General features: G+C 38.6%; 8 protein-coding genes across 14 annotated transcripts; 5 read left to right on the forward strand and 3 right to left on the reverse strand.

Moving 5' to 3' along the window:
• Positions 1-1,598: 1,598 nt before the first annotated feature.
• On the forward strand, positions 1,599-3,514 carry LOC128376393 (E3 ubiquitin-protein ligase TRIM39-like). Of its 3 annotated transcripts, none has more exons than XM_053336412.1 (2): positions 1,602-2,283; positions 2,407-3,514. In XM_053336412.1, exons 1-2 carry the CDS (start codon positions 1,602-1,604, stop codon positions 3,243-3,245), a joined length of 1,521 nt encoding a protein of 506 aa, XP_053192387.1. In that variant the 3' UTR covers positions 3,246-3,514. The 3 variants fall into 3 exon arrangements, with proteins under 3 accessions (XP_053192388.1, XP_053192387.1, XP_053192386.1); XM_053336411.1 differs by having other exon boundaries at positions 1,602-1,828; positions 1,865-3,514; XM_053336413.1 differs by having other exon boundaries at positions 1,599-3,514.
• A 4,759-nt stretch (positions 3,515-8,273) lies between these two features.
• LOC128379474 (E3 ubiquitin-protein ligase TRIM21-like) lies at positions 8,274-18,239 on the forward strand. The gene is made up of 7 exons (XM_053339105.1): positions 8,274-9,890; positions 10,986-10,995; positions 13,615-13,665; positions 16,655-16,993; positions 17,102-17,194; positions 17,343-17,441; positions 18,154-18,239. The coding sequence occupies exons 1-7, from the start codon at positions 8,274-8,276 to the stop codon at positions 18,237-18,239; spliced, it is 2,295 nt and encodes a 764-aa protein (XP_053195080.1).
• Positions 18,240-24,589: 6,350 nt separating this feature from the next.
• On the forward strand, positions 24,590-31,837 carry LOC128379482 (E3 ubiquitin-protein ligase TRIM39-like). The gene is made up of 2 exons (XM_053339118.1): positions 24,590-26,215; positions 31,736-31,837. Exons 1-2 carry the CDS (start codon positions 24,590-24,592, stop codon positions 31,835-31,837), a joined length of 1,728 nt encoding a protein of 575 aa, XP_053195093.1.
• A 15,615-nt stretch (positions 31,838-47,452) lies between these two features.
• On the forward strand, positions 47,453-58,994 carry LOC128379490 (E3 ubiquitin-protein ligase TRIM39-like). The gene is made up of 5 exons (XM_053339130.1): positions 47,453-49,073; positions 57,406-57,744; positions 57,851-57,943; positions 58,093-58,191; positions 58,903-58,994. Exons 1-5 carry the CDS (start codon positions 47,453-47,455, stop codon positions 58,992-58,994), a joined length of 2,244 nt encoding a protein of 747 aa, XP_053195105.1.
• A 2,812-nt stretch (positions 58,995-61,806) lies between these two features.
• On the reverse strand, positions 61,807-81,884 carry LOC128376768 (UTP--glucose-1-phosphate uridylyltransferase-like). The gene is made up of 10 exons (XM_053336618.1): positions 81,640-81,884; positions 79,157-79,272; positions 74,788-74,895; positions 69,303-69,488; positions 68,741-68,874; positions 68,237-68,534; positions 67,949-68,146; positions 67,111-67,353; positions 66,364-66,468; positions 61,807-62,186 (listed from the first exon to the last, which is right to left on the reverse strand). Exons 1-10 carry the CDS (start codon positions 81,662-81,664, stop codon positions 62,079-62,081), a joined length of 1,521 nt encoding a protein of 506 aa, XP_053192593.1. The 5' UTR covers positions 81,665-81,884; the 3' UTR covers positions 61,807-62,078.
• Positions 63,393-65,087, forward strand: LOC128376636 (E3 ubiquitin-protein ligase TRIM39-like). Of its 4 annotated transcripts, none has more exons than XM_053336435.1 (2): positions 63,396-64,077; positions 64,201-65,087. In XM_053336435.1, the coding sequence occupies exons 1-2, from the start codon at positions 63,396-63,398 to the stop codon at positions 65,034-65,036; spliced, it is 1,518 nt and encodes a 505-aa protein (XP_053192410.1). In that variant the 3' UTR covers positions 65,037-65,087. The 4 variants fall into 4 exon arrangements, with proteins under 4 accessions (XP_053192418.1, XP_053192410.1, XP_053192409.1 ...); XM_053336434.1 differs by having other exon boundaries at positions 63,396-64,067; positions 64,137-65,087; XM_053336433.1 differs by having other exon boundaries at positions 63,396-63,622; positions 63,659-65,087.
• A 5,019-nt stretch (positions 81,885-86,903) lies between the features above and the next one.
• LOC128376897 (malate dehydrogenase, cytoplasmic-like) lies at positions 86,904-97,656 on the reverse strand. The gene is made up of 9 exons (XM_053336754.1): positions 97,537-97,656; positions 95,663-95,761; positions 94,358-94,454; positions 91,944-92,119; positions 90,421-90,543; positions 90,109-90,285; positions 89,905-90,018; positions 89,165-89,254; positions 86,904-87,404 (listed from the first exon to the last, which is right to left on the reverse strand). The coding sequence occupies exons 1-9, from the start codon at positions 97,537-97,539 to the stop codon at positions 87,282-87,284; spliced, it is 1,002 nt and encodes a 333-aa protein (XP_053192729.1). The 5' UTR covers positions 97,540-97,656; the 3' UTR covers positions 86,904-87,281.
• An 8,148-nt stretch (positions 97,657-105,804) lies between these two features.
• LOC128375451 (E3 ubiquitin-protein ligase TRIM21-like) lies at positions 105,805-107,493 on the reverse strand. 2 transcript variants are annotated; one of them, XM_053335814.1, is made up of 2 exons: positions 107,267-107,493; positions 105,805-107,230 (listed from the first exon to the last, which is right to left on the reverse strand). In XM_053335814.1, the coding sequence occupies exons 1-2, from the start codon at positions 107,491-107,493 to the stop codon at positions 105,853-105,855; spliced, it is 1,605 nt and encodes a 534-aa protein (XP_053191789.1). In that variant the 3' UTR covers positions 105,805-105,852. The 2 variants fall into 2 exon arrangements, with proteins under 2 accessions (XP_053191789.1, XP_053191781.1); XM_053335806.1 differs by having other exon boundaries at positions 105,805-107,493.
• Positions 107,494-144,179: the final 36,686 nt, after the last annotated feature.

A 144,179-nucleotide genomic window follows, 5' to 3' on the forward strand; every position in this document is an offset into this window, starting at 1 on the left:
CATAACACATGGATTTATTTCCTCAAACCTTTTTTAAAACATATTAGAGACTCATTCTGTTCATGTACAAGATGAAAAAAATGAAAGTCAACTCCAAAATGTCTCCAGCAGGATCTCTGATGTCAGCAGTGATTTGTGTCATTCTTCCTTTATACACTAGCACAACCTGTATCTATAGCAACCATAACACAACCTGTATCTATAGCAACCATAGAACAACCTGTATCTATAGCAACCATAGAACAACCTGTATCTATAGCAACCATAGAATAACCTGTATCTATAGCAACCATAGAACAACCTGTATCTATAGCAACCATAGAACAACCTGTATCTATAGCAACCATAACACAACCTGTGTCTATAGCAACCATAGAACAATCTGATGGTCTGTCTGTACATTATAAACCTCATACAAGTGCTAAAGATTGCCAAAAAAGTTAAATGGGTTCAATAAATGTAATATTAATACCACTCAGATATAAACTGTCACCAACTGAAATTATTTTCATGAACATGTTTTAGTTGGAAAAAAGTTCTGCTTACATTATTTTTCTCTTAGTAAAACTTAAAAACATCGATGTCTATTTGACTATAACATAATGCAAGGATTATGCAGCTATCAGAGAGAAGTGTGTAACTTTATATCCACCTTTACTCCATGGTCATTTATAATAAATCTGTTAATGACAGGAAGGAACAACACTGGACAAACAATACAGACAGCTTCAACGTCACTTTGCAGAAATGAAACTTATCATTAATCAGAGGACAGCAGAGTTGCAGTCGAGTCTCTCCACTTCTGTCCAAATATAAATTAAACTGAGTTCGTCTCTGCCAAACACTGGTGAGTACAACTGATCATATTTAATGTTTCAACAACCAGCTTGAACACAGGAGACAGGAAGTTCATCTCTTTTCATTTCATACTGACACTTGTGAGATTGTTTACAGTATAACTGCAGCTGCTTTTACAGACTCAGTAAAAAACACTTTAAGTGTTTTTAAGTCTCTGTCAGTTCTCAGGACTTTTGTAAAGTGTAACTGAACCTCTGTGGTTTGGAGTTTAGCTTCACTGCTATTTCCTGATCTTTGACTATTTACTGATCACTTCCGACAGACACATTCTGTTTCCTGTAGCTGTTTCACATTAAAAGCTTTCCATTGGTGAACCAGAAGGACACTTTTATTGTGAAGCCACCAAGTTAGCAAAAGCTTTGTTAGCAGTGAGATTCTTCAATAATAATTCTTCTCTACAACAAGATATGAACATATTCTGTGATATTTTATCAGTGGATCAGATTGTATTGAGTAATAGTAAAAGCACAAACAGCCACAATGAGCTGTTAGATAAAGAGCTGCAGATGAGTCTCTGACTGTAGTTTGTACAAACCAGCACACGTCCAACATTAAAGGAGAACAAAGACTTTAACCTGGCTGTGAAATCCTGGAGAAAATCTTTTTATATTTGCTTTGATTAAATGATTACGATTGCTCATGGCTTGATTTGATGAAAGTATTTCTAGCCTGCTTGTAACATGCCATACCTATTTATTTTAAACAAACTAGTCTTCTTTTCCTTTCCCACCACATGTGTAGATATGTCTGCTGCCAGCTGTCTGAGATCTGAAGATCAGTTTCTGTGCTCCATCTGTCTGGATGTGTTCACTGATCCAGTCACCACACCATGTGGACACAACTTCTGCAAAAACTGCATCAATGAACACTGGAACAGTAATGACCAGTACCTGTGTCCATTGTGTACAAATGTTTTCAAGACAAGACCTGAACTTCACATCAACACTTTCATCTCTGAGATGGTTTCTCAGTTCAGACAGGAAGCTCAACAGAAAGCCAGCAGCAGCAGCTCAGAGCAACAAGCTGCCGAACCAGGAGAAGTTCCTTGTGACGTCTGTACTGGAACCAAACTGAAGGCCCGGAAGTCCTGTCTGGTATGTCTGACCTCCTACTGTGAGACTCACCTGGAGCCTCATCTGACAGCTTTAAGCCTGAAAAGACATCAGCTGATGGACCCTGTGGAGAACCTGGAAGACAGGATGTGCATGAAGCACGATAAACCTCTGGAGCTGTTCTGTAAGACCGACCAGACATGTGTCTGCATGCTCTGCACCTATTCTGACCACAAGACACATGATGTTGTTCCTCTGAAAGAAGAATATGAAGGAAAGAAGGCAGAGCTGGGGAAGACAGAGGCTGAAATTCAGGAGATGATCCAGAAGAGACGACTGAAGATTGAAGAGATCAAACACACAGTTGACCTCAGTGAGGAAGCTGCAGACAGAGAGAAAGCAGAAGGTGTTCAGGTCTTCACCGCTCTGATGCAGTCTGTTGAGAGAAGCCTGAATGAGCTCATTGAGACGATTGAAGAGAAGCAAAGAACAACAGAGAAACAGGCTGAAGACTTCATCAAAGAGCTGGAACAGGAAATCTCTGAGCTGAAGAAGAGAAGCTCTGAGGTGAAGAAGCTCTCACACTCTGAAGACCACCTCCACCTCCTCCAAAACTTCCCGTCCCTGAAAGCTGCTCCACCCACCAAAGACTGGACAGAGGTCAGTGTCCGTCCACCATCATATGAAGGGACTGTGGTAAGAGCTGTGGCTCAGCTGGAGGAGACACTCAGTAAACAGATGAAGAAGCTGTTTGAAGTTGAGCTGAAGAGAGTCCAGCAGTATGCAGTGGATGTGACTCTTGATCCTGATACAGCACATCCTAAACTCATCCTGTCTGATGATGGGAAACAAGTTCACTGTGGTGATGTGAAGAAGAATCTCCCAGACAACCCAGAGAGATTTTCTAATTGTTCCAGTGTGTTAGGAAAGCAGAGTTTCTCTTCAGGCAGATTTTACTTTGAGGTTCAGGTTAAAGAGAAGACTGAGTGGGATTTAGGAGTGGCCAGAGAGTCGATCAACAGGAAGGGACTAATCACGCTGAGTCCTCAGTATGGTTACTGGACTATATGTTTGAGAAATGGAAATGAGTACAAAGCTTGTAATATCCCTTCAGTCTATCTCTCTCTGAAGTCTCAGCCTCAGAAGGTGGGGGTGTTTGTGGATTATGAGGAGGGTCTGGTCTCCTTTTATGACGTAGATGCTGCAGCTCTTATCTACTCCTTTACTGGCTGCTCCTTCACTGAAAAACTCTACCCATACTTCAGTCCCTGTAATAATGATGATGGTATAAACTCTGCCCCTCTGATCATCTGTCCTGTCAATCAAACTGTCTGAGTCAATACCAGGATGTTGATTGATTAGAGACCAAAACTGATCAATTCTAAATGAAAAGATTCAGTTAATTATGATAACAAATGTATATTCAGCAGTAATGTACAGTGTGAACTTGTTGTCATCAGGATAATTCATGTGTTTAAACTCTGCAGTTTTACTCTGTCTCTGCATATTTCAAATTCCTAATTTGTGCTCTTCAGTATATAAATTATTCTTAAATAAGCAGATACAAAATCTGGTTCATACATTTTCTGGTTAGTGTTTGAAAAGTTCACGTCCTATCACTCGTTTACTGAAATATTATGTATATATATATATATATATATATATATATATATATATATATATATATATATTAATATAATGAATGTATCCATGCCATGCTAACTGTGTGTAAAGTGAACAGGATTTAGTTTAAACCTGTTTTAAATGTTTTCACTAACTTCGCGACATACAGGATGTTGATGAAGTCCTATTCTGTTTAGGATGGAGCGCGCACAACACAGGACCTTCAGTTTCATTTTACACTGATTATATGGACACATGTTCATGTGCTATACTTAAGTAAATGTACTTAGTTATAGTCCACCAATGCTCCTGAAACAAATATTATTTCACCTAATTCTGAAAATTAAAACTTTTTTTATTATTACTGATTAATAACCAATTGTATAAATAATGTTTGATAAATTCACAATAAGTGAACTATTACTTTATCTCCTCTTTTTGAGTTGAACTTCTATATATACAGTTAGCTAGTTTATACTACTTTATATACAGTTAGCTAGTTTACACTACTTTATATACAGTTAGCTAGTTTATACTACTTTATATACAGTTAGCTAGCTTACATTACTTTATATACAGTTAGCTAGTTTAGTCCAGTGGTTCCCAACCTAGGGGTGGGGCCCCTCCAAAGGGTCAGCAGATAAATGTGAGGGCTGGTGAGATGATTGAATGTGAGCCGACTACACACTGCTTTTTGGTTTCATCTTTAACAATCTGTTGTATTTTAAAAGCTTGTTATATTATCCATTGTGTCAAATCTGCATCTGAAAAGTAACTAAAGCTGTCAAATAAATGTATGAAAGAGAAATACTGTTGAAGACTTTAGATAATCTGATGTGGGTATGAGTTTGGTTCTCAATTTAATATTTTATAAGAGTTAATTACTAAACCACATCAGGCTCTCTGTGTGATATTAAAACCATTATTTAGCCTTACCTTCAACTTTAAAGCCACCTTTAAGTACAAATTATGTGTTTGAATATAAGCAGAAAAACGTGTAATGTCTATGTAAAAATAAACTGGAGATTTTATGTCAGAATTATGATTTACTGTCTTATAATTATAACAAAAACATCTCGTTGTGATGATAAAACGGTTCGGGTTAGGGCATTATTATTTTTTATGCAGTGTCACATTATAAAAACGACACTTTTGTTTTCTGCCCCCTACCAAAATATGACTCTTTCATCAGCTTCAAAGTTGTAGTTATTTGTTCTCTCCACCAGATGGCGCCATTTAGCTGTATTTTGCCTATAGGAGAATACAATGCTCCCCAGTACTGATCGTCCTGCATTATGAAGCACAGCAGACCAGTGAAACATGTGAGTGTATCTAATATGAGCTGGATGTGTTGGTATGGGTGTCAGAGATTAAATATAATATAACACACTGACTTTTTAGGGGGAAACATTTATTCACCTTGTTGCAGAGAGATGAGAGGAAGATAAATATGACGCTACAGCAGTTTAGTTTAGCATAAAGACTGGAAACAGCGATCCTGTGACAATATCAACCTACCAGCATCTTTTAAAACTCACTGATTAACACGTAATACTTTGTTTAATTTGTTTGAAAAAAAAAACGTGATTGTTATTTCCTCCTGGCGCCTCCGCTGGTCGCCTGGCAACAGCTCTTTGTTAAAGTCAGTTAATTCAGTCAGTTTTAGAGGAGCTGGTTGGTGGGTTTTCTTATTTTTTGGACAAAGCTAAACTAGCAGTTTCCACTTGTTTCCAGTCTTTATGCTAAACTGAGTTCAATTAAGTTATGTTAATACCGTAATTACAGCAGGTCAATCAAATCTGAACTAGTGCCTTTAGACTACCGTAATTACTGCAGTAGCACAACTAAATGGCCCAATTTTGTTCACTTACTCAAATTAAGTTAATTTGGTTGTTTTGATTTGATTTTTGTGCTTCTGCTTTGGCACAGTAGGCTATAGTTTTACTTTTGTTTGGTTTTTACATCTATTAATATTATTTTACCTTCTCAACATTTTAATTTTGATAATAAGATGAGTATATGTATGTGTTTAAAAAGGAGCATTGACTGTGGAATCGTAGTTGTGAAACTTCGCCTAAAAAATCCAAAAGAAACATGACATGACCAGACTCAGGTGACCCATATTGCACGTTTATTGACCTCAGAAAAAGACAAAGCAGTTGGCTCAGACTGTGCAGCGAGCGTTTGCAGTAACAGCGACTTTATTCCTGGAGAAAAACCTTCATGATGAGCTTCGTCACACGGAAAACAAACTGTGATTCTTTGTCTCTGTAACAGTCCCACCGTTTCATCATCAGTGACGAGAGAAAAAAGGAAATCTCTCCGAGTCTCTTCGAGGTGCAGATGGCTTTGAGTGAGTGCGGTTTGTTTCCCAGAAGGCCTCAGTGGTCGAGGATCCGCAGTTTTCCTGAAATGATCTTGTTCTCCAGCATCGCTCCGGCGGGAATATTGATCCGGTCGCCGTGATTGGCTATAATGATGACGGTCCCCTGAAGACACAACACAGTTTCATTAAAGTCAATGAATATAAATAACTTTTTTTAAAGTATATTTTTGGGGCTTTTTGCCTTTATTATACAGGTTAGTAGAGAGCGACATGAAACGGGAGGCAGAGAGGGGGGCAATGACACGCAGGATAGGACCGCTCGGTGCAGCAAGTACTGTAGCCTCAACACATAGGGCCGGTGCTCTACCCACTGAGCTAAACACCGCCACTCAATTAATAAATATCTTAGTCAATATAAAAATACTTCATTACAAGTAAAAGTACTGCAGTATTATAGTGATGTAGTATGCAATATTACAGTTAAAGTAGTGATATATTATTATATATGACATCATTAGATTATTAATAGTGAAGCATCAGTGTTAGAGCAGCATGTTACTGTTGTAGCTGCTGGAGGTGGAGCTAGTTTATACTACTTTATATACAGTTAGCTAGTTTACACTACTTTATATACAGTTAGCTAGTTTATACTACTTTATATACAGTTAGCAAGTTTACACTACTTTATATACAGTTAGCTAGTTTACACTACTTTATATACAGTTAGCTAGTTTATACTACTTTATATACAGTTAGCTAGTTTACACTCTATATACAGTTAGCTAGTTTACGCTACTTTATATACAGTTAGCTAGTTTATACTACTTTATATACAGTTAGCAAGTTTACACTACTGTATATACAGTTAGCAAGTTTACACTACTTTATATACAGTTAGCTAGTTTACACTACTTTATATACAGTTAACTAGTTTAGTCCAGTGTTTCCCAACCTAGGGGTGGGGTCCCTCCAAAGGGTCAGCAGATAAATGTGAGGGCTGCTGAGATGATTAATGGGAAAGCAGAAAAAACAAAGTTCTGATACACAAATGTGTTTTCAGTTTTTGGACTTTTTCTCTAATCTTTGATTTTTGCTGAAATATTGGATCATCTGAACATTTATTGAAATGAAAGCATGTGAGAAGTTTAGAGGGAAAAATCAGTATTTGGTGGAGCTGTTAACAACTCATAGACATCTGAAATGTGAGCCGACTACACACTGCTTTTTGTAAGACATCAAAAGACTTGAAACCACAGTACACCACAGGACATGAAATAACTGCACTTATTTACTCTTTACCAGTAAATTAAAGCATCCATAAAGATGAAATTAACTGTCTGCATTTCTGTCCCTAAGCATCACATATTCACATGTCTAACTCCTCCTGCCTGTTAGATACAGAACAACCATTACTCCATGATATCTCACAATACACCTGTTCATGACAGGAAGGAGCAACTCTGAAGAAAGAATACAGACAGCTTCAACGTCACTCTCCGGAAATGAAACAACATTAATCAGAGGACAGCAGAGCTGCAGTCGAGTCTCTCCACTTCTGTCCAAATATAAATTAAACTGAGTTCATCAAGTCTTTCTCAACAACACAGCAGAGTCTCTGCCAAACACTGGTGAGTACAACTGATCATATTTAATGTTTCAACAACCAGCTTTAACACAGGAGACAGGAAGTTCATCTCTTTTCATTTCATACTGACACTTGTGAGATTGTTTACAGTATAACTGCAGCTGCTTTTACACACTCAGTAAAAAACACTTTAAGTGTTTTTAAGTCTATACAAAAGTCCTGAGAACTGACAAAGTGTAACTGAACCTCTGTGGTTTGGAGTTTAGCTTCACTGCTATTTCCTGATCTTTGACTATTTACTGATCACTTCCTACAGACACATTTTATTTCCTGTAGCTATTTTACATTAAAAGCTTTTCACTGGTGAACCAACAGGATACTTATATTGTGAAACAGCTGCAGGAAATAAAATGTGTTCATCACCAATTAGCAAAAGCTTTGTTAGCAGTGAGATTCTTCAATAATAATTCTTCTCTACAACAAGATATGAACATATTCTGTGATATTTTATCAGTGGATCAGATTGTATTGAGTAATAGTAAAAGCACAAACAGCCACAATGAGCTGTTAGATAAAAAGCTGCAGATGAGTCTCTGACTGTAGTTTGTACAAACCAGCACACGTCCAACATTAAAGAAGAACAAAGACTTGGCTGTGAAATTGTGGAGATAATCTGTTAATACTTTCCAGCTCTGATTAAAAAGTTACAATTGCTCATGGCTCAATGTGATGTAATATCACGTGTGATATTTGAACAGTAATCATACATTTTAGTTTTGAGACAAACAACAAAAAAGTCTTATTTGTCTTTCACTCTACATGTGTAGATATGTCTGCTGCCAGCTGTCTGAGATCTGAAGATCAGTTTCTGTGCTCCATCTGTCTGGATGTGTTCACTGATCCAGTCACCACACCATGTGGACACAACTTCTGCAAAAACTGCATCAATGAACACTGGAACAGTAATGTCCTGTACCTGTGTCCACTGTGTAAAAAGACTTTCTACACAAAACCTGAGCTTCACATCAACACATTGCTCTCTGAGATGGTTTCTCAGTTCAAACAGGAAGCTCAACAGAAAGCCAGCAGCAGCAGCTCAGAGCAACAAGCTGCCAAACCAGGAGAAGTTCCCTGTGAAGTCTGTACTGGAACCAAACTGAAGGCCCTGAAGTCATGTATGGTGTGTCTGACCTCCTTCTGTGAGACTCACCTGGAGCCTCATCTGACAGCTACACGTCTGAAAAGACATCAGCTGATCGACCCTGTGGAGAACCTGGAAGACAGGATGTGTATGAAGCACGATAAACCTCTGGAGCTGTTCTGTAAGACCGACCAGACATGTGTCTGCATGCTCTGCTCTGTTTTAGACCACAAGACACATGAGTTTGTTCCTCTGAAAGAAGAATATGAAGGAAAGAAGGCAGAGCTGGGGAAGACAGAGGCTGAAATTCAGGAGATGATCCAGAAGAGACGACTGAAGATTCAAGAGATCAAACACTCAGTTGACTTCAGTAAGGGAGCTGCAGACAGAGAGAAAGCAGAAGGTGTTCAGGTCTTCACCGCTCTGAAGGAGTCTGTTGAGAGAAGCCTGAATGAGCTCATTGAGACGATTGAAGAGAAGCAAAGAACAACAGAGAAACAGGCTGAAGACTTCATCAAAGAGCTGGAACAGGAAATCTCTGAGCTGAAGAAGAGAAGCTCTGAGGTGGAGAAGCTCTCACACTCTGAAGACCACCTCCACCTCCTCCAAAACTTCCTGTCCCTGAACGCTGCTCCACCCACCAAAGACTGGACAGAGGTCAGCGTCCGTCCATCATATGAGGGGACTGTGGTGAGAGCTGTGGCTCAGCTGGAGATGACGCTCAGTGAACAGATGAAGAAGCATTTTGAACTGAGGAGGGTCCAGCAGTATGCAGTGGATGTGACTCTTGATCCTGATACAGCACATAGCTCGCTGATCTTGTCTGATGATGGGAAACAAGTTTACTGTGGCGATGTGACGAAGAATCTCCCAGACAACCCAGAGAGATTTACACGTTATGTTAGTGTGTTAGGAAAGCAGAGTTTGTCTTCAGTCAGATTTTACTTTGAGGTTCAGGTTAAAGAGAAGACTGACTGGGATTTAGGAGTGGCCAGAGAGTCGATCAACAGGAAAAAATACACCCCACTGATCCCTCAGTATGGTTTCTGGACTATAATTTTGAGAAATAGAAATGAGTACAAAGCTGATTATAACCCTTCAGTCTATCTCTCTCTGAAGTCTCGTCCTCAGAAGGTGGGGGTGTTTGTGGATTATGAGGAGGGTCTGGTCTCCTTTTATGACGTAGATGCTGCAGCTCTTATCTACTCCTTTACTGGCTGCTCCTTCACTGAGAAACTCTACCCATACTTCAGTCCCTGTTTTATTGCTGGTGGTAAAAACTCCGCCCCTCTGATCATCTGTCCTGTCAATCAAACTGTCTGACTGTGAATGATATATATGTAAATGTTAGAATTAGATGAATGAATTGTTTTTCTTGTGTGTGTGTGTGTGTGTTCGTGTTATCTCTTGAACTGTTTCAACACTATAAAGCACTTTTTTCCTGCTGTATGAAACCAAATATGATGTGTAAATAAAGTCTTATTTAATCTAAAACTGATCTGTGGTTTAATTTTGTCCCTCGTTGGTCATAATAACTGACAGTAACAGCAGGTTGGATCCACATTACAGGTCTGTTACAGAAAACCTTTAGTAAAACTCTGGTGTCAGAAATATGTGGTGGTAGTAATCTGTAGTAAGAATAATGACTTATGAATATGTTTAACAGGTCAGGTGACTAATTTTCAAATGAAAGTCCTGTTGGTGGGCACTAAATAGCCACCATGTAGCAGTTTTAGGTAGCTGTGCTTTGGCACCACCTTCAGGCTAAAGTACAGAAATACACAAAAAAAAAGTCCTGCATCAAGAACTTAAGAAACTTAAACTACTACTTAAGAAAAATGGACATACATTAGAACAGCACTGAGTAATGGTGACAATGGTTATTTTTGGCCCAAATATATACTCTTGTATAGTTTAAACTGAAGTTGATTTAATTAAGTTAATATTTATTGTAGTTATTCCTTTGAAATGTGGATCTGAGTGTTGCAGCTGTCTGATAAATAAAGTAAAATAGCCCAACAGTTAGTAAAATAAAATAAATCTATCAATGGAAGGAAGATATATTAATTTTAAAAACACTCGTATCAAGTATCTGATGTGTGTAAAAATCCACTTTGGAGGTTTTATTATAACACTGAATCAACATATATTTATATAATGAGGAAAATTATTATAATGACAAAGTGAAAAAATATATACCTCTATAAACATGTGAATGAAATACAAACACAAAATACAAAATGAACGTTTGTCTAAAGTATAAATAATGAAGTAAGGAGCCTGTAGATACAACTCAGATTATTTTAGATGAAACTGCAGGCTTCATCATAGAGAATTTAAACATTTTAATATCTTTTAAAAGTAATTGTGTTTTAACATATGACTTCCATCCACTTGCAGTACCTTCTCGGTATATTGATCTAGCACTAATATGAGTCACGTCACTGGTGGCGTTTCGCGCCAAATCCAGTTGATGAAGGAAGTAGGAGGGAGGAGTCTAGAGATTTGGCGCGATTTGTGCAGCATGGAGGCAGCAGGACAGCACGGTGCTGCAGACTCAGAGAGGGGATTTCCTGTTTCTAACGAGGTAAGATGAACTGTTTGAATCGTGTTGGTCTGGATTGTAACAGCAGCAACAGCTTGTGATGGATCTGAGCATGTCTGTATGTCTGCATCATTGTTTTATGTCATGAGAGCTGATACACCTCATATCTGCAGGGTCAATGTGCAGCAGTGTAACTTCATTACAGACATTTGAAACATTTGCAAATATTTCCAGGACTGTAGTCTACTAAAGTACATGTTTGAGGTACTTGTACTTTACTGTAGTATTTCCATGTGATGCTACTTTCTACATCTCAGAGGGAAATATTTTACTTTCTACTCCACTACATTTATTTAACAGCTTTAGTTACTTTTCAGATGCAGATTTGACACAATGGATAATATAACAAGCTTTTAAAATACAACACATTGTTAAAGATGAAACCAGTCAGCAGTGTGTAGTCGGCTCACATTTCAGATGTCTGAGTTGTTAACAGCTCCACCAAATACTGATTTTTCCCTCTAAACTTCTCACATGCTTTCATTTCAATAAATGTTCAAATGATCCAATATTTCAGCAAAATCAAAGATTAGAGAAAAAGTCCAAAAACTGAAAACACATTTGTGTATCAGAACTTTGTTTTTTCTTCTTTCCCATTAATCATCTCAGCAGCCCTCACATTTATCTGCTGACCCTTTGGAGGGGCCCCACCCCTAGGTTGGGAACCACTGGACTAAACTAGCTAACTGTATATAAAGTAGTATAAACTAGCTAACTGTATATAAAGTAGTGTAAACTAGCTAACTGTATATAAAGTAGTATAAACTAGCTAACTGTATATAAAGTAGTGTAAACTAGCTAACTGTATATAAAGTAGTGTAAACTAGCTAACTGTATATAAAGTAGTATAAACTAGCTAACTGTATATAAAGTAATATAAACTAGCTAACTGTATATAAAGTAGTGTAAACTAGCTAACTGTATATAAAGTAGTATAAACTAGCTAACTGTATATAAAGTAGTATAAACTAGCTAACTGTATATAAAGTAGTGTAAACTAGCTAACTGTACTTTTACTGTAATACTACATCACTCATAATACTGCAGTACTTTTATTGTAATACTGCATACTACATCACTCATAATACTGCAGTACTTTTACTTCAGTAGGATTGTTCATGCAGGACTTGTAATAGTAATGGAGTATTTTGACATTGTTGTATTGGTACATTTACTGAAGAATCTGAATACTTCTTCCACCACTGACTAAAACCTACTTACATTTTCATTCTTACTTTTAATATTGACTTTAGTTGTCATTATAGTTTTAGTTGACATTATCTTTAGTTGTATATTGTTGGTCATCTTTATGATTCATAATGAGGTTGTAATCATAGAAACTGTCATCTGGGGAATCCTTGTTGAAGTTTTGCTCAGTTTTCATTCATTTTATTGTCAGACTTTTGACATATAGGTACAACATGTTTTAACTGGTACTTCTACTTAAGTAAAGGATCCTCTGGCTGCTGTTTAGACTCTGCTGCTTTGAAAGTTAAACTGTTATTATTGGTTTTCCACCTCTTATTAGATGACTTAGAGCATCAGTTCAGAAGTTGACAGTAACTTGAATAACTAAATTCTAATTCTAGTTTCTATTAAACATCAAATTATGTGAGTACACCATAAGGTAACTTTACTACATGTGGTATTGTTTGGTAAACAGCGGTGACATCATGGTTCAATGTGAGTCAGAGTGATACACAGAGCAGGGACGAGGTTAAAGTTGTTGTTGTTTGGCGCGTGGTCTTCCAGGATGTCAGTGTGGAAATAGAGCCACATGTACACGGCTCTATTTAAATGGACTGAATTGACATTTTGTAAGTGATAACTCGTAATTCACTGAATGTATCGTCAGAAGCATCATAATGTCCGTGTTATTTTTCAGTACCTTGCATCGTAGTTCCATCAGCATCTGTCTCTAGTGTGTAGATTATAGACTGTCAAATAAACCCAGTAGAATTAATTCATGATGATTTACACTCAACTTGTGGGATTCAGGTAAATAAAAAAGAATGAAGGATAAACACATTTTCTTTTCTTGTATCAAATATAGGTATCATTTTAAAATAAAGTGCAATACAGAAAGCTTTTTTACTTTTAAATTTGAACCATAAACTTAATTTCACCTATAACTTTATAACACATATTAACTATTCTTTCCGTGTATATCTCACTGACAGTCTCTCCACGTGTCTGAATGCACTGATTTGATTGGCTGTATTAGTCACAGAGATTATACAATATCGTTGTACAGCTGTGAAATGACAATAAAGGCATTGAATTGAATTGTTCGGTAGACTGTGTGTCCTTCTCCGTGCTGGCATGAACATGTAATGAGTCATGAGAAAAACATTCACTCTGTCGACTGCGTAGACTGTATAAAAGAGAAGTTCTAAGTTACTTCCGCTTTGGTCCTCATTTCAGAGGACCGGAACTCCCCGTTTGGTCTTCTGTCATTCGTCAGAGAAACGTCACGTGAGAAGATTCTGTCTGTCTGATATTTGAAAACGGAAAACGCGCGTCCCTTTAACACAAGGAACGCGCCAAATTTCTCGTGTAGTAACCAACATCTGTGAGGCGCCGCCCATTTAATATCTGGCCCGGCGTATCGAAACATTACGCCGCGGTATGTTGTTAAAGTTGAGCTGCTTGGATCTAATCATGAAGACGATGTTTTTAACACTGCTGGTGACTTTGTTTTGTGTTGAAGCTGTTTCTGGTAGGTTTGCATTAATGTTTGTTTGATTCTTTTTGATACCCAGCGGCAGCATAGACTCCATTTTGTCACTCAAATACAGTTTTGAGATAGCTGATCATTACGTGATGTTAGTGTTATACTGTATGTAAGAGAATATATAGTGTGTGTTTGCAACTGTCACGATGTAACGTGACGGTAGATGACGGAGCTGTTGGTGTATTGATTTATTCTCTGATCAATATGAGGACGTTTTTCTTTCCCTGGATGATCACTAAATTAACTTCCTAGCGTCAAATGATGAACTGTATGAACCACAGTCAGTGGGAATGTGGTCATGGTGTCTTGTTATTTATGTCAGACATTAACCCTTATGCCTCCTTAAGGACATTTTTGGCTTTTCAGTTTTTATTTTCTTGATCATTTGGGCTGTGTTCATGCTTATGGCATCAAATTATCCAAGGATATTCTTTTTAATTGTTCCTTACAGCTCATTAGGGACAAAAATGTCCCCATTGAAACCCATTAATACTACTATATTTTTACTAAAAAATGACTCTTTCATGTGTTCTGGGCTGTCATTTTAGAGCCTGGGCTTTTTTTTTTGTTTTTCATCAGATACAGATATAGATGATTTTACTGTATTATACCTATGGAAGAATTCCCCAGTCCTGCTATCCTGTATTATGAAGCACAGCAGACCAGTGAAACATGACCTGGATGTGTTGGTATGTGGGTGTCAGAGTGTGATGTGTATGTGTATGTGAGTGTGAGTGTATGTGCAGATACAAATAGAGAATGTATATGGTCTTAGGCATAAGTCTAATGTAAGATTGTATGTACAGTAAACATATCTGTATTTGATGTGTTATGTAGGGTTATATGTTTATAAGGACAGTGAACAGGAAGTGTAACTGAATTTGACACTTTTTTTGTACTGGTACAGTCATAATGTGATGTAATAATGCCAGTTCCTTCAATTTGTACATTACAATAGTTTAAATGGAATAGTAATACATATATATTTATGATTGGGGGGGAAAGGGGGCAGTCTTAGACTTTATTTTAGGACTGAGGGTAGAAAGTCTTCCTGAGCTTCTTGGTGCAGGCCTGATGTATTTGGGCTTTGAGATATCCTGGTGGTGGTTGAGATCAGGGGATTTACTGGGGTATCTACTAGCTACAGTCCTCTTTCAAATGAATGAGAGGGCTGCAGTTTTCCACACACATTATAAAGGATTCCTCTCACCCGATCACCACTGCTTTGACCTTCTGCCTTCAGGGAGGCAGTACAGGTCAATGAAAACACACACACTAGGGCTGGACGATTATGGCAAAAAATCATAATCACGATTATTTTGATCGATATTGAAATCGCGATTATAAAACACGATTATTCATAGATGTGTAAACATAAGCATTTATTGAACCACCAGAACTCAACTTGAAATATATTTGAACACCACAACCAGAAATACATTAAAATCAAGAAAAATATATATAATGATAATTGGAAATAATAATAGCAATATGTAAAAACAATAAATAAAAATAAATAGCCAAAACCTACCAAAACAAAAATCAATTCACACGCTCTCACGCCACACCTGTCATTTCTCACGCTGAGAAGTGATCCCACCGCACAGACATTAATAAATTATGTAATCCATACATCCCAACTCTCTGCATATTGATAGCGGCTCCTTGACGCCTGCACATGAGACACAATCTCCCGGAGTCTGGAGCAAACGAGCAAGAGCGCGCGAGTGACTGCAGGCGCGTGTGTGTTTCTCAATGCAGCGCGTGTGTGTGTGTGTGTGTGTGTGTGACTCTCAGTGCAGCGCGTTTGTGATGTCACTGAAGATGTCCCAGTCCTAACTTTCTTCTTGTCAACCAAAGGCCTTTCTGTCATTTTAAATCTCCACACATCTGCGCAGAAACACAGCGTTCCTCCAGCCGGTCTAACATGAGGGGCGGGACACAGAACTTGCTGGGAAAGAGGGGGGCGCTGGATTTATGTCACAGGTGCGCCGCGCCGGGCGGAACAATAATCGTTTTATGTCGATTATTACGTTTTTATAATCGCGGGAGGCCAAAATCGATATCGCGATTAAAATTCAATTAATCGTCCAGCCCTAACACCAACAGACTCTTGAACAGTTTCTTTCCTAAAGCTATCCAGACTCAATAAACACACACTGTGACTCCTCAACCACTTTATACCTCATTATATACCTGTGCAATATTCACATACTCTTGCACTCAGAGCACTTTTTATTTATTTATTTATATACCTGCCTTGTCTTAATTTTACCTGCCTTTGTTTTGTTGTATAGTTTTATAAAGGGTTGTGACTTATGTGTGTTGCTGAATGAATGTATGCAGTAGTATTATGTCAAAATACTACTGTAATGGGCACTAGCAATGTCATTGTATTTTAAGTACAGTGACAATAAAGGCTTCTTATCTTATCTTAGCTGTTTTCTTATTCCATATTGAGACCAAATCAGCAGCTGAAGCTCATCTTTATTTGTGCATTTTTTGTATATTTACTACACAGCTGCTTTCCTCTTCTTTTTTCTTTTCTTTTTTTAATGAGTCATAAAGCCAACAGGGGTGTGGTGGGTGGGGGGTGATCTTTCCTCCAGAGCAGACAGAAGACTAGAGCAATGTAAACCTGGACTGTATAATGCAAACAAAGCTGGGAAAGAGTTAAAAGCTTTTATTTAAATGTAAAACAATCTAAATGTTTTTGTTTGTTTTTTCCAGGAGGATCTCATGCGGTTTGCTCGACTCAGCCAATAGTGATACAGGAAGGTGAAGATGCTGTTCTTCAGTGTTGGCTGGACTCACCGATCGATGTGTCCACGTACACATGTGATTGGAAGAGAGTTGACCTCATCGGATATATCTGCGTCTATCGAAATAAACAGGATCTCCATGATGAGCAGATGAAGAGATACAGAGGCAGGACGACTTTCATTCATGAAGACCTGATTAAAGGGAACCTGACTCTGAAGATCTCCTCAGTCCAGTTGAATGACAGCGGACAATATGAGTGCTACATTCCTAAACTGGAGACCAGATGCGTCATGAACGTCAGTGTCGGTAAGAACCCTGAACCCCGATCATATTAGGGTTTTTTTTTCATTTACTTGTATAATGAAAAGTGGAATTAAAAAGTACTTAAACAGTTTTGTGTCTCATGTGAAACAGTATCAAAGGAGCAGCTAGACAGTATGGAGAGAGGTGAAGACGACATCACAACCAGACCTCCAGTGTATGATGTGACCAAGCCAGAAGATCATGGTAAGTCTTTGTAGTTGATTCAGAGAACTATAGATTGACTGACTGTGGGAGTAGTGTTGGTATCTATTGAATAGATATCATCAGAATGAATAATGATACTATGTTTGTGAAGGAAATGCATAAAAACACTTTCTGATGTTCCTTTTAGATGCTGCAGACACGAGGAATCACTATTGGATTGCCATCTCCTTTTTTGTGTTCATTTCTGTGGTCTTCATTGGAGTGCTGGTGAAATATGGAACAATCTGTAAGTTACAAAGTTTTACAGCATTTTATTATCAATATTTAAAGTATTGAACTGTGATCAGTGTTGTGCTGCTGTTCGTCCTCCATCATCCAACATCTGATCTACTTTTACTTTTTCTCACAAGAGACTACTGGATTTTCTTTTAAAAGTAATATAAAATAGAAGGTGCAGGAAAACCCATTAAGTTGAGGTGCTTCTGATTAGTGCCATGTAGCAAAACCATTGTGCTTTAACTTTGCACTGAGTGAAAAACCCCCACTGTTGAACCCACAATGAATATCCAACCTGAAACTAACTTCACCACGGCTGTAGCGAGTGTGATTTGTTTCACAGTGATAGAAATGAGAGCAAAATATGAAACAGTAGATGTTTGTCTTGCGTCACGTGATATAATATCGTCATATCACACAGTCACAGATAAGACATGTAGACTCCACATTTACTGTGTTGGTGTATTTTAAGACTTTTATACTCTCTAACCCACTGAGGAGGTTCAATAGTGACTAAATTTGACTTTAAGGGAAATCACATCAAGGTAATATGATTATGATGTAATTTCTATCCAATCAACTCTGAAAGCAGTCACACAATGCTGCACAGTTCATGGCTTTAACATCACTTCTGTTTGGATACAGTTTCCATATTGGTTGTGTACATATCATGTCAAGTGGTATAAACTCTGTTTTATTAACTGGTTGTCATGTTCTCTCAGGCGGCAGGAGGCGGAGACCGATGAATGAAGCAGCAGAGGAGGGTAAAGACCTCGACACTGTGAAAAAAGACCTGGAAGATGTGTAGAGATGATCAGTGATTATCTCTTACACTGAGAGAGATGTAATTAATCACTTCACCTCAAAAAAGCACTTCCTCTTGTGGACCAACAATTGATTTATTTGAATGCTTGGTTCAGAAGTACATTTTGAGGAAAGAGCATTTTCTTTAATTCTTGCCCATGAATTCGTGCAAAATTGACACCAACTAGAACATATCCAGAGTGAAGGGTTTTATGTCTCAAACAGACCAAGAGAAGTTGATTCATGCTTTCATCTCAAGTAGACTCGACTACTGTAACGGTCTTCTGACTGGACTCCCACAAAAAAGCATTAAACAGCTGCAGCTCATTCAGAACGCTGCAGCTCGAGTTTTAACCAGAACAAAGAGATCAGAGCACATTACTCCAGTTCTAAAGTCTTTACACTGGCTCCCAGTCAGTTCTAAAGTCTTTACACTGGTTCCCAGTCAGTTCTAAAGTCTTTACACTGGCTCCCAGTCAGTTCTAAAGTCTTTACACTGGCTCCCAGTCAGTTCTAAAGTCTTTACACTGGCTCCCAGTCAGCTCTAAAGTCTTTACACTGGCTCCCAGTCAGTTCTAAAGTCTTTACACTGGCTCCCAGTCAGCTCTAAAGTCTTTACACTGGCTCCCAGTCAGTTCTCAAGTCTTTACACTGGCTCCCAGTCAGTTCTAAAGTCTTTACACTGGCTCCCAGTCAGCTCTAAAGTCTTTACACTGGCTCCCAGTCAGTTCTAAAGTCTTTACACTGGCTCCCAGTCAGCTCTAAAGTCTTTACACTGGCTCCCAGTCAGCTCTAAAGTCTTTACACTGGCTCCCAGTCAGCTCTAAAGTCTTTACACTGGCTCCCAGTCAGCTATAGAATAGATTTTAAAGTTCTGCTACTGGTCTACAAATCACTGAATGGTTTAGGTCCACATTTTTAAATCCAGGTTAAAAACATTTCTTTTCTCCTGTGCTGCTTACGATTGAGCTCTTTTAAAGCACTTTACATTTTAATCTTTCATTTGCACTCTATGTCCTTTTTAATGATTTTAAAGCTAATTTATTATTTTATGCTGCAATGTTATATTTAATGCTTTATTCTATCATTTTATTTATGTCTTTCTATTTTTCTGTACTTTGTTTTTATTATGGGGGGGGGGGGTTAATTGTATGTTTTAATGTTTGTTTTTTGTAAAGCACATTGAGTTGCCATTGTGTATGAAATGCGCTATATAAATAAAACTGCCTTGCCTTGCCTTACCAAACAGATGTATTATTTTTTAAATGGTAACAAATTCAGCATATCTTTTATATTTGAGAGAACTTTAAGTTTCACTCTGTACAGTCCAGTGAGGTTTCTCAGGTTTTCTAACGCTGTGAACACTGAAGAGCGGTGAAAGCGTCCTGCGGCAAACCTGGTGTGTCCAAAAAAAAGTTTGTTTTGTAGTGATCTACGAAGAATAACTGTGAATGACAACAGGTGTAGACAGCAGTATTTAAATGAGGGTTTTGTGTCTTAATGGACAGTTTGGACGAGCAGAAATGTGATTCCATGGAATTAGAGGTTCTAGTGGGAGAGGTTAACAAACATATTGAGTTACAGTAGAAAATAAAGTCAATTCTGTTAGCCAAAAATATTCCGCTCCAAGAATATTAACGTAGGTGTATTCTGTCATTGTGCCACCGTCTCCTCTTCATAGTAACAGCTGATTAATAACTGTCATTCAAACCTTTTATTTATACACACAGTTACTATTAGGTTCAGGTTTGATAAATCACAATGTGTGTGCTAAATTAACATATTTGCATTTTCTCCTCCCCGTATTTTGCACATTGGGGTTAAAACGCCTCATATTACATATTTATTATGGCAAACGTATTAAATGGACAGTGCATATTATCTTGCACAGTTGAAAGACAAACCTCAGTGCACTGTGGATCAGCAGGTGATGTCAAGTTTGCACACTTTTTAACAAATCAGGCCTGTACTCGTCTTATGTGTCGACCTAGAGTTCAAATGAAACACTCAGAAGATAAATGTATTGACTGTTTTTGTTCAGTTATAGAGATGCAGAAAACAGAAGCTGTATGGACGGAGATCTCCAGTCTGCTCAGTGCGGCCGCTGAGTTTTGAACTTGGATGATATATCATGTGGGTCAATATTTAGATAATTTTTCTGCTTCAAGTTTATGTAGATGACATGATGCACACATAGACGAGCAGAGCAGAGCCTGGTACTCCTCAAATACACCAACAGAAAGATCGATAAGTCTCTGCATGGTGCCGCTTTTCACCACTCTTCAGTGTGTTTGTGGCGTTAAGATCAAATGAACATATTTATAGTTGGTTTTAAATGGTTGTGGCAGTTTGTTTCAGAGCCCAAACTGGAAGCTTTGTGTTGTATGTTTGTCTTTTTTATCTTTGTTGTCTTTGTATTTCAACGTGTTCCATTCATTTTCTTCACCTTATGAAGAAGAAACGCACTTTTAAGCTGTTACCAATCATGAATTGCCTTTCCTCGCACAATCATCAGCATTAATAAATGAAATTGTTTATTCCAATATTACTGTATTACTGTCATTATTTTCTTCTTCCTCTTCACCTAAATTACTGTAGCATGTCTAGTATTTTCAAGCTTCTCTCTCAAATATCTAATATACAGATGAATAAGCTGTCTATTTCATTTGGACCCTGTTTTTATCGGAGTTAGTTATTCAAATTAAATATAAAAATGTATCTAATAGTGCTTAGCATCCCTTTATTAGTGTAAGCATGTATTTAAAAGTTGATAAGGAGCTTCAGCGTTCAAATGACTCCAATCATCTTCTATGTTTCAATGTTAGTGTTTTGTTACTATACTTCCACCACAGCTCAACAGGAAACACTAAGAGGGAATCTGATGCTAAAAAGACTGTAAATGTGTCAGATATCACTTGATATGACTAACTCACACTGATGAAGCTCAATAGAAGCTGATTATCTACTTTAAATGTCTGTGTGGATTGTTTTTGGACTGTTTTGACCTCCCTGCCAAAATATGACTCACGCATCACTGTCGTTTTGTGGCCTTGACTTCAAAGTTGTTGTTATTTGTTCTCTCCACTAGATGGCGCCATTTAGCTGTATTTTGCCTATCGGAGGGTACAATGCTCCCCAGTCCTGCTCGTCCTGCATAATGAAGCACAGCAGACCAGTGAAACATGTGAGTGTATCTAATATGAGCTGGATGTGTTGGTATGGGTGGCAGAAATATAATATAACACACTGACATTTTTGGGGGGAAACATTTAAACACTTTCTTGCAGAGAGACGAGAGGAAGATAAATATGACGCTACAGCAGTTTAGTTTAACATAAAGACTGGAAACAGCGATCCTGTAGCAAAGTCAACCTACCAGCACCTTATAAAACTCACTGATTAACACGTAATACTTTGTTTAATTCGCTTTTTTTTGTAAACGTGATTATTATTACCTCCTGGAGCCTCCGCTGGTCGCCTGGCAACAGCTCTTTGTTAAAAAGTCAGTTCATTTAGTCAGTTTTAGAGGAGCTGGTTGGTGGATTTTCTTACTTTTTGGACAAAGCTAGGCTAACAGTTTCTACTTGTTTCCAGTCTTCATGCTAAACTGAGTTAAATTAAGTTGTGATGTTAATACCGTAATTACTGCAGCTCAATCAAATCTGAACTAGTGCATTTATACTACCGTAATTACTGCAGTAGCACAACTAAATGGCCCAGTTTTGTTCACTTACTCAAATTAAGTTAATTTGGTTGTTTTGATTAGATTTTTGTGTTTCTACTGTGGGTCAGTAAGGTATATAGTTACGTCAAGGTTATAGTTTTACTTCTGTTTGGTTTTTACATCTATTAATATCATTATTTTACCTTTTCAACATTTGAATTTTGATAAGATGAGTACGTGTGTGTTTAAAAAGGAGCATTGACTGTGGAATCGTAGTTGTGAAACTTCACCTAAAAACCCAAAAGAAACATGACATGACCAGACTCAGGTGACCCATATTGCACGTTTATTGACTTCAGAAAAAGACAAAGCAGTCGGCTCAGACTGTGCAGCGAGCGTTTGCAGTAACAGCGACTTTATTCCTGGAGAAAAACCTTCATGATGAGCTTCGTCACACGGAAAACAAACTGTGATTCTTTGTCTCTGTAACAGTCCCGCCGTTTCATCATCAGTGACGAGAGAAAAAAGGAAATCTCTCCGAGTCTCTTCTAGGTGCAGATGGCTTTGAGTGAGTGCGGTTTGTTTCCCAGAAGGCCTCAGTGGTCGAGGATCCGCAGGTTTCCTGAAACGATCTTGTTCTCTAGCATCGCTCCGGCGGGAATATCGATCCTGTCGCCGTGATTGGCTATAATGATGACGGTCCCCTGAAGACACAACACAGTTTCATTAAAGTCAATGAATATAAATACTATATAAAAATACTTCATTACAGGTAAAAGTACTGCAGTATTATGAGTGATGTAGTATGTAGTATTACAGTAAAAGTACTGCAGTATTATGAGTGATGTAGTATGCAGTATTACAGTAAAAGTACTGCAGTATTATGAGTGATGTAGTATGTAGTATTACAGTAAAAGTACTGCAGTATTATGAGTGATGTAGTATGCAGTATTACAGTAAAAGTACTGCAGTATTATGAGTGATGTAGTATGTAGTATTACAGTAAAAGTACTGCAGTATTATAGTGATGTAGTATGCAGTATTACAGTAAAAGTAGTGATATATTATTAAATATGACATCATTAGATTATTAATAGTGAAGCGTCAGTGTTAGAGCAGCATGTTACTGTTGTAGCTGCTGGAGGTGGAGCTAGTTTACACTACTTTATATACAGTTAGCTAGTTTATACTACTTTATACAGTTAGCTAGTTTATACTACTTTGTATACAGTTAGCTAGTTTATACTACTTTATATACAGTTAGCTAGTTTATCCTACTTTATATACAGTTAGCTAGTTTATACTACTTTATATACAGTTAGCTAGTTTACACTACTTTATATACAGTTAGCTAGTTTACACTACTTTATATACAGTTAGCTAGTTTACACTACTTTATATACAGTTAGCTAGTTTACACTACTTTATATACAGTTAGCTAGTTTACACTACTTTATATACAGTTAGCTAGTTCACACTACTTTACATACAGTTAGCTAGTTTACACTACTTTACATACAGTTAGCTAGTTTACACTACTTTATATACAGTTAGCTAGTTTAGTCCAGTGGTTCCCAACCTAGGGGTGGGGCCCCTCCAAAGGGTCAGCAGATAAATGTGAGGGCTGCTGAGATGATTAATGGGAAAGAAGAAAAAACAAAGTTCTGATACACAAATGTGTTTTCAGTTTTTGGACTTTTTCCTCTAATCTTTGATTTTTGCAGAAATATTGGATCATTGGAACATTTATTGAAATGAAAGTATGTGAGAAGTTTAGAGGGAAAAATCAGTATTTGGTGGAGCTGTTAACAACTCATAGACATCTGAAATGTGATACCTCACAATAAACCTGTCTGTGACAGGAAGGAGCAACACTGGAAAGATAAAATCTTCAACGTCACTCTGCAGAAATGAAACTTAACATTAATCAGAGGACAGCAGAGCTGCAGTTGAGTCTCTCCACTTCTGTCCAAATATAAATTAAACTGAGTTCATCCAGTCTTTCTCAACAACACAGCAGAGTCTCTGCCAAACACTGGTGAGTACAACTGATCATATTTAATGTTTCAACAACCAGCTTTAACACAGGAGACAGGAAGTTCATCTCTTTTCATTTCATACTGACACTTGTGATATTGTTTACAGTATAACTGCAGCTGCTTTTACAGACTCAGTAAAAAACACTTTAAGTGCTTTTAGGTCTCTGTCAGTTCTCAGACACATTTCATTTCCTGTAGCTGTTTCACATTAAAAGCTTTTCACCAGTGAAACAGAAGGAGGCTTTTTATTGTGAAGCAGCAACAGGAAATAAAATGTGTTTTGTCACCAAGTTAGCAAAAGCTTTGTTAGCAGTGAGATTCTTCAATAATAATTCTTCTCTACAACAAGATATGAACATATTCTGTGATATTTTATCAGTGGATCAGATTGTATTGAGTAATAGTAAAAGCACAAACAGCCACAATGAGCTGTTAGATAAAGAGCTGCAGATGAGTCTCTGACTGTAGTTTGTACAAACCAGCACACGTCCATTATTAAAGGTTAATAAAGACTTTAACCTGGCTGTGAAATCCTGGAGAAAAATCTTTGCTTTGATTTATTGGTTATGATTGCTCGCAACATGCCATACATATTCCTTTTAAGCAAACAAACTAAAAAAGTATTCTTTCTTTCACTCTACATGTGTAGATATGTCTGCTGCCAGCTGTCTGAGGTCTGAAGATCAGTTTCTGTGCTCCATCTGTCTGGATGTGTTCACTGATCCAGTCAGCACACCGTGTGGACACAACTTCTGCAAAAACTGCATCAATGAACACTGGAACAGTAATGACCTGTACCTGTGTCCACTGTGTAAAAAGGTTTTCAACACAAGACCTGAACTTCACATCAACACATTGCTCTCTGAGGTTGTTTCTCAGTTCAGACAGGAAGCTCAACAGAAAGCCAGCAGCAGCAGCTCAGAGCAACAAGCTGCCAAACCAGGAGAAGTTCCCTGTGACGTCTGTACTGGAACCAAACTGAAGGCCCTGAAGTCCTGTCTGGTGTGTCTGACCTCCTACTGTGAGACTCACCTGGAGCCTCATCTGACAGCTTTAGGCCTGAAAAGACATCAGCTGATCAACCCTGTGGAGAACCTGGAAGACAGGATGTGTATGAAACATGATAAACCTCTGGAGCTGTTCTGTAAGACCGACCAGACATGTGTCTGTGTCCTCTGCTCTGTTTTAGACCACAAGATACATGAGTTTGTTCCTCTGAAAGAAGAATATGAAGGAAAGAAGGCAGAGCTGGGGAAGACAGAGGCTGAAATTCAGAAGATGATCCAGAAGAGACAACTGAAGATTGAAGAGATCAAACACTCAGTTGACCTCAGTAAGGAAGCTGCAGACAGAGAGAAAGCAGAAGGTGTTCAGGTCTTCACCGCTCTGATGCAGTCTGTTGAGAGAAGCCTGAATAAGCTCATTGAGACGACTGAAGAGAAGCAAAGAACAACAGAGAAACAGGCTGAAGACTTCATCAAAGAGCTGGAACAGGAAATCTCTGAGCTGAAGAAGAGAAGCTCTGAGGTGGAGAAGCTCTCACACTCTGAAGACCACCTCCACCTCATCCTGAACTTCCCGTCCCTGAAAGCTGCTCCACCCACCAAAGACTGGACAGAGGTCAGCGTCCATCCACCATCATATGAGGGGACTGTGGTGAAAGCTGTGGCTCAGCTGGAGGAGATGCTCAGTAAACAGAAGAAGAAGCTGTTTGAGGCTGAGCTGAAGAGGGTCCAGCAGTATGCAGTGGATGTGACTCTTGATCTTGATACAGCACACCCTGCACTCATCCTGTCTGATGATGGGAAACAAGTAAACTGTGGTTATGTGAGGAAGAAACTCCCAGACAACCCAGAGAGATTTTCTAATCATGGTTGCGTTTTAGGAAAGCAGAGTTTGTCTTCAGGCAGATTTTACTTTGAGGTTCAGGTTAAAGAGAAGACTAAATGGACTTTAGGAGTGGCCAGAGAGTCGATTGACAGGAAGAGACAAATCACAACGAGTCCTGAGGATGGTAACTGGACTATATGTTTGAGAAATGGAAGTGAGTACACTGCCAATAATAGCCCTTCAGTCAATTTCTCTCTGAAGTCTCGTCCTCAGAAGGTAGGGGTGTTTGTGGATTATGAGGAGGGTCTGGTCTCCTTTTATGACGTAGATGCTGCAGCTCTTATCTACTCGTTTACTGGCTGCTCCTTCACTAAGAAACTCTACCCATTCTTCTGTCCTAGTCTTAATGATGGTGGTATAAATTCTGCCCCTCTGATCATCTGTCCTGTCAATCAAACTGTCTGACTGTGACTGATATATATATGTAAATGTTAGAATTAGTTGAATTAATTGTTTTTCTTGTGTGTGTGTGTGTGTGTGTGTGTGTGTGTTCGTGTTATCTCTTGAACTGTTTCAACACTATAAAGCACTTTTTTCCTGCTGTATGAAACCAAATATGATGCGTAAATAAGTTCTTATTTAATCTAAAACTGATCTCTGGTTTAATTTTGTCCCTCGTTAGTCATGATAACTGACAGTAAGAGCAGGTTGGATCCACATTACAGGTCTGTTACAGAAAACCTTTAGTAAAACTCTGGTGTCAGAAATATGTGGTGGTAGTAGTCTGTATTAAGAATAATGACTTATGAATATGTTTAACAGGTCAGGTGACACATTTTCAAATGAAAGTCCTGTTGGTGGGGGAATTCTAGCACTAAATAGCTGCCATGTAATAAGCAGGTTTAGGTAGCTAGTACTTTGGCACCACCTTCAGGCTAAAGTGCAGAAATGCACAATACTGAAGTCCTGCATCAAGAACTTAACCTAAAGAAAACTACTACTTAAGAAAAATGGACATACATCAGAACAGGACAGGAGTAATGGTGACAATGGTTATTTTTGGCCCAAATATACTCGTATAGTTTAAACTGAAGTTGATTTAATTAAGTTAATATTTATTGTAGTTATTCCTTTCAAATATGGATCTGAGTGTCACAGCTGTCTCATAAATAAAGTAAAATAGCCCAACAGTTAGTAAAACAAAATAAATCTATCAATGGAAGGAAGATATATTAACTTCAAAAACACTTGTATCAAGTATCTGGTGTGTGTAAAAATCCACTTTGGAGGTTTTATTATCACACTGAATCAACATATGTTTATATAATGAGGCTTTTTAAGGGACAAAACGGAAAATTATTATAATGTCAAAGTGAAAATAAACCTCTATAAACATGTGAATGAAATACAAACACAAAATACAAAATGAACGTTTGTCTTAAGTATAAATAATGAAGTAAGGAGCCTGTAGATACAACTCAGATTGTTTTAGATGAAACTGCAGGCTTCATCATAGAGAATTTAAACATTTTAATATCTTTTAAAAGTAATTTGTTTTAACATCTGAAACATTATTTTATTTTATTTTTAAATAATTACCATACCCATACACACACACACACACACACACACACACACACACACACACACACACACAAATCATACTATTTTAAAAATGATTTAACGGCCCACTTGCAATACCTTCGCAGTCCACCAGGGGGCCGCGGCCACAGGTTGGGAATGACTGATTTAGCACTAATATGTGTCACGTCCTTCTTATACACAGTCTATGGTCACGTCACTGGTGGCGTTTCGCGCCAAATCCAGTTGATGAAGGAAGTAGGAGGGAGGAGTCTAGAGATTTGGCGCGATTTGTGCAGCATGGAGGCAGCAGGACAGCACGGTGCTGCAGACTCAGAGAGGGGATTTCCTGTTTCTAACGAGGTAAGATGAACTGTTTGAGTCGTGTCGGTCTGGATTGTAACAGCAGCAGCAGCTTGTGATGGAGCTGAGCATGTCTGTATGTCTGCACCTCATATCTGCAGGGTGAATGTGCAGCAGTATAACTTCGTTACAGACATTTTAAACATTTGCAAATATTTTCAGGACTGTAGTCTACTAAAGTACATGTTAGAGGTACTAGTACTTTACTGTAGTATTTCCATGTGATCCTACTTTCTACATCTCAGAGGGAAATATTGTACTTTCTACTCCACTACATTTATTTAACAGCTTTAGTTACTTTTCAGATGCAGATTTGACACAATGGATAATATAACAAGCTTTTAAAATACAACACATTGTTAAAGATGAAACCAGTCAGCAGTGTGTAGTCGGCTCACATTTCAGATGTCTATGAGTTGTTAACAGCTCCACCAAATACTGATTTTTCCCTCTAAACTTCTCACATGCTTTTATTTCAATAAATGTTCAAATGATCCAATATTTCAGGAAAAATCAAAGATTAGAGAAAAAGTCCAAAAACACATTTGTGTATCAGAACTTTGTTTTTTTCTTCTTTCCCATTAATCATCTCAGCAGCCCTCATATTTATCTGCTGACCCTTTGGAGCGGCCCCACCCCTAGGTTGGGAACCACTGCACTAAACTAGCTAACTGTATATAAAGTAGCGTAAACTAGCTAACTGTATATAAAGTAGTATAAACTAGCTAACTGTATATAAAGTAGTGTAAACTAGCTAACTGTATATAAAGTAGCGTAAACTAGCTAACTGTATATAAAGTAGTATAAACTAGCTAACTGTATATAAAGTAGTGTAAACTAGCTAACTGTATATAAAGTAGTGTAAACTAGCTAACTGTATATAAAGTAGTATAAACTAGCTAACTGTATATAAAGTAGCGTAAACTAGCTAACTGTATATAAAGTAGTATAAACTAGCTAACTGTATATAAAGTAGTATAAACTAGCTAACAGTGTAAAGTAGTGTAAACTAGCTAACTGTATATAAAGTAGTATAAACTAGCTAACTGTATATAAAGTAGTGTAAACTAGCTAACTGTATATAAAGTAGTATAAACTAGCTAACTGTATATAAAGTAGTGTAAACTAGCTAACTGTGTATAAAGTACTGTAAACTAGCTAACTGTATATAAAGTAGTGTAAACTAGCTAACTGTGTATAAAGTACTGTAAACTAGCTAACTGTATATAAAGTAGTGTAAACTAGCTAACTGTATATAAAGTAGTATAAACTAGCTAACTGTATATAAAGTAGTATAAACTAGCTAACTGTATATAAAGTACTGTAAACTAGCTAACTGTATATAAAGTAGTATAATCTAGCTAACTGTATATAAAGTAGTATAAACTAGCTAACTGTATATAAAGTAGTATAAACTAGCTAACTGTATATAAAGTAGTATAAACTATCTAACTGTATATAAAGTAGTGTAAACTAGCTAACTGTATATAAAGTAGTATAAACTAGCTAACTGTATATAAAGTAGTATAAACTAGCTAACTGTATATAAAGTAGTATAAACTATCTAACTGTATATAAAGTAGTGTAAACTAGCTAACTGTATATAAAGTAGTATAAACTAGCTAACTGTATATAAAGTAGTATAAACTAGCTAACAGTGTAAAGTAGTGTAAACTAGCTAACTGTATATAAAGTAGTATAAACTAGCTAACTGTATATAAAGTAGTGTAAACTAGCTAACTGTATATAAAGTAGTGTAAACTAGCTAACTGTATATAAAGTAGTGTAAACTAGCTAACTGTATATAAAGTAGTATAAACTAGCTAACTGTATATAAAGTAGTATAAACTAGCTAACTGTATATAAAGTACTGTAAACTAGCTAACTGTATATAAAGTAGTATAATCTAGCTAACTGTATATAAAGTAGTATAAACTAGCTCCACCTCCAGCAGCTACAACAGTAACATGCTGCTCTAACACTGATGCTTCACTATCAATAATCTAATGATGTCATATATAATAATATATCACTACTTTTCTATAATACTGCATACTACATCACTATAATACTGCAGTACTTTAACTGTTCTTACTTTTAGTATTGACTTTAGTTTTATCTTTAGTTGTATATTATTGGTCATCTTTATGATTCATGTACTGAAGTTGTAATCATAGAAACTGTCATCTGGGGAATCCTTGTTGAAGTTTTGCTCAGTTTTCATTCATTTTATTGACAGACTTTTGACATGTAGGTACAACATGTTTTAACTGGTACTTCTACTTAAGTAAAGGATCCTCTGGCTGCTGTTTAGACTCTTGTGAAAGTTAAACTGTTATTGTTTTCCACCTCTTATTGGATGACTAACCCTAACCCTTCTATTAAACATCAAATAATGTCAGTACACCTCCACCATAAGGTAACTTTACTACATGTGGTATTGTTTATAAACACCGTGTGTCATTATGAGGCAGCGTGATACACAGAGCCGGGACGAGGTTAAACATGTGCACGCCTCTATTTATTGGATTGAATTGATATGTTAGTGATAATTCGGAATTCACTGATTGCATCGATTAGATATATTATATTGATATGATGTGCTCTGGGTAGAAACCGTGGTGCATTTTAGAAAGAAAAGGCGCGCCAATTTCCACATGTCAAACATCCATGCGCTTTTATCACATGCGTTGTATCGAGATGAGTTTCCCCGTCTAGATGTGTTTCCCCTAGTCCCGCCCCGTCCGAAATGGCCCGCACGGCGAAGGAAGCGCGCGTTCACAAAAAGCTCGTACCACAGAGGTACTGTGGAGAGAGCTAAGGTAAAGGACTGTGTAGTTCTATTTTTAAACTGGGATAACATCACATGTATTTGTGTTTTCATGTCTTTATTAACACGACTTACTACTGTTATTTCTATCAATAAAAATATTATTTTTAATATTATGGACTTTTGGAAGAAAGTGTGCTCATTCATTAATAGGCTAAATATAAATCGTTAATGTATCATATTTGTCTTAAATGCAGCTCCATTATAGCAGGTAAAGCACATCCTGACAGCTTGGAACATTATTGTCAGATACTGTTCCCCCTCTCTTTATCATGAAGGGAGGTTCACACATCTTTTATATTCATACTGCTGACTTCTTTCACCACAACTGATAAGTCCTGTGATTTTCAGGCTGATATCTTCATATTTGACCATTTCAAGCAGGGGGGACGCATTTTGACAGCTTGAAATACTATTATAACTATACATACACTAGGGATGCAACGGTACAGTTTTCCCACGGTTCGATACGTATCACGGTTTTGGGGCGACGATAACGATACGATTTCAATATTTTAATATTAAACTACTCAGACTAGCAAAGGCAATATTGCAATGTAAAAATAATTAAAAGTAGCACAGATATAATCAAACCACAAACTTTTATTAAAAACAGTGATCAGATCAAAATAAACAGCAAACATAAACCCACACAAATTAAATATTAAGTTAAGTACTAAAAACTACAACTAAAAATACAATTAAATGTAAACATAACAAATTGTAGCATCCATTCAAAATACTTGAACAAACTTGCACACTCTAAGGCAGTACTTGCCTTGGCCTCTTGTTCTGAATAATATAAAATGTGAACATTACAACAATGTAAAGTGCAGCATCCAAAAATAACTGAGCAAGATGACTCAAAAACAGTATTTCCTTGACCCGTTATGAAAAATATAAAACGTTAACAACAAGGCAAAGTGCAGCAGCATCCAAAATAATTGAACAAGAGGACTTAATACAACCTGCACACTGAAAAACAGTGCTTGACCCAGTATGAATAATATGTAAACAACACAACGTGTCGCCGACGTGCTCCGTGCTCTTCCAATTGAAACAGACGGGTGATGGCGGCGTAGGTAACAGGTAACATGTTGGTTGTGTTACCTGTTGCGTATCCGACGCTTGCAAAGCAATGCTTGCACACAGTAGTCTGTTTGTTGACATTTCTTTTTCCGTCTGCATCGTAGTCGGCGTCTCTTTCACTCGCCATTGTTGCTGCTGCACTTCTCAAGATCAGTGCCAGGCGCTGGTCATGCCGCCTCAGAGCCAATCAGAACGTCCCTGAATAATCCCCAAGGAGCCAATCAGCACTGAGCCTGCTTTGGCCTGAATAATGTGCTGCTCTCAGTCACTGCTCCCAAGGGGATCACACAGCATGCGCGGCCGCATAATGTTTTGAATTTTTTTGCCAGGGTAACGTACCGAAAATACCGTTCGATACTGTTGTGTATTGACCCGAACAGGGCGTATCGAACGGTTCGGTAAAATACCGAATATCGTTGCATCCCTAACATACACACTGACGATAAAAACTACAGATTACCTTTTTCCGGTGAGGCACTTTCAAAATAAAAGCACCAAATTGAACGTCTTTTATAATTGAAGAAATAATAACCTGGCCTTAAAGAATGCTCAGAAAACTAAATACATAAACATAAAAATAACACATTTTTGAAATATTCTGCCCACACTAAAGGTCATTTATAGTGTGAGCCTCCCTTCATGATAAACAGAGGGGGAACACATTCGCGCGCCTCCTTCGCCGTTCGGGCCATTTCCGGACGGTGGCGGTGTTGTATCGAGATGAGTTTCCCCGTCGAGATGCGTTTCCCCTAGTCCCGCCCCCCTCCGAAATGGCCCGAACGGCGAAGGATGCGCGCGTTCACAAAAAGCTCGTCCACGAGCAGTTGTGCTCGTACCACAGAGGTACTGTGGAGAGAGCTAAGGTTAAGGACTGTCTACTTATATTTTTAGACTGGGATAACATCACATGTATTTGTGTTTTCATGTCTTTATTGACACGACCAACTACTGTTATTTCTATCAATAAAAATATTATTTTTAATATTATGGACTTTTGCTCATTCATTCATAGGCTAAATATAAATCGCTAATGTATCATATTTGTCTTAAATGCAGCTCCATCATAGCAGGTAAAGCACATCCTGACAGCTTGGAACATTACTGTCAGATACTGTTCCCCCTATGTTTTTCATCAAGGGAAGCTCACACATCTTTTATATTCATACTGCTGACTTCTTTCACCACCACTGATAAGTCCTGTGATTTTCAGGCTGATATCTTCATATTTGACCATTTAAAGCAGGGGGAACACATTCTGACAGCTTGAAATACAGCTATCAGAATGCGTTCCCCCTATGTTTTTCATGAAAGGAGGCCCAGACAAGAAGTAAAGGCTTTATTAACATTAAACAAAAAATAAAAAGCATATACTTACTTTTTAGAGCATACAATTATTCTTCAAAATGAAATGGCAAGATGTGCAATATTTAACAAATATAAAAAAAAAAACGAAACATTCAAATTAAAGGGAAAATAAAATGTCAATAGAAAATGTGTTATTGATAAACATATGACACACATGACATAAACTTCCTTTGTCTTAGCATGCTTCGCATACAAATTTGTCCTCTGTATTTGGCCTTCCAATACATGTGTGGTGGAACCACCGTCCACAATCATCACAGGATATCTGTAGTGCAAAAAAATTAGAACACTGCATGAAATATTTAAATAAAACTTGGCAAAATGTGCAAAATATTATTAATTTTTTTGCTTCCCATGATGGGATGTATTTGATTAATATCTTATTAATGGCAAGTGTAACTTACATGAGTAAATGAGTAAAATAGATACAAACACAGGACCACATTATATACATAAAATATAATACCCATGTCAGCTCTGCCTCTTTGCTATCCTCAGCACTTTCCTCCCCACAGTGGAAGCAGAGGTTGGTCAGATCGTCTGTCACAGAAAAGGAAAAGTATTTGAAAGAGGGCAACATTTGTGAGGACAGGGTGATTTCTTTTCAGTCTGGTCAATTGTATTTTTTGTAATTTTGAGAGACAGTAACCTGAGTAGTCAAAGATGTTTTCATTTACAACGTGTTGGGTAATGTCTAACATATAACTTACCAGACTCTCGAAGAAGGGTTGTGGCAATCTGCCATCGAAGGTCAGCCACATCTTTAGGGCCAGCAGGGAATTTTAATTCTTCATCATTTAAGATGTGCTCTATGAACTGAGATTGAAAAACAAGTTATCATTTACCTACACATACAAATCTAAATATATAGTTTACCTGGGAAGCAGCACTTTATATATGCACATCATGGAGCAGAAATGGATTTTTTTTTTCATACCTTGATGGCAAAAACCCCACAAGAGGTGCTGTCTGATTGAAGGGGATGAGGCACTGTGTGACATTTCCACCTAGACACATTCACCCCTTTTTTCCTCATGAATGCTCTAAAAACCAAAAATATGTTTAAATGTATTAACTTGATTTATTGACTTAAACATCATACAAGCATCACATTATATTTGTTATAAGATGTAGTAGAAGTGCTAATAGAGGAGCACAAGAAAAAACTATTACAAATTCCTCAGTCATCAAAATAGAAGAAAGGTAAGAGTGTTGTTCCAGGTATAAACAACTCTTGTCCTTCCTGAAACAACCAGTTTTCTAAAAGAAAAAAATCCACTAATTTTGTGCATATGCACCTGTGTAATATTCATCTATAATATTGCAAACGAGGACTTGGCATTGTACATGTTAGATCTGCATTTAGACCTTTAGTCATTTAATGTCTGCATGAATTGCTCTCCTGCCCACCAGCATTACTTATTATATTCTTCTGGCTGATATTCACGATACTTCACATACATGCACATGCTTCTCATGATCTGTTATACTTTGTAAATATCATTAAATGATCCACATTATCCTTAACATTTCAGCAATTGTTTCTGGTTTTGTTTGTCTGCCTGAGCAAATGTCATCCCTTGAAGTTCATTGTTTGTCTTAAGTGCTAACCAGTTATTCGGCATTATTGTAATTGTAATTGCAATTAAGTATTATGACATTATAAATATGTAATAAAATGTAATTCTGACATATGAAAAGGAAAATCACAGCTCTAATTTTTCAAATGAGAAACATATATATATTTTTTAATATTTTTTGTCATTTGTTTTACAGATGTCAGGACACCAACATGATTTACTACAGATTTCTTTCATGGTGTGTAGCTGCATCTATAGTAATATGTGACAAGTGTGTCATATTAAATCTGAAGCCATAATTATAGTGTACCTGATTACATCCTGGCACCTTTTCATCTTGGCTGCATTTTCTCCAAGTGAATCCAGGAGGAGTGCCCTTTTTTCAGATGGATATATGACCTGTATGCAAAATAAAGACCAAAGATTATTGTACATACAACACGTTTGTCCACTATATTGACGTTTGAAAAAACGCTGCTGGGCATGGTCTTGAAAAATACAAAAGAGTTCTACTGTATGTGGTCTTTAACAAGAACTACTTTGATATGAAAGTGCAAGAAGAAGAGTTTACAGAGCTGAACACCACTTGATCTGTTACTGTATGGTATACTGTATGTAAGATGTCAATATTTGCTCTCAATAGCTGAAAAATCAATACTTACAACCAGGAACCAGTGATGGTGTTCATGGACCACACCGAAGAGCATACGGTAATGTGTGGGATTCCACTGAAAAAGTGTAAATAAGTCAAAAGCTTTGACTTGCAAGCCATCAACATCAAATTACTGTTACCAGAATATGTGACAAGATAGTCCACAACTAACCCTGAATCGTGGAATATTTCCCTTCCATAGTTTTGCACTATCCTGTGATGCTTGTGGACAGTGGTTCCACCACACGTGTATTGGAAGGCCAAATACAGAGGACAAATTTGTATGCACAGCATGCTAAAGGAAAGGAAGTTCATGTATCAATAACACATTTTCTATTGACATTTTATTTTCCCTTGATTTTGAATGTTTTATTTTTTTTTTAAATTATTTATTTATTTTGTTGATATTTGTTAAATATTGCACATCTTGCCATTTCATTTTGAAGAATAATTGTATGCTCTAAAAAGTAAGTATATGCTTTTTATTTTTTGTTTAATGTTAATAAAGCCTTTACTTCTTGTCTGGGCCTCCTTTCATGAAAAACATAGGGGGAACGCATTCTGATAGCTGTATTTCAAGCTGTCAGAATGTGTTCCCCCTGCTTTAAATGGTCAAATATGAAGATATCAGCCTGAAAATCACAGGACTTATCAGTGGTGGTGAAAGAAGTCAGCAGTATGAATATAAAAGATGTGTGAGCTTCCCTTGATGAAAAACATAGGGGGAACAGTATCTGACAGTAATGTTCCAAGCTGTCAGGATGTGCTTTACCTGCTATGATGGAGCTGCATTTAAGACAAATATGATACATTAGCGATTTATATTTAGCCTATGAATGAATGAGCAAAAGTCCATAATATTAAAAATAATATTTTTATTGATAGAAATAACAGTAGTTGGTCGTGTCAATAAAGACATGAAAACACAAATACATGTGATGTTATCCCAGTCTAAAAATATAAGTAGACAGTCCTTAACCTTAGCTCTCTCCACAGTACCTCTGTGGTACGAGCACAACTGCTCGTGGACGAGCTTTTTGTGAACGCGCGCATCCTTCGCCGTTCGGGCCATTTCGGAGGGGGGCGGGACTAGGGGAAACTCATCTCGATACAATAGCGGGATTAGGGGAAATTTATCCCGACGGGGGAACTCATCTCGATACAACACCGGCTTATCCCACACATTACCTCAGCTGCTTGGATCTAATCATGAAGACGATGTTTTTAACACTGCTGGGGACTTTGTTTTGTGTTGAAGCTGTTTCTGGTAGGTTTGCATTAATGTTTGTTTGATTCTTTGACTGTTGACTATGAAACCGCGTGGCGAGTTTTGATAGCTGATCATTACGTGATGTATTATTTTTCATACTATATGGAAAATTATAGTGTTTGCAACTATCGTGAAGTAACGTGATGGTAGATGACAGAGCTGTTGATTTTTTTCACTCATTAATATGATTAGATATGATGACTACGAATTTAGACACATTTTATTGGTGTTTGAACGTCACTCAATTTAATTTCAGCACTAGGCATGGGCTGGTTACCGGTTTCAAAGTATACCACGGTATGAAAAAGTCACGTTTTCAAAACCACTAAAATGTTCCTGCGGTATGAGCTGTTTAATAAAAAAAAGTGATATCTGGTCAGAGAGAGAGTGGAGGTCGCTCAGGTCGCGTGCAGCTGCAGCGTAACGAGCCCTCCTCCGGCGCACCTCCGGTTGCTGTTTACAAGCAGGTAGCTCTGCAGGCTGTATGACGGCTGGAGGAGGCGAGACCCCCGAACTTTCCCCCCCCGTTTAAAAGCGCCAAGTCGGCTGTATTTATACTTCGGGTACCGTAAAAAGACAGACGGCCGCGGCTCGGAGGAAGAAGGTCCCGGACAGTAGCAGCGTGAGGAGGAAGAAGGTAATGGACAGCAGCAGCGCGAGGAGGAAGAAGGTAACGGACAGTAGCAGCGTGAGGAGGAAGAAGGTAACGGACAGTAGCAGCGTGAGGAGGAAGAAGGTAACGGACAGTAGCAGCGTGAGGAGGAAGAAGGTAATGGAACGGACAGCAGCAGCGTGAGGAGGAAGAAGGTAACGGACAGTAGCAGCGTGAGGAGGAAGAAGGTAATGGAACGGACAGCAGCAGCGTGAGGAGGAAGAAGGTAACGGACAGTAGCAGCGTGAGGAGGCAATACATCCATTATGATCGTGAGCAAGTCTCCAAAAACTGTTGAAATTCAGTTTTAAGCTCCTGCCTGCTTTTATTTATATTTATCTTAGATGTGTTTTTACTTTTTTCAATTAATTATATGCATTTATTTGCATTTTCTTTTTTCCCCACTAAAAATAATTCATTTATGTTGAGTGACTTGAGTTGCAGGTTTAGCCTCAGTTAAAGGACTGCACTTATTTTTTAAATTATTTATTTAGAAATAATTCAGTTATTTTTTATTATTATTTATTTTAAATACATATTTACTAAAAATAAAAGACCGTTCAATGGGGGAAAAAAAATCTTTTTTTTTTTTTGTTTTTAAATACAGACATTTCAAAATATCACATTTTATAGCCGTAATCATAATACCGTGAAACCGTGATATTTTTACCTAAGGTTATCATACCGTCAGATTCAGAATCTCATACCGGCCCATGCCTATTCAGCACCATTTAAAGTGTTTTTTCCCTGAGAATTATTTTATACAACTTTAATTATTTTGCCAGCCAGTCTGCTAGAGATGAGACAAACACTGCTACAGGTTCAAATGGTTTTATTTTAACAACTTTAATGTACTTTAGATAGTTCTGTCATTAATATATAATCTTTCTCTCAGGGTTCATTAACTATCTTAGAGTCCTCTCATTAGAAGTCTGTGATTGTTTATTCTGAACCATTATTATACACTATAACAGACCACTCTACTATGTATTAGTATTTCTTGTTGTACTTTACATTATCTAGTGAAATGAGTAGTTTAGCAGGAGGTTTAAATACTTGCAGGATATTACGTCAACTTCACATTAGGAGCTGAGCCTTAAAGGTCTGATCCTAGAATCGCTTCTGTGATGAAACCTGACGCTTTTCTCTCCCTGGATTATCACTAAATTAACCAGACTTCCTAGCGTCAAACTATGAACTGTATTAATATTAACTACAGTCAGTGTGAATATTGTCATGGTTCTTGTGTTATTAATGTCAGACATTAAAGCTGCAGTTGGTAACTTTGAGGAGAGAGAGGACTTTGAAGAAGTCAAATCAAATTTGAAGAAGTACAACTGTCAGATCAGTCCCCCTCCCTCTCCGCTGCACTCCTGCATGTGACCGGTAATACATGAACTACTATTACATGTCAACACCCCATCAGACCACAATCCTGGCTCTGATTGGGTCTTTTTTCCGGCTGCGGTGGATTCTGACAATGTGCAGTAGGAGCAGTAGCTAAATGAGCCTGTTTGTTTTTTTGTTTTTTTGTTTTTTTTTACAGATGACTAGTTTCATGTAATGCTGTCTTTACATAGTGACAGTCTTAGCAAATATGACAAAAAGTTACTTTTATAAGACTTACCAACTGCAGCTTTAAAGTACTGTACAACAGGAAGTGTAACTGAATTCAACACTATTTATCACCATGTAATTTTATAAGGTACAGCCAGGAAGCCAGTTCCTTCAAATTGTACATTAAAATAGTTTAAATGGAATAGTAATACATATTTATGATTGGGGGAAAGGGGGCAGTCTTAGACAGTGACTTTTTTTTAAAATCTACTAGCTACTGTCCCCATTCAAATGAATGAGAGGGCTGCAGTTTTCCACACACATTATAAAGGATTCCTCTCACCTGATCACCACTGCTTTGGCCTTCTGCCTTCAGGGAGGTAGTACAGGTCAATAAAAACACACACCAACAGACTCTTGAAAAGTTTCTTTCCTAAAGCCATCCAGACTCAATAAACACACACTGTGACTCCTCAACCACTTTATATCTCATTATATACCTGTGCAATATTCACATACTCTTGCACTCAGAGCACTTTTTATTTATTTATATACCTGCCTTGTCTTAATTTTACCTGCCTTTGTTTTGTTGTATAGTTTTATAAAGGGTTGTGACTGATTGTGTGTGTTGCTGAATGTATGTATGCAGTAGTATTATGTCAAATGGGCACTAGCAATTTCATTGTATTTTAAGTACAGTGACAATAAAGACATCTTGTCTTAGCTGTGTTCTTATTCCGTATCATGATCTTTCCTCCAGAGCAGACAGAAGACTAGAGCAATGTAAACCTGGACTGTATAATGCAAACAAAGCTGGGAAAGAGTTAAAAGCTTTTATTTAGATGTAAAACAATCTAAATGTTTGTTTGTTTTTTCCAGGAGCATATCGTGCGGTTTGCTCGACTCAGCCAATAGTGATTGAGGAAGGTGAAGATGCTGTTCTTCAGTGTTGGCTGGACTCACCGATCGATGTGTCCACGTACACATGTGATTGGAAGAGAGTTGACCTCATCGGGTTCATCTGCGTCTATCGAAATAAACAGGATCTCCATGATGAGCAGATGAAGAGATACAGAGGCAGGACGACTTTCATTCATGAAGACCTGATTAAAGGGAACCTGACTCTGAAGATCTCCTCAGTCCAGTTGAATGACAGCGGACAATATGAGTGCTACATTCCTAAACTGGACACTGGATGCGTCATGAACGTCAGTGTCGGTAAGAACCCTGAACCCCGATCATTTTAGGTTTTAAAAAAAATGTACTTGTATAATGAAAAAGTGGAATTCTGTCCATTTTTAAAAAGTACTTAAACAGTTTTGTGTCTCATTTGAAACAGTACCAAAGGAGCAGCTGGACAGTATGGAGAGAGGTGAAGACGACATCGCAACCAGACCTCCAGTGTATGATGTCACCAAGCCAGAAGATCATGGTAAGTCTTTGAGTTGATTCAGAGAACTATAGATTGACTGACTGTGGGAGTAGTGTTGGTATCTATCGAATATCATCAGAATGAATAATGATTCTATGTTTGGGAAAGAAATGCATAAAAACACTTTTTGACGTTTCTTTAGATGCTGCAGACACGAGGAATCACTATTGGATTGCTCTCTCTTGTGTGTTCATTCCTGTGGTCTTCATTGGAGTGCTGGTGAAATATGGAACAATCTGTAAGTTACAAAGTTTTACACCATTTTATTATCAATATTTAAAGTATTGAACTGTGATCAGTGTTGTGCTGCTGTTGGTCCTCCAACATCTGAACATGACTACTGGATTTTCCTTTAAAAGTAATATAAAATAGAAGGTGCAGGAAAACCCATTAAGTTGAGGTGCTTCTGATTAGTACCATGTAGCAAAACCACTGTTTTAACTTTGCACTGAGTGAAAAAACCCCACTGTTGAACCCACAATGAATATCCAACCTGAAACTAACTTCACCACAGCTGTAGCGAGTGTAATATAAATAATAAGAGCAAAATATGAAACGGTAGATGTTTTGGTTGCGTCACGTGATATAATATCGTCATATCACACAGTCACAGATAAGATATCTAGACTCCACATTTACTATGTTGGTGTAATTTAAGACTTTTATACTCACTAACCCACTGAGGAGGTTCAATAGTGACTAAATTTGACTTTCAAGGAAATCACATCAAGGTAATATGATGTCATTTCTATCCAATCAACTCTGAAAGCAGTCACACAATGCTGCACAGTTCATGGCTTTAACATCACTTCTGTTTGGATACAGTTTCCATATTGGTTGTGTACATATCATGTCAAATGGTATGAACTCTGTTTTATTAACTGGTTGTCATGTTCTCTCAGGCGGCAGGAGGCGAAGCAGCAGAGGAAGGTAAAGACCTCGACACTGTGAAAAAAGACCTGGAAGATGTGTAGAGATGATCAGTGATTATCTGTCACACTGAGAGAGATTTAATTAATCACTTCACCTCAAAAAAGCTCTTCCTCTTGTGGACCAGGGAAAGTATTACAGATTTATAACAACAATTGATTTATTTGAATGCTTGCTTCAGAAGTACATTTTGAGGAAAGAGCATTTTCTTTAATTCTTGCCCATGAATTTGTCCAAAATTGACACCAACTAGAACATATCCAGAGTGAAGGGTTTTATGTCTCAAACAGACCAGGAGAAGTTGATTCATGCTTTCATCTCAAGTAGACTCGACTACTGTAACGGTCTTCTGACTGGACTCCCACAAAAAAGCATTAAACAGCTGCAGCTCGAGTTTTAACCAGAACAAAGAGATCAGAGCACATTACTCCAGTTCTAAAGTCTTTACACTGGCTCCCAGTCACTTCTAAAGTCTTTACACTGGCTCCCAGTCAGCTCTAAAGTCTTTACACTGGCTCCCAGTCAGTTCTAAAGTCTCTACACTGGCTCCCAGTCAGTTCTAAAGTCTTTACACTGGCTCCCAGTCAGTTCTAAAGTCTCTACACTGGCTCCCAGTCAGTTCTAAAGTCTTTACACTGGCTCCCAGTCACTTCTAAAGTCTTTACACTGGCTCCCAGTCAGTTCTAAAGTCTTTACACTGGCTCCCAGTCAGCTCTAAAGTCTTTACACTGGCTCCCAGTCAGTTCTAAAGTCTTTACACTGGCTCCCAGTCAGCTATAGAATAGATTTTAAAGTTCTGCTACTGGTCTACAAATCACTGAATGGTTTAGGTCCACATTTTTAAATCCAGGTTGAAAACATTTCTCTTCTCCTGTGTTTATGATTGAGCTCTTTTAAAGCACTTTACATTTTAATCTTTCATTTGCACTCTTTTTTTATTTTTTAATGATTTTAAAGCTAATTATTATTTTATGCTGCAATCGTATATTTAATGGAAGGAAGGAAGGACAGATGGATGTCTCTCTCTCTGTCTCTGTATTTTTAATGATTTTAAAGCTAATTTATTATTTTATGCTGCAATCTTATATTTAATGCTCTATTCTAGCATTTTATTTATGTCTTTCTATTTTTCTGTACTTTGTTTTTATTATGGGGGGGGGGGGGTTAATTTTATGTTTTAATGTTTCTGTTTTTTGTAAAGCACATTGAGTTGCCATTGTGTATGAAATATGCTATATAAATAAAACTGCCTTGCCTTGTCTTACCAAACAGATGTATTATTTTTTAAATGGTAACAAATTCAGCATATCTTTTATATTTGAGAGCACTTTAAGTTTCACTCTGTACAGTCCAGTGAGGTTTCTCAGGTTTTCTAAAGCTGTGAACACACTGAAGAGCGGTAAAGCGTCCTGCGGCAAACCTGGTGTGCCCAAAAAAAAGTTTGTTTTGTGGTGATGTACTAAGAATAACTGTGAATGACAACAGGCGTAGACAGCAGTATTTAAATGAGGGTTTTGTGTCTTAATGGAGAGTTTGGACGAGCAGAAATGTGATTCCATTGAATTAGAGGTTCTCGTGGAAGACGTTAACAAACATATTGAGTTACAGCCGAAAAGTCAATGCTGTTAGTAAAACCAAAAATATTCTGCTCCAAGAATATTAACGTGGGTGTATTCTGTCATTGTGCCACCGTCTCTTCTTCATAGTAACAGCTGGTTAATATTTGTCCTTCAAACCTTTTATTTATACACACAGTTACTATTAGGTTCAGGTTTGATAAAATGTGCTAAATTAACATATTTGCATTTTCTCCTCCCCATATTTTGCACATTGGGGTTAAAACGCCTCATATTACATATTTATTATGGCAAACGTACTAAATGGACAGCGCGTACTATCTTGCACAGTTAAAGGACAAACCTCAGTGTGCTGCGTTAGTAGATCAGCTGCACATTTTTTTTGCAGGTGATGTCAAGTTCGCACGTTTTAACAAATCAGGCCTGTAGTCGTCTTACGTGTCGACCTAGAGTTCAAAATAAACACTCAGAAGATAAATGTATTGACTGTTTGTTCAGTTATAGAGATACAGAAAACAGCAGCTGTATGGACGGAGATCTCCACTCTGCTCAGTGTGGCCGCTGAGTTTTGAACTTGGATGTTATATCATGTGGGTCAATATTTAGATCGTTTTTCTGCTTCAAGTTTATGTAGACGACATCATGATCACTCCCCAGTCTGTGATGCACACACAGACGAGCAGAGCATCGCCTTTTACTCCTCAAATACACCAACAGAAAGATCGACATGTCTCTCCATGGTGCCGCTTTTCACCACTCTTCAGTGTGTTTGTGGTGTTAAGATCAAATGAACATATTTATAGTTGGTTTTAAATGGTTGTGGCAGTTTGTTTCAGAGCCCAAACTGGAAGCTTTGTATTGTATTTATATTGTATGTAACCCTTTTTTATCTTTGTTGTCTTTGCATTTCGACGTGTTGCATTTGTTTTCTTCACCTTATGAAGAAGAAACGCACTTTTAAGCTGTTACCAATTTGCCTTTCCTTGCACAATCACCAGCATTAATAAATGAAATTATTTATTCCAATATTACTGTATTACTGTCATTATTTACTTCCTCCTCTTCACCTAAATTACTATAGCTTGTCTAGTATTTTCAAGCTTCTCTCTCAAATATCTACTATACAGATGAATAAGCTGTCTATTTCATTTGGACCCTGTTTTTATCGGAGTTAGTTATTCAAATTAAATATAAAAACGTATCTAATAGTGCTTACAATCCCTTTATTAGTGTAAGCATGTATTTAAAAGTTGATATGGAGCTTCAGCGTTCAAATGACTCCAATCATCTTCTATGTTTCAATGTTAGTGTTTTGTTACTATACTTCCACCACAGCTCAACAGGAAACACTAAGAGGGAATCTGATGCTAAAAAGACTGTAAATGTGTCAGATATCACTTGATATGACTAACTCACATTGATGAAGCTCAATAGAAGCTGATTATCTACTTTTAAATGTCTGTGTGGATTGTTTTTGGACTGTTTTGACCTCCCTGACAAAATATGACTCACGCATCACTGTCGTTTTGTGGCCTTGACTTCAAAGTTGTAGTTATTTGTTCTCTCCACCAGATGGCGCCATTTAGCTGTATTTTGCCTATCGGAAAATACAATGCTCCCCAGTCCTGCTCGTCCTGCATAATGAAGCACAGCAGACCAGTGAAACATGTGAGTGTATCTAATATGAGCTGGATGTGTTGGTATGGGTGGCAGAGATTAAGTGTAATATAACACACTGACATTTTTGGGGGGAAACATTTAAACACTTTCTTGCAGAGAGACGAGAGGAAGATAAATATGACGCTACAGCAGTTTAGTTTAACATAAAGACTGGAAACAGCGATCCTGTAACAAAAACAACCTACCAGCACCTTTTAAAACTCACAGATTAACACGTAATACTTTGTTTAATTTGTTTGTTAAAAAATTTGATTATTATTATTTCATTAACTTCCTGGAGCCTCCGCTGGTCGCCTGGCAACAGCTCTTTGTTAAAAAGTCAGTTAATTTAGTCAGTTTTAGAGGAGCTGGTTGGTGGATTTTCTTACTTTTTGGACAAAGCTAGGCTAACAGTTACCACTTGTTTCCAGTTTTCATGCTAAACTGAGTTAAATTAAGTTGTGATGTTAATGCCGTAATTACTGCAGCTCAATCAAATCTGAACTAGTGCCTTTAGACTACCGTAATTACTGCAGTAGCACAACTAAATGGCCCAATTTTGTTCACTTGCTCAAATTTAGTTATATTGGTCGTTTTGATTTGATTTTTGTGTTTCTGCTTTGGCACAGTAGGCTATAGTTTTACTTCTGTTTGTTTTTTTACATCTATTAATAATATTATTTTACCTTCTCAACATTGTAATTTTGATAATAAGATGAGTATATGTGTGTGTTCAAAAAGGAGCATTGACTGTGGAAACGTAGTCGTGAAACTTCGCCAAAAAACCCCAAAAGAAACATGACATGACCAGACTCAGGTGACCCATATTGCACGTTTATTGACCTCAGAAAAAGACAAAGCAGTCGGCTCACTGTGCAGCGAGCGTTTGCAGTAACAGCGACTTTATTCCTGGAGGAAAACCTTCATGATGAGCTTCGTCACACGGAAAACAAACTGTGATTCTTTGTCTCTGTAACAGTCCCACCGTTTCATCATCAGTGACGAGAGAAAAAAGGAAATCTCTCCGAGTCTCTTCTAGGTGCAGATGGCTTTGAGTGAGTGTGGTTTGTTTCCCAGAAGGCCTCAGTGGTCGAGGATCCGCAGGTTTCCTGAAATGATCTTGTTCTCCAGCATCGCTCCGGCGGGAATATTGATCCGGTCGCCGTGATTGGCTATAATGATGACGGTCCCCTGAAGACACAACACAGTTTCATTAAAGTCAATGAATATAAATAACTTTTTTTAAAGTATATTTTTGGGGCTTTTTGCCTTTATTATACAGGTTAGTAGAGAGCGACATGAAACGGGAGGCAGAGAGGGGGGCAATGACACGCAGGATAGGACCGCTCGGTGCAGCAAGTACTGTAGCCTCAACACATAGGGCCGGTGCTCTACCCACTGAGCTAAACACCGCCACTCAATTAATAAATATCTTAGTCAATATAAAAATACTTCATTACAAGTAAAAGTACTGCAGTATTATAGTGATGTAGTATGCAGTATTACAGTTAAAGTAGTGATATATATATGACATCATTACATTATTAATAGTGAAGCATCAGTGTTAGAGCAGCATGTTACTGTTGTAGCTGCTGGAGGTGGAGCTAGTTTATACTACTTTATATACAGTTAGCTAGTTTACACTATTTTATATACAGTTAACTAGTTTAGTCCAGTGGTTCCCAACCTAGGGGTGGGGTCCCTCCAAAGGGTCAGCAGATAAATGTGAGGGCTGCTGAGATGATTAATGGGAAAGAAGAAAAAACAAAGTTCTGATACACAAATGTGTTTTCAGTTTTTGGACTTTTTCTCTAATCTTTGATTTTTGCTGAAATATTGGATCATTTGAACATTTATTGAAATGAAAGCATGTGAGAAGTTTAGAGGGAAAAATCACTATTTGGTGGAGCTGTTAACAACTCATAGACATCTGAAATGTGAGCCGACTACACACTGCTTTTTGTAAGACATCAAAAGACTTGAAACCACAGTACACCACAGGACATGAAATAACTGCACTTATTTACTCTTTACCAGTAAATTAAAGCATCCATAAAGATGAAATTAACTGTCTGCATTTCTGTCCCTAAGCATCACATATTCACATGTCTAACTCCTCCTGCCTGTTAGATACAGAACAACCATTACTCCATGATATCTCACAATACACCTGTTCATGACAGGAAGGAGCAACTCTGAAGAAAGAATACAGACAGCTTCAACGTCACTCTCCGGAAATGAAACAACATTAATCAGAGGACAGCAGAGCTGCAGTCGAGTCTCTCCACTTCTGTCCAAATATAAATGAAACTGAGTTCATCAAGTCTTTCTCAACAACACAGCAGAGTCTTTGCCAAACACTGGTGAGTACAACTGATCATATTTAATGTTTCAACAACCAGCTTTAACACAGGAGACAGGAAGTTCATCTCTTTTCATTACATACTGACACTTGAGATTGTTTACAGTATAACTGCAGCTGCTTTTACAGACTCAGTAAAAAACACTTTAAGTGTTTTTAAGTCTATACAAAAGTCCTGAGAACTGACAAAGTGTAACTGAACCTCTGTGGTTTGGAGTTTAGCTTCACTGCTATTTCCTGATCTTTGACTATTTACTGATCACTTCCTACAGACACATTTTATTTCCTGTAGCTATTTTACATTAAAAGCTTTTCACTGGTGAACCAACAGGATACTTATATTGTGAAACAGCTGCAGGAAATAAAATGTGTTCATCACCAATTAGCAAAAGCTTTGTTAGCAGTGAGATTCTTCAATAATAATTCTTCTCTACAACAAGATATGAACATATTCTGTGATATTTTATCAGTGGATCAGATTGTATTGAGTAATAGTAAAAGCACAAACAGCCACAATGAGCTGTTAGATAAAGAGCTGCAGATGAGTCTCTGACTGTAGTTTGTACAAACCAGCACACGTCCAAAATTAAAGAAGAACAAAGACTTGGCTGTGAAATTGTGGAGATAATCTGTTAATACTTTCCAGCTCTGATTAAAAAGTTACAATTGCTCATGGCTCAATGTGATGTAATATCACGTGTGATATTTGAACAGTAATCATACATTTTACTTTTGAGACAAACAACAAAAAAGTCTTATTTTTCTTTCACTCTACATGTGTAGATATGTCTGCTGCCAGCTGTCTGAGATCTGAAGATCAGTTTCTGTGCTCCATCTGTCTGGATGTGTTCACTGATCCAGTCACCACACCATGTGGACACAACTTCTGCAAAAACTGCATCAATGAACACTGGAACAGTAATGTCCTGTACCTGTGTCCACTGTGTAAAAAGACTTTCTACACAAAACCTGAGCTTCACATCAACACATTGCTCTCTGAGATGGTTTCTCAGTTCAAACAGGAAGCTCAACAGAAAGCCAGCAGCAGCAGCTCAGAGCAACAAGCTGCCAAACCAGGAGAAGTTCCCTGTGAAGTCTGTACTGGAACCAAACTGAAGGCCCTGAAGTCATGTATGGTGTGTCTGACCTCCTTCTGTGAGACTCACCTGGAGCCTCATCTGACAGCTACACGTCTGAAAAGACATCAGCTGATCGACCCTGTGGAGAACCTGGAAGACAGGATGTGTATGAAGCACGATAAACCTCTGGAGCTGTTCTGTAAGACCGACCAGACATGTGTCTGCATGCTCTGCTCTGTTTTAGACCACAAGACACATGAGTTTGTTCCTCTGAAAGAAGAATATGAAGGAAAGAAGGCAGAGCTGGGGAAGACAGAGGCTGAAATTCAGGAGATGATCCAGAAGAGACGACTGAAGATTCAAGAGATCAAACACTCAGTTGACCTCAGTAAGGAAGCTGCAGACAGAGAGAAAGCAGAAGGTGTTCAGGTCTTCACCGCTCTGAAGGAGTCTGTTGAGAGAAGCCTGAATGAGCTCATTGAGACGATTGAAGAGAAGCAAAGAACAACAGAGAAACAGGCTGAAGACTTCATCAAAGAGCTGGAACAGGAAATCTCTGAGCTGAAGAAGAGACGCTCTGAGGTGGAGAAGCTCTCACACTCTGAAGACCACCTCCACCTCCTCCAAAACTTCCTGTCCCTGAACGCTGCTCCACCCACCAAAGACTGGACAGAGGTCAGCGTCCGTCCATCATATGAGGGGACTGTGGTGAAAGCTGTGGCTCAGCTGGAGGAGACGCTCAGTGAACAGATGAAGAAGCATTTTGAACTGAGGAGGGTCCAGCAGTATGCAGTGGATGTGACTCTTGATCCTGATACAGCACATAGCTCGCTGATCTTGTCTGATGATGGGAAACAAGTTTACTGTGGTGATGTGACGAAGAATCTCCCAGACAACCCAGAGAGATTTACACGTTATGTTAGTGTGTTAGGAAAGCAGAGTTTGTCTTCAGGCAGATTTTACTTTGAGGTTCAAGTTAAAGAGAAGACTGAGTGGGATTTAGGAGTGGCCAGAGAGTCGATCAACAGGAAAAAATACACCCCACTGATCCCTCAGTATGGTTTCTGGACTATAATTTTGAGAAATAGAAATGAGTACAAAGCTGATTATAACCCTCCAGTCTATCTCTCTCTGAAGTCTCGTCCTCAGAAGGTGGGGGTGTTTGTGGATTATGAGGAGGGTCTGGTCTCCTTTTATGACGTAGATGCTGCAGCTCTTATCTACTCCTTTACTGGCTGCTCCTTCACTGAGAAACTCTACCCATACTTCTGTCCCTGTTTTATTGCTGGTGGTAAAAACTCCGCCCCTCTGATCATCTGTCCTGTCAATCAAACTGTCTGACTGTGAATGATATATATGTAAATGTTAGAATTAAATGAATGAATTGTTTTTCTTGTGTGTGTGTGTTCGTGTTATCTCTTGAACTGTTTCAACACTATAAAGCACTTTTTTCCTGCTGTATGAAACCAAATATGATGCGTAAATAAATTATTATTTAATCTAAAACTGATCTGTGGTTTAATTTTGTCCCTCGTTACTCATGATAACTGACAGTAACAGCAGGTTGGATCCACATTACAGGTCTGTTACAGAAAACCTTTAGTAAAACTCTGGTGTCAGAAATATGTGGTGGTAGTAATCTGTATTAAGAATAATGACTTATGAATATGTTTTATTCCCCATTTTTTCATCTTGTACACAAACAGAATGAGTCTCTAACATGTTTTTAAGTCCCTGTTGTCTTCCTGTCAACTGTGCAACTTTTGTCCTCCCTGATCAAAACTGATCTAGTCTGTTTTGACTGTTTATAAAGTGTAAGATATAAATGATCACCCAATTCTGTCTCAGACCCTTTTAGCCAACTTTATTCCAACTGTTACCACAGGTTTTACACATATTTTTGGAGGCTATGGTCAACAGGCCTAATTTAAATTAAACTTTCTCATTTTTGATTCACAACTGGCTGAAATTTGACGGGTTAAGGCGCTTTTTAAACTCTGTGACTACAATATTGATGACAGTTCATAGCTGGTCAAATTGTGTCAAACTGCTTTAATAAACATTTTTGGTCACAATCTTGCTGTATGATATCATATTAACTGAACCTCTGTGGTTTGGAGTTTAGCTTCACTGCTATTTCCTGATCTTTCACCATTTCCTGTGCTGCAGCTACCCCACCACCTCCCTCGCCCCCCTTCCTGCGTCAGTGAAATAATATGGGGTGTGCAATTCTTATATTTCAGTTACAGTTTTATAGCTGATATATTTTGAATATTTAGCTCACATTTCTCACATTGAGCTCACTCGGCTTTCTTTTAAATTTGTTTAAAATAACATGTTATATATAAATATTAAAAATGTGTATACCTAAGAAAATAAATCTAAATATTAAATCTAAATCTAAATTATAGAATTTCTCAGTTTTCTTTGAATCATTCAGTATTTAACATGTTAGACTACCAGTGACTTTTTCTAGGGTTGTAACAAAACTACATATTTGTGTACTTATTTTACTAGTTTCCTTTGCAGCTTTACAAAATGAAACACCTCCACAAACATAAGTAAATAAGTTTTTCCCCTGATGTTATAAATCTGATTGTGGTTTCTGATGTGCTCTGTGTTACAGTGGTACAGGGTCGGAATGGCTGGGGAGTGACTTACACTTCTACTCACATCTGTGCCTTAAAAGGGTCAACAGTGGACATACACTGCACCTACAGATACCCATCCAGGATAAATAATGTTGATACTGCAGTTGATGAAACATTCTGGTTTAAAGGGAGTAATAAAGCACCTGTGGATCTGAGAACACACCCAAGGTATGGAGGTAGTGTGCAGTATCACTGTGATAAGAACGACTGCACTCTGAGAATCACAGACCTGAGAGAGAGAGACTCAGCTGAGTACAAGTTCATGTTCACAACCAGACCAGAATGGACATATAAATATGGTTCACCTGGAGTCACTTTGACTGTAACAGGTAACATTTCAATTGTAAGATTTTATGTAGTTTCAAATGGGTCATATCATGGAAATATATTTATGAATGTTTGTGTGTTGATGAACATAAATTACAATTCTGTTCTTCACATATACAGCTCTCCAGGTGTAGGGGACCAAAGGACCAACCAACGTCATCCCATACGATGGTCTTGTGAATCAGATTATAGTGGTAGACCTGAAGTGTCACAGCAGATGTCTCCCTGATCGTTCTCCCTTCATCTGGTATGCGAATGGAGATAAAATTGGGGATATAACATCTTCAACATCGGATAGCTTTTCCTGTGCAATAAAAGGATTTCAGCTTTATGCTGCTCCTGTATTCTGTGAGTATAAATCATAATTTCCCAATAACATAACCACATCTAGTTTAGTCTTTACACTATCGTACAATACAGGAGCAACATGTAATCCAGGCATTGCATAGAAGTTGATCAAATCTTTGATCTATCAAGATGCTGATTGATTAGAGACTAAAACTGATCAATTTTAAAAGAAAAGATTCAGACAATTATAGTAACAAATGTGTATATACATTTAAACTCTGCAGTTTTACTCTGTCTCTGCATATTTCAAAGTCCTCATTTTTGCTTTTCAGTATACTAAATATCTGGTTTGTAAATTTGCTGGCTAGTGTTTGAAAAGTTCACAAGTTCTATCACGGTTTCATTAAAATATTTAAATGTACTTGAGTCAGTCACCCCCAAATTATTCATTGTGGAGTTTGCACGACACAGGGTTTTTTTTTTCAATCCATCATATCAAAACATTTCTTGCCTTGGGTGAACTGAACAACTTATTATGTGAATGATATATATGTAAATGTTAGAATTAGATGAATGTGAATTATTTTTCTTGTGTGTGTGTGTTCGTGTTATCTCTTGAACTGTTTCAACACTATAAAGCACTTTTTTCCTGCTGTATGAAACCAAATATGATGCGTAAATAAATTATTATTTAATCTAAAACTGATCTGTGGTTTATTTTGTCCCTTGTTGGTCATGATCACTGACAGTAACAGCGGGTTAAATCCACATTACAGGTCTGTTACAGAGAACCTTTAGTAAAACTCTGGTGTCAGAAATATGTGGTGGTAGTAGTCTGTAGTAAGAATAATGACTTATGAATATGTTTAACAGGACAGGTGACTAATTTTCAAATGAAAGTCCTGTTGGTGGGCACTAAATCGCCTCCATGTAATAAGCAGTTTTAGGTAGCTGTACTTTGGCACCACCTTCAGGCTAACGTACAGAAATACACAATACTGAAGTCCTGCATCAAGAACTTAAACTTAAGAATACTACTACCTAAGAAAAATGGACATACATTAGAACAGCACTGAGTAATGGTGACAATGGTTATTTTTGGCCCAAATATATACTCTTGTATAATTTAAACTGAAGTTGATTTAATTAAGTTAATATTTATTGTAGTTATTCCTTTCAAATATGGATCTGAGTGTCACAGCTGTCTCATAAATAAAGTAAAATAGCCCAACACTTAGTAAAACAAAATAAATCTATCAATGGAAGGACTTTAAAAACACTCTTATCAAGTATCTGATGTGTGTAAAAATCCACTTTGGAGGTTTTATTATAACACTGAATCAACATATATTTATATAATGAGGCTTTTTTTGAGGGATAAAACGGAAAATTATTATAATGTCAAAGGGAAAATAAACCTCTATAAACATGTGAATGAAAATGAAAACACAAAATACAAAATGAACGTTTGTCTAAAGTATAAATAATGAAGTAAGGAGCCTGTAGATACAACTCAGATTATTTTAGATGAAACTGCAGGCTTCATAATAGAGCATTTAAACATTTTAATATCTTTTAAAAGTAATTGTGTTTTAACATATGACTTCCATCCACTTGCAATACCTTCTCGGCTCACCAGGGGGCCGCGGCCCACAGGTTGGGAATGACTGATCTAGCACTAATATGAGTCACGTCACTGGTGGCGTTTCGCGCCAAATCCAGTTGATGAAGGAAGTAGGAGGGAGGAGTCTAGAGATTTGGCGCGATTTGTGCAGCATGGAGGCAGCAGGACAGCACGGTGCTGCAGACTCAGAGACGGGGTTTCCTGTTTCTAACGAGGTAAGATGAACAGTTTGAGTCGTGTTGGTCTGGATTGTAACAGCAGCAGCAGCTTGTGATGGAGCTGAGCTTGTCTGTATGTCTGCATCATTGTTTTATGTCATGAGAGCTGATACACCTCATATCTGCAGGGTCAATGTGCAGCAGTGTAACTTCATTACAGATATTTGAAACATTTGCAAATATATCCAGGACTGTAGTCTACTCAAGTACATGTTAGAGGTACTAGTGCTTTACTGTAGTATTTCCATGTGATGCTACTTTCTACATCTCAGAGGGAAATATTGTACTTTCTACTCCACTACATTTATTGAACAGCTTTAGTTACTTTTCAGATGCAGATTTGACACAATGGATAATATAACAAGCTTTTAAAATACAACACATTGTTAAAGATGAAACCAGTCAGCAGTGTGTAGTCGGCTCACATTTCAGATGTCTGAGTTGTTAACAGCTCCACCAAATACTGATTCTTCCCTCTAAACTTCTCACATGCTTTCATTTCAATAAATGTTCAAATGATCCAATATTTCTGCAAAAATCAAAGATTAGAGAAAAAGTCCAAAAACTGAAAACACATTTGTGTATCAGAACTTTATTTTTTCTTCTTTCCCATAAATCATCTCAGCAGCCCTCATATTTATCTGCTGACCCTTTGGAGGGGCCCCACCCCTAGGTTGGGAACCACTGGACTAAACTAGCTAACTGTATATAAAGTAGTATAAACTAGCTAACTGTATATAAAGTAGTATGAACTAGCTAACTGTATATAAAGTAGTGTAAACTAGCTAACTGTATATAAAGTAGTGTAAACTAGCTAACTGTATATAAAGTAATGTAAACTAGCTAACTGTATATAAAGTAGTGTAAACTAGCTAACTGTATATAAAGTAGTGTAAACTAGCTAACTGTATATAAAGTAGTGTAAACTAGCTAACTGTATATAAAGTAGTATAAACTAGCTAACTGTATATAAAGTAGTATAAACTAGCTAACTGTATATAAAGTAGTATAAACTAGCTAACTGTATATAAAGTAGTATAAACTAGCTAACTATATAAAGTAGTATAAACTAGCTAACTGTATATAAAGTAGTGTAAACTAGCTAACTGTACTTTTACTGTAATACTGCATACTACATCACTCATAATACTGCAGTACTTTTACTTCAGTAGGATTGTTCATGCAGGACTTTTAATAGTAATGGAGTATTTTGACATTGTTGTGTTGGTACATTTACTGAAGAATCTGAATACTTCTTCCACCACTGACTAAAACCTACTTACATTTTCATTCTTACTTTTAATATTGACTTTAGTTTTATCTTTAGTTGTATATTGTTGGTCATCTTTATGATTCATAATGAGGTTGTAATCATAGAAACTATCATCTGGGGAATCCTTGTTGACGTTTTGCTCAGTTTTCATTCATTTTATGTCTTTTGACATGTAGGTACAACATGTTTTAACTGGTACTTCTACTTAAGTAAAGGATCCTCTGGCTGCTGTTTAGACTCTTGTGAAAGTTAAACTGTTTTTATTGTTTTCCACCTTTTTTTATTAGATGACTTAGAGCATCAGTTCAGAAGTTGACAGTAACTTGAATAACTAAATATTTCTAGTTTCTATTAAACATCAAATTATGTGAGTACACCGTAAGGTAACTTTACTACATGTGGTATTGTTTGGTAAACAGCGGTGACATCATGGTTCAATGTGAGTCAGAGTGATACACAGAGCAGGGACGAGGTTGTTGTTGTTTGGCGTGTGGTCTTCCAGGATGTCAATGTGGAAATAGAGCCACATGTACACGGCTCTATTTAAATGGACTGAATTGACATTTTGTAAGTGATAACTCGTAATTCACTGAATGCATCAATCGTCAGAAGCATCATAATGTCCGTGTTATTTTTCAGTACCTTGAAGTAGCATCGTAGTTCCATCAGCATCTGTCTCTAGTGTGTAGATTATAGACTGTCAGATAAACCCAGTAGAAGTAATTCATGGTGATTTACACTGAACTTGTGGGATTCAGGTAAATAAAAAAGAATGAAGGATAAACACATTTTCTTTTCTTATATCAAATACAGATATCATTTTAAAATAAAGTGCAATACAGAAAGCTTTTTACTTTTAAACTTAAACCATAAACTTAATTTCACCTATAACTTTATAACGCATATTAACCATTCTCTTCTTGTGTATCTCACTGACAGTCTCTCCATGTGTCTGAATGCACTGATTTGATTTTCTGATAAGCGTGTGTGTCACATCCTTTGCTGGTTTGTGTTATTGTCTGTTGCTGTTCTGTGTATTAGTCACAGATGTTACACAATATCGTTGAATTGAATTGTTCGGTAGACTGTGTGTCCTTCTCCGTGCTGCCATGCAAATGTAATGAGTCATGAGAAAAACATTCACTCCGTCGGCTGCGTGGACTGTATAAAATAAGTTCTAAGTTACTTCCGCGTCGCAACACCCCGTCTGGTCGTCTGTCATTCGTCAGAGAAACGTAAGGTGAGAAGATTGGCTATTCTTATTGGTCCGTCAGATATATGGGTTGGCTTATTGTGTTTTTCAAAGAACGCGCGAAATTTCAACGTGTAAAATATCCAACATCAGAGAGGCGACGGCCATTTAATATCGAGCCCCGGCGTATCGAAACCTGTTGGAAACATTACCGCAGCGGCATGTTGTTAAAGTTGAGCTGCTTGGATCTAATCATGAAGACGATGCTTTTAACACTGCTGGTGACTTTGTTTTGTGTTGAAGCTGTTTCTGGTAGGTTTGCATTAATGTTTGTTTGACTCTTTTTGATACCCAGCGGCAGCATAGACTCCATTTTGTCACTCCAATACAGTTTTGAGATAGCTGATCATTATGTGATGTTAGTGTTATACTGTATGTAAGAGAATATATAGTGTGTGTTTGCAACTGTCACGATGTAACGTGACGGTAGATGACGGAGCTGTTGGTGTGTTGATTTATTCGCTAATATACATGAGGACGCTTTTCTTTCCCTGGATGATCACTAAATTAACTTCCTAGCGTCAAATTATGAACTTTATTAACCACAGTCAGTGGGAATGTGGTCATGGTGTCTTGTTATTAATGTCAGACATTAACCCTTATGCCTCCTTAAGGACATTTTTGGCTTTTCAGTTTTTATTTTCTTGATCATTTGGGCTGTGTTCATGCTTATGGCATCAAATTATCCAAGTATATTCTTTTTAATTGTTCCTTACACCTCCTTAGGGACAAAAATGTCCCCATTGAAACCTATTAATACTATATTTTTTAACCGCCCCCCCCTCCCCCTACTAAAAAATGACTTTCATGCATTCCTGTGTTCTGGGCTGTCATTTTAGAGCCTGGGCTTTTTTTTTTGTTCTTCATCAGATAACATGATTTTACTGTATTATACCTATGGGAGAATTCCCCAGTCCTGCTCATCCTGTAATATGAAGCACAGCAGACCAGTGAAACATGACCGGGATGTGTTGGTATGGGTGTCAGATGGGTGTGTATGTGCAGATACAAATAGAGAATTTATATGGTCTTAGGCATAAGTCTAATGTAAGATTGTATGTACAGTAAACATATCTGTGTTTGATGTGTTATGTAGGGTTATATGTTTATAAGGACAGTAAACAGGAAGTGTAACTGAATTTGACACTTTTTTGTACTGGTACAGTCATAATGTGATGTAATAATGCCAGTTCCTTCAATTTGTACATTACAATAGTTTAAATGGAATAGTAATACATATCTATTTATGATTGGGGGGAAAGGTGGCAGTCTTAGACAGTGACTTTATTTTAGGACTGAGGGTAGAAAGTCTTCCTGAGCCTCTTGGTGCAGGCCTGGTGTATTTGGGCTTTGAGATATCCTGGTGGTGGTTGAGATCAGGGGGATTTACTGGGGTATCTACTAGCTACTGTCCTCTTTCAAATGAATGAGAGGGCTGCAGTTTTCCACACACATTATAAAGGATTCCTCTCACCTGATCACCACTGCTTTGACCCTCTGCCTTCAGGGAGGCAGTACAGGTCAATAAAAACACACACCAACAGACTCTTGAACAGTTTCTTTCCTAAAGCCATCCAGACTCAATAAACACACACTGTGACTCTTCAACCACTTTATATCTCATTATATACCTGTGCAATATTCACATACTCTTCCACTCAGAGCACTTTTTTATTTATTTATTTATATACCTGCCTTGTCTTAATTTTACCTGCCTTTGTTTTGTTGTATATTTTTATAAAGGGTTGTGACTGATTGTGTGTGTTGCTGAACGTATGCATGCAGTAGTATTATGTCAAATACCACTGTAATGGGCACTAGCAATTTCATTGTATTTTAAGTACAGTGACAATAAAGGCTTCTTAGCTTAGCTGTTTTTTTATTCCATATTATGATCTTTCCTCCAGAGCAGACAGAAGACTAGAGCAATGTAAACCTGGACTGTATAATGCAAACAAAGCTGGGAAAGAGTTAAAAGCTTTTATTTAGATGTAAAACAATCTAAATGTTTGTTTGTTTTTTCCAGGAGGATCTCATGCGGTTTGCTCGACTCAGCCAATAGTGATAGAGGAAGGTGAAGATGCTGTTCTTCAGTGTTGGCTGGACTCACCGATCGATGTGTCCACGTACACATGTGATTGGAAGAGACTTGACCTCACCGGGTTCATCTGCGTCTATCGAAATAAACAGGATCTCCATGATGAGCAGATGAAGAGATACAGAGGCAGGACGACTTTCATTCATGAAGACCTGATTAAAGGGAACCTGACTCTGAAGATCTCCTCAGTCCAGTTGAATGACAGCGGACAATATGAATGCTACATTCCTAAACTGGAGACCAGATGCGTCATGAACGTCAGTGTCGGTAAGAACCCTGAACCCCGATCATATTAGGGTTTTTTTTTCATTTACTTGTATAATGAAAAGTGGAATTAAAAAGTACTTCAACAGTTTTGTGTCATTTGAAACAGTACCAAAGGAGCAGCTGGACAGTATGAAGAGAGGTGAAGACAACATCACAACCAGACCTCCAGTGTATGATGAGACCAAGCCAGAAGATCATGGTAAAAGTCTTTGAGTTGATTCATAGAACTACAGATTGACTGACTGTGGGAGTAGTGTTGGTATCTATTGAATAGATATCATCAGAATGAATAATGATACTATGTTTGTGAAGGAAATGCATAAAAACACTTTCTGATGTTCCTTTTAGATGCTGCAGACACGAGGAATCACTATTGGATTGCTCTCTCCTTTGGTGTGTTCATTTCTGTGGTCTTCATTGGAGTGCTGGTGAAATCTGGAACAATCTGTAAGTTACAAAGTTTTACACCATTTTATTATCAATATTTAAAGTATTGAACTGTGATCAGTGTTGTGCTGCTGTTCGTCCTCCATCATCCAACATCTGATCTACTTATACTTTTTCTCACAAGAGACTACTGGATTTTCTTTTAAAAGTAATATAAAATAGAAGGTGCAGGAAAACCCATTAAGTTGAGGTGCGTCTGATTAGTGCCATGTAGCAAAACCATTGTGTTTTAACTTTGCACTGAGTGAAAAAACCCACTGTTGAACCCACAATGAATATCCAACCTGAAACTAACTTCACCACGGCTGTAGCGAGTGTGATTTGTTTCACAGTGATAGAAATAAGAGTAAAATATGAAACGGTAGATGTTTTTCTTGCGTCACGTGATATAATATCGTCATATCACAGTGTCACAGATAAGACATGTAGACTCCACATTTACTATGTTGGTGTATTTTAAGACTTTTATACTCTCTAACCCACTGAGGGGGTTCAATAGTGACTAAATTTGACTTTAAGGGAAATCGCATCAAGGTAATATGATTATGATGTAATTTCTATCCAATCAACTCTGAAAGCAGTCACACAATGCTGCACAGTTCATGGCTTTAACATCACTTCTGTTTGGATACAGTTTCCATATTGGTTGTGTACATATCATGTCAAATGGTATGAACTCTGTTTTATTAACTGGTTGTCATGTTCTCTCAGGCGGCAGGAGGCGGAGACCGATGAATGAAGCAGCAGAGGAGGGTAAAGACCTCGACACTGTGAAAAAAGACCTGGAAGATGTGTGGAGATGATCAGTGATTATCTCTTACACTGAGAGAGATGTAATTAATCACTTCACCTCAAAGAAGCACTTCCTCTTGTGGACCAGTGAAAGTATTAGATATATAACAACAATTGATTTATTTGAACAGATGCAGTAATTTTTAAATGGTAACAAATTCAGCATATCTTTTATATTTGAGAGCACTTTAAGTTTCACTCTGTACAGTCCAATGAGGTTTCTCAGGTTTTCTAACGCTGTGAACACACTGAAGAGCGGTGAAAGTGTCCTGCGGCAAACCTGGTGTGTCCAAAAAAAAAGTTTTGTGGTGATCTACGAAGAATAACTGTGAATGACAACAGGTGTAGACAGCAGTATTTAAATGAGGGTTTTATGTCTTAATGGAGAGTTTAGACGAGCAGAAATGTGATTCACATGGAATTAGAGGTTCTAGTGGAAGAGGTTAACAAACATATTGAGTTACAGTAGAAAATAAAGTCAATTCTGTTAGCCAAAAATATTCCGCTCCAAGAATATAAACGTAGGTGTATTCTGTCATTGTGCCACCGTCTCCTCTTCATAGTAACAGCTGATTAATAACTGTCATTCAAACCTTTTATTTATACACACAGTTACTATTAGGTTCAGGTTTGATAAATCACAATGTGTGTGCTAAATTAACATATTTGCATTTTCTCCTCCCCGTATTTTGCACATTGGGGTTAAAACGCCTCATATTACATATTTATTATGGCAAACGTATTAAATGGACAGTGCATATTATCTTGCACAGTTGAAAGACAAACCTCAGTGCACTGCGGTAGCAGATCAGCAGGTGATGTCAAGTTTGCACACTTTTTAACAAATCAGGCCTGTACTCGTCTTATGTGTCGACCTAGAGTTCAAAATAAACACTCAGAAGATAAATGTATTGACTGTTTTTGTTCAGTTATAGAGATGCAGAAAACAGCAGCTGTATGGACGGAGATCTCCACTCTGCTCGGTGTGGCCGCTGATTTTTGAACTTGGATGTTATATCATGTGGGTCAATATTTAGATCGTTTTTCTGCTTCAAGTTTATGTAGATGACATCATGATCACTCCCTAGTCTGTGATGCACACACAGACGAGCAGAGCATCGCCTTTTACTCCTCAAATACACCAACAGAAAGATCGACATGTCTCTCCATGGTGCCGCTTTTCACCACTCTTCAGTGTGTTTGTGGCGTTAAGATCAAATTAACATATTTATAGTTGGTCTCTGAAACAAATTGCCATTTGAAACCAAACTGGAAGTTTTGTGTTGTTTGTCTTTTTTATCTTTGTCTTTGTATTTCAACGTGTTCCATTCATTTTCTTCACTGTATGAAGAAGAAACGCACTTTTAAGCTGTTACCAATCATGAATTGCCTTTCCTCGCACAATCATCAGAATTAATAAATGAAATTGTTTATTCCAATATTACTGTATTACTGTCATTATTTTCTTCTTCCTCTTCACCTAAATTACTGTAGCATGTCTAGTATTTTCAAACGTCTCTCTAAAATATCTAATAGACAAATTATTCATCTGTATATTTCATTTGGACCCCTTTTTTATCGAAGTTAGTAATTCAAATTAAATATAAAAATGTATCTAATAGTGCTTAGCATCCCTTTATTAGTGTAAGCATGTATTTAAAAGTTGATAAGGAGCTTCAGCGTTCAAATGACTCCAATCATCTTCTATGTTTCAATGTTAGTGTTTTGTTACTATACTTCCACCACAGCTCAACAGGAAACACTAAGAGGGAATCTGATGATAAAAAGACTGTAAATGTGTCAGATATCTCTTGATATGACTAACTTACACTGCTGAAGCTGATTATCTACTTTAAATGTCTGTGTGGATTGTTTTTGGACTGTTTTGACCTCCCTGCCAAAATATGACTCGTGCTTTACTGTCGTTTTGTGGCCTTCAAAGTTGTAGTTATTTGTTCTCTCCACCAGATGGCGCCATTTAGCTGTATTTTGCCTACAGGAGAATGCAGTGTTCTCCGTCTGCTCGTCCTGCATTATGAAGCACAGCAGACCAGTGAAACATGTGAGGTTATCTAAAATGAGCTGGATGTGTTGGTATGGGTGGCAGAGATTAAATATAATATAACACACTGACATTTTTGGGGGGGAAACATTTATACACTAAGATTGCAGAGAGACGAGAGGAAGATAAATATGACGCTACAGCAGTTTAGTTTAACATAAAGACTGGAAACAGCGATCCTGTAGCAAAGTCAACCTACCAGCATCTTTTAAAACTCACTGATTAACACGTAATACTTTGTTTTATTAGTTGTTTTTTTAAACGTGATTATTATTACCTCCTGGAGCCTCCGCTGGTCGCTGGTTGGTGGATTTTCTTATTTTTTGGACAAAGCTAGGCTAACAGTTTCCATTTGTTTCCAGTCTTTATGCTAAACTGGGTTAAATTAAATTGTGATGTTAATATAGGCTACCGTAATTACTGCAGCTCAATCAAATCTGAACTAGTGCCTTTATACTACCGTAATTACTGCAGTAGCACAACTAAATGGCCCAGTTTTGTTCACTTACTCAAATTAAGTTAATTTGGTTGTTTTGATTAGATTTTTGTGTTTCTACTGTGGGTCAGTAAGGTATATAGTTACGTCAAGGTTATAGTTTTACTTCTGTTTGGTTTTTACATCTATTAATATTATTATTTTACCTTCTCAACATTTGAATTTTGATAAGATGAGTACGTGTGTTTAAAAAGGAGCATTGACTGTGGAATCGTAGTTGTGAAACTTCACCTAAAAACCCAAAAGAAACATGACATGACCAGACTCAGGTGACCCATATTGCACGTTTATTGACTTCAGAAAAAGACAAAGCAGTCGGCTCAGACTGTGCAGCGAGCGTTTGCAGTAACAGCGACTTTATTCCTGGAGAAAAACCTTCATGATGAGCTTCGTCACACGGAAAACAAACTGTGATTCTTTGTCTCTGTAACAGTCCCGCCGTTTCATCATCAGTGACGAGAGAAAAAAGGAAATCTCTCCGAGTCTCTTCTAGGTGCAGATGGCTTTGAGTGAGTGCGGTTTGTTTCCCAGAAGGCCTCAGTGGTCGAGGATCCGCAGGTTTCCTGAAACGATCTTGTTCTCCAGCATCGCTCCAGCGGGAATATCGATCCGGTCGCCGTGATTCGCTATAATGATGACGGTCCCCTGAAGACACAACACAGTTTCATTAAAGTCAATGAATATAAATAACTTAGTCAATATAAAAATACTTCATTACAGGTAAAAGTACTGCAGTATTATAGTGATGTAGTATGCAGTATTACAGTAAAAGTACTGCAGTATTATAGTGATGTAGTATGCAGTATTACAGTAAAAGTAGTGATATATTATTATATATGACATCATTAGATTATTAATAGTGAAGCATCAGTGTTAGAGCAGCATGTTACTGTTGTAGCTGCTGGAGGTGGAGCTAGTTTATGCTACTTTATATACAGTTAGCTAGTTTACACTACTTTATATACAGTTAGCTAGTTTATACTACTTTATATACAGTTAGCTAGTTTATATTACTTTATATACAGTTAGCTAGTTTACACTACTTTATATACAGTTAGCTAGTTTACGCTACTTTATATACAGTTAGCTAGTTTATACTACTTTATATACAGTTAGCTAGTTTATACCACTTTATATACAGTTAGCTAGTTTATACTACTTTATATACAGTTAGCTAGTTTATACTACTTTATATACAGTTAGCTAGTTTATCTCATAATAAACCTGTTAATGACAGGAAGGAGGAACACTGGAAAAACAAGACAGACAGCTTCAACGTCACTCTGCAGAAATGAAACTTAACATTAATCAGAGGACAGCAGAGCTGCAGTCGAGTCTCTCCACTTCTGTCCAAATATAAATTAATCATCAAGTCTTTCTCAACAACACAGCAGAGTCTCTGCCAAACACTGGTGAGTACAACTGATCATATTTAATGTTTCAACAACCAGCTTTAACACAGGAGACAGGAAGTTCATCTCTTTTCATTTCATACTGACACTTGTGAGATTGTTTACAGTATAACTGCAGCTGCTTTTACAGACTCAGTAAAAAACACTTTAAGTGTTTTTAAGTCTCTGTCAGTTCTCAGGACTTTTGTAAAGTGGAACTGAACCTCTGTGGTTTGGAGTTTAGCTTCACTGCTATTTCCTGATCTTTGACTATTTACTGATCACTTCCTACAGACACATTTCATTTCCTGTAGATGTTTCATATTAAAAGCTTTTCACCGGTGAACCAGCAGGACACTTTTATTGTGAAGCAGTTACAGGCACTATATTTGAACGGTAACCATCTTTTTTTAATCAAATACAATGAAATGTTCTTATCTTCTTTCACTCTACATGTGTAGATATGTCTGCTGCCAGCTGTCTGCTATCTGAAGATCAGTTTCGGTGCTCCATCTGTCTGGATGTGTTCACTGATCCAGTCACCACACCATGTGGACACAACTTCTGCAAAAACTGCATCAATCAACACTGGAACAGTAATGATCAGTACCTGTGTCCACTGTGTAAAGAGACTTTCTACACAAGACCTAAGCTTCACATCAACACTTTCATCTCTGAGATGGTTTCTCAGTTCAGACAGGAAGCTCAACAGAAAGCCAGCAGCAGCAGCTCAGAGCAACAAGCTGCCAAACCAGGAGAAGTTCTCTGTGACATCTGTACTGGGACCAAACTGAAGGCCCTGAAGTCCTGTCTGGTGTGTCTGACCTCCTATTGTGAGACTCACCTGGAGCCTCATCTGACAGCTTTAGGTATGAAAAGACATCAGCTGATGGACCCTGTGGAGAACCTGGAAGACAGGATGTGTATGAAGCACGATAAACCTCTGGAGCTGTTCTGTAAGACCGACCAGACATGTGTCTGCATGCTCTGCTCTGTTTTAGACCACAAGGCACATGGTGTTGTTCCTCTGAAAGAAGAATATGAAGGAATGAAGGCAGAGCTGGGGAAGACAGAGGCTGAAATTCAGGAGATGATCCAGAAGAGACGACTGAAGATTCAAGAGATCAAACACTCAGTTGACCTCAGTAAGGAAGCTGCAGACAGAGAGAAAGTAGAAGGTGTTCAGGTCTTCACCGCTCTGAAGGAGTCTGTTGAGAGAAGCCTGAATGAGCTCATTGAGACGATTGAAGAGAAGCAAAGAAGAACAGAGAAACAGGCTGAAGACTTCATCAAAGAGCTGGAACAGGAAATCTCTGAGCTGAAGAAGAGAAGCTCTGAGGTGGAGAAGCTCTCACACTCTGAAGACCACCTCCACCTCCTCCAAAACTTCCCGTCCCTGAAAGCTGCTCCACCCACCAAAGACTGGACAGAGGTCAGCGTCCGTCCATTATATGAGGGGACTGTGGTGAAAGCTGTGGCTCAGCTGGAGGAGACGCTCAGTAAACAGAAGAAGAAGCAGTTTGAGGCTGAGCTGAAGAGGATCCAGCAGTATGCAGTGGATGTGACTCTTGATCCTGATACAGCACATCCTGATCTCATCCTGTCTGATGATGGGAAACAAGTTTACTGTGGTGATGTGAAGAACAATCTCCCAGACAACCCAGAGAGATTTTCTCTTTGTCACTGTGTGTTAGGAAAGCAGAGTTTGTCTTCAGGCAGATTTTACTTTGAGGTTCAGGTTAAAGAGAAAACTAACTGGACTTTAGGAGTGGCCAAAGAGTCGATCAACAGGAAGGAGACCATCACACTGAGACCTCAGTATGGTTTCTGGACCATATGGTTGAGAAATGGAAATGAGTACAAAGCTAATAGTGGCCCTTCAGTCCGTCTCTCTCTGAAGTCTCGTCCTCAGAAGGTGGGGGTGTTTGTAGATTATGAGGAGGGTCTGGTCTCCTTTTATGACGTAGATGCTGCAGCTCTTATCTACTCCTTTACTGGCTGCTCCTTCACTGAGAAACTCTACCCATACTATAACCCCTGTCCTAATAATGATGGTATAAACTCTGCCCCTCTGATCATCTGTCCTGTCAATCAAACTGTCTGAGTAAATACCAGGATGCTGATTGATTAGAGACCAAAACTGATCAATTCTAAATGAAAAGATTAATTTTATTATGGTAACAAATGTATATTCAGCAGTAAAGTACAGTTTAAACTTATTGTCATCAGGATAATTAATATGTTTAAACTTTGCAGTTTTACTCTGTCTCTGCATATTTCAAATTCCTAATTTGTGCTCTTCAGTATATAAATTATTCTTCAATAAGCAAATACAAAATCTGGTTCATACATTGTCTGGTTAGTGTTTGAAAAGTTCACAAGTCCTATCACTGTTTCACTGAAATATTTAAATAATGAATGAATGTATCCATGCTGTGCTGACTGTGTGTAAAGTGAACAGGATTTAGTTAAAATCTGTTTTAAATGTTTTCACTAACTTCACGACATACAGGATGTTGATGAAGTTCTATTCTTACTATATACAGTTAGCTAGTTTCCACTACTTTATGTACAGTTAGCTAGTTTCGACTACTTTATATACAGTTAGCTAGTTTACCCTACTTTATATACAGTTAGCTAGTTTATACTACTTTATATACAGTTAGCTAGTTTACGCTACTTTATATACGGTTAGCTAGTTTACACTACTTTATATACGGTTAGCTAGTTTACACTACTTTATATACAGTTAGCTAGTTTAGTGCAGTGGTTCCCAACCTAGGGGTGGGGCCCCTCCAAAGGGTCAGCAGATAAATGTGAGGGCTGCTAAGATGATTAATGGGAGAGGAAAGAAGAAAAAACAAAGTTCTGATACACAAATGTGTTTTCAGTTTTTGGACTTTTTCTCTAATCTTTGATTTTTGTTGAAATATTGGATCATTTGAACATTTATTGAAATGAAAGCATGTGAGAAGTTTAGAGGGAAGAATCAGTATTTGGTGGAGCTGTTAACAACTCATAGACATCTGAAATGTGAGCCGACTACACACTGCTGACTGGTTTCATCTTTAACAATGTGTTGTATTTTAAAAGCTTGTTATATTATCCATTGTGTCAAATCTGCATCTGAAAAGTAACTAAAGCTGTTAAATAAATGTATGAAAGAGAAATACTGTTGAAGACTTTAGATAATCTGACGTGGTAATGGGACGATTTAACATTTTATAAGAGTTAATTACTAAACCACATCAGGCTCTCTGTGTGATATTAAAACCATTATAGCCTTACCTACAATTTAAAGCAACCTTTAAATGCAAATTATGTGTTTGAATATAAGCAGAGAAACTTGTAATTGCTTCTTTTGTGGAAAAATAAACTGGAGATTTTATGTAAGAATTATGTTTTACCGTCTTATAATTATAATTATATACCTTCAGAGAGACGTTCTTTCCGAAGGTGACGTCTCCCGACACAGTGAGGTGATCCAGTTCCAGCATATCTGGGATGTTTTCAAACCGAGCCAGAAACTGCTGAACCTGCAGGACGGAAAACATAATAATTAATCGTACGCCAATCGTACAGTTTGTTTATACCTAAGAGAAAATCCTAAATATGAGAAGATTGTAGGGCTGGGTGATTATGGCAAAAATCAAAATCACGATTCATTGAACGTTTAACCCCGATTGCGATTAATGAACGATTATCTCCACCCTTGATGAACAATGATTCTTTAGTTTAGTATTTTCCACTGCTGCCTTCACACATGAGGATCTTTAGGGAGGGAAAATAAAGATGTTTTAAGGTGTGACGCTGTGGTTAATGTCTAGTTTACTTGATTAGAACTATGTAAAGATCATGGTTTGAGTTCAAATGATCACTGGAGACAAGTTTTAAATTCCTTAAAGATATGCAGCCTTTGTTGTCATGGCAACAGTGAACACCACCATTAACTGACATGAGCAAGATTAAGTCAATTAGAGTTTCGATCGGTTTCGATTATTTGTCGATTAACTGCCCAGCTCTAGAAGATTGGTGAATGAAGAAGCTCTTGCAAATTTCTTGTACATCTGTGTGAATCTGAATGTTTCTAGCATGAGACCCGATGATTGCAAACTAAGCCGATCAGTAAGTGAAATATACCCGATAAAGACGGGTTGGTGTTGGTGGTCGTCGCTCACCTTGGTGAAGGAGCTGCCCAGCTTGACGTGCGGTGTGCTGGGGAACTCTCTGAGCCTGCTCATGGTGAGCGAGCCATTGTCCAGACTGTACAGGTTGGACATGACCAGCAGCAGGTCGGACGACGTCTTCACCGGCAGGAAGCGGCTACGCGGGACGTTCACGCCCAACACGTTGTCGAAGCTCTTGATGGCGGCGCCGACGGCCGTCTCCAGCTGGATGACGTTCAGACCGCCGTCCAACGTCTAGAAGAGAGAGAGAGACTTAAACTGATACAATTCTTTTATGTTCACGATATTTGTGCTTTTTTGCTCTTGTGTTTATTTATTTTGCCATTTAATACGAGCACTGCAACAACTCCATTAGTTACAAATTATAACCTTTTTCAGCCGGACTAGACTATTTTACTTTTAATCATTTTGAGTAATTTTTTTAAGTTGGTCATTCATTTTTGACTAAATGATTAATTGACTCATTTTCATTGTCATTTAATGAGCACAATCTTGAATATAACCACATTATCTGTCCAGAATTAACAACAAAACTACACTAATCCAATCAAACTTATTTTTTCCTGCAAAAACTGCAAATTTATCTGATTCCAGCTTCTTAAATGTGAATATTTTTAGTTTTTTTTAGCCCTCTGTGACAATAAACTGATTATTTTGGACTTTAGGAAAACTGTGATTGTCATTTTTCACCATTTTATAGACCAAACAACTCATTTAATTAATAGATAATGAAGATAATTGTTAGTTGCAGCCTGATTTTGTACTCTACTTTGTGAAGACCTTTGACATAAATGACATAAATAACTGTAAGTCGGTCTGTTTTTGTCACCTTGGGGTTGACGATGATCTCCAGGTCCATGGCGTTCTTCTCGTGCAGCCTCTTGATGGCCGGCAGAGAGATCCACAGGTTGTTAGTGTTGAAGATCTTGAACTTGGTGACGGACTTGAACTCGTCTACGTGAGCTTTGGGCACCTGAGCGATCTCCAGCAGCCTCAGGTGATTATCGTACTGGATCAGCGTACCACCCTGAACAGAGGAGAGGAGACGCTCCGAATATAAACATCCACAGATGAATGAAACCGCTAAAACCTAAAGAAGCTGATAAAAGATCGGCACCTTGACGTCGGCTCTGGTCTTGTCGGTGACTTCCATGATGAACTCGCAGCGTCTGTCGGCCGGCTGGCTCATCAGGTGATGGAGGATGAAGAGGTCGACGGTGGCGCCCAGGTTGTCGATGTTGGACACGAAGATGTACTCTTTGCCCTCGGCGATGAGTTTGTCCAGCAGGCCTGAGTTGTAGAAGCTGGTGTAGGTGTCACCGTGACCCGGCGGGTACCAGGCCTCCACGTTCTCCCCGTTCACCCGCATCGTCTTAGCGATCGGCAGCAGCGACTCCTTGTTGATCCTCGGATATCTGATGGGAGGGACAAAGATAAAAAAGAAGATGAAAGTGTTGTTTGGTCAGATGTTTAAAGATGAAATTAGCTTTGAGTGAATTGATTTTTAAAGCTTTTATTAAAATGAATTATATTTTTTTATTTATCCAACTGCAAAAAAGCTGATTTTAGGGTAAGAGTGCGTGTGTGTGTATGTGTGTCTGTGTGTGTGTGTGTGCCGTACCTGCTCTGGTTGAAGGTGTGGATGGTGACTCGGTGGTGTTTGTACTTCTGCAGGATCTTCTTCGTCTCTTCGTCGGTGTTGAACGAGTTCATGAGGACGAGCGGCACGTTGGCGTTGAAGGCTTTGTTCAGGTGCTGAGGACGAGGACAGAAACATAGAAGAAGAAGAAGAGGACAGAGACACAGAAGAAGAAGAGGAGGACATAAACATACAAGAAGAAGAAGAGGACAGAGAATTAGAAGAAGAAGAGGAGGACAGAGACGAAGAAGAAGAAGAGGACAGAGACACAGAAGAAGAAGAAGAAGAGGAGGACAGAGACACAGAAGAAGAAGAAGAGGAGGACAGAGACACAGAAGAGGAAGAGGAGGACAGAGACACAGAAGAAGAAGAAGAGGACAGAGACACAGAAGAAGAAGAAGAAGAAGAGGAGGACAGAGACACAGTTGAAGAAGAAGAAGAAGAAGAAGAGGAGGAGGAGGACAGAGACACAGAAGAAGAAGAAGAAGAGTTAATGTCAGCATGCTCCTCAGCGGTCTGAAGTCTTCCTGCTGTTGGTCTTTACCTCGATCTGCTGCACCGTCAGGTCCAGGAAGGTGTTCTCGTTGCGGACGCTGATCAGACTCTTGGGACCCTTGCAGCCCATGCTGGTCCCCAGACCACCGTTCAGCTTCACCACGGCCAGCTTGTTGAGGCAGGCGGCGATGTCATCGGGCAAACCTCTCAACTTGATCTTCTCGTAGGGATGAATCTGAAATAACGGAGCGAGAATACGACAATCAGAGACACACTCACTGCTTTTTAGTCATGTTTGAACTTTATTTAAAGTGATAAATAAGAGTTGGCAAGATGAGCAATTAAAATATGTTAATAGTTTTAAAAGCAGCACCAGGTTTTTTTAAAATGTACATTTAGTATTTTTGTTGGTTTTATATCATTTGAAATGATATTTGCACCATTTTTTACCAAAAGTAAGACTGAATGCTCCTGAAAATGTCAAATGGTGTAACCACAAAGTGTTTCTAAGGGAGCATATTTGCACTTTTTTGGTGTTAGTGTTGCCGTCACTTCAAACCAGGATACTATAGTAATATTATCATATTATATTATGTTATTGGTGAAATTGTTGGTCGTTTGGTCTATAAAATGTCCAAATATGGTTAAAAAAAAAAAAGAAGTGTATTATTGTTTCCCAAACACCCAAAATCACTTCCTCAAATGTCTTTATTTGTCCACAAATCAAAGATATTAACTGTCAAAGAGGTGAGAGACTAAAAGAAACCAGAACATAATTACATTTAAGAAACTGGAATAAGAGAATTTTGGAATATTTGATGAAAAAAATGAGCCAGAGTGATTCATAAATGATCAAAATAGTTGTTGATTAATCTTAAACTAATTGATAATGAACCTAGTTATTGTATCTCTAACCACAAACTGATTTAATGAGCAGAATCTGGAGGATAAACACATTATATGTCCAAAATGAACCTTTTTCACATATACAGCGCCTATAAAACAGCATCTGAATCTGTTTTCACTTTGACATTAAAGAGTTAAAGACAAATTATATTGACCATGAATCCATTTATTAAAGCACTAAAAGAGGAAAATATATAAATAATATAAATAAATACTTTTAATAGACACTGAAACATCTGGAAACACTTATTATATAAACCTTGTTAATAATATGTGAGCATCAGTGTGTTTTTATCTATTTATTAATTATTTTAAACAATACTTAAAAGATCAAATGTGAAGGTCTGTGTTCAGTGTAAATGTAACTGAGCAGTTTGCAAACAGGCGACTCTTTAACCTTTAAAACCACGACAGCAGCACATGACAGCGGTCTGACACACAGAAAGCTCATGTATTTATGGACTGTGTGTGTGTGTGTGTGTGTGTGTGTGTGTGTGTGTGTGTGTGTGTGTGTGTGTGTGTGTTTAATGGAGTAATCTATACTTTACACCACAGCGGTACTTTGACTCTCTAGTGTTTGTGTAACACTGCAGATAAAAACACAGTAATCCTCCTTTATTTCTTTCTTAACAGCAGCAGACAGTGTTTAAATATGTGATGTAATGTCTTCACTTTAATCACCATTAAAATACAGCTCAGGTATGTTTAGTTTAGTTTATGTTGCTAAAAGTCTTTGTTTTTGTTGCTTTAATGTTATTTATTAATATTATATTAATGTTTATTATCATGTTATTTCTGAAATTTCCTCCCAAACAATTTTAAAATATATTTTTGCTGGTTTTAGTTGTATATTTCTGTTTATTAGTTTTTAAAAAAGCAAAAATAGAAGGAACATCAATAAGAACAATAAATAATTAATTAATAATAAGTACAAAAGCAATAAAAAACAATGAATGATAATATACCTGAGATGTGTTATTAAAACTGAATAATCTAAAGTCGAGCTTTGTGCTGTGGTCATTTTTTTTTTCCATTTAAAAACTTTAATTAAGACTTGAGCTGTGTGGTTTAGTATGAGAGTTTATTAACAGCTACTAAAGAGTAATTCTCACTTTCCACCACTAGGAGGACCTGTAAGCTTGTGTAAACCACCTCCAATTTTTACTGCTGCCCTCAGCTACTTTGACTCGGTAGTAAGTTAGCCTGCTAGCTAGTAAATTAGCCTGCTAGCTAGCTGACTAGAGGGAACATGATGCAGACGAAGCAACACAAAAGTCCAGCGTGGTTTAAAAGCTTCCAGAAAGTAAAGGATAATGTTGTCAGGTGTGTAATATTTGGAGCAGAGTTGAGCTATCGTGGTTTCACACGGACAAAAAGCTGATGTCTGCTGTGACGGTTACTAAGGGAGACGGTTACTAAGGGAGACGGTCCTGACGCTAATCACCAAACTAGTACGTCAACGTTTATAACGGCTCCTCGAAAGTTTGACAAACGTCTCAGAGAGAAAACTAATGCTAAGTCTCTCATTGCTAACATGATGGTAAAGGACATATGCTCAGTGTTGTTTATGACGGGGAGAAAATAATCCATGTTATATTTTTAGGGATCTGTGAGCCTGTAAGATTTATTATTTTTAATGAATGTGTTTGTGTAAATAAATGAAGGCTGATTATCACTTAAATTAATAAAAGTTTGTGCAGTTGAAGCTTGTTGTTTGACACATGATCTATTTAGCTCCTGTGAATGTCGACATGCAGCGAATATTCGATCAGTCGTCTGTTAAACCTGCTGATTAGTCGACCCTGAAATAATGAGCTCATGCACATCTCTAATATAAATATATAAATATAAAAATATAAAAGTCGTAGAAATATAAACTCACACTTTTACACACTTCAGATTTTTAGAGATATGAAATAATTAACTTTAGCCAAAGATTAAGTTACACTAATGTCTCCTGTCTCTTTAACACCTTAGCAACCACCTTAGCAACCAAAGCTTCTGCGTAAACTAACTATAGTAGCAGGACTTCACTTCTTTTTCTCCTTCTTTACTCCAAATGTTCAACTTCTCAAAATCACATCTGTACATGTTGGAGCTGAATCACATCTGAGATATGGGAGTGGAAACGCCTTAGCAACCATCTTAGCAACCATCTTAGCAACCAAGGCTACAGAGCAGACAGCTGCTTTGTACATACGTTAAAGTTTTCGAGCTTTGGCCATGTTTAACATCTGATATCAACAACAAGCAGTCAGAAGATAATAATTTGAGTTGTTGCAGCTCAATGAACCTTCAGATTTTAGAGGTATGAAATAATTAACTTTAGTTAATGATTAAGTTACACTAATGTTTGGATAACCTACAAACATGACCGATACGATCAAACCGATCAGCTTCAGTCGTCAGGTTAACGTTACGTAAGACTAAATCAATAATCAGATACGACAGTTCAGGGTCAGCGTCAAGTCCGACGTCATGAGCTGCGTCCAGAGTCAAATGAGACCCTACGCACTCAATGTGGACTATCATTAAACACACCAGGCTATCTGCACTTTAAGAACAAAGTTAATGACGTTTAAGGAAAAAATAATATTACAATTAGACTGCTGTATAAACAGTTATGAGCAAAGAGGTGAGATTGTAAATTATAAATATATTATATTTTTTGTGGACTCAAATTGACCCCGTCTGTTTTGACCCTTCCTTCCTTCCTTCCTTCCTTCCTCTCTTTCCTCCCTTCCTTTTTTTCTTCCTCCATCAACCTTTCTTCCTTCCTTCTGTCCTTCCTTCCTCCTTACTTTGTTCCTACCTTCCTTCCTTCCTCCTTTCCTCTTTTCCTTTCTCTCTCTCCCCCGCCCTCCTTCCTTCTTTGCTCCCTCCTACGTTCGTTCTTTCCTTCCTTCCTTCCTCCTTTCCTTTCTCTCTCTCCCCCGCCCTCCTTCCTTCTTTCCTCCCTCCTACCTTCATTCTTTCCTTCCTTCCTTCCTCCTTTCCTTCCTCCCTTCTTTCCTCCCTCCCTCCTTTCCTTCCTTCTTTCCTTTCCTCCCTCCTTTCCTTCCTTCTTCCTCCCTTCCTTGACTCAAGGACAACAGGAGGGTTAAAATACATGAGGAAGACACTCTGGTACTTCATAAATATATAATTTATAGCAGAGCTGCAGATGTTCCTAATAAAGTGAGTGTGTGGGTGTGTATTTGTGTGTGTGTATATGTGTGTATCTGTGTGTGTGTGTATTTGTGTGTGTACGTGTGTACGTGCGTGTGTATGAGTGTGTGCATTTATGTGTGTGTGTGTATATATATATGTGTATATGTGTGTACGTGTGTATTAGTGTGTGTGTGTATGTGTGTGTATTTATGTCTGTATGTGTGTATATGTGTGTATTTATGTGTATATGTGTGTATTTATATGTGTGTGTGTGTGTGTGTGTGTATATGTGTGTGTATATGTGTGTGTGTGTATGTATTTATATGTGTGTGTGTGTGTGTGTATTTATGTGTGTGTGTGTGTGTGTGTGTGTGTGTGTATTGCATAAGTACTTTCTGTACATAGTGTTTCATTTTCTTTAATCAGACTTCATTATGAAGACTCACGAGTTCAAACGCCACGCTGGAGTTAAGGTCATTAGGCAGCTGCTGGGACTAGGTGGGGTAAAGTTGAGTCAGGGTGGGGGGGTAAGGAGGGTGGGGGGCCTCCAGCATGATTCGAAGGAGAGTCCAGGAGGGTCCCACAGGAGACAAATGTCACCGTCTGCCAGACCTCTCCTCCCTAAAAACGGGCTTTCGAATGCTGCGGCGGTCAGACTATTCTTAGTCCTAACCTTCACTCTGCCGGAGTATTTTGGGAACACCGAGGGAACGGACTGACTCTGTGTGTGTGTGTGTGTGTGTGTGTGTGTGCGTGCGTGCGTGTGTGAAATGTCACCATACTGATAGATAGCTGGCTTTAAGCGTGAATGTTCTCTGTACTCAGATCCGGTTTCTGCAGCTTGTCTCTGCAGCATGACGCTTGTCTCCGCTCTGTAGTAGCTGAAACATTTAAAGCTTTAAAGGAGCAATCCGTCACTTTGAGTCACGGGAAAGTCAGATGTGAGGGAGGATATCAGCTTTACCTCGACACGAGCTTCAGTTGCTTTTCAGACACTTACTATTGTTGCTCAACTTTGTCTCCATGTGGTTTAGTTTAAATTTAAGTGTTAAAATGTGAAAATAAATGTATGAATACTTAGACACTTGGACATTTTTACCATAATCCTCTAATATATTCTCTCTAAATGGATTAAAAGCAGAAATTTGATGCTGGGTCCACAAAAAAAGAATGTGTGAAGTTATTCATACGTTTATTTTCACATTTTAACGCTTTAAATTTAAACTAAACCTCATGGACACAATAAAAAAACGTGTTTTGTGGTTACACCATTTGACATTTTCAGGAGCATTTTTTAATTGATCATCTTGCCGATTCTTATTTATCACTGAGCCACATGAAGTTTCAGTCTCTTTTTCTGGGAACATAAGGCTTCCAGGTGCAATCAGTGACTTTGGGTGTTGCGTCACAGAGGATTTGCAACATGAGCTCTAGTAAACAGAGCGGTGCTGGTGTGATCGGTCGGTTCGGGTGCTTACCGAGTCCTCTGGCGGCCGGTGGATCTTGGCCCAGTCGACCGAAGGACCTTTGTGCTTCAGGAATCTGTGGAAGAGCTTCTTGAAGCCATCAAAGTCTTTTTTGCAGGTCTGAAGGAAACAAGAAACAAGTTTTCATGAGTCGAAAGAGAAATAATCACATCAAACCTCAATGACGAGGGTTAAAGGATGATTTAACTCATTTATTTGTCTTACTAGTTTTCAGCAGAAACAAGTAATAAACACAATGTGATGCTTATTTCCACATCCAGCAGTTTACTGATCAACATTATCATTCATTAGTTCATCGTGTTTCTGTCCATCTGCTGAATGTAAAGTCCAATATCCTCTCTCTCTTTTAGCTCTGTTTTTACTCTCCACCAGCTCCTGAGGGAAATATCTAAATGCTCCACTATGTTCACCAGCTAGTCTACTGATAACTGAGTCTGTTTGCTGTTTGGTGCTGAGCAGGTAGAGTACAGAGGCTTTTTCTCTAAAGACGACACTATGAGAGCAGCTGAGAGTGAACCGGGACAGTAAGGTTGCAGCCAGACATTTAACCAACGAGCTGAAACTCAACTATAAAGCTCTGTAAAGCTCAGAGAGGAGCTGCAGAGTCTCTGATAATTCTCTGTAGATTCATCAAACAGATTACACAGTAAAAACTTCAGGATTCAGCAGTGGAGGACTCACTTTAACCATCAGAAATGTTCTTCAGATTGTTAAAAACAGCTTTCGAAACTCTAACAAAACACTTTGCAGACATTTGAATTGGAAACTTTAAGAAATCAATCAGCTGGTCAGATTTGGTTATTTGAAACTCTTAATAAAGCTCCGTAAAGCTGCAGAGTCTCTGATAATTCTCTGTAGGTTCATCACTACGACACACAAACACATCACACACTGAAGATATTGATTAAGCTGCTTTAAGTTGCACAAACATCACGTTGATTTTAGGGTGATGATGTAATATTTGACCAGAAAGATAAAAGGTTAACAGGAGGCTGCTGATGAAAAGGGTCAAAAATAAACCCATAAATAAACATCCTCCCATTTTTAAAAATATGTATATTATAGTATTTTATTTATATTTATGTTTTTAACATTATATTTAAAGGATTTTTTTTTAAATGGACTTTTGTTGACTAATTTTTATGAATATTGAATCTATTTTAAACACATTTTATTCATAAAGTTATGATTGCTGTGAATCCATCTTTCCTAATAATTATTCATTAATTTTTCTTAGTTATATTACTTTATTTAAATGTTTTTATTTCTAATGTTATAGTTTTTTCTCTTGCATGCATTGACCTCAAATTTGTATTTTTTTGTTGTTGAAATTTGTTCTTTGTTTTTATTCATTTTCTTTATGTCACTTGTTCTGTCTTATTATCAACTGTGAAGCATTTTGAACTACATTAACCTTTATGAAAGCTGCTCCATAAATAAATAAATAAATAAAGATTGATTGAATTATTGATTGGTTCACCGCTCGTTCTTGAGTCATGAAATTCAAAAGTTCAAACATCTAAAGCTTCTTTAAACTACAGCAGCAGTTTTACTGTGATACTCTGCTGCTGCTGGATCACTAGTTTGTCTTTCTTATCTTCACGTTCACTGATTTTTGGTTGCTGTGTTTGTTAACTTGTGTGTTTTGTGTTTTTTTTCCCCTGCAGGACCTCGAGGTTGTTGCCTCCAGTTGGACCAGCAGAGTTCACATGATGCTGCCTGTCAAACGTTTAACACACAGTTAACTCTTCTCTGACTGAACTGTTGATTAGATTAATACACTCAGTCAGCACGTTTTCACATCTATAAACTGTTTATTCTACAGACTGATACATCGATCAGCTGAGAGTATTGGTTGATATCGGCCTAAAGGTTGGTCAATATATTTTAACTTTTTAACTTCCTGTAAGCAGCATTTTTTGCCTGTTTGATTCTTTTTATTCATTTGAGATACATGCTAGAAGTTAATATAAACATAGCACAAAAAGTAAGGAACTTTGTGTTTGGTAGAGTATTCTTTGTTGTAACAATGCTTCATGGCAATAAATCTCATACGGTTGGAAAGCCTGTTTATTTCCTAATTAAATGGAGCCACATTTGTAAGGAACATGCATCAGTGTGATGAGCAGCAGAGCTGAGTATGAGGGTTGCGTCCATGAAAAATTTGCTAAATCTTCTCTGCCAATGGCGAACAGCTTATTCTGCTATTGACTGTTGTTTGCTGTTGTTTGGTGGATTGGATGACTGAAGTCTGAAGAAACAAGACATATCGGCAATTTAACAATTTATTCATTTAACAAACAGGATTGTCAGTATTGTGAGGAAGAACCAAACACAGCTACAAAAGCCTGGCAGCTCTTCTTCATGCTGCTCACACACTGCTGATCCAAGCTGATCCCACAAGTGTTCAATGGGGTTGAGGTCAAGACTGCTGGCAAGCCGTTCCATCATCTCCACAACCAAACTGTGGAGGTAGTCTCTGATAAACCTGCTCTGTTGGGGCAAGTGTTGGCATCTTGGAGGATAGAGTTCGGTCCCAGACTGTGGAGATATGGGATTACCACTGGTTGCAGAATCTCATCTCCATATCTGTGTGCATTGAGATTGCCTCCAATGATAACAAGCCTCGTTTTTCCAGTGAGGCAATCTCAATGCAGAGAGATATGGAGATGAGATTCTGCAACCAGTGGTAACCCTTATATCTCCACAGTCTGGGACCAAACTCTGAGCAGGTTTATCAGAGACTACCTCCACAATTTGGGGCGTGGAGATGATGGAACGACCTGCCAGCAGTCCTGACCTCAACCCCATCAGCTTGGGTTTGTGCTGTTGGTGCCAGAGTGACCAACAAAACCACGTTGGCTGACCTGCGACAAATGCTGGTTGAAGAATGTGATGCCATCCCACAGCAGTGTGTGAGCAGCATGAGGAGGAGCTGCCAGGCTGCTGTGGCTGTGTTTGGTTCTTCCTCAAACTACTGACAATCCTGTTTGTTAAATTAATAGATTGCTAAATTGCCGATATGAAGCTAGCGAAAGTTCAGACAGGAAGTCCACCTTTTTGTTTGCTCACGTCTTATTTCTCATTCTTCAGTCATCCTGATCGTTCTCACAGCTCATACTGATCTCTGTCAAAGCTCATATTTTACTTGCTGTTATTTCTGGAGCATCAAGTGACACATCAGCGGTTCACATCACCTGGTCAAGCCTAACCAATAGCATGGTGACACACCTTCATTGTCAGCCTATCATATTGCAGCTGTGTTTTTAAATGTTCTCCTTCTCTGCTCAGGTGCTTTCTTGATGCTGTTTTGCGTGACCCACCACCTTCCCATCACCACCCAGATTCCTCAATGCAACACTTCATCAGCTGATCAGTTTCAGCCTCGAGATGACTTGTTGTGATTCGGACCGAGACTGATTGATCAAAGTCATCAGCCACCACCAGTGTCTGGACTCCATAGGAGGATCTATCATGCTGCTGCTCAGGATTTACGTCCGTCGATTCAAAAATTCTCCCTGCAGAGTCCAAGCACCAAAGACTTTGACAATACCTAATCATTAATATCATCTGCATTATTTTACTTCATTCTCTAGTCTCTCCTGATTGAAATGTCTTGTTTCGTCAGACTTCAGTCATCCAATCCACCAAACAAGACTCAATAGTAGAATAAACTGTTTGGCATCGGCAGAGAAGATCTGGCAAATTTTTCATGGGCCCTCATACTCAACTCTGCTGCTCGTCACACTAATGCATGTTCCTTACAGATGTGTCTCCATTCAAAAGGGAAATGAACAGGCTTTCCAACCGTATGAGATCGATTCCCAAGAAGCTTTGTTACAACAAAGAAATACTCTACCAAACACACTTTTTGTGCTATGTTTATATACGTGCAGATGTTTTCTGGTACATTTTTATTCGTAGTTATTTATAATTATTAAATTGCTTGTAAAGGTAACTATTTCAGTAAATTATCACGGCCTTCATTATATATCTTAGTAACCACATTTGAGGGATCATAACAAAAAATATGTGTTTATATTCTGTATGAGATTATCGGCCAATAAATTGATATCGGCTCCAAAAACCCAGTCTCAGTTGGGTTGTATCTATCTATCTATCTATCTATCTATCCATTTATCTGTCTATCAACCAATTATCTATCTATCTATCTATCTATCTATCTATCTATCCATCTATCTATCTATCTATCTATCAATCCATCTTTATACCTGCCTTTGTAAAGCACTTTTTAAAGAGCTATATAAATGAAATAAACTCAGGATTAACTTTACTCCTGTAAATAAACTAACAGTGTACTTCCCGCTGGGATTATAATCCGAGCTGCAGGTTTTCTCACCTCTGCTTCGGCCTTGTCGGCTGTGGCAATGAGAGACTCGAGCTCACGGTGCATCGAATCCTCGTGCTGCTGACAGAGCTTCTCCTGAAACTCTGTCATGTTGCCGCTGGTCAGATCTGCAAACACACACACACACACACACACACACACACACACACACACACACACACACACACACACACACACAAAGATTTAGTTTTCCTTCAAGAAACTGAACTGAAACTGCTTTAAGTGAAGAATCAGTTACAGTGGTTCAGTTCAATAATACAATGTGAAACTCCTGACTGACTTTTAACCCTTTATAAACACATTTAAACAGAAAAAACACTCAATATTTGTCATTTTTGTGAATGAAAAGCCCTTCTTATAGTTTTTACTGACTGTATTCTTCCTCCTCTTTTATGTGTTTAATTCTATATTTTATCTCTATTTCATGGTTTGACACTCTGCCACCCAGAAAGTCAAGTTCATCTCATTTAATTGTATTATATATATATATATGGATAAAAAAATAACTGGTTCCAGCTCCATTATGAACATCAGAGCCCAACGATACATCAGTAAACCAATATTATCGGAAAATTTAATAGAAAATTGTGCTTTTCAATGTTTTGATTGATGTAATACAGACCAACATTTACAGAAAGCACCTCTCTATTAAAGCTTAAACAGGCATAATGGTTCAATTTTTCACTTAAAAACATCGTAATATTAAAAGGTTCATTGATTACAGAAGCGTACTGCAAAAAAATCTGGTTTTTCTGAGTAATTTATTTTTCGGTCTGTTTTTTGAGGTAATTTTTTTTGTTTTCCAGAGTAATTTATTTTTATGCTTGGTTTTTCGGGGTAATTTTTTTCTGATTTTCTGAGTAATTTTTTTCTTTTCTGTTTTTCGGGCTAATTTTTTTTCTGCGTTTAGAGGACATTCAAAACATTGGACACATTCACTCTTTATACACTGGGAGATTGTCCTGTCTTTAAGTCATATAGATGGAAAGCCCATTCAGAGCTCCTGGACATAGCAATGTTTCTCCAGGATCAGCTGGACATAGATGGCATGCTCCATGGATACAAGATACAGGATGGATGTTCTCGAGAGACTTAGAAGTATCTCAATAATTCAGAGAAAAAATTACTCAAAAAAAAAGAAATAATTACCTCGAAAAACAGACCAAAAAATAAATTACTGATAAACATGTTATTACAGAGTTTACATGTCGTGTTAAATATCTAACCGGCTGGTTTTAGAACAGCTGGAGCTTCTCTTTAAAACCAACAGCTGACATTGAAGTGGAGCTCATTATCTGTTCATTGACGCCTTCCTTAAGTGAGGATTGAATGTTTGTTTTTACGTCATGATGAATTTAACACAAACTCTTCTAAAAGCTGAAAGTAAGTCGGACTTTAACTTCTTAGAAACAGCTGTGATATTTAACAGACTATCAGTGTACTTATTAACAATTAAACAAACAGAGAAAACATCCCCAAAATCTGTTCAAATCTGACTAAAAGTTGTTTTTTTTCTATAAAATAATCAAATAAATGGGTCATATTACCCTCTGAACAGTGTGTAAAGGGTTAAATTACTTTTTTAAACTTGTTTCTATAAACCATTTTATAAATTTGCCTCATTAACTGAAGAATATTGTTTGTTTTCCAAGTTAATTTTACACATTTTTAAGAGTTTCTAAAGTTCAGATGCTCCCTCAATGAACTCATTTTGACTAAAACATATAATAACGTAATATTAAAAGTCAGATTCAATAAGATAATCATGTTATTACAGGGTTTAAATGTTGTGTTAAATAGCTAACCGGCTGGTTTTAAAACAGCTGGAGCTTCTCTTTAAAACCAACAGCTGGCATTAAAGCTCATTAGCTGTTAATTGAAACTTTTACTAAATATTATGATGAAAACGTATAAAAACATAACAGATTCTTTTACAGACCATGAAGGTTTGAACATATTTATTACACTTGTAATGTTTAATAGTCTCATATTGTCATTATAACCATTTTATTGAGTATTGATTGTTTTCTAAGTGAATTTAACACATTTTTTAAGAGTGTTAAGTTCAGATGCTGCAAAATAAACAATAAGAAACCTCTTAAATAAAGATTAAATGGTTCAATTTCTTACTAAAACCTATAACGTAGTATTAAAAGTCAGATTCAATGAGACAAACATGTTGTTATTGGAGTTTAAATGTGTTAAATATCTTCCAGGCTGGTTTTAAAACAGCTGGAGTCAACAGTCTGCATCCTGAGTTAATCAACAACTTCATTTCTTTTTAAGGATTTAATGGGTTTTTTATGCGTTATAATGATTTTAACACAAACTCTTCTGAGAACTGAAAGCATGTTGGACTTTAACCTGTTAAAAACCAGTGTGAGAAGAGTCTCAGCAGCTGTGAAAAATCAGCAAATTACTTATTAACATTTAAACAAACAGAGAAAAAGTCCCGAAATCTGTCCGAAACTTACCGTCTACAGTTAGTCTGATAGACATTTTTAACCTCCAGATGTTTAACGATAAGTGACAGTGATAATTAAAGGTCTGCAGACAGGAAGCAGAAGCAGCGGTGGCGTTGGGTTGTTGGGTTTTAGGTGACGGGCAGTGAGTCCATGAGTTTGTTAAAAAAAGTGAAATAAATGTTCCCGAGAGTCGGAGCAGCAGCCGTCAGAGAACAACAGGCGTCCTCCTCATCCTCAGCTCAGAGGAAGAGCGGAGTTCTGCAACTCCTCCGACTCTGAGTCCGACACAAGGCCTGCCCACACACACACACACACACACCAATCACAGAGGGAGTGTGTGTGTGTGTGTGTGTGTGTGTGTATTGTGTGTGTCCAGCCCACTCGAGGGTCTGACACTATGATCCTGAGACACTAAACAAACAACTAGAGCTGAAACAGTGAGCTAGTTATTATCACTCAGTTGATCCACAGACACTTCATTAAGATCCGATTAATTAAAATCCTCCAGCTGTTTGAAACTGTTTTGTTTTATGAAGTGGCATGAAGTAGCATGAAGTGACGTGAAGTGGCACATTTCACTACAAAAAAGCAGTTAAAATCTAATCTAACTATATCTACTGTCTCTAAAATAAGTGGCGTGAAGTGACATGAAGTGACGTGAAATGCAGTGAGGTGGTGTAATGTGGCCTGAAGTGACGTGAAGTGGCATGAAGTGACGTGATGTGACCTGAAGTGACGTGATGTGACCTGAAGTGACGTGAAGTGGCATGAAGTGACGTGAAGTGGCATGAAGTGACGTAAAGTGGGATAAAGTGACATAAAGTGACATGAAGTGGCATGAAGCGACATTAAGTGGCATGAAGTGGCATTAAGTGACATGAAGTGCCATGAAGTGATGTGAAGTGACATGAAGTGACATAAAGTGGCATGAAGTGACGTAAACTGGCATGATGTGACGTGAGGTGGCATGAAGTGACGTGAAGTGGCGTGAAGTGACGTGAAGTGGCATGAAGTGACGTGAAGAGGCATGAAGTGGCATGAAGTGACATGAAGTGGCATGAAGTGACATAAAGTGACATAAAGTGACGTGAAGTGACATAAAGTGATGTGAAGTGACATAAAGTGACATAAAGTGACGTGAAGTGACATAAAGTGACATGAAGTGACGTGAAGTGACATGAAGTGACGTGAAGCGGTATGAAGTGCCGTGAAGCGGCATGAAGTGACATAAAGTGACATAAAGTGACGTGAAGTGACATAAAGTGATGTGAAGTGACATAAAGTGACATAAAGTGACATGAAGTGACGTGAAGCGGCATGAAGTGACGTGAAGCGGCATGAAGTGCCGTGAAGCGGCATGAAGTGACATAAAGTGACGTGAGGTGGCGTAAAGTGACGTGAAGTGACGTGAAGTGGTGTAAAGTGGTACATTTCAGTACAAAAAAGCAGCTAAAATCTAATCTAACTATATCTACTGTCTCTAAAATAAGAGGCATGAAGCAGCGTAACGAGGCGCCACAAATACTTACAGAAAAGTATTTCACTATAAAAAGCTCTGAATATCTAATGGACCTGTATCTGTTGTACCACTTATACTGAAAACATGATGAAAACTGACAGACTCTGTTTTTTACCCCTTAATAGTTACGTTTTGGGGCTACAGCTCCATTGGCCCCTATTCAGTCTGGACTACCTCTCGAGCGCCCCCAACTGAAAGCTCAGTTTTCCTCCTGTTATGGTGCTTTTCCATTACACAGTTCTAGCTCGACTCGACTCGGTTTTTCTAGTGTTTCCACTAGGGATAGTACCTGGTACCTGGCACTTTTTTAGTACCTGCTCTGCTGAGGTTCCAAGCGAGCCGAGCCGATACTAAATGTGACGTCAAAAGACTTCCGGCCTCTGATTGGTCAGAGAGGCATGAGCCGTCCCACACAAGAATCAAACCCGCCATTTTTAAATACCAACAACCCTGTTACAGCGATTGGTTTCTTTTCTCTTGCTTTGTGTGTGACAGAAAGACACATACAGCAGCAAGTACACCATCGCCTCCATTGTTTCACGTAGCGTTGCTATGACGACCCCGCTCATGTTGAGGAGGAACTATAGTAATGGAAAAGGTTCCTGGTACCAAACCGAGTAGAGTCGAGCCGAGTAGTGCTAGAACTGTATAATGGAAAAGTGCCATTAGAAACTCTCTGGCGGGTCTTCTTACACAGAGCCCGCCATGTTTCTACAGTAGCCCAGAAAGGACAAACCTAATACTGACTCAAGAGAGTGTGGTCTTTTGCATTTTACATGAGTTTCATGGCCACAGCAGGTTCTCTACAGGCGGGGAAGCAGAGGAGGGGTGGGGGTGGGTTGAGTTGGATGCCACTAAATCCAACAGACTGGCCCTTTAAATTTCTTTCTTCAAAAATATTAATCATTTTGTCGTCTTTATAGTTATAATCTGTGAGTGTTTGGTCTGCTGAACTACGCATGTGTAAAAGCTTCCTCAGTGAGACTACGACGGTGACCTTTACCTCCACCTTGACTCGTGTGTAAAAAGATAGACAACATTTAATCTGAAGCTTTTAAAACATATTTTTAGTCGTCTGTGTGTGAGACAAAGGAAGGTAAAATAAGTAATAGTATTTTTTAAATTTTTAATCAATAGTTTATGATGTAGTTACGACTCCAAATTCACACAAATATCACTTCAATCTGATTCTAGCTTCTAAAATCTTCCTTTTTTTATTCTTATTTTACATGTTTTATCACTGTTTGAAGTTACTTTAAGCTCATTTAATTTATTTACGTTCCTCTTTTATAACATGTATGTGTCTTGTGAATATTTTTCAGGAGGCTTAGAAGGGAAATGTCATTTTATAACATAAATATGCATATCATGGGCATGTTTTCTATATATTTATTGTAATATCTAAATATGTTTAGCATAGTATAGCTGTGTGTTGTTGTGGGGATTTCGTATTGTGCGATGTGTGGAAGCCACATTACTGCAGGACCCACACACTAACACACACACACACACACACACACACACACACACACACACACACACACACACACACATTTATACACACACAGGGCTGAAGCAGCTCTCATGCCAGCAGCTCAAACAGGTTTCAGTGCAAAAAACTGCAAACCAAACTTTGCTTTTGACCAACTTTTTTGATGCACAAGCAGCCACAGCTCTGCATGACGAAGCTGTTACCCACCTGGAACCAAACCCTGTCACAAAATGAGCCGGGGGGGGGGACAGAGGAACAGCCTGAGAGACAACAGGAACAGCCTCAGAGACAACAGACTAGCGCAGGGCTCAGTGTGAGAGGACAGAGGAGAGTCCTGCTGGAGTCAGACTCGTTTTAAAGTCGCTGTTCTTCTTCTTGTTATAGTTCTTGTTGTTCTTGCTGTTGTTGTTGTTGTTGTCTCATCCTCCTCGCGCCGCCGATAGCCGGACTAGCACGCTGTTGCGCGGGCACACCGTCTGTTCTGTCTACAGCGTGATGACGTTCCCGCTGCGATTATAACGGTAGAGCGCGCTGATTGGTCTGAACTAGCCGTCAATCATATAGAGCTGCTCCCCCTCTAAGTCCCGCCCCCTCAGGATTGTCACGTGTATATTTTATTTTTAATAAGCTGTAAATACCGCGTTTTATGTCTGTTTTATAGACTATGGAAGCACATGAGAGGTAGGAAACATTACGTAAGGCATTATAATGACAAACTATCTCAAAATAATAAGTTAGTATCTGTTAATAATGACTTATCACGAAATAATGAGAAACTATCTCAAACTATAATTACTTATTATCTCAAAATAACGAGATACTAACTCAAAATAATGACATAGTATCTGTAAATAATGACTTATCTCAAAATAATGATATACTATCTAACTATCTAACATTTTTAGGGCTGCAACTACCAATTAATACTCAGCCATTAATCGATTATAATAATTTAATAGACGACAACTACTTGATTAATCGACTTTCACAGTTGTAGTTACAAACGCTTTACAGATCAATAATTTATATATAAAACATAGTTTATAAAATATGCATCGTCATAGCTGAGACTACACAACACTTCCAGCTGTTCCAAGAAGTTATACCTTGAAAACATTAAACATACGTCAATCAGTCAGTATTAATATTACAATAATATATTATAACATACACGGAGAAGCTGCTGGACAACAAAGTCCCGACTGAATGTTGTTGATTTAATAATTCTTGAGCCTATTAACAGATATTAGAGGATATAATCAGCTGTATTATAGTCACTACTTTAAATATAAGAGATAAACTGTAGTTAAATATGTAATTTTATGAATAAATAACTGGATTCATGAATGAAGATCACACATTTTTCTCAAGTGACCATTTATGATGAGTTCAGCTCTGTGCTGCCACCTTGTGTTCAAACTGATTCACTGCAGGACAAGATGGAAATCACATAAATAATAATCTTTTACAAATTACAGAAGAATCAAAACTGTTTTCACCACATTTATGGGACAAACTCCCCAGAAAAGTTGCCTTTTATATTATTTATTCATTTGATCAACTTTTATTAACTTAAAAGGTAACCAATGTAAATTTATTCTGATTTCTAAATGCACTGTAATTATATTCTTTGTTTATTGTTTTATTAAACTATAGCTCATTAACCTTTTAAATACCTTGTGTTTATTTTTTGTCTTTTTTCTCCACTGAGGATATTAAATGTTTCTGATGTGATCTGTTGTTTTAGATACAGCTGAGAAAGTTGAAGGAGCGACTCATCTGATCCCTGTTAGCTGGAGCTTCATCGTAGACATGATGATGTTCATAATTACAATAAGTCGTTAATTATTGTGACAGGCCTAGTGCTGCTATCAACTGGGTCTGGAAGCAGTATACATGGATAGGTAGGTAGGTTAGGGATAGATAGATAGAGATATAGAATGATAGATACTTCATTAATCCCCAAGGAAATTAAGGCATCCAGTAGCCCATGTCAAATCAGGTCATCCAGTTAGTCCAAAAATGAGAATATATATAATAATAAAGAATACATTTGAACATTTTAAATCACTTATTTTCTCTTTGGTCTCAATGTTTAGTCTTTTAATTTGTCCTTTGCTTTTATTCCTTTTCTTCATGTTGTCACTTGTTCTGTTTTATTATCAGCTTGTCAAACTGTGAAGCACTTTGAACAACATTAACCTGCTTTATAAATAAAAGTTTGATTAATGATGAAATAAAAGAATAAATCACAGAGACGAGTTGTTGGTCTGTCAGTTTCCTTTGTGGTTTTATTGGTGATACTTGTTCCGTTACAGTTTCTGGACAGCTAGTGTGTGTTTTTATCTACCAACACAGACATTTTCTCTCAGTGTCTTACAGACAGAGGAGGCCAGATTGTGACCATTAAACAGGCTTTTAAAAACCTGAAGAGGTGGCCTGGTGACACACACACACACACACATTCATAAACACACTCATACAACCACACACACACACAGTCACACACACACACTCATGGAGGTAACACACAGACACCAGTTGGGACGGGTATGACAGTGGAGGGTTTTGTCTTCATAGCCGTGAGCAGCCGGCCTTTAGGGGATCTAAGTGCTGCTGTTGGCCACCAGGGGGCGCCAGTCACTGGGACAGGAAGTCCATGGCGGTGTCGCGCTCCTCCACCAGCTCGGCCGCTGTGGCGTCCATCTTGGCCCGGGAGAAGTCGTTGATGGCAAGTCCGTCAACCACTTTCCAGGTCTTGTTCTGGAGGGGGGGGGGGGGGGGGGGCAGAGGGACAGAGGGTCAGTTTAAATCTGAATATGCTTCAAATACACCACTCGTCTCTTTCTCTGGAAATCTGCCTTGGACATTAAAGTCACATCAGGTAAACATGCCGATCTTAAGTACAGGTTGTTTAAGGGCGTTTTCACACCTATAGTTCGATTGTTTGGTCCGCAGCAATAAATTGGTCCAATGTAGCGTACTGACTTTGGTATGGTTCAGTTTCACATACGCATTTTCTAAACCAACCAAACTACGTAATGACTTCTCCTCATAGGTCACTTTGGTGTTTATCTGATTCGTTTTCCTCTTTTATTAAAAACCTGCACTGAAACTAAGTCCTGGACAGTCTAGTTTAGCTGCAAGCCAAATGTCAGACAGAATATCTATAAATATATAAATATATAAATATAGGGCTGGGCCGATATGCTTTTGTGCCGATTCGATTCTCTAACGATTTATTTTTGGGTCCCGATTCAATTTAAATTGCGATTCTGATTAAACAAGTATTGGGATTTTATATTTTTAATTATTGTGATTTTCTTTCCTTAAACAAGAACAGGTTGAACCAAACACTTAATAATACATCATAAGTCATATTTACACACATCTCATCAGTTTGTGATTTATTTTTAAAACTGTGCACCTGCCCTCACAAAAAACATTCTCATCCGCCAACATCTTACCAAAAAAAAATTAAATATTTTTTTTTTTAAATAAAAAAAAATTAAAATTAAATAAATAAAAAAAATAAAATTAAATTAAAATTAAAATTAAAAAAATAAAACAAAAAATAAATAAAAATTAAAAACCACCAGAAAAAAAATCACGATTAATATAAAAATCGGATAGTAAATATATAATATAAATATTCGGGCCGTCAGTGTTAATCATGATGAGATTAAGGTCCGAGCATAACGCGTTCATTTTTTTTTTTTTATCGCGTTAATCTCTCCTCACTGACTCACTGACTGCTGTTATAATGGAGCTGTGTAAACTGTGCTCAGTGCTCAGCATGTGTTATATTCCTGCACCGTCTGCACATTGTTGGACTTTCTTTGTTGGAGGGTTTAGATATGAGCAGTCAGCCATGGAGGTACGGAGCAAACACATCAAAAGAAAAAAAAAAAAGATCAGTTTTCATCATTTACTTTACACGTCATGTCTTCTTTTTATAAAGTCACTGAGGTTCCAACAAGTAACGAGTCTGTTCTGACAATGTAAGGAGTAGAAAGTAAAAATAAAATAAATACTCAAGTAAAGTTCAGATACCTGGAAAATCTACTGAAGTACAAATACTTAGTTACTTCCCTCCTCTGCTCATTTTTGGCAAATATAAGAGTTTGAAAACGAGGCGACTGGAAAATAATGTGATGATGTTGGAGTCACCGAAGACGCATTGCACGTCACTTCAGGAAGAAATATAAAATATATCGAATTAAATATATATTTCTATCCACAATTCAGTGCCTCCAATCCCATAGTTCATTACAACTAGATGGTTTTGGACCTTATTTGTTTCTGGTTGCTTTCTCACCACTGGAACCACACCTGAGTCCAGCAGATGGTTAATTTGGTGCAGACCTGAGTGTGACTGTTGTATTCTGACCGACAGAAACGAACCGAAACAAAGAGTCAAACAAACTACGGTTCAATTAAAACGCACTAAATGCTGTTGGTGTGAAAACGCCCTAACACCAACACTATGTGGCGCTGTCTGGCTGCTCATTGGACGGACTCACCTTGATCTGGACAGGGAAGGAGTAGATGAGGTCCTCTGGGATGCCGTAGGTGTTTGCACCAGCGTACACACCCATAGAGATGAACTCACCCTGTTAGCAGGAAGAACAAAACATATTAATGTGAGTATAAAAAAACCTATAAAAACATAAAAACACGTCTATAAACATCTTCACTAATAAGTAAATAATATGAGATGGTGTGGAGTAGTAGAGTTTATAATGTAAGATCATGCCAAACTAGTTGATATGGTGTTTTATTGACTATTTACTGTTTTTAAGCAAGTTGAATTATTTGGTACAAAGTTTTTATGGTTACACCACTTAGACATTTTTACCATAATCCTCTAATATATTCTCTCTAAATGGATTAAAAGCAGAAATTTGATGCTGAGTCCACAAAAAAAGAATGTGTGAAGTTATTCATACGTTTATTTTCACATTTTAACCCTTTAAATTTAAACTAAACCACATGGACACAAAAAAAACGTCTTTTGTGGTTACACCATTTGACATTTTCAGGAGCATTCAGTCTTACTTTTGGTAAAAAATGGTGCAAATGTCATTTCAAATGATATAAAACCAACATAAATACTAAATCTACATTTTAACAAATCTGATGCTGCTTTTAAACTAGTTTAACAGATTTTTGAATTGTTCATCTAACCAACTCTTATTCATCACTGACCCATATGAAGATTTAATTGATTGCTTGTCTCCATTACTATTTAAAGCTCACTGACCTCCTTGGTGCCGAACCAGATGTCCCTTATATGGTCACAGATGGCCTTGGCGGCAGACATGGCGCTGGACAGCTTCCTGGCCTTGATGACGGCGGCACCGCGCAGCTGCACGGTCTGAAGGAGAAGAAGAGAAAGAGGTTGGAAAAGAAACTAGAAACCCGAAGGAGGAGAAGAAGAAGAAGCTAAAGAGTCGTGATCACTCACAGAGATGAACTCTCCTCTGAGCCAGGCGTCGTCCTTGATGCAGTCGTAGGCGGCGACCTCGCTGCCGCTCACGGTCACCTTGGTGTGGTGGACGTCGGGGTACTGAGTGGACGAGTGGTTTCCCCAGATGATCACGTTCTTCACCTTATCAGAGGAAACGCCGCAACGCATCGCCACCTGCAGGAGAAACACGGTAACAGCAGCTGAGTTATTAAAGTACTGATGCTGCTTAGTCTGGAGAATATAAAGCTACTGGAACAATGTCATTATAAAACAGGGGGTCAAACATGAGGCCCGTGGACCTTTATGTACCTGGGAGCAGGCTCGGTTGTGGTCCAGACGGGTCAGGCAGGAGAAGTTCTCTTTGGGGATGGAGGGAGCAGATTTGGAGGCGATCAGACAGTTGGTGTTTGCCGGGTTTCCAACAACCACAACCTGAGAAAACCAAACACACCTCCATCACACTGGGTTCTCTTTTTTTACCGATAGTTAAAGTCTGACTGTTATTTAGTTATGATTAAGTTATGATTATTAAATGCAAACATGTTGATTTCTAAATGGATTTTTCTTGGTTTTTAACCATTTAACACAGATTAAAGACTTTATAAGTGCAGCTAAATGATCTGGAATAACTCTGTGCTTTTCTGCTTTTTTATTAAATCCAACTGTAACTTTTTATTCTCCTGTTTGTATCTGTCTTTATTCCATTTTAGCTCAATTTTATTTGTAATTGAACACTTTTATTTCACCATGTGTTGCTTCTATATCCTGTCTTGAAGCATTTGATGGCTCGAAGTACAGATTCACTTTAAAAGTCGTCACAGGTTTCAACATCAGGTCCAGATTCTCTGCTTCTTTGACCTTTGACCCTCTGCACACTGAACCTCTTTCGTCACAATGACGTCAGACCTGACTGCAGGACTCTGGGGTCATTAGGGGTCATTAGGGGCCATTAGGGGCCCTCCTGCTGCAGACCTGCATGTTACAGTCCACACTACGTAAACTTTGATCCCTGCAGCTGATGTTATTTTCACAGATTTGAGCTGAGAGACTTTAACGTGACAGCAGAGAAACTTTCTGCTTTTGTTGTAGGAAAAAGTTTTGTTAGGAGACGCTGAGTCAGCACTTTCACTTCCTGCTGCTGAAAGTCTGCAGTCAGCTAAACGTCCAATAACATCAGCTCAGAGTCCTGGAAAAACCAGGACCAGTGATGTAGTATGCAGTATTACAGTAAAAGTACTGCAGTATTATAGTGATGTAGTATGCAGTATTACAGTAAAAGTACTGCAGTATTATAGTGATGTAGTATGCAGTATTACAGTAAAAGTACTGCAGTATTATAGTGATGTAGTATGCAGTATTACAGTAAAAGTACTGCAGTATTATAGTGATGTAGTATGCAGTATTACAGTAAAAGTACTGCAGTATTATAGTGATGTAGTATGCAGTATTACAGTAAAAGTAGTGATATATTATTATATATGACATCATTAGATTATTAATAGTGAGGGTTAGGGTTAGTAAGTTTACACTTTATATACAGTTAGCTAGTTTACACTACTTTATATACAGTTAGCTAGTTTATACTACTTTATATACAGTTAGCTAGTTTACACTACTTTATATACAGTTAGCTAGTTTATACTACTTTATATACAGTTAGCTAGTTTATACTACTTTATATACAGTTAGCTAGTTTATACTACTTTATATACAGTTAGCTAGTTTATACTACTTTATATACAGTTAGCTAGTTTACACTACTTTATATACAGTTAGCTAGTTTAAACTTTATAAACAGTATAATAAATCAAAGTAAAGGTTTAAAGTGTCACCTTGACGGTCTTCTTGGCGAACTTGTCCAGAGCGGCTCCCTGAGTCTTGAAGATGGCCACGTTGGCCTTCAGCAGGTCCTTCCTCTCCATGCCTTCCTTCCTGGGCATCGAGCCCACCAAGATGGCAGCGTCAATGTCCTTGAAGCCGACCTCCACCTTGTCAGTGGGGATGACCTCTGCAGCAGAGAGAGAGAGATCGATTAGTTGTTTGGTCGATAAAATGTGAAAAAACACTGATCAGTGTTTCCTAAAGTCCAGCTGACGTCTTGATTTCTCCACAACTCAAAGATTATTCAGTTTATTGTCAGAGAAGACTGAAAGAAACCAGAAATGATTCACTTTTAAGAAGCTTGAAGCACAAAGTTTTCTCCAAAACGATGAATCAGCGAGTTTGTAACTTGTCATTAACAGTCTGCCCACATTCAGATATTTAAGTTCTTCTGCAGCTTCTTTAACATTTATGACATTTTGCTTCTTTTGTGGAAAAACACATTCACATGCCTCAAAGATCCAGCAGAAAAGGATTGTTTTAGTATGAGGAAAGAGTGTTAGATATCATATCGACACCAGAAACACTAGAAGTCAGTCTTATCTCTCTGGAGGAATGAACAGTAAGATAACACCATGAAATTAACATTTTATAGCAGCAGATCTAAAATTAAATGAACAAATGTTAACAAAACGAATCTGTGTGTGATTTAATATAATATGTTGTTAAACAGGCTGCTCTATAATGATCATCAGTGGGTTTTTACATGAAGAAGAAATCAGTTAAAGTTTAAACAGTAAAGAATAAATGTGTTATTAACTGAATAATCATTGACTGTAAAATATTCATCAGCAGCCTTTTGAACTGAAGCATATCTAATCTAATCTGCTTCCTCCTGAAAGAACATATTGATAAGGAGGTGAAGTATTGGCACCGATAACTGATAAGTTAACATTGATTACCTTAAACAACAACAGTGTACCTCGACCCCCCCATAGACACAGTGTGTCTTCTCTTTTTGCATGTTTTTATGGCACATTTCTCTTTTATTCTAGCTGATAATAATAATTACTGAGTATCTACTGTTACTTTCTTGCATTAATTAGTCTATAAAATGTCGGAAAATAGAGAAAAATGTGTTTATTGATTGTTCTGATGTGATATTTAAACTGCTTTTTAATGGTTTTCACATCATACAGTTTTCAGATGTCTACATGCTTTGTTAAACATCTTATTTTATTGGCGCTGCAGCTGATGATTATTTTCATTATTGATTAATATGCCAGTTATTTTCTAGATTCATTGTTTGGTTTATAAAATCCCAGAAAAAAAGCCCAAAACTACATATTTAAAATGTCTTGTTTTGTCTCAACAACCCAACAACTCAAAATATATTCTGTTTACTGTCTAAACTAAAACTAGAAAATATAATTATATTAAAATTTAATGGATTCATTCAATAGCTGGTGGTTAATTCAAGCCAATCAATTGACTAATGACATTTCAGCTCTATATTTTATATTATTTATGGTTATTTAACACTTCTGATGCTCATTTTCACTTTTTGATTGTTTACAGGACGACATGAAGGCAGATTTCTTCGTGGTTAAACCTACAGCTCACTGTTTAACCCTTTAAAGTGCAAATTTCACTATTTAAACTGTCAGAGTTCAGATTTCAGGTCATTGGAGAACAAAGTGAGTTTGTGTGGCAGATAAGAAGCTGACGATGACGATGACGATGATAACAAGATAAGATGCGTTCACTGTCTGTTTGCTGCTATCGGACTGAACTTCAGTCAGGGTTCATTGTTGTCCCACCACTGCTCTGACTGGCTGCTGTGGGGCCTCAATGAGCAGCCAATCAGAGGGCTTGTTTCAGACACTCCTTCCTCCTCCTCCTCTGAGCAGCAGCAGAGAGGAGGAAGAGGAGGAGGAGGAGGAAGAGGAGGATTTGAAGGACAAATAACTCACATTACTAACAATGTTACAGAAATGTGCTGCAACCTTCATCGTGTTTCTAAAGGCTGATAATAAAAGTCAAGAAGAGTTTTTTATGTTTTCAGACAAAGAAAAAGATTTATAGCAGAATTAAGAAGAGCTGCAATGATTAGTTCATTGATAAAAATATTGATCGTCAAGTATTTTGATGATTGATAAATGATTTTCAGTCATTTATTAAATAAAAAGTGATCAAACTCTCTGATTCCAGCTTAAATGGGATTATTTTCTAGTTTCTTTCTTCTTCTGTGACAGTAAACTGAACACTGGTTGGTGAATTGTTCATAAGAATTGGGAACTTGAACTTTGGGAAACATTGAACCTTGAAAAGAAAAATCTATTTAGTGTGTCTGAAAAAGTCCACTTTTATTATAATATGTGGGGAAACACACACACACACACACACACACACACACACTGCTCACCCCTCAGCAGTGGGAGGGCACAGTCCTGCAGCTCCATGACGACTCCGTCCAGCACCGGCAGCATGGGGGGGATGTCCAGCAGGACCAAGATGATTGGCTGAAAAACAAGACAAAACATCACACAGGCATCAAAAGAAGCAGTTCAACCAGTTCATTCCCATCATTTACAGTCATCACACACACACACACACACTGTAACACTCAACACAAGCACCGTTCAACGACTCAAGGTCTCGTCTGTGGTCACATTCAAGGTCTAACAGCAGCTCATGTTCTACATTGTTACACTGCTTCAGAAACAAACTCATTCAACTCAGTGAAGGTCTGTAAAATGAATATGAGTCTGACCACAAATAACCAGAACATCAACCACTGACATCAGCTAATTAGATCTTATATACAGATACTGATGATAGTCAACAAGGGGAGAATCAGCTGATACCGATATTTGGCCGATATATTGGTGCGTCCCTAATGAGAACACTGAATAAAAGCTACCAAAGACGTCAGTTATGAAACACTATAAGCTGCTTGTACAGTAGGTTTGGTGGTTTGGTTCATGATACCAGCACCAATCCAAGTCCCCTTAAAGTGACACTGATACCAACTGAGGACTTCATTTGATACCCATCATGTGTGGCAGCGGGCCAATCGCGTGTCGCAATAAATCGAAGAACGCTTGTGTTGATTGGTTGTGAACAAGTCCATACAAATACTCATAGTTTCTAGCTCTGGGTGTAAAAAGGATCGATTGCAGGTATCGTTTGACGGGAGGCGTTTAGATACTACTTGGTATGGACTTTAAAAAAGGAATCTAGTGCCGATACCCAGACCTGTCAGTGACTAGAAGCTGCTCTAACATTTGGAAGTTTTGCAATGTCTTAATTTAATTATGTTTAAATTTGATCCAATTGTGTAAAATGATGGAATGAGTATGGACAGAAGTGGTGACGAAAACAAAAACCTTCTTTGGTCGTTTAGTTTAATAACACTAAAAATCTCTCTGAGCTGCATTTTTATAACCCATCATAACCTGCTGAGGGGTCGACTCTGGTTAACTGTTAATAACTGTTATATATTAATTATTCTGACCAGTCAAATGAAACACTATAAAAATGTGCACTATGTAGCACGACTTTATTACTTTAGCCTGAGTTCCTCTCTAAACGCCTGACAACCAGCATCCTCGTCACCACATTACAACATGCATTATTCACAGAGACTCCATTATATAACCAGCAGGCCCCAGCTGTCAGGGGGAAGAGGGTTGGTGTTATGTAACCAGAGCTCAGGGCCGAGTCTTACCTGGTCCTTGCCGAACACATCTCCCTTAGCGATGCTGTACAGCAGGGAGTAGGCGATCTGGCCAGCGGCGCCGGTCACCACAACACGGATTGGTTCAGCCTGCAGGGAGAGAAACCAGAGCGGTCAATCAAAATATCTCAATGACCTAGATAAATAACGGCAGGAGGAAATGAAGCGGCAGTAACTGGCATTGTTGGATCAGAAACTGTGATTTCCCCCCCACACACACACACATTATGAAGCTGTGATTGAACAGATGGAGGCCTAACACGAGCGTTATCAGAGGCGGCTCCTCCTCCTGTAGCACATTGATTACAGGACTCATCACCAAAACTCCAGCTAGAAAAATGTAGCATGAAATGTAGCATGACCTAGCATTTACAGACAAGGTTAGTGTGACATTAAGTTTAAGTTCAGTCTTTATGGTATTTGATGGCACCAAACCATCAAGCAGCAGATCAACTTTCAATAACATTCAGCTTTTCTGATCGTCTGCATGTAGAGGACGTATCACCAGATTGAGAAAAACAAGCAATGTAGAATGACCTTGCTTATATAAACCAGACTAGAGATTATATTATGACTCTGCATATATACAAAATTAAGCATGGCATTAAATATAACTTCACTTAATCTATAGTATTTGATTGCAATCTTTAATTCGGCATATAAAATCCATCAATCTGACAAAAACTTTACATAACATCCTTTTTTTTTTGGTTTGAGTGACACAGCCTTCTGTCACAGTGCAAAAATAGATTCATGTTTGATTTATTCCAATGAGAAATTAAAACCACCTCAAACATAAAACAAAGAGGCAGAAAGGCAAAAGAAATTAATGCAATTAAAAGGCTAAATGACATAAAATAGTTTTTAAAATGATTATTAGATCAGATGTTATGTATAATAGAGATTTATTCATAAACTGAACCGAATAACATTTCAAGGAGACTCAGCTTTATATTTAATAGGTTAGTATTTTGTCTTGTAAGCAAGAAATTATTAAAATCTGCAGATTCAAACTAAGGAAGCTCCTGTCATGACTGGTTTCCTGCCTTCTTTTTAATCTGCTGACTCCTTCTGCTCCTTTAATCTTAAAAATGTATTACTAGCCTATCATAATCCAGATTTTACACTTTTCAGTATCTGATTAAATTCATTTTTCTTTATGTGAAGTTTGAGAAAGCTTCTAAATGATTGCATAAGAGCTCAGCTGCTGAACTATCCACTAAAATCACTCAATTTATTAAACAATAAACATTTATAATCTATTAAAACATCTGACTGAATGTCTGTGCACTACTGCTCATCATTTTTATGCAGCTGCCTTTTAATATTTGCACTCTATCTTCTTCATATATGCATTTACATGGTTTAATTTGCTTTCTACCTGCTTTTGTTTACCCGACTCTTTATTCATTTCAAAATAAGGGCATATAATGTCACCTGATGCTGACGTCACGACACTGCTCTGATTAAAATGGAGGCGGATGAATGAAAGTACAGAGAAGAAGAAGAGCACAAAGTGTTAAAAAGAGAGGAAACAAAGCGTGCTCTTGTCTCGTCTGACGCACAGAAAGCTGCAGATACATCTTCATGTTTTTGTCTCTGCTCTGCGCCAAAAACTGCGCGTGACAGCTTTGTCCTTGAGCCTTAAAATGAAGCTTCATTAAAACAACCTCCATCTAAAAAAAGAACTCAAATTTGCACAAATGAATCAATGACGCTGCCGGCCCTTTTTGTCAATGTCAAAATGCATCCTCAATATGTTGTTAAAATCATCTAAAGGTTGTTGTTTTAGGCAAGAGAAAATGAGCGCAGGGTTTCCTTTGAATGCAGCAGATAATGTGCTGCAGCCTGAAGTTCAAGCTTACCATTTTTATCCAGAGGTTGGTGCTTCGGGTCGATGCTGCCTGTTCTCCCTGCTCAGAGTCGGAGTAGACGGAACTGCGGGGTCACCTCTACCCTTGTACTGTACCGTCAGACGGATCGTCCCTCCCCACCCGCTCCGGGAAATGTAGTTTTTTAATGCTTTTTCTAACCCAGCACACTCCTCTTAAGAAACACCATCTCCCGTGATGCACCATGCTACTGAAAACCGCCCCCACGTGCTCCACGTATAAGGGTTTTATTTGAAAAAATCTTTTCAACTGAGCTGCAGGTTAGCTTTGATTTGGCGCCATCTGGTGTCCAAAGGCGGTACTACAAAACATGTTCTGCATAGTGACGCTGCTGTTTGTGTGTCTGTGTGGTGGAAGAAGTATTCAGATCCTTTCCTTTAGTAAAAGTACCAATACAAAATACCTTCAAGTAAAAGTCCTGCAAAAAAATCCTACTGGAGTAAAAGTACAGTATTAGCAGCTTGAAGTACTTAAAGGATTAAAGTGAAAGTAGTATTGGTCCCTCTGACTGATATATGACATCATTAGATTTAAAATACCCAGTGGTGGAAAGTAATTACGTACATTTACTCAATTACAGTTTTGAGGTACTTGTACTTTACTGTAGTATTTCCATGTGATGCTACTTTCTACTACTACTCTATTGTACTTTCTACTCCACTACATTTATTTAACAGCTTTAGTTACTTTTCAGATGAAGATTTGACACAATGGATAATATAACAAGCTTTTAAAATACAACACATTGTTAAAGATGACACCAGTGGTTTCCAACCTTTTGACGTCTTACAAAAGCAAGTCTTTTGGAATCAGAACATATAAAATTAACAACACAAAACAATTTATAAAAAGTACAGAGTTCCAGAAACGGAAATGTTGAAATGTCAAAAAACCATTTGGAACTGATTAACACCAAGAACATCCACAAGCACAGTAATGCCTTAATACCCCAAAACCAACAAGGAGTCTTAGAACCTCCTCAAGAACTATTAAACCATTAGAGCCCCCATCAAACTTTAAAAATGTATTTCGATACAATTACTAGTTACCTGTTAAAAAATGTAGTCAGTAACGTAATCCAAGTATTGCAGTATTAAAGTAATGTAACTTAATCACTTTGCGTCATTCTTGGATTACCTCAATACCAAATATGCAATAATAAAGGGCCAAACCCACATAGGATTGAGCTGCTTTTGCGACCGCTAAACCAGTGCAAATGAGACAAATCATAGTATCTAATTCACAAATTACCCACAAAGGGTGAAATACAGCTGCTAAGCAAATAGCATCACAGTGTCTGTCCGATTTTCATGTATGTGAGTTAGGAAATACTGATAGATTTTCTTTCTATGCAAGTAAGCATTGTTGCAACACCCGCCTAATTCACAAAGACCAGCACAAGTTGCCACACGTAGTTAGGGTGGAGATGTTAGTGTGTTCAGAGAGTTGGTGTTAACTGCACACACACTCGCTCCCCTCTCTGTCTCTTAAGACTTTTACATTATTTGTATGAGTCTTTAGGACTGCCACACAGTGTAACAACCACTGTAAACCGCTTTAGAAACCATTTATGACCAATCAAAAATCTGTGAAACCCAATAAGAGTTTCTCAAAAGTCCTCAAAGATGTATCTAACCATCTATTAGAAGCCTTGGTACCCCCTTAAAGATTCCTTAAAGATACATCAGAGACTCCAGCATCTACTTCTTCAGAAACCATTACAACAATGTTCTCAACTCCAGGAACCATCTCATAAACTAATGATACATCCTCAAGTACTCAAGGAACCTCCTCAAGAATGACTGAAAAATCTCAAAGACCTTTAGAGTCCCGTCAAGAACCTCTAAGTTCTAAGGTCCCTGAAGGAACACGCAACACCTTCATAAACCCCTGCTACTGCCTCAGTGACCCCTGGGGTATTTTGGCCATTAACTTTCTTTGATTTCTTACTGTAAGAATAATGTTTTGCAGCCTTAAGCTCATCAACATAAGGACTGTCTATCAGATGAATGGAGGCTTCAGGTTTCATAGACCATAACAACCACGACTTATTTACTCTGGGAAAGCAGAATATTGAGCACCTCAATGTACACACCACATTCCTGTGCTGCAGACAGCTAAGCAGCTTCTTACAATGATCCTTTAAGTGACTTAAAGGTCCCATGAAATGGAAAGTGCCTTTTCCATGTTGTTGGCATGTGTTCCTAAGTGTAAATAATGCATATTTTCCTTTAGAACACTTTCTTGCATCAGGAAGTGACTGGACATTTTATGTTTTTTCTTAAACATATTTAGCATTATTTATATTTTTTATTAGGTGACACTAAGGTTATGTACCTGGTATTGTTTTGGGGAATTTGGAGGTTTTAATAATATATGGAGAACTTTACATTCTACAATTACACTCCAGGTGCTGTCAGTTAGTTGGTTTCTACCACTGGGTGTCAGTACAGCAACTCAGTGGCTGACTCAAAATCTGAATGAACCAAGCATCATCCAGAGCTCTTTACAAAAGAGCAGAACTCAAATGTGAGACTCTCTTAATATCCACCCTTCACTTGTCAGTTTATGAGCTGTTGGTATTCTGTAAAATAAATGTGGTGGGACATTAAGGACACATACACATCGTGCCCACTCTCATTTACATAGTTAATTTCAGTTAGATACACAGTTTTTTGCCCAAACTGTAATGATTTTTAATGATTGTTGAAGTTGCTTTGTAGATAAGCAAGTTAGGTCTTTTGACTGTATTTTGTTTTCAGAGATAGAGATTGAGCAATTTTTTATTGATTGATTTTACTTCTGAATTACCACTTTATTCATATTTTGAGAAATGTTGTTTAAGTGTAAGTATTGTAAATACGTTTTACATCCTTCAACTCCTCAACTTTTTCTCTGTTTCAGTTTCTGTGTTCTCAATAGTCCACCGAGGGGTCGTAGCATATTTTCCCTGGGCTAGAAGACTCAATACGAGTTGTAGTTTGATTGTATGTGTGTATTGCATTGTGATGCCAGTAAAAAAGTGTTATTAGATCTGTGCTGAGTCTTCTGTTATGATCCAAATATAACTGAAGTAAGTGAAATTTAATATATGACGTTGAAAACACTGAAAACAACCACAACACATCTCTGTAGAAACGGATTCTTCTGGATAATCCTGTAGAAAACAATGAAAACAGTTTATAGCGAGTTCTGTGGATTATCCTGAGTGACTCTTTTCAAATCGGGGTCAAAGGAGAAAGTTTACTGGAGGTCAAGTTCACTCTCAGATGACAGTAGGAAGTCACTTGGGTAAGTTACCAGCTCATTAAGTTACCCATCAGCTTGTCATCTGCGTCCCTGCGGGAGGTAAATCTGAGCCAAGCCGTCTGATCTGCTGACATTTATAGAGCGCCTTCTGACATCACCAGCGTCACAAACAAGAGCAGGAAGGTCAGGCGGTCAAATACGATTGACGATGTGGATTTCTGAAGCTTTTATGCAGCACACATGATAGTAAACTGAATATATTTGGATTTTGGACTGCTGATCAGACGAAATAAGACATTTAAAGATGCCAACTTTAGAAAACACATTTTCCATGACCTGCAACAGTAGGAAGTCCTCTATAGAGGCCACCCATTAAAACTGCCAAAACCCACATGGGTTTTCTAAAATAACAAATGTCCACATTGCCCAAACTCTAATGATATCTACTTCCATGCCTTCTGGCTTTGTAGAGCAGTTCTATCCTTTTGATCAGGGGTCATCAACAAGGCATCCAAACACCTGCTTCACCAAAGTTTTAAAATGGAAGCTGTAACTTGCAGCATTTGTTATATTTCTTCTCTTGACCTCTGCAAAGGTTGTGCTATAATTTGTACATACAACTTTAAATTCATTCATTGTCTTTACCACTTATCCTATAGATGGCTGCAGGGGAGCTTGAGCCAATCTCAGCTAACATTGGGTTGTGGGACACACCAGGACAGGTCGCCAGTCATCATAGTGCTAACATATAGCATATGTTCACACCTATTGCAATTTAGAGTCAACAATTAACCTAACTTGCATGTTTGTATAGTATCCAGAGAGAACCCTCGCAAGCATGTGAAGAACATGAGAACTCCAAACAGAAAGGCCCCAGTCAGCCGGTTTCTGGCTAAAACCCTGGGAAACACAATTTGACTTCAGTCATTTTGACACATTGACATTGGCAGATTCAAAGAGTCGCTCTAAATGCTACTTATGCTATGAGTATGAGAGAAGATTGGAAGACTTGGAAATTTATCTTCAATTCGCAAATGACTAATTTGTGAAAAGAACCCCAAGATCCTCGGCATCAGCATCCACCTGTGCTCATCCATCCGTTTGATCTTTCTTCATTTCAAATGACACAACGACTAAAACAATTTATTTCAATTGCCAAATAGTCCACTTAATGATAAAATAAGTCAGAGATTAACAAGGTTGACTGGCTGATCTGACATAATATACTACGTAGCCAAAAGTATGTTGACACTTGTACTTCTGGTGTAAAGCTGATTTTTTTTCTGGTTTGGGTCCCTTAGCTCCAATGAAATCTTGATATTACAGCATAGATTCAAATATTTTAGACCTCAGTGTTGTTTCAACTTTAAGTCAGGAGTTTTATGCTTCACCCTTTGCTGTTTCAACATGGTGAGCACAAAGCCAGTCCCTTTAAAAAATAGTTTTTACAGTTTTTTAAAGAATGTGACTGGCCTGTAGACACCTCAACCCAGTCCAACACCTTTGGGATGAAATGTGAAATGTGAACCAGGCCTTATCACCCAACATTAGTGTTTGGACTTCACTAATGTTCTTATTGCTGTAACATCAGGAGGAAAACCTGAAACCAGAGGAGTGGAAGCTGTTATAGCTGCACAATAGAACCTGTGGTTTTTGAATGACACACTGAACTATCACATGTGTCTGCAGTGTTCAGGTGTCCACATACTTTTGGCAACTGACTATATGTTGGTCTGCTGCTGCCTGAAATAAAAGAGCTCAGCATCAGTGGAAGAGGTGGGTGTGAGGGATGTTCTTTCAGAAAGAGCAGAGAGAGGGGGATCAGATTCAAGCCAGGTGAGGTTTCTCATGACATGTCAGAGCCGAGCGCATCCGGCAGCACGTCAAGGACACTGGCAGCCATGTTGGATCTGTGTGCTGCTTGCTGGGTTCATTTTCTGTAAAGCTGCCCGGAGCTAAAAACAGGCTGCAGGTCTGTTCTGCTGGCAGCGAGGCAGGAGCTGACCGAGGTGCTGATAATCTGCAGCAGCAGCACAACTTGGTCAAGGCAACAGCAAACACAAGGGACAGTGCCGGAAGTGCAGGGAGATTTAACTGTCAAAGTAAAGGTCCAAAGTTTGTTGCTGCAGAAAAAGGTGTGGAAATCCTCAGATCAACACAACAGGATTTCCTTTTTCAAATATATTCTCTTTAGCAGTTTATTTTGTTCAGTATAATTTGATAAATCATGGTTGTATTCATTAATTTTTATTCTAAAAGAGCAGACACAATGCAGCATGCAACCAGTAATCCTGCACAGTAATACTATGTCGAACCAGATTCGTGATATGTGGTTAAAGATAATCTGATTAAACCTGTAAGTATGGTGAAATATTAAAGATATTAAACCAATTTATACAAAGGTTCCTGCTTTTAGATGAGGTAAAAATGCATTATCAACCTTGAACCTTTACCATGTCAGTTTAAATGTGTTTTAAAATATCAACAAAAGAAATGTAATTATCAAACCTCCACAAGCTAATTACCACTTCAACAACAATTAATCTTTATAGACCCCCGGGTAAGTGATCAGACAAGTGATCAGACCAATGATCTCATAGAGCTGCCACAACAAGTTACACTGAAAAGAGAGATTTTGTCATTCCTTAAACTAAACTGTAGTTTGTAGTAAACTTTCTTCCCTAGACTAGTCAGACACCCCTGAACTGATGAAGCCCCTTCATAGATAGGCCTATAACGAGTCCAGTTACTTTCGATTCAATTGCCCAGAGATAACAATGACCTGGACGAATGAGAACATTGACAGACATTTCTTCCCTGCAGTTTTTTTCTTTTCCAGACTCTAACCGGACGTCTTGTTGTTAACTCTAACGAGCTTGACGGTGAGTCTGACTGAACCTGAACCAAATCTGGCAGGAGACGACTCTCTCTCTGAATTAATGATGACGGGCTCGGAAAAAGACGCAACCTGGAGAGGTGAAGGTTGGTATCGCGTTTCCGGTGGCCATGTTCACACACCTGGGATATTAAAGGACCCCCCCCCCCCCCTCCATAGTGACCCGTCTATCCCGCACTGCGACGCCGAATAAAGGTTGATGAGACACACCTGACTAACCTGGCGCGTAAAAGAGTGGCGTGTTTACCGGTCCAATGGTGAGGTCTACCCCCCAGAATATGACTTGTATGGTGTGCTCAAGGACGCATGGTCACCTCTGTCCCCCCCGGTGGTCAAACTAACGACTGCTTTCAACTCACCTGTGAGGAAACAGCCCTCACCACCAGATACATGGAAGTCAGCAGAGTCAACATGGTTCCTCCGGTAGTTTCGGTGCCGTTCACTTATCAATGACGTCCTCTGAAGAAGAAATGGCGATCCGGAGAAAGACAGACAGAGATGAAAAGAGAGAGAGAGGGGGAGAGAGAGAGAGAGAGAGAGAGAGGTAGACACCCACTGCAAGAAAGAGAGACAGACAGGTGCGACAGGAGACCACAGCGAGGGTTGGAAACGACCCTCAACCGCGCTGCAGTGCGACTTTCACGGCTTCGTGCGCCACTGTTGCCCGGGACTTACTCTCTCTCACACACACACACACCCACACGCAACCTCCTACCTATAGTGTATACACACATTAACACCCACAGAGACACACGCAGACACACGCACACACTCTGCTGCAGTCAGTCTAGTCTCTTAATAAGATTTTGGAGACGGAAATAGCCGCTGACTGGACTGCTAAAGCTCTCCTTGTTCATGCCTGATCACTGACTGTGTGTTTTAATTGCAGGCAATCATCACAGTATTATTACACTGCAATAAAGTAAAAGGAGTTTTGTGAAAGGGAGTGTCTTTTTTCTTTTAGGAGCACGTGACGTCACGCCGGGGAATGACGTATGGCTGCTCCAATCCAAAGTGTTTGTTTGAGGGTCAGATGAGGACAGGAGACTGCTGCAGAGCTAGGGATGATAGAGAGGAGGATTGTTGGTGCCAGTGCTGGAATGTAAAGTAGTCTGCATCAGAGTAGTACAGTTTTGAGGAACTCCACTAGCCTACATATATTTAGCAGCTTCAGTTACTTTTCTAGGAAGCGTATTTATTTAAGTATTTCACGTTATAAAGTGATTAGATGTTCAGCTCTGATGCTTTTTTTCTTTTTCTGGCGTGTCACAAATACATCCGCAGGAGGCAGCAACAGTAGGTTTAATTTTTTCCAAGTGAATGCTATACACTTCTGTACTTTTGCCATACACTTCTGTACAGATTTGACACAATGGATAATATAACAAGCTTTTAAAATACAACACATTGTTAAAGATGAAACCAAAAAGCAGTGTGTAGTCGGCTCACATTTCAGATGTCTATGAGTTGTTAACAGCTCCACCAAATACTGATTCTTCCCTCTAAACTTCTCACATGCTTTCATTTCAATAAATGTTCAAATGATCCAATATTTCAGCAAAAATCAAAGATTAGAGGAAAAAGTCCAAAAACTGAAAATACATTTGTGTATCAGAGCTTAGTTTATTCTTCTTTCCCATTAATCATCTCAGCAGCCCTCACATTTATCTGCTGACCCTTTGAAGGGGCCCCACCCCTAGGTTGGGAACCACTGGACTAAACTAGCTAACTGTATATAAAGTAGTATAAACTAGCTAACTGTATATAAAGTAGTATACACTAGCTAACTGTATATAAAGTAGTATAAACTAGCTAACTGTATATAAAGTAGTATAAACTAGCTAACTGTATAAATGTGTTGGTCACATCCACATGCACCATGATTTAAGACCTGAATCTGTGCGTGTGCCCTAATGCTGGAAAAATGGCGCCATAACATTTATGCCTGTGTCATTACATCATACAACAAGCATTGTTGACACATTTCCCTGCAATTCAGTCTGACATACTTGGTATCTTTGAAAACTTTGAGATGCACAAACTGTACACTACTATTGAATTCATATTTGTTACCATATTTAACTGAATCCTCATTTAAAATTGATCAGTTTTGGTCTCTAATCAATCAGCATCCTGGTATTGACTCAGACAGTTTGATTGACAGGACAGATGATCAGAGGGGCAGAGTTTTTACCACTATCATTAAGACAGGGACAGAAGTATGGGTAGAGTTTCTCAGTGAAGGAGCAGCCAGTAAAGGAGTAGATAAGAGCTGCAGCATCTATGTCATGAAAGGAGACCAGACCCTCCTCATAATCCACAAACACCCCCACCTTCTGAGGACGAGACTTCACAGAGAGACAGCGTGGAGGGCTATTACGAGCACTATACTCATTTTTATTTCTCAAACATATAGTCCAGAAACCATATTGAGGTCTCAGTGGGGTATTTCCCTTCCTGTTGATCGACTCTCTGGCCACTCCTAAATCCCAGTCAGTCTTCTCTTTAACCTGAACCTCAAAGTAAAATCTACCTGAAGACAAACTCTGCTTTCCTAACACACTAACAGAAGGAGAAAATCTCTCTGGGTTGTCTGGGAGATTCATCCACATATCACCACAGTTTACTTGTTTCCCATCAGCAGACAGGATGAGCCAGGGATTTGCTGTATCAGGATCAAGAGTCACATCCACTGCATACTGCTGGACCCTCTTCAGCTTGACCTCACACTGCTTCTTCATCTGTTTACTGAGCATCTCCTCCAGCTGAGCCACAGCTTTCACCACAGTCCCCCCATATGATGGACGGATGCTGACCTCTGTCCAGTCTTTGGTGGGTGGAGCAGCTTTCAGGGATGGGAAGTTTTGGAGGAGGTGGAGGTGGTCTTCAGAGTGTGAGAGCTTCTCCACCTCAGAGCTTCTCTTCTTCAGCTCAGAGATTTCCTGTTCCAGCTCTTTGATGAAGTCTTCAGCCTGTTTCTCTGTTGTTCTTTGCTTCTCTTCAATCGTCTCAATGAGCTCATTCAGGCTTCTCTCAACAGACTCCTTCAGAGCGGTGAAGACCTGAACACCTTCTGCTTTCTCTCTGTCTGCAGCTTCCTTACTGAGATCAACTGAGTGTTTGATCTCTTGAATCTTCAGTCGTCTCTTCTGGATCATCTCCTGAATTTCAGCCTCTGTCTTCCCCAGCTCTGCCTTCTTTCCTTCATATTCTTCTTTCAGAGGAACAAACTCATGTGTCTTGTGGTTTAAAACAGAGCAGAGCATGCAGACACATGTCTGGTCAGTCTTACAGAACAGCTCCAGAGGTTTATCGTGCTTCATACACATCCTGTCTTCCAGGTTCTCCACAGGGTCCATCAGCTGATGTCTTTTCAGACCTGACCTTGTCAGATGAGGCTCCAGGTGAGTCTCACAGTAGGAGGTCAGACACACCAGACAGGACTTCAGGGCCTTCAGTTTGGTTCCAGTACAGACGTCACAGGGAACTTCTCCTGGTTTGGCAGCTTGTTGCTCTGAGCTGCTGCTGCTGGCTTTCTGTTGAGCTTCCTGTCTGAACTGAGAAACCATCTCAGAGAACAATGTGTTGATGAGAAGTTCAGGTCTTGTGTAGAAAACTTTGTTACACAGTGGACACAGGTACTGGTCATTACTGTTCCAGTGTTGATTGATGCAGTTTTTGCAGAAGTTGTGTCCACATGGTGTGCTGACTGGATCAGTGAACACATCCAGACAGATGGAGCACAGAAACTGATCTTCAGATCTCAGACAGCTGGCAGCAGACATATCTACACATGTAGAGTGAAAGTAAGGTTTTGTTGTCATTAAAGCATTGTTGATAAGATACTTAAACATATCAAAGTATGATACAAGAATGATGCCAGGCACCAATAACTGGCTGGAAGGCAGAAAACTGGCAAAGAACAAAATGTCAAAAATCCTCAACAGACAACAGCCATCGTATGTGGTGTGAAACATTTTCTTTACAGATGTTTTGAATGTTCATTTAAAAATTACTGGAATATAAATTTAAGCAATTATTGAATTATACTGAATTATTTATCATTTGAAATAAAAATCATACAATTTTCTTTCCGAGCAAAGCTGAAATTTTATGTTAAAATTAGGGGTGTGATGATACAATCAGCTCATGACACGAGACGAGACACGATATAGGGTTCACGAGATCAAGACGAGACTTTAACTGTATTTTTAAGAAAACTTCAATGAGGAAATAAATGACTGTTCTTTTATTTAAAATTCACAAAATGGAAATTGAATTGAAAAATGAATCACTTCAGTTCTACTTTCTAAATATATAATGATCATATGCAGTATGCAGCACTGTAAAAAGGTTTCCCCATATAGATATTTTATAGATGGATCATTTTGGTATTTATGGAAACAACAACCATAAATACAAAAGTTAGATACAATCACAAATACTAAAAAGTAAATTATAAAAAATAGAAACAATTCTAATATATAAATTAAATAAAGAATCCAGTTGTCACAAATTATAACATATTGCTAATAAAAGGCATAAATAAAAGTAAATTGCACAAATCCTGTATCACATAAATACACCAGTAGAACAACAATTGTGTTATAATTTGGTAGTGTGACTCATTTTACTTTTTGGCATTATTAGGCTTCCATATATCAGCTAGATTCCTCCGCTCCTCTTACCTCAGGCTCTCAACGTAGAGACCTGAGGTCAATTTACCACTGCTCCTCTCCTCATCTCATACTTCTGTGAGATCTTCTCAGCAGGTAGAAGCTGTAACAAGGTTAATGATCAACACGTTTTTTTTGTTTTTGTGCGCCCCTTAATTATAGCTTCTCGAGACAACTTTCACTTCGACGAGAAATATCGTCTCGCGAGATCTCGTCACACCCCTAGTTAAAACCTGCTGAAACACAGTAAATATTCTTCTGTACTCACCAAACTTTGAACTTGGATTACTAAATTTTTAAAGACAGAAACCCAGAGACGTGTCTCGACGGCAGCTTTGTGTCACTGACAAACTTTCAGTGACACAGTCTGACGTCAAACCTATCCTGTATTTCCAGTTCTCCCTCATTTCGTCCACCATCCCTGTTGTTTAGATGTGTTTATTGATAATGTGACAGTAATGAAATCAAACAGGAGACATGTTCTACTTTTCACTTTTCTTTTGCTAAGTGATCAGTGATGTCAATCTCACATGTAGGACTATATTTTAGGTTCAGAGGGAGATGACCCTCCCTTTACAGTTTAGAGGCCAACCTAGGTTGGGAACCACTGGATGAAACGACAGACGGGTGCTATTGGTTCTACAGTCTCTGAAATCTACTGGAGGGATGAACATAATTCTTCCTAAAAATATTTGGCGTTTTGATGATGGTGGTGGGGAGCACGGTCTAACACATTGCTCCTAAATCTCCCATATGTGTTCAGTTGAGTTGAGATGCGGTGACTGTGAAGGCCGTACCATATGATTGATATCATTTTAATACTCATCAAACCATTCAGTGACCGCTCATGCACATGGGCACATTGTTATCCTGGAAAAGACCACTCCTATTGATTTGCAGTGACCCATCAACCCAAACTATGCCAGCAAAATGCCCCCACAGCATAACAGAGCCACCGGACCCCATCACTGTAGGGTTCAAGCTGTCAGACCTCTATCAGTTTTTCCTCTAAGTTGTCACCTCTGTCTAGCTAACTGTATATAAAGCAGTGTACACTAGCTCCACCTCCAGCAGCTACAACAGCTCTAACTGCATTTGTCTGAGTTATATCATTAATAACTCACTGGATCATGCCAATCAGGAATCTCCAAGAACTTATATACCAGTCAAAGAAGCCATGTCCTTCTCACCGAGGCCATGTATGAGTCATATCTATCTATCTATCTATCTATCTATCTATCTATCTCTATCTATCTATCTATCTCAGTTTATTTTGGCTGTGTCAGTGAAGTGAAACAAGTAACTGGGGTCAAATATAACCCAGTCAGGTGATATCTGAGGTCAAAAATAGAGTTATAGTGAAGTTAAAATGTTCTCAAGTGCTGCAGTTATAAGTTTTTGTTAGAGTGGCTGCAGCTAAGTAACTAAGTAACTACATTTTATACACAAATCTAACTTAAAGCATCATATAAGTACAGCTCTTTTACAAACTTTCTACAATGTTTAACACTAATCTAATACATAAATGTGCTCATGCCAGCAGTATCTGTGTATATAGACTGTGTTTACATTGTGGACTGATCCCTGGTTGCGTGTTTATTTTGTCATTACTGGCCAGCATAATAATGAACAGAGTCCCAGAGGACACGAAAATACTGGCAGGACCATTTTATGAAATCTATGGATGAGTGAGACACGGCGCCGAAAGGATCCATGCAGGCTCTGGGGTCATTAGGTCAGTCCCTGTAACTCCACCTGTGAAGACTGGAGATTGCTTATCATTTCCCTTCTCCAGCCGTATTTGACCAGTTTACCCTGTAGTGTTGTGGTTACTACTAGTTGCTCAAGATCTGGTATCATCTCGTAATAAAAACTCAGACATGCAGGTTTTATCAGGATGAGAACATGAGCTGTAAGTCTAAAAATTAGGTTAAAAATAAGGAGAGGAAGCCATAAAATCCCCTGAAAATAACTTTAAAAAATCACCCAAAACATTACAAATGCCATCCATTGAGACCTATATATATTTGTAATCTGTATTTTTATTATCATTAGTTTATTTGCAAGATTGAATTTTCTAAAAACCAATGAAATATAGATACAGCCTAAAGAATAATATAGAATGTTTGAATTCAATCCTAACCAAATAAATATGTAAGATCTCATTCAAATGATTCAAAATATATGTGAAGTCTTGTATAACTGTGTTAGTAAAGAAGTCTAGTGGAGGTGTCATTCTTAATTTCTGCCAGTAGAGGTCACTACTTGCATGATGAATTGACTTAGAGCTGTAAACTGAGGCTGATCTGTTGCTGTTCAGAGGTTTGAGTTGCTGTTTGGTTTCCAAAGAGGAAGCAGTTCAGGTTTCATGTTGATTCCCACAACTGATGTAGAAGGTTTTAGGTTTACACTTACATAACCCACAGAAACGTCCTGACTACCGACCGAAAGATCTTATGACTCCAATTATTTAGATTATATAGCTGTGAAATCCAGACAACATACACACAAAGTAAAATAAGACACTTCAAACAAGCTGCAAAAAGTCTTAAAATGACATTCTTTACAACAGCTGTCCAAAGGCCTTATTTCACACCTTGTTTTAATTGACTGCAAATGTTCTTAACTTAAATTTGATCAGTTTACTTCTTTCTGTATTCATTCATCCTTTTTATTTCCTTCTATTTATCTACCTAATATTGTTTGTATTGTTGTTTTTCGTCACCATTGTAAGGATTCCTCCATAATAGTCTTTTGAGGTAAAATAAAGGTTCCGAAAAGTACATAAACCCCCTATTTAGCATTTATAAGCGGTATACAAATATTTAAAAAATGTTTTGAGTTACTTTTACAGCAATATTTCCAGTTTTTAAAGGCTGCATTACAGTAAAATGATGTAATTTTCTGAACTTACCAACTGCTTTAGCTGTTCTATTATTTGCCTTTAACACCTGAGTCAGTATATTCACATTACTGTCACTCAAACTAATGCTGGGTTGTTTTCGGGCGTCTGACCCACTTGTCCATATGAGACGCCGAATATAAAAATTGGGTTACAGTTTTTTATTTTGAATATTTAGCTCACCTTCCACACATTCAGCTCATTGTTTTTTCATTTGAGACAGAAATCTAAATCGGTCAATGTGCTACATCAGTGCTCTGGTCCACGCCCCTTGTAATAGCTCACATGGCGCCGTCTGTGTGTGTCGTTTTTCCAACCCAGCTCACATTAAAACACAACTACTTCCATTTGACGCAACCATTGACGTAACAAACTGTCCCAAAATGCATTTTGTCTAATCAACAACGTCTGTGGATGTCATGGTTTGGTGGAACCTGCAGGATTGTCTCCAACATGGGTGGTCCTGGCGGGAATCGAACCTGTAACCCTGCCAAGTTGTCAACGTCTCTGCGTCTCTGTACGTTGACGATTTGGTTAAGCGTTACGTAAACAGGCCTGCGAGTGAAAAACAATGCGGGCGATGACAGAACTAAGGTAGAAGGGAAGTGCGACATGCGTAGCCCTGACCTCGACCGGGGGGGGCGGCCTGTCTCTGCTTGAATCGATGAGGCCCGCCGTGATTCCTCTGACCGCGAGGTGAGTTTTGGCATTCCTTCATGCAGCCATCACCGCCACAGACAATGCATGATTAGGCAGCCTTGAGTGATTTGCACAGCAGGTCCTAACCCGCCAAATAACAGCCAGTCAGTCAGTCGGTCAATTAGGGAAAGCATCTCGGACTGTGAAAATCAAACACACACATGCAGCCAAACGTGGAGGCGTAATTATAGCAGCAGACAGAAATCTTCTCACTGAACATAATATAATGCTATGTAAGAAAATAATAACAATGCCAGAGAACCAGTTTTTCATGTTACTGTCATGTTGTTGGAGTCAAGCTGTAAGTGATTAAACTGATACTCCACCCAAAACGTATTCAATCATCAGCATCAAACAATCAAAACACTCTCCACCTGTAGAAACCTTGATGTGAAAAGTTTGCAGTTTCTTTTTAACACATTCAATTCAATTCCATTAGAGACACTATGGCACTAACGACACTATGGATACAAATAAAAAGATCAAGATAATTCAAGTTAAAAATGGATTTGAAATTATTTCACATACAAACAAACATTGATAGTAACCTTTCAGGCCACTTCCACTTCCGCCCATTTGTAAAATCAATATGCAGAAAACATTCATTTTTTCTCAAATTTGTGGCTACCCATGGTCTCTGTTTCAGTCCTTCTGAAGTTCTGTCTTTAGGTAGTAGATATCCTCCTTCAACTGTAAGTATTGATGATTGCATTCTCCACATACAGCCATTATATCGGACTGGATGAAAACCAGCCAGGTCCTCTGTTGCTTGGTTAGCTACTAGTGCTAACAATGCTAAAAAAAAGTTTTGGTAATGGTTAAAAATCCAAGCATCCAATGACTGAAAATCATATACTGAGTAAAAACACTAAGGTAAAAAGACAAGACTCTAAAATAAGGCTGCTACTTTCTGGCAGAGATTCTGTTTGAAAGAGAAAGACTCAGAATAAAAGAGCACAATAAACTTTAAAACACAAATTTATTCTCTTTCAGTCCTCAAGAAACACACGATTGTCAAGCTTGTGAGCAGTTTTCTATATATGAATATTGCTCAGGGTTAAGGGTTCCACTATGAAACAGCTGGTTCACATGATATTTAGTACGACCACATCAGAAGACAAATAAAAAGCTGTCATAGAAAGGTGGAAGATATTGTTTAAAGGGGACATATCATTATTTTTGTGGTCTATTCACTGTTTGAATGTCTGACGTTGAACATGTCCAAAGGTCCAAAACGTGGTGAATGTATGTAGAAATGCTTCCTGTAACATAAAAACCTGCTCAGATGCTTCATTCATTCATTTGCACTGTTACCTTTACTTCCTGCTCATGATGACATCAGATTGTTCGCACATGCCCACAAATGACCACCTGTTCCTGAGCTAAAGTTGGGGAAGTTGTTCATCTTGTCCACCAGTGTATTTCGGATCTTCTCCAACACATATTTGAGATGTTTCCACTTTGGGTAAAGACGCAGAAAAAGAAGTGAAAATGCGTCCTTTTTAAACTTAACTATGTATCCCCAACTTCTGAAACCACACCTAGAGTCCTGAGAAATCACAAATCTACAAACCTGTTCCAGAGAGGTTAACATTTGGATGCTAATATCTGCGATTACAGGTGTAGTCAGACTGAAAACACCTGTAATAGACACATTTTCAACATATTTATGTGAGTGGATCAATTATAAATGTCGCAAAGTAGTAATTTTTTATGATTTCTCACTGTGCAACCAAACAGTGAGCTGCCATTACTCAAAGGATAAAAACTCCTGAGCCAAGTCAATCCATGAAGCACTCAGTACCTTTGCACACTTAGACACACATGAAAGCTCGTCACGTGAATCACTCAGCTGCATGTTGGAAATATTAATCATCAGCTGGTATTAATGAGAGCCTCTTTCCACTTCAGGCCTCTCTGCAGGTTTGACAGCTGACGCGTAAACAAAGCGCCACGGCGTGGAGCTGACATGTCAGGTTAGCTGCACGGCGGCGATGGAAGGCATGGCCGAGCCTGTTTACCACATCTCTCATTACTCCGCATTGTCTGCCCTCCCTGCCCTCCGCTTTAACTGTCAGTCACCGACAAACGCCTGAGGAAGGGGATGACTGCGGCGCTCACCTGCCCACGCTGCCAAATGACTCCCACACACACACACACACACACACACACACACATATACCTGACACATACATGTACGACAAACATGTAGAGCAGTTTATGATCACTTCCTTCTCTGACAGGAGCTTTCTGATTACTCTAAGTGGATTAGAAACACCTTTCACAGGAAGACATGATGCTCAATATTCACTCTACTCTCTCCTGATGTACCAAATCAGAATTATTTTGCAATTAATGTAAAAAGAATCTGAAAAATAAAATATGAAAATCTCCAAATTCCTGCTGCAGTATTGTTTGTTGCATTATAAATCAGTTATTATTATAAGCTACCAACAAGCACAATTTTGGGTTGCCAGGTTGCCATTTAAAATCATTGGTGCCATCTTCTGAAAAGACCCTTTATAAAGGGTTTATAACCACAGATCATTTATGAAAGCTTTATAAATCACTTGTAAACTGCCATTAAGCATAATTTTGGGTTGCCGGGTTGTGAAATATCCCTCCTCTCTTTACCACAATAACAGTTGATGTATAATTTTTTTTAGGAAGACGATTGAGGTTAAAGGTTTTACACCTGATAAGTCATCAGGTCTGCAGTTATATTGCAGTGATATTATATATTTAATACAGAAAAAAGTCTGCTAAATTGTTAATAATTACATTTTTGCCTGACCTTTTTTTTTTTTTGCCTTTTCAGAGGATCCTGAAGAATTTCCTCTTAAAGTAAATACCATAGCTGTAAAGAAAGGAGGGATTTTTCACAACCTGGCAACCCAAAATGTTGCTTTTTAATGCATTTAAAAAGCTTTCGTAAATGATTTATGGTTATAAACCCTTTATATTGAAGATGGCATCAATTATTCCAAACTTATTTAGACTCATATTCCACAATACAGATACATTTGTAAAGACATGATACAAAACTGATAGTTATTGCTCTTTTTTTAAGTTTTAAGTTACTGAATCAGAGAAGCTTTAGAAAACACAAACAGTGATAAAATGGACAGAGAGACTTTTTCATGAAAACGTTGCTGATTGGAGCATATAGCGTTAGTTCAGCTCTGCAGTTTTCTTTCAGGTGTTTGACTCGTCCACAGCTGTGTGGCTGCCAGCATCCAATCATATTCCTGCAGGTGAACAACGCTGACACCAACAGCTGCAGCTCCTCATCCATCACAACCTCTCATTCATTTTATATTGATGATTTTAACTCAAATGTAATATTCACCAGGATTAGATGTTTAAGCAGATGTTTTTTTTCTTTTCTTACCTCAGTAGGTTTCTGGGTCGGTGTCCTTCTTCTGAATTTGGTATTTTCAACAGAAGTATTCAGATCCTTCAGTAAAAGTACAAATAAAGGTCCGATTGAGCCGGTTCCCAGAGGCCTCCGACCTTTAGGGGCCTCCAAGCCTCCACCAACTGTGGCCTCATCCTGGCTTTGCTTTCTTTCTTTTACACAAAGTCAAATAAATGAACTGAGCGTGTAGCGGAGGAGCAAAAAGAAAGACAAAACAAAAAGAAAAGGTTAAAAATTGCAAGGCGGCTTTTTGTTTATAATAGAATAAAATTAATTGATTTAAATGCCGTGCTAAATAACAACAACATAGGGCGTCTTTCTCTGGCAGGGTGCTGAGCTCACCACACACACACACACACACACACACACACACACAAGCACTTCAGGTTCATCCCAGTGTCCAGGCCTTGTGTCCTGTCCATATACAATATTTCTAAATAATGTATGGATAGACTTTGTGCTCAGGAGCCTCTGTATTCTTAATCTGTGCCTGAAATGCGGCAATGTAAAAATACTTCATTACAGTAACAGTCCTGCAGCTGGCAGCAAACACTTGGATTTTTATCTCTGCCTACTTCAAACCAGTGAGAAGAGAAAAGGAAAAATGACAATAAACGAAACAACAACAAAACAACAGAAATATCTTCAGTGACATAAGCAAACTATTATTTAAGAAACCTTTAAAATCAGTCAAAGAGTTTATCAGCATTAAAATGGATGTTTGGGATGATTTCTCACCACATCACACCCACAAAGCCGTGTGGCGTGACTTTTCCACTAGGTGGTGCTATGTGCTCTGACGATAGTTAGTGTGTATTTTGGCTCCACACAGTTCAGCAGTGAGCTAGCTGCTGGTGGCTAGTGCCTAAGCTAACAGTCTTAAAAGTTTGAAAGACTTTTTTTTTTTTGGTGGCACCATAACCATCTGTGTAGGTTTTACCTGCCTTCGGGGTGTTAGCGTTCTCTAATAAGGAAGCTTCAATTGGGCAGAAAATCGGAAAAACATTTTCCACCGCAGATCCGGTTATTTTTGACATTATGTCAACCAAACAGGAAAAGCTTATTAAACACATATCGCCTGCCAAAAGTTCCTCTGGCAAACACTGGCAGCGCTTCTTCATTAGTCATCACACACACATTGATTGAGTGATCACACGATTTGTAATTAAATATGATTTATGTGACAGTAACAGCTGACATTTATTCACACACACAACAAATCAAAAACTCTTTTTTTCATTAAAATGTGGAGGGGGCGGCACCCCTGCGCCCTTAATGGACCACACGCCCCTGTGCATACATGTAATTTGTTGATAATATTTCCCACGAGTCTGCGTTGGCAGTAATTGCAGCCCTCTGTGAAGCTGTCTTTCAGCGGCTCAGGTTGTCAGGACAGAGGAGGAATGTGGAGAATGCAGTTTTCTGACTGTTGAGCTGGATATGAGCTCCAGCTTTCATCACTCCTCTGCTGAACTTATAAGGACAAACAAGTCCATTCGCTAGTCCGAGCCAACTGTGACCATTTCGGACTCGGCTGGCGTCAGCGCCGCAGCTTCTTGATTGTTTGTTATGTCTTGTGAACCAACAATATGGGGATTATGAATATTTTCAGGAGCTTGTCGCGCCACAACAACAACACAGACAGCAGAGAGGAAACGCGATTGCATCGCAGTGACGGTTTGCTTGGCGGTGTGGATGGTGCTGGTGTGTTTTGTGGAAACAAGGGGCATTGTGGGAGCTTCTCCTGACCTGAGGTTGAACCTGGTGTCGGTGATCTCACCTGCGATGGCTGGTTATCTCCTCCCCCTTGCGTGACTCAGATAGCAGAGGCAGGGGAGGGACTGGCAGCCTTGTGTCTCCACGTCGTCTCCGTCTTCATCTACGCCCCTATGAACCCAACACCCGTCCGCCATTTTGGTGCCTCTCCGGGCAGCCATGCTGCACCTGCAGTATCCTGACCTGAAGGCGGTTAGCTTTGTTCATCTGCTCCACGAGGCCACTCTGCAGGCCGCATCAGTCGATCCGTATCTCAGCGAGAGCGACATGCATGCGGTCACATTCCAGCGGGGATTTGCAGAGTGGATAGGGGAAACTCATCTAAACCAAGGATTAAAACTCCTCGCCTGTTCAGATGCTCTGATAACAAAGCTGGCGACTTCCCTTTGCTGTTGTTTTCTGTTTCATGAGAACGGCTGTCAGAACAGGCTGATGGCAACACGGGCGCTGCCAGCCGACTGCAGAATCACATTAGTCACTTACATTTTGGTGTTGGAAACCTCCCCACCAAAGAAAACTCATCTATCAGCTCTTCTGTAGAGCTGGAAGCCCGTCGACCGACTCTGTCAGAGCGCCAACACTCGGGAACCCTTTGGGATAATTAAGACTGGTCACGCCCCACAACCCCCCCAACACCGTACCCTCTTATCCCCCCCTTCCTCACGCTCCCTGGCAACACTATCCACTTCGTCGCTGCTTCTTCCACTTCTCCTGCCAATCACACTTACTCCACCATCTGCCTGGAATGGCACTGATAGAAAACGCCCTAAAGTGCTGGTACGAGGCCAGAGCCAGCTGTCTATACGCTGATTAATCGTTAATGGTGAAGCCGGAGGAGTGAGAGCATCGGGTCGGTCCTCTCGTTGGAGGCCCGAGCGATGCTTCCTCTCCTCGGTGTCTGACATAAAGGCTCTTTGGCCTTTAGATGAACAGAACAATGTGAGGAATTCTCAGTCTGCCGCCTCAGATCACATCGTTGTGTCAGTCTGGGTCAAAGCTGCAGTTCACATTGTTTTCTTGTTTCCTCTTCTGCACAAATCTTTCAGAAATGGTCACCACATGGTTCTCAAGCTTTTATCTTTGTTTTACAATGTGGTCACTACATGGTTACCTCAGATCAATCAAACCCAACCTTTGCTTTTAACATTATTTGGAGGAAACAGGCTTGAAGTTTCTACAACTGATCTGTTACATTTAACAAGACCAACAATCAAAACTTCAGCATTAGTTTGATGAGATGGTTGACATCAATATGACTATATTAATCGGCCTGTTTTATCAATATTGATATCACAATACGAATGAATGCAAGAAAAGAGCAAAAGCTGCACTGATTAATATTTTTATGATAAATGGTAAATTAACTGTATTTATAAAACGCTTTTCTAGTTTTTCCACCACTCAAAGCACTTTAACGCTACGTGTCACATTCACCCATTCACACACACATTCACACACACGTTCATACAGTGATGGCAGGAGCTACTATGCAGGGTGCCAACCTGCTCATCACTCATGCACTATTAGTGTTAAGTATCTTGCCAAAGGACACAACAGAGGAGCCGAGAATCAAACCACCGATCTTCAAATTAGTGGACGACTGCGCTACCTCCTGAGTTTGGTAATCAATCAATCAATCAATCAATCAGTCTTTATTTATATAGCACCAAATCACTACTAAAGTAATCTCAAGCACTTCACACATAGAGCAGGTCTAGACCTAATATGGAAATAATGTGAATAAGATGCAGGAGCCTTTCTAGTCACCAGATCTCAGCGTGTAACACGATGCTTTCTACCAACATCTCCATAAGTCCAAGTTATCAGATCTATTTAGTGACGTCTGCGATCGTCTCTGATGCTATACGTCCTTATATTATGTCTCCTTATGTTTGTTTTTCTCTCTATCTGCTGTACTCAGGTCTCTCTTGCAAAACTGATCTCGATCTCAATGAGATGAGTTGATAACAAAGATCATGTATTATATAGTTCATGTAACATATCATATAAATGAGGGGATGTCTTGTAGAGGAATGGTTTTCATCCCTGAGAAGGAAGCAGTTCTGGAGGTTTGTTCTTAGTGGTCTTACTCCATACTGAGGCTCTTCATGTTGGTTTTATCTTTAATTTTTAACCCATCTTTACGTTACTATAGAAACATATCAATTACAGCTGCTTTACCAGCCAAGTATACTTAGATTATCAAATGTTAAAAGGGATTATATTACTATAATATTACTTTATTATTGGATTATACTATATTCCTTTTTACATTTAAGCTACATATTATTTATTGACTCTAGTTGGTTCATTTACGGTATAATAGCATATTTTACATCCTCATTAAACTGGAAAACTGGAAAAATGTAAAATAAAGCAAAGTTGAAAAAAGATACATTAAAAAAAAAACCTGAATACTCAAGTACCTCTAAACTTCACTCAAGTGCAGTATGTGAGTCCATGTATTAACTGACTTTCCACCACTGGTAGACCCAGTTTTACAGCTAATTGCATTTTTCAAAGATCAAAGAGAAACCTTTGGCAGTTAATTGGTGTTCGACACAATAGACCTGGATGATTTAAACTGGTGCAACTTCATGTTTAGCAATGCTTTGGATGTAAAAACAACAACAGGCTGGAAGTGTGTCCTCCTGTTTGGATCTATGAGAGACAATCAGATCCAGTTTGACAGCGTAGGAAACTCAGAGGTTGGAAATGATTACTCAGCCCAAAGGAAACATAAAGCGTCTCAGTTTACGCCGTAAAACACTCACTTTTGTACCGCTTATTATTCCTCCTCTGTCACCTTAGCCCCGGATAATCCTGCCCCCGCCCCCGTCCTGTCTTCATGTCAGATTTTTGCATGACTGCCTCGCTCACCTTTCTTCTTCTCCCCTATGGATGAACTTTTCAACCCTTCAACTCTGCCCTCGTCTTCGGGGACAGGAGGCCTGAACGCTGAAGGGCTTCACGTCTTTTCTGTATGTGTGTGACCTTTTAAAAGTCTGTTGTCTTCGCATACGTACCAACGCCCACGCTGTCATGTCACCTCTTGCCCAGCTGCGAGTCCTGCGGCCATGTTGGATAAACCTAGATAGCGAGGACCGGCGGCCTGATGAGGCGACCGACAGATGTGTCCTCTTCCCTCCGCCATCGACGAGGAGTCTCGCGGTCCCAGAGAAGAAGAAGAAGAAGAAGAAGAAGCAGATTTCAGAAGAGTTCAACCATCTGTCGGCTGAACATACACATTCCAGGCACGTGCACCGACACGACATCTGTCATCCTGCGGACACTTTGATCCACTAAACTTTGGGAATCGGAGCCAAGCATTTTGTCCCCTTAATAATCTCGAGGATGCTTTGGATGATTTTGGTTGAAGGGTTGAAGGTTTTTACACCTCAAACTGCAGTTTCAACAATGTTTCATTTCATAGTTAAGCAGGTCAGAGCTATAAGACCAGTTTTAACCTCAATAACAGCCTGATAATAAAGCTGGAATTTGCTGCTAATCAGAATTGACTAACATATCCATTCATTCAGTGTCATTTTGTCTAAGAAAAGTTATAAACTGTTAACTCAACATTCACAGAAGGATGACGTCCCCTCTCTGGGTGGAGCTGGAGGTCTGAGACAGGAAGAGGTTTGAGAGTTTGTGCGGTTGAGGGAGCGCGAGTGATCTCTTCTCCTTCCTCTTCACTGTTTTCCCATCATCCTCTCCTACCTCGGTGGTGGGGTTTGTGCTATCAGGGGTGCTGTCTGTGGGTGTTAGGGACCTTAGAATCACTGAAAAGTTTAGAGATGTGTGATCCTGAGGTGTAGCAGCAGACTGCACACGGACTGTAATACATGTATGTCATCTATTTACAAACTATACATTTACAACTATACTAGACCTATTAGAGATTAGAGCAAGAGTTTAACCCATACAGATATGTATGCTTATGTATATATAATGCAATGTATTTTTTTATAAATGTGCAATATAACAATTTACACATCCATCCATTTTCTAATACTGCTTCTCCTCTGAAGGGTCACAGGGGTTACATATATCATTTACTTGTGTGTTGATGATCATTCTTGTACACTTTTTTCTTTATGTGTAAATTTATATCTGCAAATGATTCATGTCTGTATGTGTAAACATCTTGCACACAGATCTGTCTTGAGAAAAAGATCCATATCTCAACGAGACAATAAACAATTAAATAAAAAATGAATAAATTCTTCTTTATGTAACTTTAAAGGGTCTTTTTTGGGGCCTGAGTGTGATATTAAAAATCAGTTATCAGCAGCTTCAGTTCAGATATATCAGTGTCGTTTTTGACGCCTGTGTGTGGGTCAAACTGCGGTTGCGATCACCTGACAGGTCACATGTCTCCGTCTGCTGGATTGTGGCGGTGAGTGTCGGAAGGCGAGGCCTGGCGCCACTCTGTCCGCTAAACGCCACATCGCCTCCTCAGGCTGCTCCATCCTTTATGTTGCTTTTTATTTCGCTTTTCTTCTCTCGGAAGAAATGAGCCAAAGTCCCCCGAGGGCCTAAAACACACAGAGAGAGAAAGAGAAAGAGTAAAAGAGAGAGAGAGAAAGAGAGCAAAGGAGCGATGAAGAGAAATAAGAGATAATAAGAGAGAGAGAGAGAAAGAGAGAGAATGAGACGTAATTTAAAACTTGGAATTAGTGTGACGCAAATTGGGGTTAGATGTCAGGAGAGCAACAACATGGCCGCCAGCGAGAGCATTTATAGTGCTGCTGTTTACAGAGATTTCCTGTCAGCTCTTTTTGTTCAAACTGTGTTACATAAAGACACGAAAGGAGAGACAGGTACACACACAAAGGCAGAGTATTATGAGGAAGTGTGTGTGTGTGTGTGTGTGTGTGTGTGTGTGACTGTGCAGACTCCAAGTATGTTTTAAGTGAAGTTATGTAATTAAACAATATTCTATTACATAAAAAAGTTAATTTTATGAGCAATATTTAATACCTTGAAGTGTTTATCTGTCTGTAATGATTCCTCCTGTTCATACTGACCATTAGATCCTTCATCATGTTTACAATGGAAGTGATGGACTAAACCCACAGTCCTCCTTCTGTGGAAACATGGATTTAAAGTTGATGTGAAGCTAATATGAAGCTTCAGCCGTCTGAATGAGTCGAGGGAGGAAGGAAGGAAGGAAGGAAGGAAGGAAGGAAGGAAAGAAGGAAGGAAGAGAGGAAAGAAGAAAGGAAGGAATGAAGGGAGGAAGGTAGGAAGGAAGAAAGGAAAGAAGGAAGGAAGGAAGGAAGGAAGGAGGGAGGAAGAAAGGAAGGAAGGACGGAAGGAAGAGAGGAAAGAAGGAAGGAGGGAGGAAGAAAGGAAGGAAGGACGGAAGGAAGAGAGGAAAGAAGAAAGGAAGGAAGGAAGGAAGGAGGAGAGGAAAGAAGGAAGGAGGGAGGAAGAAAGGAAGGAAGAGAGGAAAGAAGAAAGGAAGGAAGGAAGGAAGGAAGGAAGGAAGGAGGGAGGAAGAAAAGAAGGAAGGAAGGAAGAGAGGAAAGAAGGAAGGTAGGAAGGAAGGAAGTATGAAAGGAGGGGAAGAACGCATTAAAAATTAACTCGACCGGTTGGGGTTGAGAGGAGAGAGAGGAAGGATAGGAGAGAGGAAGAGGAGGAGAGAGGAAAGAGAGGAGAGAGAGGAAGGAGAGAGGAGAGAGAGAGGAAGGATAGGAGAGAGGAAGGAGAGGAGGAGAGAGGAAGAGGAGGAGAGAGAGGAAGGAGAGAGGAGAGAGAGAGGAAGGATAGGAGAGAGGAAAGAGAGGAGAGAGAGGAAGAGGAGTAGAGAGAGAGGAGAGAGAGAGAGAGAGAGAGAGAGAGAGAGAGAGAGAGAGAGAGAGGAAGGATAGGAGAGAGAAGCACATTGAAGGTCCAGGACTGGAATCAGTCATCCGGACAACTCTGGGGAAGAAGTTTAGCTTATTGAATGCAATGCAATTTCAATGAGTCTCTCTTCTACTCTCAATCTCTTCATTCAGGCCCTCTAGTGGTCATTACTGCTACTTACTGTAATAATTATTCAGTTATTTTGACCATAAATCAACAAAAATCTACTAGACTATATGTGTGATGTTTAATTACAGTAGAAGAAATGAGAATATGACGATACAAGTATTTAAATTAAAATGTAAAACAATTATTAACTCAGTGTTGTAGGGAGAAGCGTATTCACTATAAGCAGTCTAAGCGTTGCTATGACGACAATGAGTAAACTTCTGCTCAACTTCTGCTACAAAGCTAAAACATACACTTTATATCAGGGGCTTCAAACATACGGCTCCCGGGCCAGAACCAGCCCACCGCAGGGACCAATCCGGCCCACTGGATATAAAATACTATTCTCACTTATTTCACTCAACATTCACAGTCAAGACTTGGACGTCCAACTTGACATAATTGAAATCGCAACATGATTCAGATTTAAAGGACACATTTTTCCTTGGTGGTCTCGGACACAAGTTATAACATGTATTTGATCTATTATGAGATGGTTTTACTGGTCTGGCTCACTGGAGATGTAATGGTGCTGTATGTGGCCCTTTAACTAATATGATTATACACTAACCTGTATCTTATCAGCCTGATCAGGAAATGTAAACTGTAAAACTCTCTAAACTGAGGAAATGATCACTAAATAATGATGTGATGATGATGAAGTTGGTCTAACTGTGAATCCAGAAGCTTATTCTTCATGAAACTTTGCTTCTTTTCTGCAGGAAGCTGAAACGTTTTCTACGGTAGAGATTCAGAGATGTTACAGATATGAAGTTTGTGTCAGCACACTATAACACACACTGTAACACACACACACACACACACATACAGTAACACACACTGTCACACACACTGCCTCACATACATACAGTAACACACTCACACACACACACACACACACACACACACACACACACACATACACACATACACATACAGCAACACACACACACACACACACACTGTCACACACACATACAGTAACACACTCACACACATACAGTAACACACTATAACACACGCTGTAACTCACACTGTAACACACACTAACCCTATAACACACGCTGTAACTCACACTGTAACACACACTAACCCTATAACACACACTGTAACACACACTGTAACACACACTATAACACACACTATAACACACTATAACACACACACACACACATACAGTAACACACACACTATAACACACACTGTCACACACACTGCCTCACATACATACAGTATAACACACACTATAACACACACTGTAACACACACTGTCACACACTATAACACACACTGTAACACACACTGTCACACACTATAACACACACTGTAACATACACACTGTAACACACACTGTAACACACTATAACACACACTGTAACACATACAGTAACACACTATAACACACACTGTAACACACACTGTAACACACTATAACACACACTGTAACACACACTGTAACACACACTATAACACACACTATAACACACACTGTAACACACACTATAACACACACTATAACACACACTGTAACACACTATAACACACACTGTAACACACACTGTAACACACACTATAACACACACTGTCACACACTATAACACACACTATAACACACACTGTAACACACACTGTAACACACACTGTAACACACACTGTCACACACTATAACACACACTGTCACACACTGTAACACACACTATAACACACACTGTAACACGCACTGTAACACACACTATTAAACACACTGTAACACACACTATTAAACACACTGTAACACACACTGTAACACACACTATAACACACTATAACACACACTATTAAACACACACACTGTAACACACACTGTAACACACACTGTAACACACTATAACACACACTATTAAACACACACACTGTAACACACACTGTAACCCACACTATAACACACTATAACACACACTATAACACACACTATTAAACACACACACTGTAACACACACTGTAACACACACTATAACACACACTATAACACACTATAACACACACACACACACATACAGTAACACACACACTATAACACACACTGTCACACACACTGCCTCACATACATACAGTATAACACACACTATAACACACACTGTAACACACACTGTCACACACTATAACACACACTGTAACACACACTGTCACACACTATAACACACACTGTAACATACACACTGTAACACACACTGTAACACACTATAACACACACTGTAACACATACAGTAACACACTATAACACACACTGTAACACACACTGTAACACACTATAACACACACTGTAACACACACTGTAACACACACTATAACACACACTATAACACACACTGTAACACACACTATAACACACACTATAACACACACTGTAACACACTATAACACACACTGTAACACACACTGTAACACACACTATAACACACACTGTCACACACTATAACACACACTATAACACACACTGTAACACACACTGTAACACACACTGTAACACACACTGTCACACACTATAACACACACTGTCACACACTGTAACACACACTATAACACACACTGTAACACGCACTGTAACACACACTATTAAACACACTGTAACACACACTATTAAACACACTGTAACACACACTGTAACACACACTATAACACACTATAACACACACTATTAAACACACACACTGTAACACACACTGTAACACACACTGTAACACACTATAACACACACTATTAAACACACACACTGTAACACACACTGTAACCCACACTATAACACACTATAACACACACTATAACACACACTATTAAACACACACACTGTAACACACACTGTAACCCACACTATAACACACTATAACACACACTATTAAACACACACACTGTAACACACACTGTAACACACACTATAACACACTATAACACACACTATAACACACTATAACACACACTATAACACACACTATAACACACACTGCCTCACATACATACAGTAACACACTCACACACACTAACACACACACACACACACACACACACACACTGTAACACACACACACACACTGTAACACACACACACACACACACACACACACACACACACACACAGGCTGCATATCTGTATATATATCCTCCGCCTGCACAATCAGACCGAACAGGTTACAAGGAAGAAATTAACCCCTTTTAATGGAGGCCAGATGGATGGATGAAAAGAAGAGGGGAAGAAAGACGGGAGGCGGAGGCATGTATGATCTCACTGCTCATCCTAATGAATACATAAAGGCTTCTCTCGGAGCCCTCGGTGTCCCACCAGAGCCGGGGCATTATGGCGGCGGCGGCGGCGGCGGAGCGTCTTTGTTCTTCCCTGCAGACGGGCGACAGTGAAAGCAATCTGTCCTGTAGCGGAGCTGCATCCAGCAGCCCGGCCCTGATAAGGAGACCCCCTGGCCTCCCCGCTAGTGTCTGGTCCAGCGGGCTAAGCTTCGCCTTTCTAATCCCCTTCAGAGGAGGAAAAAAAAAAAAAAAGTGCTTTGATTATTTGCTAACCAATAAAGCCCAAACTGCGAGCGGAGGTGGCGTTGGGTTCGGGGGGTTGCGGAGGAAGGTGGAGGCCTTGATTGACACGTTTATTGGACGGCGTTTATCACTTGTGGTGATCTGCGCGGCGACCGTGTGTGTGTGTGCTTTTTTTTTGTTCGGCTGGGTTTTTTTTCATTCTCTTTCTCTTTTCTTTTCTTTTTATCGGCGTAAAAACAACTACTTAGACGGAATGGAGGCACTCTGAAAGGAGATAATCTGGCAGTGTTGGAGAGGCTCGGTTCAAAGGCCGACAAGGTGCCACTCAGGCTGCGGCGCTGTAGCTGCTACGAGCCAGGACGGCAGGTACGCTGTCCGGTCCAAACATCAACCACAAAGGCCTAATTATGGCACATATGACCCCCCCCCCTCCTCCCCTCCCGCCCCCCGCACAGTCCCAAAAACCTCCCGCCAAACCCTCGACAATGCAAATGAAGCTCGTAGGTTTGGGCGAGATAGCACCCGTCTTTAAGCTATGCAAAAATATTCACAATTCCAAGCCGGAGAATGAGGAGAAATATAATAAGATATGAAAAGTAGGAGAAAAAAATTATTATTTTTCGCTTTGCTGGCTGTATATTTAGGCTGTCTGGAGTGTGCTAGGGATTTGTTTCCGTCTATCACCTTTCCCTCCCCCCCCTTCTCCCTCCCCTTCTCTGCATCATCTTCCTCTAATTAAAGTGTTTGTTGTCACCCTCAGATCCAGGGTGTGAAATCAAGTTAGCAGTTTATGTAAGAGCCGTGGTGAAAATCAAACACTTTGTTCATCAGAAAGACAGGGACTTCAATCACTCCGAGCTGGGATATATGTTCCCATTGTTGACTTTGCTATCTGCATGCTAAGCCAATTTTCTACTTAAGTCTCCCAGCTTTTAAAAAATGTTATTTGGTTCCCTATGTGGTCTTAATTCTTACCCCTCGCTGATAAGCACAACCGCGGCAGGCCGGGAAAATATAGGCCCAATTATAGAGGACTTTAAATTCCAAATCATTCTTGGGAGAATGGAAAAAATTATTTTAATGAAAAAGTAAAGGAGGAGATGTATTTTGAGGTCCGACGGTCCATTTCACAAGCCCCCCCCTCCCTCGTTTAGCCCGACCCCCTCTGTTTCCTACAGGGACTCATCCAGCTGTGCTTAATACTTTTACTCAAAGAGCCGAGGGGTAAATGAAAAAATACAATCATTGATTCTCCCCAAAGAGTCATCTGATTTCTGTGAATGTTTACATGTTTACAGCCATTAAATGTTCTGTATGTTCACACAGCTGCAAGTCAAACAGGCTTCTGCTAGCAGCTATAAATAGAGTTATGGTGAAGTGTAAAAAGAAACATCATCATCTGACTGAATCTGAGTTTAGTTAGCTTGAGTTTAACTCTTCATCCAAAGGAATCTGCTTTTTGCTTCTCACTCAGGCAGGACTTTGGTGTTTGACTTGTTCAGTTTAGCTAGAAAACGTTTTACTAGCTAACTAGCCGAGCTTCTCCCATGTGACTCTGTTCTTGAGTGTTTAAAGGTTAGCAGCGTCTCTAGTGATTAACAGGTTAGCATTGATTACATAACATAACACCAGACTCACAGACTACAGGTGTAACCGTGACAACGCCACAGTGTGTTTTCAGTTCATTAAAGTTAGTTGTAACATTTCTGTCGTGTTGTTAAGTGTTCAGTTTTACTCAAAGACTTGTTAAAAAGGTAGTATGTTGAGTATGTTCAGTTTAAAATGGTGTTAAGCCTGTTTTTCGTTAGCAAAAATTACCATTAGCATTATCACATGCTGTGTCTTCTGCTCAAATCAAACACTGCTGCTCCCGAAAATCATTACAGACTGTTAAATGAACCCAATAAACCTACTGATGTTTTATATGTAACAACAGTATAGTGGAGCTTAGTGTAAAAAACACATTTATCATTTACATTTGTATAACGCAGCAATCTCAACCCTACGCTTCTGCTACGGAGCCAAGATGGCGACCGTTGAGGACGAGAAGTGTCCATAGTTTCCTCACTCAACTCTCTGACTGTTTTGAGTGAAACCATCCAGGTTCAGAGAGCTGCATGTTTCATACTTCTCAGAGTGAACACACTAAACACCTCAGAATATTAAGAAGTGTGAGAACAGAAGAAGAGATTAGAGACACAGCAACAGTTAACCATAGACTGTAAATGCACCGTGTTAACCAACCTAGCAGCTCACACTATAGGTCATCCAAATATGGTCATTTATGGCTCCAAAATTCAAAGATGGCGACAGTGAAATTGTGACACTCAAGGCTTCAAAACAGCAGTTCACAAACACATTTTCATCCTACCATACTGATGTCGGCTTGTTGGACATACCCATAAACAGCCATCCGTTCTGTAGCCTTTGTTTCTAAGGTTGTTATAAAGTCTTCTCTGTGTTTTGTTTGCATTGTCCACTCATCAACTGTATTTGAAAAGTTGACTTTTATAAGAACGAGAAAAAGAAGAGACATCCTGCTACTATAAGGAGCTTTAACTGTTAGTCATATAAAGTTCTTCCTGTTTAACCCTAGAATATGAATAGCTAGAAATGGAAATGTGTTGAATATTTAATGAGTTTAATGAGTTTAAGGAGTTTAACGATCATAACGCTGTTGTTAAATGTTATGTTGTGTTTAAATGGTAAATGGACTGTACTTATATAGAGCTTTTATAGTCTTTTTGACCACTCATAGCACTTTTACACTATGCATCACATTTGTCCATTCATACGCCGTTGGCATAACCATCGGGAAGAATTTGGGGTTAAGTATCTTCAAGGACCCGTCGATATGTGGACTGGAGGAGCCGGGAATCGAACCACTGATCTTCTGAATAGAGGACGACCTGCTCTAACTCCTGAGCCACAGACATTTACTAAAGCATACCTCAAAGTTTGTGAATGAGGTTTGATTTCAACTTGTACTCTCTTCCAACTTTGGTAAATAGTCTGTACTTATATAGAGCTTTTATAGTCTGTTGGACCACTCAAAGCACTTTTACACTATGCATCATATTCACACCGCCATCAGGAGAATTTTGGGGTTCAGTATCTTGCCTGAGGATATGTGGGTGGACTGGAGGAGCCGGGAATCAAACCACCGATCTTCCGATTAGTGGAATATTTAATGAGGCTAATTTTGTTAAATGTCACTAAAACATACCTGAAAGTTTGTGAATGGGTTCTTTCTTCCTTTCAGATATCAGATTCCAACTTATACTATTTCTGAGTCCAAGAACGCCTCCTGCACAACATAACAGTGATATATATTTCTTGATTTCCTTGACCCGGGATGCCACGCACACTGCACATTATTTTCACACAGCGAGTTCTCCGCTGTTCCTCCATGACGGCGCGAGCTGCGGTTGCTAGGAGATTTGTGATGAAACTCCAAAGCCTCTATTGATATCAGTCAGCAGTGTTATTGTCCAGCTGGGTGGAAGCCCGGCCAGGTGTTGCATCCTGTGAAGATAAATAAGCCGTGGCGTGGCGTGGAGAAGACCTCGGCCCGGGTTCGGAGACTCAAACCCCCGGCCGGCTGCAGCTGCTGCCCAGACACAGAACGTGGTTGTTTTTTTTTGGGGGGGGGACAGGTGTGGCCTGATGTGGGCCTGCTGAGGTGCTCCGGTGACAGCGACCTGGCAGAGATCTAACCCTGCCGTACCACCTGCCCCCCCCCCCCCTCAACTCCATCACCGCTAACCCCCACCTCCCTCAGGGGGAAACAGGATCTGGTCCAGGGGGATAACAGAAGAGGAAGAGAATCCAATTCCTTATCCAGCCTGGCAACTGACTTAATTCCATTTTTGGCAGCCAGCGATCAGACTGCTGCTGCTCCACCGCCGCCTGCAGCCTCCCTGAACTGAGCAAAATATATAAAACTGTCTGGGGAAAAAAAAAGGAGGGAAGGAAGGAAGGATGTATGGAGGGAAAGAAGAAATGTAGAAGAAGTGGAGTTTTTGGCAAAGTTGTTTAACAAGTTGTAAAATCAAGCGAAAAGGAGAAAAGTAAAGAAGGAAAGAGAAAGATTAAATATGGAAGGTAGAAGGAGGAAAGAAGACTCAACTAAAGGTCCATTTATTAACTTTCAACAGAAACTTTAATTAACGCTTTTGAAACAATAGATACAGCAACTCCTGACAAAGTTAGTAAGTGGACTTTGAGTCAAGAATAAAGTTTTGTATTTGACAGAGTTGCATTAAAGTTATATCAGAGGAGAAGAAAACTGATATTCAGTGTGTAAAGAAGCAATAATGAAAGGAAAGCCTTTGCTGATATTTGCATATATATATTGTATATTTATTTGTAATCATCTGTCAGTGTTATTAATAGTCTGTACTGCTTTGGTATTATAGATTTCTGATCAGTCGTGCCAATAAAGCTCATATTAATCATTTTAATTTGAAATTGAAATAAAAGTCGTCACTCTTTATGAATCATAACTGGAAAATAGATTTTAATCTCAATGAGACTTTTACCTGCTTAGATAACATATAAATATAAATGGCAATAACAGAATATATAAAATAAGACAAAATGGTCTGTAAAAAAGAAAGTAAAAACATTCTGATCTTATTCTTCATGTGAACAGATGATCTATAATTTAGTCACCTTTTGTTTCTATACTGTAATTCCTCCGTGGCTCTAACTGAAGTTTCTTCTATTTTCCCGACTTTAACATTTATGATTTGTGATAAAGAGGTTTTATATAGAAAAACTGATTTTACTTGATATTGAAGAAAAGAAAGAAAACAATAAGAAGTTAGAAGAAGAGAAGAGAAGAGAAGTTGCATGAAAGTTAGAGAATAGGACTTTCTGCACAGACTTTATAAGCAGTAATGAATCGCTTTATTATTGTGAAATAAAAAAATATACTAATGATTTATAGATACACTTATAAACAATTAATAAGGATAACTTTTGGTTTGCTGCCTTGATGCTGGTGTTTATCTTTCTCAAGCATTATCTTTACAGGCTCTAAAACACGTCTGAAAACAGGATGCATGAATAAATACAGATTACTGACTAACTCTGAATTTAAATATCAACTGCAGATCTTTACTACTTTTATTAGCCTGAATTAATAATTATGTTTTTGTTGGAATTTTAAATGTAAATTTAAGATAATAACCCTCTTGAGATGCACCATTTCATTTCAAAGCTCATCCAACACCAAAAAACATGAAAATTAAACTAACAAATAAGTAATTAAATACATTAATAACATATAATAATAATATTTAATAGACTAAATATTATAATAAAATGAATTAAATAGCACACACACACACACACACACACACACACACACACACACACACACACATAAGCAAACACACTTTACAAATGACACTTTTACATCCTACAACCTGAAAGTTGTCCTGATCAGAGATTTAAAACTGATCTATAAAACATTAGAAAACAATTAATCATTTATAAATTTATAAAAATCTGTATGAGTTAAAACTAATAAACCTTTTTGTGGATAAAAGAGGAGTTATTAGAAAGAGGTTACTGGAAGTTTTGTGGATAAAAGAGGAACGATGGAAATCTGTAGAGACGAAAAAAGGAAAATGAAAAATGAAAGTTAGGAAGAAGAGGAAGAAGGATGGAATAAGAGAAAGAGAGAGAGACTTCCTATCATCTGTCCCATGTCACCCCTCCCTCCCTCCCTCTTTGACCCCCCCCCCCCCGCCCCCCCCCGCCCCCTGCCTCCCTCAGTGGGAACAGCAACAGTTCCAGTCCATTCGCCCTGTAAGAGTCCACCGCTGAGCCGACCAGATTGAAAAGGAGGAGCCGAGGTCGCCGAGCATGAAAGAGGATAGAAGAAGAAGAAGAAGACAACAGAGAAGCAAGAGAATAAGAAGAAAGGGGGAGGATGAAGGAGGGGGTGATACAAGAAACAAGAGGGGAGGGTCAGTGTTCAAACGACTCCCCCCCCCCCCCCCACTCCCCATCACTTAGGAGACATTTGGGGTGGGGTCAAATTATTAACACTCCTACGGCCACTTTAAAGTTAACAAAAGAGAGAGTGGAGAGGGGGGGCAGGGGGGGGCACTGACGTTTCACCCGGCCGGTCACTCTCCACTTTAATTAGTCACTAAATTAACCCACCCCCCCAAACACACACACACACACACACACACACACACACACACACAGTCGATGGCAGTTTTCAATATATTTCTAATTATTTATATTTTTCTGTTAGCAGATCAGTTAACTGTTGGTTTGGATCCAAAGTCAGATATAACTTATTCCTCTGTTGTTGTTCAAAGTCTATTAAACACATGTTACATCTCTTTATAATAAAGGAACCCATGTCATGTGACCCAGTGCAGCGGCTGGTCACGTTAGTTAGTTTAGAAACGGCTCTAAAGACGAATAACAGCGTCACATTTTCAGTCTCCAGAGAGCAGTTCTGTGTACGGCAGATGCCATCGAGCATGTGCAGGAAACGTTGTTCTGTTTAAAGCTAGTTTTTACGCTACATATGACGACCATGGATGTATTATACCAGATGATAGGGCGCCGCCCTAGGGGCCATCCACACGGAGACGCTTTTTGGTTTAAACGCAGATGTTTTGCATCGTTTTGGCCGATCGTCCAAACCAAGCTTTCTGAAACCTGGTCCCAGGGTGGAAACCAAGCTTTCTGAAACCTGGTCCCAGGGTGGAAACCAAGCTTTCTGAAACCTGGTCCCAGGGTGGAAACGAAGCTTTCTGAAACCTGGTCCCAGGGTGAAAACGAAGCTTTCTGAAACCTGGTCCCAGGGTGGAAACCAAGCTTTCTGAAACCTGGTCCCAGGGTGGAAACCAAGCTTTCTGAAACCTGGTCCCAGGGTGGAAACCAAGCTTTCTGAAACCTGGTCCCAGGGTGGAAACATTCGCTAACGCAGCCCTTGAGTGTTCGTTTGGATGGTGAAGACGCACACCTGCGTTTCGATGATGTCATCGCCACACCCCTCGCGCTTATCCTTCCACCTCTTCTCTTCTTCTACTGCCGATTTGTAAACAGCGCTCAAGCTTTATGGGCATGCTACGCCTCTTCCTCTCCGCCTCTTCCTCTCCGTTTTTGGTGAATTTCTGAAACTGAAACAGCGCCGCCTACAGGCTGGAATATGAAGTAGTGTGTTGAGTCGTGTTGAGGTGGATCCGTTTGTACGCAAATATTCTTGAAACGATGCCAGGGAGAACGGATCGTTTTGGTACGTGTGGACTTGGCCTTAATTTTCCCGTCATGTTGTTGTGGATTGAAAAGGAGGCAAAGACAATCGATGGTTAATGGATTCGTGAGTTCATCAGATCAAGTGAAGGAAGACTTGAAAAAGAAAAGAGTGACTTTGAGAAAACTTTGTGGTACACAGTCCACTTCATGGTCACAATGACAGAAGCAAAAAATGTGAAGAGACAGAGAGAGAAAGAGTAAATGTATGTTCTCTCTCTCTCTCTCTCTCTCTCTCTCTCTCCCTCTCTCTCTCTCTCAGCGTTAACATCCCCCCGTTGTGAGGTCCAGACATCGTCACACTTTTACAAATTGATTCCGTTTAACTGAGATCTCATCTAGATTGGCTCTCAGAACTTAATTCTTTGTTTTATAATTTGCTCTTAATCGCCTTCCCTCTCCACTAATGATAAGGCTGCAGCTCTGCTTAAGACTAAAGCCCCTCATTGTGAGCCCCTAAAGCTCTTAAATAAATAAGATTAGTGCATATCCCGTGTTACATTTGTGAATAAGACGAGTGATATCAGATCTGCCGGCGATCCAAATCATCTCAGTCTGCTCTCCATCTATCCATCTATCCATCCTTCCTTCTTCACTGTGCCAGTAACGACCTACAAACTGAAAGTGTGCTCCTAATATCATCATTCCTGCAAAAATACAATCAGTTTCCTAGTTCGTTGTCATATCAAGTGATATCTAACACATTTACAGTCTTTTTAGCATCATATCTCCTCTTAGTGTTTCCTGTTTCTCTGTGGTGGAAGTATAGTAACAAAATTTGGACACAGGAAAACTGTATTTCATGACCTTTGCCTGAGAGTACCAACCGTTTCTGATTATATAACCATTAATGTCCATTGGGGGCAGTGGTGGAAGAAGTATTCAGATCCTTTACTTAAGTAAAAGTAGAAATACTGTAGTCAAAAAATACTCCAGTACAAGTAAAAGTAGAGAAGTATTATCAGCAAAATGTATTCGAGGTATCAAAACTAAAAGTATTCATCTTGTAGACTGGCTTCTTTTAGTGTGTTATATTATTATAGTATATTATATTGTTTGTCTTTATTTCTAACAAATACATGTAAGAGCTTTAAGAGTAGAGTTCATCAGTGTGGATCAATTTTAGATACTTTTGGTAGCTTATTTATAATAGTACTGCATCTTATTAATGTTTTATGTATATAGCACCTTTCACACAAAGTCCATAACAATTAAAAATAAAAAGAACAACTCTAATTGTTGTCTTCCCATGGACCCGTTAAACTTTTGTCCTCTTGGGTCAAAATTCATTCCAACTTTTTACAACAGGTACTACACATATTTTCAGCAAATTATGGTCAATGTGTTAACGTCTGTTGTCCTCCTGGGTCTAAATTGACCACAGGAGGATAAAATCTTCATATGAAAAGTAACTAAAACTGTCAAATAAGTGTAGTGGAGTATAAAGTAGCTTCAAATGGAAATACTCAAGAAAGTAAAAGTCCCTCAAAACTGTAGTTAAGAACTTGGTTACTTTCCACCACTGGTTGCAGGTTAATAAAAAGAGGGAATCATGGACCTTTATCGGCTATTCTTGTTCTTATATGGGAGTTAGTGTTAGGGTTGATCATGGTGATATACTGATTAGTGCATCTTTCCTGAATCTGTTGTATTTGTTCCACTTCCCAGCAGTCACCACACACAGGACTGGAGCTGTTGATTGTCAGATATTATAGATGTGACCTCTGTCTGTCCGTTAAAGCTTCTCTTTGAGGTTTAACGTGAGTTCAGCTGTTTTTCTGACCTAAAAAACTTCCCTGCAGTCTGAAAGCGGTTAGAAGTTCCTCTACCTGCTCTTTAAAACGTCAGCGTTTGTTTACGCTTGGACGGCTTTAATCCCGGGTTGCTTGTGTTGCGGCGGACTGTCAGTCAAAGCGGTGACAGCAGCACCGAAGGGCTCATCAGACGGCCGAACACAAGCTCCGACTCGTTACTGAAGGAATCAAGTCGACCCCAAAACAAATACTGAAGACCCTCTGTGAGTGAAGCTCAATTAGCAAAGCACGCCTTCAAAGTGATCGAATAACGATGTGGACGTTGGCGACCAGGAAGTCTTTCAATCTGGATGCTGTTGTTGTTTTAGGATGATGTCATTTAAAAGGTGACGTCAGGACTGAAAATGTAAAGATGTGAGGTGATTTAGTTTTAGTCTTTTGCCAAAAATGTAGATTCGCTTTAGTCAAATTTGAGTTATTTGATGTTTGTGAATGGTATCAACCAATCAAACTTTACTTTATAGATGACTGACAAGCCAATAATGAGAGAGAACAAATGTTGACAGAAAAACAATTTGAGACTAATGGAAAAAAGTAATAACGCAATTAGATTAAAAAAAATACTTTAAAAAGCTGTAATAATATTCATTTATTGATTGTGGCACTAGATTCGGATTTAGTTTTAGTCTTTCCACAAAAATGTAGATTCACTTTAGTCAAATTTTAGTCATTTGATGTTTGTGAATGGTATCAACCAGTCAAACTTTACTTGTATGGCACTTTTCATTCAAGTTAGTACAATTCAAAGTGTTTCATAGATGACTGACAAGCCAATAATGAAAGAGAACAAATGTTGACAGAAAAGCAATTTGAGACTAACGAGAAAAAATAATAACGCAATTATATAAAATAACATACTTTAAAAAGCTGTAATAATATATACTTAGCTCATTTCTGAATCAATAGGCATGACTATGAAGACTGTAAGAGTTAAATACATTAGTAAGAAGAAGTCATTGGAGAGATGGAAGGGTTGTGTCAAAGGTTTTTCTTACAGGGTTAAAGGTCAGGTGGAAAATGACTGAATACAATGTATAAAACATGAAAGTCACATGTACATTTATGTATCATTGAGTGTATTATTTATGTACATTGTCTAATTACCATGTGTTGTTGCATCTACTTGAAAACTGAAATAGAAATTGGTCACAAAAAACTTTAAAAATGATTTTAAAAAAAGTGAAATAAAAACTAGATTAAAACTTGATATAATAGATGTAAAAGACAATTAAAACCAATAAGGGAAAATAAATGAATAAAATAAAGTAATCTCCTCCAGTAAATCACTGTTAATAAAAGACCAGATAACGTCAGACAACATTACTGACACAGGCAAAAAAACCCAAAAAAAACGTTAACTTTGGACGCTAATTATATCGTGATTAATACGTTAACGTTTTACATTATGAGTACAATAAAATAAGTGAATAAATTAAAAGTAGGTAATGTTAATGAATCATTCTTAATCAAAAGTCAGGCTAAAGAAATAAATCTTAAATCTAACATCTGATAACTTTACTGACAGAGAGATCTGATTGGCTGCTGGAGGAGACTGATTACTAATCCGAAGCTGCATCACGTTATCATTCGATTCTTATTCGTTGATGAAAAGCGTAAAACATTTCGTAATAGTTCTGAGTTTACGTTTCAGTTTCAAATGAACCTTGAATGGTGTAAATACTGATAATAAAAATCAATACTAGGAAACCTTCTCACAGTCAGAGGTTTGTTTGTGTAACAGTTTTTATTCTGTGAGAAAGTCGACTGTTAAACCAACAAGTTAAAGACGCCCTAAAGAGGTTTCACTCATGTTTATGTACATTCAGAGTTTCTCACCAGAATAACAATCCCGTCTGTCTCCTTCAGGCCTCACCAAAATGTTTCCCTCCCTCATAACATATTTGTAAAACCTATTATTTAAATATTTTAAATCATGTATTGTTTACACCCATGTTTGCTAGCTTGAAGTCTCCTTTAATACTTTTGTTAGCGTGTTACAGCCACTGTTGGAATAATGTGATGGTGAATCCTACGGTGGCCAGGAGGTGCAAACCAAGATTACAACATGGGAAACACTTACTTACTACTTACAAGTCCCAAAACAAATGTACAAATATCAACCATCAACCAGAAAGGGAATGTACCAACTCTGGGATTGAACTGGAAGTGATAACGGGGAGCAGCCAATACGAGCTATTGTTGTCGTCGGTCGTCATGGTGAGCCAAGATGGACAGCGATCGAGTGATGTTTTGCCCGTTTTGTGGACAACGTATGAGCCGCTTAACGTGGTTTTGTTTTTCATGTGGTCGGTCTTTAGAGTTTTTAAATGACATGGACCGACCAAACGCACAGGGGACATCTCACATAATGTACCAAACAGTACAAAAATCATGAAGTGTAAAATACAACACAATGCTCGGAGCAGTTTGACAGAAACATGAAACCAAATGAATGATAATGTTGATCAGTAACTGCTGGATGTGAAACTAAACAACTGATTGATAATAAATTCAATATATCAACTTTAAAGATGATGATATGTCAGTGTTGTGTCTACTACTTGTTTCTGCTGAAAATGAATTGACAAAAATCATCAGTTAATTCAGGTGTAAGTATTTAATAATCAGCTCAAGGAGTTTGCCTACATATTATAGAAAGTGAGAATCAAGGTTTGGCAGATGCTCTTGTCTGGATTTTGTATGGACCCTACCTTTTCTAGAGCTTCTCTTTTGGGAAATATTGTGAATTTAAGGGAGGTTGCCATGGGTTACGGTTAGGGTTAACACATTTTAAATGGAAACAGGTTCTGCTTCCCATTAGACACTTAGCTACTTATAAATCCTCACACAGCTGTCTTATATCTCAGTTTGGAGCTTCTCCAAATCAACAAAGTATTATGCAATCACAGACTTTGCCATCAACTGTCTGTTTTTGTATTAATATAGGGGTTTGTCTTTTACTAACCAAAATATGTCAATTCTGAGCAGAGTACAACCTTAAAACTGAGTTATTACAGTCATAGTCTTAATTTTAGAGTTTTACTTCCTTTTTTGTGTTCGCCATAGATTCGCCAGATTTAAATAGTTTGTTACAAGAGAGGAAATTAAATCATGCCACCATGTTTCTTTTGTTTTGTAGGAAGTCAAAGATCAAACGTACGAGTCCAGTTTTTCCATCAGCGCTGAAATAGACCTGGATCACAGCTGAGCAGAAACAAACCGCCACTCACATTCCTCGCTGGCACTCCAAGACTCGACTTAATGGGGATTCCCTGGAAGGCACCACTCTCTTTTTTCTTTCTTTCTCTTTTTTTTTCTTCCTTCCCTCTGCTGCTTCTTTAAGTGTTAATCCTTGGGAAACTTCCACCCGTAGCGGCTTGTTTGAAGCGAGCCAGTGGCTATCCGGCTAAGTACGGCCCCCAGTCATCTGAATCATTAGATTAGGCTTAGGCGCGGCCCACGACAAAGAGATTCCCTATCGCCGTTTGTTTCAAGGAGAGGCCCTCCGCTTCAGCCGGGCCACGGCCTCAGAGGAGCGAGAGGCACTTGGAAAGCAAATACATCAAACGTTGGAAGCTGAAAACAAGATGCACTCCAGTTCTGCAGGGTTTGATTTATGGTTCGCAATGCAGCGGAGAGCTCAGGCATCTGTGTTCACGTGGTACTAAACACTGATTGTTACCCCGAGGGCAGTTTACTTTAAAACAGCACAGAGACAGGAAACAGCAGGAAACTGGTCCATTGATCTATTATTAGCATGTGATATGAGATGGTCAATGGTGTTAGTCTCTAATAGGATGAGTACATGCTTTATGATTATAATATGAGTCACAGAAAGATTGAATTATTGGTTAATAGAAGGATTAATGATCAGATATGAACACAGTAATAAGTAAGAAGTAATGTCTGAATTAAATTGGATGGAAACCTCCCAATGTCAGTTTCTTTCAAAATTGCATTTCTGTTCAGATGGATATTTTTCTGATCTCATTGATCTCAGCCTTTAAATGACCAGTATGTGAGTGAATACACCTCGCCCTCCCCTTTGGTTTTGTCCGTTCTGGGCTACTGTAGAAACATGGCGGCTCACTTCCATAGATGAAAACATAATTATTCTTACTTTTAGGTGATTTTACATTAATTAAACCATTCTCATGATTATTATATTCCATTTTTGCCAAGTCTGTTCCAATAAAGGACAAGGACGATTCTAGCTTCTGAGATTTAAGTGAGTCTGGTTGAGTTAAATATCAGTTGGTCATTTGCTCAGTTTAAACACAGGTCTGAGTTTGGCTACGTGAGTTTTCAAAGTCGCCAACACCTCTGAGAGTGTCAATAAAAATCCAACGTCATTTAAAATTCGTGGAGCCTCCAATCAAATGTCAGTGATGTGTAAATAAATAAATAGATAAATGATGTCCTGCTGGTTGTTGCCGATATTGGCGCCAAATTAGACAATGCTCCTGTTGGTCGTTCTGGAGTCACATGATCAAACCACATATTTCCTTGTTTAATATGGAGGACATCTTGGCAAAAACACACCTTTACTTGTAATGTGTAGCTTTAGTCTTTCTGTCATTATTGGCCTGATGGTTATTGTTGATTCACTGGAAATGTACCAAACCAACATCGCACAGTAAGCGGGTGGAAAGATTTATGGATCATCTAAAACTAGAAAAACTTAAATACTCCACTAGGGGATCAGTGCAGGAAGCCTTTCCTCTCCTATTTTTAAATGTTATATCCAAACATTAAGCATTAAGTCTGGGTTCCCTGAATCTCTATCGTCCAATCTCCCCCTTTTTTATGTATGGGCGTTGTGGTATTCTATAACTGTATGGGTTCATATGTCTGTTTGTTTTTATTTGTACTGAAAATTGAATAATAATGATAATAAGATTTTAAATGTTATTTTTGTATTGTTTTATTGCTGCTTTTCCTTCATTTAAAGTTGTTATTCCCTCTTTCACCACTGCTCAGAGCTTTAGAAGCTTTTCTATGACATTTTTGGTCTAAACATCCTAAAAAATAATAGTAATAGTTTATTTTTGGATAGGGACAGTAGTGCATATTAATGAACATCGATATTAGACATCTCTGTAAATATGCTGGATTATAGCAAAATTGCTAATTTGCATCCGTAGTCCCTAATGAGTGAAATAAATATAAAAAAGAATACAAGTCGAAGAGACAGCAAATAAATAGATAAGATACAAATAAAACACACACAGTACGATACAATACACAATCAAGACGATGTCAGATCCAGACAGGACACAGCAATGTAAAAAAGAGTTCAGTCAGTGTTAAGTCCAGTTAGTGGACTAATATGAGTACTGTGTGTTAGCTATTGGCAGATTATGAGTAGAAATATCGGTAATGGTGTCAATTTTCACAAAAGTCGAAAAAACAAAAAGATACCAGAAGAGCAACTGAAAGCTGAAATTTGGCATTAATATGCCCTCAAACCTACTCGGACTTTGTCAAGCTTTGTTAACTGAAGTTTTTCCAAAAACACAAACAAAACTTTTATCCCCCCAAAAAAACTTTCAGCAACTTGAACCCGAACGCACTTCAAAGAGTTTCATTTTGTCTCGTGCAGCTATCTAATCTTTTCCCTTTGAAGACGAACGTGATTGTCTTTCCCGTCGCTGACAGCCCTGATAGGAATATTCATGTTGGTGGTGGTGGTGTGTGTGTGTGTGTGTGTGTGTGTGTGTGTGTGTGTGTGTGTGTGTGTGTGTGTCTTTAGTTTGGCTTCTTAAACAGCCGAGGAGCCATTTTGTGCAGAAGGAGTCCCGGACATGTCAGGGCTGTTGACAGTCTGTGCTTTGGATTAGTGGGCCAGCGGCGAGGCAATCCCTAATCCCTCACTGTATCGTAATCTATTTACCCGCCGTGCTAAAGGGATTTCCATATGAAACTATACACACAGAGATGCCGGTGCGTTCAAAATCACAACTCATCATTTGGCTTTTTACCCACTTCTCCAGCCTATTTGTTTTTTTTTCCTTTTAACTTCTCCTGATGCATCACTGCTGAGCTGCTTGACACACAGTGGTGAGGAAGATGAGGACAAATGCAAAAAACATAATTATTTCAGTTTTATGATGAAGATGCTGTTGCTTAATGTAAGAGAGGAAAACACAGGAGTTAAATTAATTATCTTTAATTTAGAGATACTCACATTATGGTAATCTGTCTGCTGAACAGTGTGAATCATGCTCAGAGGATTTTTTTTGCTGTCAATCAAACTGACTCCAGAGAAGAGTTAAAGCTAATAATGTAATGTTTATTTTATTTTTTTCTTCTCTCGTCTCTTCTTTTTTATTGTGCTTGGCTACCTTATTGCTCTTCCTGATGACTACAGATAAAAGCTAGCTTCTTGGATAACTCTGACACATTTACTATGTGGTGAGAACTATGTGTGATGTCCCTGTCAAATAAATCCTAAATAAAATAATAAATAAAATAAGACAAGAGCTGTTTAAACCTGAAGTGCAGAACTTTTACTTATAACTGAACGTCTGTTACATTGAAGCTCTTGACAAACAAGCTCACACAATGCTGATTAAACCTATCACCACCCAATAAATCTCTCTTTATTTTACTGTTTTTGTAGTTTTTAATTGTAGTTTTTAATTTAATTTACGAAACCAGCCTTCCAATACATTATTGGACCGAATGGATCAAATTTTGTAAGTGAAACGAGCCAAAACAATTTATCCACTGTTTTACATTCGCAAAAGTAGCTTTACAGCCAGTGGTGCACAACTGTGTCAACCAATTAGAACCGAGCACCTCCAATTTACCGTCACTGCCAGAGGGGGGATACAAAAGTACCATATCGTGCTCTAGCTTTAATTTAAAGCTAACGTCAGTGCGTTTATTTTGGTTAAAACACTGAAGTTTGATGTAATCTGTACGGTGCTCTGCTGTCAGAGGTTCAGACTGTTACAACATTAAAAAGCACTGACAGGTGAAGTGAATAACCTGACATGGGGTGAGATATATTAAACAGATGTTGATGATGATGCTCTGACGACTGGGTTGTAGCATCTCTAAAGGTCTTGTGGAGTCTTCCCAGTATGCAGTGGTCCTACCCAAAGTGGTCCAAGGCAGAACAACCGGCAACAAGGTCATGGACGTCTAAGACTCACTGATGGAGCGAAGACTAACCTGTCTGGTCCGATCCCACAAAAGAACTACTGTTTCAAACACTGCTGAAAAAGTTAACTCTGGCTATGACTGACAGGTGTCTGAACACACAGAGCATCGTATCAGGCTCTGTAGCTGCAAACCAGTCAGAGCGTCCATAATGATCAATGTCCACCGCCCGAAAACCCCTCCAACAGGCCCATTAGAGACAGACCTGGACAATGGAGCAATGGTCTCCTGAATCATGCTTTCTTTCACGTCATGAACGATGCGTGTGTCGTTTAAGATTCCTGTGGAAGTTACTATAACACGTACCACCTACCAAGTACTACTAACCCCTTCATGTCAACTATATTCCCTCATACTTTCTGCAGGATAATGCCACACTGCTTGGCAACAGTTTGAGGAACAGATCTGTCTCATCTCATAGAAATTACATTTATATACTACTACTAGGTTCACATACCTGGTGAAGAGAAGGCACCAGGATGCACTATGGGAAGATAGCAATCATGTGGAAGTTACTATAACACGTACCAACTACCAAGTACACCTCTTCATGTCAACTATATTCCCTAATTCCCTCTTTCTGCGGGATATGTTTGGGAACAGTTTGAGGAACAGATCTGTCTTATCTCATAGAAATGACATTCATATACTACTACTGGGTTCACATCCTGTTTTTTTAAGTTTAGATAATAAATACACTTTGGTTAATGCTAATGAACGTGTTGTGTCTCGTACTTCAAGTCAATGCAGATTAATTTCCTGTATTAAAAAATTAAATCACGACCTTTCCCTGAACTCATCATATTTATACACACATGATGTAGGTGTGAGGCTTATAAGAAAGCAGCGAAAAAACGCCTACACACTTAATTCAAACCACAAAATGTGATCAGGGCAATGTGTCAGTGTTGTCTTCACCACGAGGAGATAATAAACGGCAAGATGGGATATTTTAAAAAAAAAGAAAATCTATGCTGTCACTGAAGATTTCACTCATTTTCAGTATCAATGTTTTTGCAACTTTGCTCATTGTGTTCTCACTGCCGACTCTGTTATCACACAACCTTTTATGTGCTGTCTGATGTCATAAATGCTCCCACTCTTCCCATATGACATGAACACTGTAAAACACACTCAGTTCTGTATAATGAATGAAGTTTGGTTGCACTGTGGGAAATTAAAGATG

Source organism: Scomber japonicus, chromosome 2 (genome assembly GCF_027409825.1).
Source record: "Scomber japonicus isolate fScoJap1 chromosome 2, fScoJap1.pri, whole genome shotgun sequence".
Lineage (NCBI taxonomy): Eukaryota > Metazoa > Chordata > Actinopteri > Scombriformes > Scombridae > Scomber > Scomber japonicus.

Bases quoted from the DNA above. Each gene is read 5' to 3' on its own strand.
- LOC128379482 (XM_053339118.1), top strand. From the start codon at position 24,590: ATGTCTGCTGCCAGCTGTCTGAGGTCTGAAGATCAGTTTCTGTGCTCC. The intron at 26,216-31,735 runs GTCAATCAAACT...TCTGCATCGTAG, and splicing joins CCCCTCTGATCATCTGTCCT to TCGGCGTCTCTTTCACTCGC.
- LOC128379474 (XM_053339105.1), top strand. From the start codon at position 8,274: ATGTCTGCTGCCAGCTGTCTGAGATCTGAAGATCAGTTTCTGTGCTCC. The intron at 16,994-17,101 runs GTAAGAACCCTG...CATGTGAAACAG, and splicing joins CGTCATGAACGTCAGTGTCG to TATCAAAGGAGCAGCTAGAC. The intron at 17,442-18,153 runs GTAAGTTACAAA...ATGTTCTCTCAG, and splicing joins GGTGAAATATGGAACAATCT to GCGGCAGGAGGCGGAGACCG.
- LOC128379490 (XM_053339130.1), top strand. From the start codon at position 47,453: ATGTCTGCTGCCAGCTGTCTGAGATCTGAAGATCAGTTTCTGTGCTCC. The intron at 57,745-57,850 runs GTAAGAACCCTG...CATTTGAAACAG, and splicing joins CGTCATGAACGTCAGTGTCG to TACCAAAGGAGCAGCTGGAC. The intron at 58,192-58,902 runs GTAAGTTACAAA...ATGTTCTCTCAG, and splicing joins GGTGAAATCTGGAACAATCT to GCGGCAGGAGGCGGAGACCG.
- LOC128376636 (XM_053336443.1), top strand. From the start codon at position 63,396: ATGTCTGCTGCCAGCTGTCTGCTATCTGAAGATCAGTTTCGGTGCTCC.
- LOC128376768 (XM_053336618.1), bottom strand. From the start codon at position 81,664: ATGTCTATCAGACTAACTGTAGACG. The intron at 74,896-79,156 runs GTGAGAAAACCT...TGTTTCCTTCAG, and splicing joins CCGACAAGGCCGAAGCAGAG to ACCTGCAAAAAAGACTTTGA. The intron at 66,469-67,110 runs GTGAGCGACGAC...TCCGTCCTGCAG, and splicing joins TGGGCAGCTCCTTCACCAAG to GTTCAGCAGTTTCTGGCTCG.
- LOC128376897 (XM_053336754.1), bottom strand. The intron at 94,455-95,662 runs GTAAGACTCGGC...CTTGTTTTTCAG, and splicing joins ATGTGTTCGGCAAGGACCAG to CCAATCATCTTGGTCCTGCT. The intron at 90,544-91,943 runs GTGACACTTTAA...TGGTTTTCTCAG, and splicing joins TCGCCAAGAAGACCGTCAAG to GTTGTGGTTGTTGGAAACCC.
- LOC128375451 (XM_053335806.1), bottom strand. From the start codon at position 107,493: ATGTCTGCTGCCAGCTGTCTGAGATCTGAAGATCAGTTTCTGTGCTCC.
- LOC128376393 (XM_053336413.1), top strand. From the start codon at position 1,602: ATGTCTGCTGCCAGCTGTCTGAGATCTGAAGATCAGTTTCTGTGCTCC.